Source organism: Anolis carolinensis, chromosome 2, assembly GCF_035594765.1.
Source record: "Anolis carolinensis isolate JA03-04 chromosome 2, rAnoCar3.1.pri, whole genome shotgun sequence".
Classification (NCBI taxonomy): domain Eukaryota; kingdom Metazoa; phylum Chordata; class Lepidosauria; order Squamata; family Dactyloidae; genus Anolis; species Anolis carolinensis.
The window spans coordinates 12,672,793-12,793,330 of record NC_085842.1 but is presented as its reverse complement, the minus strand read 5'-3'; the positions used below and the strand labels follow the sequence as shown (position 1 = coordinate 12,793,330).

The 120,538-nt window shown below is 41.9% G+C and overlaps 3 protein-coding genes and 1 long non-coding RNA gene across 6 annotated transcripts; 2 read left to right on the top strand and 2 right to left on the bottom strand.

Moving 5' to 3' along the window:
- Positions 1-33,455: 33,455 nt before the first annotated feature.
- On the bottom strand, positions 33,456-63,144 carry LOC100552101 (oocyte zinc finger protein XlCOF6). Its single transcript, XM_062973196.1, has 4 exons — positions 63,043-63,144; positions 59,977-60,082; positions 49,028-49,314; positions 33,456-36,513 (listed from the first exon to the last, which is right to left on the bottom strand). The coding sequence occupies exons 2-4, from the start codon at positions 60,038-60,040 to the stop codon at positions 34,972-34,974; spliced, it is 1,893 nt and encodes a 630-aa protein (XP_062829266.1). The 5' UTR covers positions 60,041-60,082; positions 63,043-63,144; the 3' UTR covers positions 33,456-34,971.
- A 6,468-nt stretch (positions 63,145-69,612) lies between these two features.
- Positions 69,613-92,911, bottom strand: LOC103282312 (zinc finger protein with KRAB and SCAN domains 3). Its single transcript, XM_062973218.1, has 5 exons — positions 92,756-92,911; positions 85,145-85,200; positions 81,267-81,370; positions 75,698-76,217; positions 69,613-71,939 (listed from the first exon to the last, which is right to left on the bottom strand). Exons 3-5 carry the CDS (start codon positions 81,360-81,362, stop codon positions 71,377-71,379), a joined length of 1,179 nt encoding a protein of 392 aa, XP_062829288.1. The 5' UTR covers positions 81,363-81,370; positions 85,145-85,200; positions 92,756-92,911; the 3' UTR covers positions 69,613-71,376.
- A 60-nt stretch (positions 92,912-92,971) lies between these two features.
- Positions 92,972-116,664, top strand: LOC134296981 (zinc finger and SCAN domain-containing protein 31-like). Of its 3 annotated transcripts, none has more exons than XM_062973206.1 (6): positions 92,972-93,114; positions 103,664-104,147; positions 106,300-106,399; positions 108,341-108,444; positions 110,734-110,866; positions 115,684-116,664. In XM_062973206.1, exons 2-6 carry the CDS (start codon positions 103,767-103,769, stop codon positions 116,301-116,303), a joined length of 1,338 nt encoding a protein of 445 aa, XP_062829276.1. In that variant the 5' UTR covers positions 92,972-93,114; positions 103,664-103,766; the 3' UTR covers positions 116,304-116,664. The 3 variants fall into 3 exon arrangements, 2 of the variants coding, with proteins under 2 accessions (XP_062829276.1, XP_062829274.1); XM_062973204.1 differs by lacking the exon at positions 92,972-93,114 and adding an exon at positions 98,956-102,260 and having other exon boundaries at positions 102,316-104,147; XR_010003744.1 differs by lacking the exons at positions 92,972-93,114; positions 103,664-104,147; positions 106,300-106,399; ... (1 more) ...; positions 110,734-110,866; positions 115,684-116,664 and adding exons at positions 98,936-102,260; positions 102,316-103,264.
- Positions 110,884-115,113, top strand: LOC134296984 (uncharacterized). The gene is made up of 2 exons (XR_010003745.1): positions 110,884-111,524; positions 111,578-115,113. It is a non-coding gene; the product is annotated as an uncharacterized LOC134296984 (long non-coding RNA).
- Positions 116,665-120,538: the final 3,874 nt, after the last annotated feature.

The following is a 120,538-nucleotide window of genomic DNA, read 5'->3' as shown; positions in this document are numbered from 1 at the left end:
CAACTGACAATCTCAGCCACCTGCCATCAAACAGATACATTGTTTTAGGCGTGGCCTTGCCTCTGCAAAGCTGAGCTCCCTTTGCAAACCAACTTTGCAAGGATTTCTTTACACACACACACACACACACATATAGCAATTTTGGCGCAATAGATATAAGCACTACCATAGATGCAAACATGGAAACCTTTGTAAATAACAACCTCTCAATATTTATTTATTAACTAGCTCAGGGACCAAGTTATTAGAAGAAGGCATTGTATGTTTTGGGATGTTAGGAAATATCACTGAAGTTTGGTCCAGATCCGTCCTCGGCTGGATTCAGTGCTGTCTTGATAAGTGTGAACTACAACTCCCAGATTCCCAGAACACTCACTCCCAAACCCTGACACTATTCGCAGTTGGCCATGTTGTGGCTGTGTGCCAAGTTTGGTCCAGATTTGTCATCGGCTGGGTCCAGGCCTCTCTGGATAAGGGTGAACTACAACTCCCAGATACAATGTCAATCACCCCCAAACCAGGCCTGTATTCACAATGTGTTGTCGAAGTTTTTCATGGCCGGGATCACAGGGTTGTTGTATGTTTTCCAGGCTGTATGGCCATGTTCCAGAAGCATTCTCTCCTGATGTTTCGCCCACATCTATGGCAGGCATCCTCAGACCTCACAACCTCTGTCGGTTAAGTGGACACCTCCTCCAAATACACAAATACACATTTTTCACTTTTATTATGTGTATAGAGCAATGTGTCAGAGTATTTTGCAGAGCAGCAGTAGTTGGATGGAGTCAGTGGAACGCAGAACGAAGTGACACCCAGAGAGTTTGGTAAAACTATATACAAGTTTTACTGAAAGCAGTAATAATCAAGACAAACAGACTTGCAGACGAACACAGGATTTTACTCTCAGCAGACAGCACTCAACACAACTCAGAACAGAACTGATGCAATCAGCAATGCACACACACTCGTGTCTGGATACTCCCCAGTTCCAGCCACACATCAAGGTCATCACAGCTTCTTAGCAATTAACTCTTTACAAACTATAGCACACTCTGGATGATGCAATCAGCATGCAATACAGGCAAGACACAAATTTCATTTAAACACTACCAATACACAAATCCCACATTAACACAATGATGGGCAAGCTTTTGCTTGGTGTGTCAAAATTGACCAAAAAACCTAGCATGACTTGGGTGGTGTGTCACTTCGAGAAAAAAAACCCATAATTTTGCAATATGTATAGTTTAAATAACAAAAATGTTTGTGTAATTGTAATATATAACTGTATTTAATAAATCAAAAACTATTTACTACCCTTATTTCCATGTACAACGATCTATGGTACCTCTTGCAGTTTCCACGCTGATTTCTCTCTATTGTAGTTTCAATGTAGTCATGAATAATGAATAATATAATAGTAATAATATGATAATATACTACAATAATAATATAATAATAATAGAATTATATATATATATATATATGTAATGTGCATAATTCCCATGGAGTAAACAACAAAACCACTGGACCAAATCACACCGAATTTGGCCACAAAAGACATAGTCATCCAATCAATCTGCAGGCAGCAGCGTGTCAGCAAAAATGGCTAGGCGTGTCAGTGCTGACACGCGTGTCATAGATTGGCCATCACTGGTATAGATAGATGTATATATTTGCTAACCTGTATTCTATATGTATGTTGATTTGCCAGTTTGACTGTACCTCTCCACAGAGCAGAGTGAGCTCCCACTGTTAGCCCCAGCTTCTACCAACCTAGCAATTTGAAAACATGCATGTGCGAGTAGATCAATAGGTACCGCTCCGGTGGGAAGTTAATGATGCTCCATGTAGTCATGCCCATGGCCACATGCCCTTGGAGGTGTCTACGGACAATGCCAGCTCTTCATTTTACCTTTACCTATTCTATGCGTATGTTGATTTGCCAGTTTACCTCCTTGATGTGGGAGGGACTATAGACATGTGATTGCACTGAGCATGTTCAGACTCAGGACTCCGTTTTGTATTCAGTGTGTGTTTGGCCTTCAATGAAAGCAGATGTATGTGTCCAGACCTTAGTGGAGGTGGATGTATGTTCTTGTTGTGGACCTCAATATAGAAGTATGCTTATGGACTCCAGTTAGTGAAAGTATACTTAAAGACTATGGACGAGGGGCCCTCAAACTTTTAAAGCAGAGGGCTGGTCCACAATCCTTCAGATTGTGGAGGGGCCGAATTATCATTTGAAAACAAAAATGAACAAATTCCTATGCACACTGAGCATGCCTTATTTGTAGTGCAAAACAACAACAACAACAATGAAAGGACAATACAATATTTAAAAATGAAAACAATTTTAACCAACATAAACCTATCAGGATTTCAATGGGAAGTGTGGGCCTGCTTCTGGCTGATGAGATAGTCAAGTTAATTGGGATTGTTGTTGTTGTTGTTTGCCTTCAAGTCATTTCAGACTTTGGGCAAGCCTAAGTCTAAAATTATTTATTTATTCCTTTACTACATTTATTTATTACATTTATATCCCACCCTTCTCACCCCGAAGGGGACTCAGAGCAGCTGTATATACAAACAATATATTATATTATTGGCATAGCACAATATTAGCATTATACATTACTATATTGAACTATACCACTGTACTGTAATATTATATGTAATACTAGCTGTGCCCGGCCACGCGTTGCTGTGGCGAAGTCTGGTGGTCTGGGAAATAAAGTATTGAGGAATTGGTGGTAGTTAAGCTAAAGGGTAAACGTTTTCCTCTGACATTAAGTCCAGTCGTGTCTGACTCTGGGGGTTGGGGCTCATCTCCATTTCCAAGACAAAGAGCCGGCGTTGTCCGTAGACTCCTCCAAGGTCATGTGGGATGACTGCATGGAGCGCCATTATCTTCCCGCCGGAGCAGTACCTATTCATCTACTCTCATTTGAATGTTTTTGAACTTTAGGGTTGGCAGAAGCTGGGGCTAACAGTGGGGGCTCTCTCCGCTCCTCCAATTCAAACCTGCGGCCTTTCAGTCCAGAAGTTCAGCAGCTCAGTGCTTTAACACGCTGCGCCATCAGGGGATATTATTTCCTAAAGCTTGTGAATATACAATATTTCTGTTTGGTTTTTTTTTTTTGTCTGTTGGAGGGAAGTATGAATGCTACAATTAGGAAAAATGATTTTCGGCTTTTCCTGAATCCCTTCTTATTATCCAACATATTCACTTATCCAACTTTCTGCCGGCCTGTTTATGTTGGATGAGACTCTACTGTATATTTATAATCTTATATTATTTATTTCCAATATTTCTATCCCGCCCTTCTCATTAGAACTGGATTATATGAGGCCCCTTCTACACAGCTGTATAAAATGCACACTGAAGTGGATTATCTGGCAGTGTGGACTCAAGATAATCCAGTGCAAAGCAGATAATATAAGATTCTAAATGGGTTATATAGCTGTGTGGAAGGGCCTTGAGTCTACACTGCCATATAATCCAGTGAAAATCAGATAATCTGTATTTTCTAGGCAGTGTGGAAGAGGCCTAAGTGAGGCCTAACTCTGCCTGTCCCCTGGGCTGAGTGGGTTGCTAGGAGACCAAGTGGGCAGAGCTTAGCCTTCTAACTGGCAGCAATTGGATAAAAACAATTATTCCTCTCCCTCTAATTAGGACTTTATTTTTCTTTTCTTTTTGTTGTATGAACGTAGAGGCATGGATGAGGGGTTGTGCTGCCAAGTTTAGTGTTTCTGGGATGTGTAGTTTTGTTGTTTTGTCCTAGGCTGAAATTTCATTACTCTTTTATATATATACTAGCTGTGCCCGGCCACGCGTTGCTGTGGCAAAGTGGTGGCGGTATTGGTTAAAAATTGTTGTGTAATTTTTATTTGACGGTATTTGTATTTTTAATTTTTTTTATTGTAAGTTATCTTTTTATTTATTATATTTTATTATTTTCTTGTATTATTTTTAGTTATTTTCTGTTATTATAGTATTTTATTGTATTAATTTTTTAGTGTTTTTAATTATTTTTTATTGAGTTGCTAGGAGATCAAGTTGGAGGAGTTTAGCCTTCTAACTGGCAGCAATTGGATAAAAGCAATTATTCCTCTCCCTCCAATTAGGACTTTATTTTTCTTTTCTTTTTGTTGTATCAACCTAGAGGCGTGAATGATGGGTTGTGTTGTCAAATTTCGAGGTTGGGGGGCCTGTAGTTTTGTTGTTTTGTTGGTCGCCGTGCAAGCAAGCCCCCTCACCACGGCAAGGTGACAATCCATCGAGGGGGAACTGTGGGCACTGGAGTGATGCACTCCCAGGAGTGGCCGCAGGGGAGGTTCCAGACCAAGCACAATCCGAAGACCCAAAGACCTCAACGGCGGAGCAGGCGGAGGATAACATGGTACATGTTACAACGGCTGTGAAGGCGGAAGAAGGCTGCAACAGACTGAGAAGCCACTGTCGTTGTGTTAACCACACCACTGCTGGAACCTCACTCTGTGAAGACTGTGTGTTGACCGGCCGTGCACCGACCTCCACACATTAAAAAAAATCACGCACAGGCGTCTTCCAACAAAAATAAAAACAAACCTACAAAAGTCCCATGGCGATCAGCGAGTGGCGACGGGGGCAGGACTGTGAAATCTGGAAGCCCCTAGTCACAGACTGGCACATGGGCGGTGGATATGGACTCAGTCGTTCTACCTCAAGGACCGAGGCAGTTGAGTAGTCCGGCAGCTGTATCCATGACTGAGCAGCCCTTTTTAGGATCCGCTCTGCTCACCCCACACGGGGAAGGGGCTAGAAAAGGTGCCCTAAACATAGTCTGCCTCTCCTACCCTGACTGGACTGCCGCGTCCAGAGGGGTCACCACTCTGCGGCCAAAAAAGAAAAATGAACTTTGGAACATGGAACGTACGGACATTGTTAGATAACACTGACAGCGAGCGCCCCGAACGCAGGACTGCTCTCATTGCAAGAGAGCTGGGACGCTTCAAGATCGACATAGCAGCCCTTCAGGAGACCCGGAGAGCAGGAGAGGGGCAGCTGAAGGAAGAAAAGGGAGGCTACACCTTCTTCTGGAAGGGACTACCTGAAGAAGAGCGAAGAAGAATACACGGAGTTGGCTTTGCTATCAGAAACGACCTGGTGAAGCACCTGACTGAAGCACCCACTGGCATCAACGAACGACTTTCAACCCTCCGAATTAACCTTGCCAAAAACCAACAGGCAACCATCATATGCGCCTATGCACCAACTCTAGATGCTGACGAAGACATCAAGGAAAAATTTTACTGTCAGCTGGATACCATCCTATCGGAGATACCTAAGGAGGACAAAATCATCCTCCTGGGGGACTTTAACGCAAGAGTCGGAAGGGACTCTGACCTGTGGCCAGGGATCATAGGAAAAGACGGGGTCGGAAACAGCAACTCGAATGGCATCTTGCTTCTCACCAAATGCGGAGAGCACAACCTTGTCATCACCAACACGCTCTTCCGCCAGAAAAACAAGCTCAAGACATCATGGAAGCACCCTCGGTCAAAGCATTGGCACCTCCTGGACTATGTTATCACACGTGCCAGAGACCGCCGCGATGTGCTTCTCACAAGAGCCATGACAGGTACTGATGACTGCTGGACAGACCACAGGCTAATCCGATCCACGATGGCTATCAAGATCGTCCCCAAACGCAGACTCCAAGGAAGGAAAACAAGGCGAAAAATGAACACCCAAGCCCTTCAGGAGCCCTTCAAATGAGCCCTTCTCCAAACAACACTCAAAGATCATCTACCCACAGAACACCCCGAAAATGTTGAGGAACATTGGAACAAACTGAAGACCTCCATCATCACAGCCTGCGAAGAAAGCATTGGATACCTAACTAAGAAACATCAAGACTGGTTTGATGATAACGACAAAGAGATCCAACAGCTGATTGATAACAAAAGGAAAGCCTTCCAAACATGGCAGAGAGACACCAACTGTGCTGCCAAGAAAAAGATCTATGCCAGTGCAAAAGCCGAGGTCCAAAGAAGGACCAGAGAACTCAAGAACATCTGGTGGACAAAGAAGGCTGAAGAAATCCAACACCTTGCAGATACCCATGACGCTCAGGGATTTTTCAAAGCCACAAAGATCATTTATGGACCAAGAAACCATGGCATACAGCCCCTACGCTCATCAGATGGAACCAAAATTCTGAAGGACAAAACATCAATTGCACTACGTTGGAAAGAGCACTACCAGAACCTGCTGAATCGCAGCTCCAATGTGGCCGAAGAGACCCTCTCACAAATCCCGCAACAACAAACCAGGGATGAGCTTGCAGCACTGCCTAGTTTGGAAGAAGTCAGCAATGCCATCAGCCAACAAAAAAACAACAAAGCTAGCGGACCTGATGGGATTCCCGCTGAAATCTTCAAAGAGGGTGGACCTGAGCTGATGCAACAACTCCACCAGCTTATTGAAAAGGTGTGGATGACCGAGAAAATCCCAGCAGACTTCAAGGATGCCACCATCATCACCCTTTTCAAGAAAGGGGACAGAACAGACTGCGGGAACTATCGTGGTATCTCCCTTCTAACCTCCGCCGGGAAAATCCTCGCAAGAATCCTTGCAAACCGCCTTCTCCCTGTCTCAGAAGACACCCTCCCAGAATCCCAGAATGGCTTCCGCCCCTCCAGAGGAACAGTGGACATGATCTTCACTGCTCGACAGCTCCAAGAAAAATGCAGGGAACAAAACCAACCTCTGTACATGGCATTCATTGACCTTGCAAAGGCATTCGACACAGTGAATCGCAGCGCTCTCTGGACCATCCTCCAAAAAATCGGGTGCCCTGACAAATTTGTGAACATCCTGCGGCTCCTCCATGATGACATGATGGCAACAGTCTTGGACAGCAACGGCTCCCAAAGTGACCCATTTAAGGTTGAATCAGGTGTCAAGCAGGGATGTGTTATTGCCCCCACCTTATTTTCCATCTTCATCGCTATGATACTTCACCTTGTTGATGGGAAGCTTCCCACCGGAGTGGAAATCATCTATCGGACAGATGGCAAGCTATTTAACCTCAGCAGACTGAGAGCCAAAACCAAGGTCACCACAACATCTGTTATAGAACTCCAATATGCTGATGACAACGTAGTCTGTGCGCGTTCAGAAGAAGACCTACAAGCCACTCTAAACACCTTCGCAGAAGCATACGAGAAGCTCGGCCTCTCACTGAACATCGAGAAAACCAAAGTGCTCTTCCAACAGGCACCAGCTAATCCCTCTGCAAAGCCAGGAATACAGCTTAACGGTGCAACATTAGAAAATGTTGACCATTTCCGCTACCTTGGTAGCCACCTCTCCACAAAAGTCAACATCGACACTGAAATACAACACCGCCTGAGCTCTGCGAGTGCAGCATTTTTCCGTATGAAGCAGAGAGTGTTCGATGACCGGGACATCCGTAGAGAGACCAAGGTGCTTGTTTATAAAGCCATTGTCCTCCCAACCCTGCTCTATGCCTGCGAAACGTGGACTGTGTACAGACGTCACACCAAACTCCTGGAGCGTTTCCATCAGCGTTGTCTCAGGAAAATCCTGCAAATCTCTTGGGAAGACAGGCGGACAAATGTCAGCGTGCTTGAGGAAGCAAAGACCACCAGCATTGAAGCGATGCTCTTACGCCATCAACTCCGTTGGACTGGCCACGTTGTCCGAATGCCCGATCACCGTCTCCCAAAGCAGCTCCTCTACTCTGAACTCAAGAATGGGAAACGGAATGTTGGAGGGCAGGAAAAGAGATTTAAAGATGGGCTCAAAGCCAACCTTAAAAACTGTGGCATAGACACTGAGAACTGGGAAGCCCTGGCCCTTGAGCGCTCTAATTGGAGGTCAGCTGTGACCAGCAGTGCTGCGGAGTTTGAAGAGGCACGAACGGAGGGCTTAAGGGAGAAACGTGCCAAGAGGAAGGAGCGTCAAGCTAACCCCGACCGGGACCGCCTTCCACCTGGAAACCGATGTCCTCACTGCGGGAGAATATGCGGGTCAAGAATCGGTCTCTTCAGTCACCTAAGAACACACGCCCAAGATACCAAGGTTGGAAGACCATCGTCCTCGAACGTCGAGGGATCGCCTAAGTAAGTAAGTAAGGTCGCCGTGATGCCATCACTCATTTATATATATAGATAGATATAACATATAATTAATATTATTATATAGTATTATTATTATTAGTATTATATTGTCTAACTATAATATTATTATCAATATTGTATGTATATACAATATATTATATTATTAAAAATGATCTAAAATATTATATTATAAAACTGAGGGCGGGGGCCAGGTAGAGACCCCTGATTTATATGGACTATTGATTAAGAATGATACCCTGTGTCTGTGTGTACTCAACACAGAGAGAGCTATATTCTATCTGTAACTGAACTTTAATAAGAAATGTGCCTGTCTGGTGAATTAATACAAGATGTTTATAAGTAACAAAGATAGGTTAGTTTCCAAAGAAGACTGGCTCTGGGACCATGCTTTCAGAGAATAGTGCAATAATAGATTTGGAATATGTGCAATGACTATGGAACAGCCTTAGACTACGACTTCTGGATGGTGTTTATGCAGGTGTATTGGGAAAATATAATACTTGTATTGGAAACTATATATTGAATGTAATCATATTAGAAATAGAAATAGGAAAAATGTAATCACAAGCAGATTGTGTGCATACAGCCCCAAAATACACTCTGCTCGGCAAATAACTGTCTCCCCATAAGCAGGACCAAAGTTCACCCTAAGTGCCAGAAACATATGTTAAGTGTCAACAAGAATAGATAAGCTAATGGACAAAAGACAAATTAAGGCTTTTGGGGATGTCAAGGTAAGACCTGGCGCCATGTAGGAGTATTAATGACTCTCTGACAGGGGAGGAATTCCTTAATTAATGAGAACCCTCGAGAGCCTAGATAGGAAATTCCTTAGATAAGGCCTAATGGAGGGTCAGAGGTCTTGAAAGAGCATATATTTTAGGAAAATGCAAAAGTAGCTTTTAGTAAAGTGCAGAGTAAGACTTTTTTGACACTAATTGGTGATGGATAATGCCTAGATGATGTAGGAAAAGGGTATATAAGAACCTGTGTTTCTTTGTTCCGTACCTTCGCTTTCCTGATTACAGGAGAAGGTCTTTTTTCTTATTGTTTATTCTCTCTGGCCACTGAGAATAAACATATTTTTTCTACAGCCACCGGAACTCTCTTTGTCTCATTACCTTAAACCTTTGTCTGCCATTTCAGTGTGATTTTAATGCTGAATGTAATGTTTTTAGTAGTGTAATATGTATTAATCTTAATTCAATTTATTTTAAGCTTAATGTTTTGTATGTGATTAAGGCATTGAATAATTGCCATATGTATGCACTTTGAGTCCCCTTCGGGGTAGAGAAAGACGGGGTAGAAATAGGGTAAATAAACAAACACATTTATGCATCCATGAGAAAAGAGAACAAGGATCTCTGATTCGATACTTCAAAAAAATGCAATTGAGAATGAAAAACCTTCATTATTATTATTTTTTATCTTGACCCTGCAGGCTGTTATAAATCATTTTAAATTATTTTACTGATATTATGCATTTTGGTATAGTTGGTTTTTACAAAGCTTTGTGTTTGTTTAGTAATTTATGAGTTTATAATGACGTTACCTTGCACTATTTTGGACTTAATGTGTTTGCTTATCACCAAGGCATTGAATGTTTGCCTTGATGCCTGTGTGACGGAGTGAAAAATCAAAATGTAGTTCACGTATGATCAGCCCACACGCTGCCTTGCCAGAGGAAGAAAATATGTGCCACGCAGGTGAACAATAAAGAACAAGTAATTTATTCTTCTTAAATCCAGAACAACGTATGTACAATGTGATCAGTAGCACCAAATCACATAATGTCCTTTCATGAGAGATCTAAGAGAGTATTTTTTTTGTCCACGTGGATAAATTCCTTCAGCAGTTCATGAAGTGAGAGCAAACTTCAAAATCAATGTCTCTCTCTGCTTCACTCTTCAAACTCTGACTCTCTCTACACCTGCATAGCTCAAGCCTGAACAAAAATGCAACAGTACCAAAAAGTCCCAGGCTTAGCCAGCTCTCCAGACATGGCTCAACCAATCAGCATCATGCATCTTATTTTGCAGTTGACACACACACATATTAGCTGATTTCTTACATGCTGTAATAGCCTGGAAGCTGCCCTGAGTCCTCCTGGGGAGACACGGCAGCCTATAAATAAAGCTTCTTCTTCTTCTTCTTCTTATTATTATTATTATTGTTATCATTATTATTATTATGACACAGCAAACAAGATAGATATGCTGGATTTCGTATCACAAAACCACAAGTCGAACACTTCCCAAGTGTCTAGGACGGTGTGATGTATTTTCTGATGATGTGTGCAGATCCCAGTAGGGTGGCCTTTTGCAGTTGGCAGATCGTAATTTCGTCAATGTCTATTGTTTCCAAATGCCCGCTGAGATCTTTTGGCACGGCACACAGTGTGCCCATCACCACCGGGACCACCTGCACTGGTTTCTGCCAGAGTCTTTGAAGTTCAATCTTGAGGTCCTGATAGCGGCTGAGTTTTTCCTGTTGTTTTTCGTCAATGCGACTGTCACCTGGGATGGCAACATCCATGATCCAAACCTTTTTCTTCTCCACAACTGTGATGTCTGGTGTGTTGTGTTCCAGAACTTTGTCAGTCTGGATTCGGAAGTCCCACAGTATCTTTGCGTGCTCATTTTCCAATACTTTTGCAGGTTTGTGATCCCACCAGTTCTTTGCTGCTCAGAGGTGGTACTTGAGGCATAAGTTCCAATGAATCATTTGGGCCACATAGTTGTGTCTCTGTTTGTAGTCTGTCTGTGCGATTTTCTTACAGCAGCTGAGGATATGATCCATGGTTTCGTCGGTTTCCTTGCACAGTCTGCATTTTGGGTCATCAGCTGATATTTCGATATTATTATTATTATTATTATTATTATTATTATTATTATTATTATTATTATTATTATTATTACACACACACACACTGTGCTGGTACGGCTGTACCAGAAGCTCCAACTTTATTTTCTTTCTGCTAATGTTTGCAGTCATAGGGCAGGCCGCCTGTCCATCATCATTAAGTTTGGTTCCGCCCCTTGTTCAGGGCTCTGGGAGGGAAGGAGCCATTTTTAAGTCAGTCTCTCTTAGAATCATAGAATCATAGAATAGTAGAGTTGGAAGAGACCTCATGGGCCATCCAGTCCAACCCCCTGCCAAGAAGCAGGAAATCGCATTCAAAGCACCCCCAACAGATGGCCATCCAGCCTCTGTTTCAAAGCCTCCAAAGAAGGAGCCTCCACCACAGTCTGGGGGAGAGAGTTCCACTGCTGAACAGCCCTCACTGTGAGGAAGTTCTTCTTAAATAAGCTAAGCTATAGGACGTAGACCAGCTCGTCCCGTAGAAAAGCTTCATATCTCAAGAACATCCAGGGATATAGAACATCCGAGGAATCAGAAACAGAAATTCCAGGGGAAAAGTCCCAAAAGCTCTGGCTGAGAGCTCACAGCCTCTCAGCCTCACAGCTCCTGAGGGAAACAGCCCTAAAGTTTCCAAAGAAACCTCAGAGAGAGAACAGCATCACAGATCCACGGAACCCCAGCTGAAACATCTGCAAGCCTTGGTTGGTAGGTCCACTCGATGCCCAAATGCACATCAGCTAAGCCCATATTGATAGACAGCCTGGGAGAGGTTATAAGGGGTTTTTCTTCTTACAGAGAAAGTACAGTTATCCAAAGCAGATTGCCCGTCCCCTGGGGACAAGATTGAAAAGCCAACAGTTTATTAAGGAAACCTTGAAGTGTTATTTGACTCCTTGAAGTGAGAGAGAGTAATAAAGGAATGTTACCCTGCCATATTGAAAGCTGCAGCAGCCTGCCACGTAACCTACTCAGCTTGCTGAACTTGTTCTATACATATATCCAGCTTGCCATATACTCAGCTAGCCGACTAAACTTGCCCAGCAACATTTCCTCAATAGCTATATAAAGAATATGCAGAAATAGAGGAAAAAACTAGTCAGACAAGACTAGACGTGGACAACGGGATATGAGACAGGGATGAACTGGTCAAGGGGTACACGTGAACAATGAATGGATGTAGATAGGGAGCCAATCAGATAATGCATGCACACTGTATGGGACCAATGGTTGTAGAGATCAATGTATGGGGCGAGAGAAGAGAATGTTTAAAAAGGTCATATATTGCCACGTTGGGCACGGCAATCTTTCAAAGCTCACTCAGGTGGGTTGATTGTCCGTCTTCTCACTGATCAGTCAGAATAAAGCAGTCTTGTTTTACCTGATGACAGACTCCGAGATTCATTCAGCAATTTGGCAACCACAACCCTGAACCCTATCGTCTGCTTCAGAAGATTTACTATTTGTTCAACAATAAAGACTTTGTTATTTCATTAAAGACTCAAAAGACCATCCCTTTCAGGAAAATCCTCAAGAACCTCTCTTTGAGGCGCCCTGGCTTCCCGCTGGGCATAAAGTATACGTCCTATACAAAGACAATAGTTACAGGCCCAGTGCATGACAGAACACACACACACAATAAGAGAGAATTGGTTGTGTGCTTTGTTTTGTTTATATTCTCGACTAAAAATTTAAAAATGGAAGCAATCTGGCCATAGAGTTGTGTTGGAGGACATAATGTGGGCCACATGTTCGTGGTGCTCATTACGTGGGCCACATGTTTATGGTGCTCATTACGTGGGCCACATGTTTATGGTGCTCATTACGTGGGCCACATGTTTATGGTGCTCATTATGTGGGCCACATGTTTATGGTGCTCACTATGTGGGCCACATGTTTATGGTGCTCATTACGTGGGCCACATGTTTATGGTGCTCACTACGTGGGCCACATGTTTATGGTGCTCATTACGTGGGCCACATGTTTATGGTGCTCATTACGTGGGCCACATGTTTATGGTGCTCATTGCGTGGGCCACATGTTTATGGTGCTCACTATGTGGGCCACATGTTTATGGTGCTCACTATGTGGGCCACATGTTTATGGTGCTCATTACGTGGGCCACATGTTTATGGTGCTCATTACGTGGGCCACATGTTTATGGTGCTCACTACGTGGGCCACATGTTTATGGTGCTCATTACGTGGGCCACATGTTTATGGTGCTCATTATGTGGGCCACATATTTATGGTGCTCATGATGTGGGCCACATGTTTATGGTGCCCATTATGTGGGCCACATGTTTATGGTGCTCACTATGTGGGCCACATGTTTATGGTGCTCATTATGTGGGCCACATGTTTATGGTGCTCACTATGTGGGCCACATGTTTATGGTGCTCATTACATGGGCCACATGTTTATGGTGCTCATTACGTGGGCCACATGTTTATGGTGCTCATTACGTGGGCCACATGTTTATGGTGCTCATTACGTGGGCCACATGTTTATGGTGCTCATTACGTGGGCCACATGTTTATGGTGCTCACTACGTGGGCCACATGTTTATGGTGCTCATTACGTGGGCCACATGTTTATGGTGCTCATTACGTGGGCCACATGTTTATGGTGCTCATTACGTGGGCCACATGTTTATGGTGCTCATTGCGTGGGCCACATGTTTATGGTGCTCACTATGTGGGCCACATGTTTATGGTGCTCATTACGTGGGCCACATGTTTATGGTGCTCATTACGTGGGCCACATGTTTATGGTGCTCATTATGTGGGTCACATGTTTATGGTGCCCATTATGTGGGCCACATGTTTATGGTGCTCACTATGTGGGCCACATGTTTATGGTGCCCATTATGTGGGCCACATGTTTATGGTGCTCACTATGTGGGCCACATGTTTATGGTGCCCATTATGTGGGCCACATGTTTATGGTGCTCACTATGTGGGCCACATGTTTATGGTGCCCATTGTGTGGGCCACATGTTTATGGTGCTCACTATGTGGGCCACATGTTTATGGTGCCCATTGTGTGGGCCACATGTTTATGGTGCTCACTATGTGGGCCACATGTTTATGGTGCCCATTGTGTGGGTCACATGTTTATGGTGCTCACTATGTGGGCCACATGTTTATGGTGCTCACTATGTGGGCCACATGTTTATGGTGCCCATTGTGTGGGCCACATGTTTATGGTGCTCACTATGTGGGCCACATGTTTATGGTGCCCATTATGTGGGCCACATGTTTATGGTGCTCACTATGTGGGCCACATGTTTATGGTGCCCATTATGTGGGCCACATGTTTATGGTGCTCATTATGTGGGCCACATGTTCATGGTGCTCATTATGTGGGCCACATGTTTATGGTGCCCATTATGTGGGCCACATGTTTATGGTGCCCATTATGTGGGCCACATGTTTATGGTGCCCATTATGTGGGCCACATGTTTATGGTGCCCATTATGTGGGCCACATGTTTATGGTGCTCACTATGTGGGCCACATGTTTATGGTGCTCACTATGTGGGCCACATGTTCGTGGTGCCCATTATGTGGGCCACATGTTCGTGGTGCTCATTATGTGGGCCACATGTTCGTGGTGCTCATTATGTGGGCCACATGTTCGTGGTGCTCATTATGTGGGCCACATGTTCGTGGTGCTCATTATGTGGGCCACATGTTTATGGTGCTCATTATGTGGGCCACATGTTCGTGGAGCTCATTATGTGGGCCACATGTTCGTGGTGCTCATTATGTGGGCCACATGTTCGTGGTGCTCATTATGTGGGCCACATGTTCGTGGTGCTCATTATGTGGGCCACATGTTTATGGTGCTCATTATGTGGGCCACATGTTCATGGTGCTCATTATGTGGGCCACATGTTCGTGGTGCTCATTATGTGGGCCACATGTTTATGGTGCTCATTATGTGGGCCACATGTTCGTGGTGCTCATTATGTGGGCCACATGTTCGTGGTGCTCATTATGTGGGCCACATGTTTATGGTGCTCATTATGTGGGCCACATGTTCATGGTGCTCATTATGTGGGCCACATGTTCGTGGTGCTCATTATGTGGGCCACATGTTTATGGTGCTCATTATGTGGGCCACATGTTCATGGTGCTCATTATGTGGGCCACATGTTCGTGGTGCTCATTATGTGGGCCACATGTTCGTGGTGCTCATTATGTGGGCCACATGTTTATGGTGCTCATTATGTGGGCCACATGTTTATGGTGCTCATTATGTGGGCCACATGTTCGTGGTGCTCATTATGTGGGCCACATGTTTATGGTGCTCATTATGTGGGCCACATGTTCGTGGTGCTCATTATGTGGGCCACATGTTCGTGGTGCTCATTATGTGGGCCACATGTTTATGGTGCTCATTATGTGGGCCACATGTTCGTGGTGCTCATTATGTGGGCCACATGTTCGTGGTGCTCATTATGTGGGCCACATGTTTATGGTGCTCATTATGTGGGCCACATGTTTATGGTGCTCATTATGTGGGCCACATGTTCGTGGTGCTCATTATGTGGGCCACATGTTCATGGTGCTCATTATGTGGGCCACATGTTCATGGTGCTCATTATGTGGGCCACATGTTCGTGGTGCTCATCATGTGGGCCACATGTTCGTGGTGCTCATCATGTGGGCCACATGTTTATGGTGCTCATTATGTGGGCCACATGTTCGTGGTGCTCATTATGTGGGCCACATGTTCGTGGTGCTCATTATGTGGGCCACATGTTCATGGTGCTCATTATGTGGGCCACATGTTAGTGGTGCTCATTATGTGGGCCACATGTTCATGGTGCTCATTATGTGGGCCACATGTTCATGGTGCTCATTATGTGGGCCACATGTTTATGGTGCTCATTATGTGGGCCACATGTTCATGGTGCTCATTATGTGGGCCACATGTTCGTGGTGCTCATTATGTGGGCCACATGTTCGTGGTGCTCATGATGTGGGCCACATGTTCGTGGTGCTCATTATGTGGGCCACATGTTCGTGGTGCTCATTATGTGGGCCACATGTTCATGGTGCTCATTATGTGGGCCACATGTTCATGGTGCTCATTATGTGGGCCACATGTTCGTGGTGCTCATCATGTGGGCCACATGTTCGTGGTGCTCATCATGTGGGCCACATGTTTATGGTGCTCATTATGTGGGCCACATGTTCGTGGTGCTCATTATGTGGGCCACATGTTCGTGGTGCTCATTATGTGGGCCACATGTTCATGGTGCTCATTATGTGGGCCACATGTTCGTGGTGCTCATTATGTGGGCCACATGTTCATGGTGCTCATTATGTGGGCCACATGTTCATGGTGCTCATTATGTGGGCCACATGTTCGTGGTGCTCATCATGTGGGCCACATGTTCGTGGTGCTCATCATGTGGGCCACATGTTTATGGTGCTCATTATGTGGGCCACATGTTCGTGGTGCTCATTATGTGGGCCACATGTTCGTGGTGCTCATTATGTGGGCCACATGTTCATGGTGCTCATTATGTGGGCCACATGTTAGTGGTGCTCATTATGTGGGCCACATGTTCATGGTGCTCATTATGTGGGCCACATGTTCATGGTGCTCATTATGTGGGCCACATGTTTATGGTGCTCATTATGTGGGCCACATGTTCATGGTGCTCATTATGTGGGCCACATGTTCGTGGTGCTCATTATGTGGGCCACATGTTAGTGGTGCTCATTATGTGGGCCACATGTTCGTGGTGCTCATTATGTGGGCCACATGTTCATGGTGCTCATTATGTGGGCCACATGTTAGTGGTGCTCATTATGTGGGCCACATGTTCATGGTGCTCATTATGTGGGCCACATGTTCATGGTGCTCATTATGTGGGCCACATGTTTATGGTGCTCATTATGTGGGCCACATGTTCATGGTGCTCATTATGTGGGCCACATGTTAGTGGTGCTCATTATGTGGGCCACATGTTCGTGGTGCTCATGATGTGGGCCACATGTTCGTGGTGCTCATCATGTGGGCCACATGTTTGTGGTGCTCATGATGTGGGCCACATGTTCATGGTGCTCATTATGTGGGCCACATGTTCGTGGTGCTCATTATGTGGGCCACATGTTCGTGGTGCTCATTATGTGGGCCACATGTTCGTGGTGCTCATTATGTGGGCCACATGTTTATGGTGCTCATTATGTGGGCCACATGTTCATGGTGCTCATTATGTGGGCCACATGTTCATGGTGCTCATTATGTGGGCCACATGTTTATGGTGCTCATTATGTGGGCCACATGTTCATGGTGCTCATTATGTGGGCCACATGTTCGTGGTGCTCATTATGTGGGCCACATGTTAGTGGTGCTCATTATGTGGGCCACATGTTCGTGGTGCTCATTATGTGGGCCACATGTTCATGGTGCTCATTATGTGGGCCACATGTTAGTGGTGCTCATTATGTGGGCCACATGTTCATGGTGCTCATTATGTGGGCCACATGTTCATGGTGCTCATTATGTGGGCCACATGTTTATGGTGCTCATTATGTGGGCCACATGTTCATGGTGCTCATTATGTGGGCCACATGTTAGTGGTGCTCACTATGTGGGCCACATGTTTATGGTGCTCATTACGTGGGCCACATGTTTATGGTGCTCATTACGTGGGCCACATGTTTATGGTGCTCACTACGTGGGCCACATGTTTATGGTGCTCATTACGTGGGCCACATGTTTATGGTGCTCATTATGTGGGCCACATATTTATGGTGCTCATGATGTGGGCCACATGTTTATGGTGCCCATTATGTGGGCCACATGTTTATGGTGCTCACTATGTGGGCCACATGTTTATGGTGCTCATTATGTGGGCCACATGTTTATGGTGCTCACTATGTGGGCCACATGTTTATGGTGCTCATTACATGGGCCACATGTTTATGGTGCTCATTACGTGGGCCACATGTTTATGGTGCTCATTACGTGGGCCACATGTTTATGGTGCTCATTACGTGGGCCACATGTTTATGGTGCTCATTACGTGGGCCACATGTTTATGGTGCTCACTACGTGGGCCACATGTTTATGGTGCTCATTACGTGGGCCACATGTTTATGGTGCTCATTACGTGGGCCACATGTTTATGGTGCTCATTACGTGGGCCACATGTTTATGGTGCTCATTGCGTGGGCCACATGTTTATGGTGCTCACTATGTGGGCCACATGTTTATGGTGCTCATTACGTGGGCCACATGTTTATGGTGCTCATTACGTGGGCCACATGTTTATGGTGCTCATTATGTGGGTCACATGTTTATGGTGCCCATTATGTGGGCCACATGTTTATGGTGCTCACTATGTGGGCCACATGTTTATGGTGCCCATTATGTGGGCCACATGTTTATGGTGCTCACTATGTGGGCCACATGTTTATGGTGCCCATTATGTGGGCCACATGTTTATGGTGCTCACTATGTGGGCCACATGTTTATGGTGCCCATTGTGTGGGCCACATGTTTATGGTGCTCACTATGTGGGCCACATGTTTATGGTGCCCATTGTGTGGGCCACATGTTTATGGTGCTCACTATGTGGGCCACATGTTTATGGTGCCCATTGTGTGGGTCACATGTTTATGGTGCTCACTATGTGGGCCACATGTTTATGGTGCTCACTATGTGGGCCACATGTTTATGGTGCCCATTGTGTGGGCCACATGTTTATGGTGCTCACTATGTGGGCCACATGTTTATGGTGCCCATTATGTGGGCCACATGTTTATGGTGCTCACTATGTGGGCCACATGTTTATGGTGCCCATTATGTGGGCCACATGTTTATGGTGCTCATTATGTGGGCCACATGTTCATGGTGCTCATTATGTGGGCCACATGTTTATGGTGCCCATTATGTGGGCCACATGTTTATGGTGCCCATTATGTGGGCCACATGTTTATGGTGCCCATTATGTGGGCCACATGTTTATGGTGCCCATTATGTGGGCCACATGTTTATGGTGCTCACTATGTGGGCCACATGTTTATGGTGCTCACTATGTGGGCCACATGTTCGTGGTGCCCATTATGTGGGCCACATGTTCGTGGTGCTCATTATGTGGGCCACATGTTCGTGGTGCTCATTATGTGGGCCACATGTTCGTGGTGCTCATTATGTGGGCCACATGTTCGTGGTGCTCATTATGTGGGCCACATGTTTATGGTGCTCATTATGTGGGCCACATGTTCGTGGAGCTCATTATGTGGGCCACATGTTCGTGGTGCTCATTATGTGGGCCACATGTTCGTGGTGCTCATTATGTGGGCCACATGTTCGTGGTGCTCATTATGTGGGCCACATGTTTATGGTGCTCATTATGTGGGCCACATGTTCATGGTGCTCATTATGTGGGCCACATGTTCGTGGTGCTCATTATGTGGGCCACATGTTTATGGTGCTCATTATGTGGGCCACATGTTCGTGGTGCTCATTATGTGGGCCACATGTTCGTGGTGCTCATTATGTGGGCCACATGTTTATGGTGCTCATTATGTGGGCCACATGTTCATGGTGCTCATTATGTGGGCCACATGTTCGTGGTGCTCATTATGTGGGCCACATGTTTATGGTGCTCATTATGTGGGCCACATGTTCATGGTGCTCATTATGTGGGCCACATGTTCGTGGTGCTCATTATGTGGGCCACATGTTCGTGGTGCTCATTATGTGGGCCACATGTTTATGGTGCTCATTATGTGGGCCACATGTTTATGGTGCTCATTATGTGGGCCACATGTTCGTGGTGCTCATTATGTGGGCCACATGTTTATGGTGCTCATTATGTGGGCCACATGTTCGTGGTGCTCATTATGTGGGCCACATGTTCGTGGTGCTCATTATGTGGGCCACATGTTTATGGTGCTCATTATGTGGGCCACATGTTCGTGGTGCTCATTATGTGGGCCACATGTTCGTGGTGCTCATTATGTGGGCCACATGTTTATGGTGCTCATTATGTGGGCCACATGTTTATGGTGCTCATTATGTGGGCCACATGTTCGTGGTGCTCATTATGTGGGCCACATGTTCATGGTGCTCATTATGTGGGCCACATGTTCATGGTGCTCATTATGTGGGCCACATGTTCGTGGTGCTCATCATGTGGGCCACATGTTCGTGGTGCTCATCATGTGGGCCACATGTTTATGGTGCTCATTATGTGGGCCACATGTTCGTGGTGCTCATTATGTGGGCCACATGTTCGTGGTGCTCATTATGTGGGCCACATGTTCATGGTGCTCATTATGTGGGCCACATGTTAGTGGTGCTCATTATGTGGGCCACATGTTCGTGGTGCTCATGATGTGGGCCACATGTTCGTGGTGCTCATCATGTGGGCCACATGTTTGTGGTGCTCATGATGTGGGCCACATGTTCATGGTGCTCATTATGTGGGCCACATGTTCGTGGTGCTCATTATGTGGGCCACATGTTCGTGGTGCTCATTATGTGGGCCACATGTTCGTGGTGCTCATTATGTGGGCCACATGTTTATGGTGCTCATTATGTGGGCCACATGTTCATGGTGCTCATTATGTGGGCCACATGTTCGTGGTGCTCATTATGTGGGCCACATGTTCATGGTGCTCATTATGTGGGCCACATGTTCATGGTGCTCATTATGTGGGCCACATGTTAGTGGTGCTCACTATGTGGGCCACATGTTTATGGTGCTCATTACGTGGGCCACATGTTTATGGTGCTCATTACGTGGGCCACATGTTTATGGTGCTCACTACGTGGGCCACATGTTTATGGTGCTCATTACGTGGGCCACATGTTTATGGTGCTCATTATGTGGGCCACATATTTATGGTGCTCATGATGTGGGCCACATGTTTATGGTGCCCATTATGTGGGCCACATGTTTATGGTGCTCACTATGTGGGCCACATGTTTATGGTGCTCATTATGTGGGCCACATGTTTATGGTGCTCACTATGTGGGCCACATGTTTATGGTGCTCATTACATGGGCCACATGTTTATGGTGCTCATTACGTGGGCCACATGTTTATGGTGCTCATTACGTGGGCCACATGTTTATGGTGCTCATTACGTGGGCCACATGTTTATGGTGCTCATTACGTGGGCCACATGTTTATGGTGCTCACTACGTGGGCCACATGTTTATGGTGCTCATTACGTGGGCCACATGTTTATGGTGCTCATTACGTGGGCCACATGTTTATGGTGCTCATTACGTGGGCCACATGTTTATGGTGCTCATTGCGTGGGCCACATGTTTATGGTGCTCACTATGTGGGCCACATGTTTATGGTGCTCATTACGTGGGCCACATGTTTATGGTGCTCATTACGTGGGCCACATGTTTATGGTGCTCATTATGTGGGTCACATGTTTATGGTGCCCATTATGTGGGCCACATGTTTATGGTGCTCACTATGTGGGCCACATGTTTATGGTGCCCATTATGTGGGCCACATGTTTATGGTGCTCACTATGTGGGCCACATGTTTATGGTGCCCATTATGTGGGCCACATGTTTATGGTGCTCACTATGTGGGCCACATGTTTATGGTGCCCATTGTGTGGGCCACATGTTTATGGTGCTCACTATGTGGGCCACATGTTTATGGTGCCCATTGTGTGGGCCACATGTTTATGGTGCTCACTATGTGGGCCACATGTTTATGGTGCCCATTGTGTGGGTCACATGTTTATGGTGCTCACTATGTGGGCCACATGTTTATGGTGCTCACTATGTGGGCCACATGTTTATGGTGCCCATTGTGTGGGCCACATGTTTATGGTGCTCACTATGTGGGCCACATGTTTATGGTGCCCATTATGTGGGCCACATGTTTATGGTGCTCACTATGTGGGCCACATGTTTATGGTGCCCATTATGTGGGCCACATGTTTATGGTGCTCATTATGTGGGCCACATGTTCATGGTGCTCATTATGTGGGCCACATGTTTATGGTGCCCATTATGTGGGCCACATGTTTATGGTGCCCATTATGTGGGCCACATGTTTATGGTGCCCATTATGTGGGCCACATGTTTATGGTGCCCATTATGTGGGCCACATGTTTATGGTGCTCACTATGTGGGCCACATGTTTATGGTGCTCACTATGTGGGCCACATGTTCGTGGTGCCCATTATGTGGGCCACATGTTCGTGGTGCTCATTATGTGGGCCACATGTTCGTGGTGCTCATTATGTGGGCCACATGTTCGTGGTGCTCATTATGTGGGCCACATGTTCGTGGTGCTCATTATGTGGGCCACATGTTTATGGTGCTCATTATGTGGGCCACATGTTCGTGGAGCTCATTATGTGGGCCACATGTTCGTGGTGCTCATTATGTGGGCCACATGTTCGTGGTGCTCATTATGTGGGCCACATGTTCGTGGTGCTCATTATGTGGGCCACATGTTTATGGTGCTCATTATGTGGGCCACATGTTCATGGTGCTCATTATGTGGGCCACATGTTCGTGGTGCTCATTATGTGGGCCACATGTTTATGGTGCTCATTATGTGGGCCACATGTTCGTGGTGCTCATTATGTGGGCCACATGTTCGTGGTGCTCATTATGTGGGCCACATGTTTATGGTGCTCATTATGTGGGCCACATGTTCATGGTGCTCATTATGTGGGCCACATGTTCGTGGTGCTCATTATGTGGGCCACATGTTTATGGTGCTCATTATGTGGGCCACATGTTCATGGTGCTCATTATGTGGGCCACATGTTCGTGGTGCTCATTATGTGGGCCACATGTTCGTGGTGCTCATTATGTGGGCCACATGTTTATGGTGCTCATTATGTGGGCCACATGTTTATGGTGCTCATTATGTGGGCCACATGTTCGTGGTGCTCATTATGTGGGCCACATGTTTATGGTGCTCATTATGTGGGCCACATGTTCGTGGTGCTCATTATGTGGGCCACATGTTCGTGGTGCTCATTATGTGGGCCACATGTTTATGGTGCTCATTATGTGGGCCACATGTTCGTGGTGCTCATTATGTGGGCCACATGTTCGTGGTGCTCATTATGTGGGCCACATGTTTATGGTGCTCATTATGTGGGCCACATGTTTATGGTGCTCATTATGTGGGCCACATGTTCGTGGTGCTCATTATGTGGGCCACATGTTCATGGTGCTCATTATGTGGGCCACATGTTCATGGTGCTCATTATGTGGGCCACATGTTCGTGGTGCTCATCATGTGGGCCACATGTTCGTGGTGCTCATCATGTGGGCCACATGTTTATGGTGCTCATTATGTGGGCCACATGTTCGTGGTGCTCATTATGTGGGCCACATGTTCGTGGTGCTCATTATGTGGGCCACATGTTCATGGTGCTCATTATGTGGGCCACATGTTAGTGGTGCTCATTATGTGGGCCACATGTTCATGGTGCTCATTATGTGGGCCACATGTTCATGGTGCTCATTATGTGGGCCACATGTTTATGGTGCTCATTATGTGGGCCACATGTTCATGGTGCTCATTATGTGGGCCACATGTTCGTGGTGCTCATTATGTGGGCCACATGTTCGTGGTGCTCATGATGTGGGCCACATGTTCGTGGTGCTCATTATGTGGGCCACATGTTCGTGGTGCTCATTATGTGGGCCACATGTTCATGGTGCTCATTATGTGGGCCACATGTTCATGGTGCTCATTATGTGGGCCACATGTTCGTGGTGCTCATCATGTGGGCCACATGTTCGTGGTGCTCATCATGTGGGCCACATGTTTATGGTGCTCATTATGTGGGCCACATGTTCGTGGTGCTCATTATGTGGGCCACATGTTCGTGGTGCTCATTATGTGGGCCACATGTTCATGGTGCTCATTATGTGGGCCACATGTTCGTGGTGCTCATTATGTGGGCCACATGTTCATGGTGCTCATTATGTGGGCCACATGTTCATGGTGCTCATTATGTGGGCCACATGTTCGTGGTGCTCATCATGTGGGCCACATGTTCGTGGTGCTCATCATGTGGGCCACATGTTTATGGTGCTCATTATGTGGGCCACATGTTCGTGGTGCTCATTATGTGGGCCACATGTTCGTGGTGCTCATTATGTGGGCCACATGTTCATGGTGCTCATTATGTGGGCCACATGTTAGTGGTGCTCATTATGTGGGCCACATGTTCATGGTGCTCATTATGTGGGCCACATGTTCATGGTGCTCATTATGTGGGCCACATGTTTATGGTGCTCATTATGTGGGCCACATGTTCATGGTGCTCATTATGTGGGCCACATGTTCGTGGTGCTCATTATGTGGGCCACATGTTAGTGGTGCTCATTATGTGGGCCACATGTTCGTGGTGCTCATTATGTGGGCCACATGTTCATGGTGCTCATTATGTGGGCCACATGTTAGTGGTGCTCATTATGTGGGCCACATGTTCATGGTGCTCATTATGTGGGCCACATGTTCATGGTGCTCATTATGTGGGCCACATGTTTATGGTGCTCATTATGTGGGCCACATGTTCATGGTGCTCATTATGTGGGCCACATGTTAGTGGTGCTCATTATGTGGGCCACATGTTCGTGGTGCTCATGATGTGGGCCACATGTTCGTGGTGCTCATCATGTGGGCCACATGTTTGTGGTGCTCATGATGTGGGCCACATGTTCATGGTGCTCATTATGTGGGCCACATGTTCGTGGTGCTCATTATGTGGGCCACATGTTCGTGGTGCTCATTATGTGGGCCACATGTTCGTGGTGCTCATTATGTGGGCCACATGTTTATGGTGCTCATTATGTGGGCCACATGTTCATGGTGCTCATTATGTGGGCCACATGTTCATGGTGCTCATTATGTGGGCCACATGTTTATGGTGCTCATTATGTGGGCCACATGTTCATGGTGCTCATTATGTGGGCCACATGTTCGTGGTGCTCATTATGTGGGCCACATGTTAGTGGTGCTCATTATGTGGGCCACATGTTCGTGGTGCTCATTATGTGGGCCACATGTTCATGGTGCTCATTATGTGGGCCACATGTTAGTGGTGCTCATTATGTGGGCCACATGTTCATGGTGCTCATTATGTGGGCCACATGTTCATGGTGCTCATTATGTGGGCCACATGTTTATGGTGCTCATTATGTGGGCCACATGTTCATGGTGCTCATTATGTGGGCCACATGTTAGTGGTGCTCATTATGTGGGCCACATGTTCGTGGTGCTCATGATGTGGGCCACATGTTCGTGGTGCTCATCATGTGGGCCACATGTTTGTGGTGCTCATGATGTGGGCCACATGTTCATGGTGCTCATTATGTGGGCCACATGTTCGTGGTGCTCATTATGTGGGCCACATGTTTATGGTGCTCATTATGTGGGCCACATGTTTATGGTGCTCATTATGTGGGCCACATGTTCGTGGTGCTCATTATGTGGGCCACATGTTCATGGTGCTCATTATGTGGGCCACATGTTCATGGTGCTCATTATGTGGGCCACATGTTCGTGGTGCTCATCATGTGGGCCACATGTTCGTGGTGCTCATCATGTGGGCCACATGTTTATGGTGCTCATTATGTGGGCCACATGTTCGTGGTGCTCATTATGTGGGCCACATGTTCGTGGTGCTCATTATGTGGGCCACATGTTCATGGTGCTCATTATGTGGGCCACATGTTAGTGGTGCTCATTATGTGGGCCACATGTTCATGGTGCTCATTATGTGGGCCACATGTTCATGGTGCTCATTATGTGGGCCACATGTTTATGGTGCTCATTATGTGGGCCACATGTTCATGGTGCTCATTATGTGGGCCACATGTTCATGGTGCTCATTATGTGGGCCACATGTTCGTGGTGCTCATTATGTGGGCCACATGTTCGTGGTGCTCATGATGTGGGCCACATGTTCGTGGTGCTCATTATGTGGGCCACATGTTCGTGGTGCTCATTATGTGGGCCACATGTTCATGGTGCTCATTATGTGGGCCACATGTTCGTGGTGCTCATTATGTGGGCCACATGTTCGTGGTGCTCATCATGTGGGCCACATGTTCGTGGTGCTCATCATGTGGGCCACATGTTTATGGTGCTCATTATGTGGGCCACATGTTCGTGGTGCTCATTATGTGGGCCACATGTTCGTGGTGCTCATTATGTGGGCCACATGTTCATGGTGCTCATTATGTGGGCCACATGTTAGTGGTGCTCATTATGTGGGCCACATGTTCATGGTGCTCATTATGTGGGCCACATGTTCATGGTGCTCATTATGTGGGCCACATGTTTATGGTGCTCATTATGTGGGCCACATGTTCATGGTGCTCATTATGTGGGCCACATGTTCGTGGTGCTCATTATGTGGGCCACATGTTCGTGGTGCTCATGATGTGGGCCACATGTTCGTGGTGCTCATCATGTGGGCCACATGTTTGTGGTGCTCATGATGTGGGCCACATGTTCATGGTGCTCATTATGTGGGCCACATGTTCGTGGTGCTCATTATGTGGGCCACATGTTTGTGGTGCTCATTATGTGGGCCACATGTTCATGGTGCTCATTATGTGGGCCACATGTTCATGGTGCTCATTATGTGGGCCACATGTTCGTGGTGCTCATTATGTGGGGCACATGTTCATGGTGCTCATTATGTGGGCCACATGTTCATGGTGCTCATTATGTGGGCCACATGTTCATGGTGCTCATTATGTGGGCCACATGTTCGTGGTGCTCATCATGTGGGCCACATGTTTATGGTGCTCACTTTGACCTCCATGTCAGTGGAGGGAGGGTCATGGGTATGTAGTCGGGGTGACCCCCCCCCCCCCCCCCAATAGGAGATAGTTATAATCAGGGAACTTATAGTTTTGCCAAGGGCGATGATATAATAATAAAAAGGACAATTTGCAAAAAAGACCAACGACCACAACAAGGGACGCTTCCCATGTTAAATCTGTGTACGTTTGAGAAAGGTTTTATATTCTACATTTTACATTTCATATATTTATAGCAGAAGGTCACAAGGGAAACCATGTCACAAAAGGTATTCTGACTTTTGCTAAGCTTGAGCCACAACTGAACTAAGAATGTCACGACTGTTCTAGGCTTGAGGCTAATACCTGCCTCTCTGTATCACCTTTGATACACATTTCACTGTTCCCTTGATGCTTCTGAAGGGACCATAAGCCAGGAAATAATAAACTTTTGCATATGTGGCTTTGCCTCTGCACATATCATATTAGCCATTTACTAGCTGTGCCCGGCCACGCGTTGCTGTGGCTTATGGGAATCCTTTGTTGGCCAGGTGGAATAGCAGTGAATAGCCTTGCAGTCTCAAAGCCTGGCCGTTTTCTGGAGTAGCTGGAGCTTTTTGTTGTATGAACGTAGAGGCATGGATGAGGGGTTGTGCTGCCAAGTTTAGTGTTTCTGGGATGTGTGGTTTTGTTGTTTTGTCCTACGCCGAAATTTCATTACCCTTTTATATATATAGATATAGACAATGTAAGCTCTTTGTATGAACCAAAGTAGTATGTGTAACACAAGGCCTGTGCCCCTCCCTTCTTAGGGGTTGGTGCTTTTCTCCAGAATGTTCTGAGGAGAGAAGAAAACTCAGAGTAAACAAGTGAGGTCACAGATACCACTTGTGCCAAAATAGGTGTGGAAGGTGAGGAAGGCCATCAGCAATTGGTCAATTTTGGATAAGCCAAGATATATATTCTTTGTTAACTGCGACATGCTTTGCAGCGGCCATTTGCATGATACAGATCTTTGTGTGTGTACAGCTGTGTGCCTTATCATAGCTGTGATAACAAAAAAAAACTTTGCTTTTTGTACTCTCACGAGGCTGGGTTTTCCGCCTGATTTCCACCTGAGCCAGGACCCTTCGAAGTAAATTGTCTCACATAAACTAGCACCCCAGAAGGGACTTGGCGCAGTGACGGTTGAGGGCGGAAAGCTCAGGGTGTCACACCTCAGGTTAGCTTCACCTTGCTAAAGACACCAGGCTGCACACAGAATATAGTCTTTTGTAGTTTATTAGGAAATAGGGAAAAGTTAGTTCATAAAAGGTAAAAGTTCCGTTCCAAAAGGTAGTTCCAAAAACAAGGCTGTAAGAAACAAATACATGGAAACATTAGGCATCAAACAAGGTCCTTTCAAAAGAAGCCAAAGTCCAAATAATGAGAATACATAACCCTACAAGATAATACAGGAAAGCAGACTTGGTTCTTGATTCAAGCGAGTAAATTGCTTCGACAAAGATTTCCCTCTCAGCAGACTGTTTTAATAGCATGACATGAAGGCATTTCTTTGCCCCTTGACCTCCCTCTTATTTGCTATTCTGAGACTTCTGCGCAACCCCCGAAATTCCAAACGACTAGCCCGATCGAGGGAAGCGGCCTCATCGTCAAGGCCACAGTGTTCGTTAGTGTTATCAGGCTGAGGCTGGGAGCTGCTCTCCCTTTCTGCTTCTTGCACCTGAAAACCATCATCATTAACAACATCGTGTTGTCGAAGGCTTTCATGGCCGGGATCACAGGGTTGTTGTATGTCTTTCGGGCTGTGTGGCCATGTTCCAGAAGTATTCTCTCCTGACGTTTCGCCCACATCTATGGCAGGCATCCTCAGAGGTTGTGAGGTATGGATAAACTAAGTAAGGAAAGGAAAGAATATATATCTGTGTATAGTCCAGGGTGTGGCAAGAGTCCTTTGTCACTGGGAGCCAGCATTAATGTTTCAGTTAATCACTCTAATTAGCATTGGAAATGTTTTGTCTCTTGCCTGGGGGCATCCTTTGTTCAGTCAAGCCCTCAGAGTGTTGGTTCCCATCTACTGTTTTGATTTTGGTGTTTTGTAATACTGGTAGCCAGATTTTGTTCATTTTCATGGTTTCTTCCTTTCTGTTGAAGTTGTCCACATGCTTGTGGATTTCAATGGCTTCTCTGTGTAGTCTGACATGATAGTTGTTGGAATGGTCCAGCATTTCTGTGCTCTCAAATAATATCCTGTGTCCAGGCTGGTTCATCAAATGCTCTGCTTTGGCTGATTTCTCTGGTTGAGTGAGTCTGCAGTGCCTTTCATGTTCTTTGACTCTTGTTTGGGCGATGCTGCGTTTGGTGGTCCCTCTGTAGACTTGTCCACAGCTGCATGGTATCCGGTAGACTCCTGCAGAGGAGAGAGGATCCCTCTTGTCCTTCGCTGACCGTAACATTTGTTAGATTTTCTTTGTGGGTCTGTAGATAGTTTGTAGGTTGTGCTTCCTCATCAGCTTCCCTATGCGGTCAGTGGTTCCCTTGATGTATGGTAAGAACACCTTTCCTCTGGGTGGATCTTTGTCTTGTCTCTCGTGGCTTGTTCTTGGCCTTGCAGCTCTTCTGATGTCTGTGGTGGAGTCTCCATTGGCCTGTAACAACATCGTTCCTTCCCGTGGGAAAGCCTCCCTGCTCCTCATCTCCCACAGCAGGAACACCCTGCACCTGAATCCCATAATTCCCATCAGAGTCATCTTGAAACTCATCCTGAACCTGAATCCCATCATCATGCACCCCCATCCCAGAATCCTCATCAGAGTCACACAAAGGCTGAGTCACAACACTATTCCAACACTGGTCTGTCTGGCTGTTCCAGACAGACCATCAAACACCACTTGGTTGGGGGAGTATCGTCTGCAAGGAACGCCAGTTTTGGAGAGACAAAAACCAAAGATCCAAGGGCGTCCAGACGCAGGTAAGACTTCAGGACAGGCCAATCTGTCTTGAAGTTCTGGGGATGTAGTCAAAAAAGGTAAGAAGAACGCGCAGAGGGGTGGAGGGAAAAAATACAGTCTGAGCTTGAAGTCTGGAATGGAAAGCCAGACAATGGCCACAAGGACACACACACACACACATTTACATAAAAGTAGAATCTTAGGGAGAGAAACAAAACCTGATTCCAAAAAGAGAGGATTCGCGTTTGCTTGTTTCTGAACATGGCAGATGGAGTGGTGTCTGCAATTGTTTTCAAGAGGAGGCAGGGACTTTGGAAAAACTATGTGTGCAAGTGGGAAAAAATTTGGAATTTTTTTATGTGTGGGGAGAGGTGAGTTTCAAGTTCTGCATATTTAATGCTGGTTTTGCGTTAAATGTTTTAAATGGTGTAAATGGAAAAAGAGTGTATAATTTCTATAAGAAATGTTTATTGTGGTTGAAAAGTCTGATTCAAAGGGATACAGGCTGTGGCGCAGCTGGCTAGTAACCAGCTGCTATAAATCACTACTGACAGAGAGGTCATGAGTTCGAAGCCCGGGTCGGGTTAAGCCTCCAACCATTAAAAAAAAATAGCCCCGGCTTGCTGTTGACCTATGCAGCCCCGAAAGACAGTTGCATCTGTCAAGTAGGGAAAATTTAGGTACGCTTTATGCGGGAGGCTAATTTAACTAATTTACAACACCATAAAACTGCCAGCAAACACGAGGAAAAGAATGAGGAAGAACAGCCACCAGTGGACGGTGAAGCAACAGCTCCCCCTGTGGCCGGAATCGTGAAGCGGGAAAGATGTTAAATGCCTCTGTGTCTGTCTAAACTGAATGTTGTTTGTCTGTTGGCATTGAATGTTTGCCATATATGTGTTCATTGTAATCCGCCCTGAGTCCCCTTCGGGGTGAGAAAGAAGGGCGGGATATAAATACTGTAAATAAATAAATAAATAAATATGGGTCTGTGTTAAGTGTTTTTCTTCCCTGTCATTTTAGTTAAACAAAAGCTGTGTTTAAAACGTTTAAGTTGAAAATGACAATCGGGTGATGTGATTTTAAAATGTATGTTTTTTTTGGTACTGAATGTCCTGAAAATCTGTCATTTGTGCTGTTTTCTGTATACTGTTTTCCAGTCTCCAACGGTTGCTTTTGGTTGCTTGGGACAATGAATGGAAATGTTGCATGGGGGCATGAAACTGAGAGAGAGCAAAAGAGTGCCAAGAGAAACCTTAACCACCTAACCACTAACCAGCATCATGTGTGCAATTGTGTTTGGGGAAAAGTGTGTGCACGTGTAAGTGTGAATCTGCATATTTGTTTGTCTATCTATGTGTCTTCTCCTGAAATTGTTTTGTGTATGAATATTTGACATTTTCTGAAATGGTAAAATCCTGATTTATGTTTTGGTTCTGTATGCTATGAATTTTAGGTGTCTCTGTAACTATAGGTTTATTTTCCTGATGTTTTATTTTGTAGTCTTTGAATGGGAACTTGCCTTTGTATCATTATAATAATAATAATAATAAAACTTTATTTATACCCCGCCACCATCTCCCCAATGGGGACTCGGGGCGGCTTACATGGGGCCATGCCCGGGACAAATACAATATAGCAAAATATAAAAACAACATATCATAATACAATTACAACAATACAATAAATGATCGTATACAGTACAACACAAAATCAAAAAAGCAATATAACAGGGCAGGCCGCATGAATACTCAGTTAAAACTCGGGGTGAGAAAAGGATAAGAATAAAACCACAGGGAACAGGGACATAAGATAGCAAACAGTCTAGGGGATAAATGATGGGGGGCGTAACAAAAAAGCGTGTAACAGTTACTCTCCGAAAGCACATCGGAAGAGCCATGTTTTTAGATCTTTCCTGAAGGCTAAAAGAGTGGGGGCTTGCCTGATTTCAATGGGCATTGAGTTCCACAAACGGGGGGCCACAGCAGAAAAGGCCCTCTCCCTTGTTCCCACCAGGCGGGTCTGGGATACAGGCAGTGGCGACAGGAGGGCCTCCCCTGACGATCGCAGAGATCGGGCAGGTTTATGGTAGGAGATACGGTCACGAAGGTAGGTGGGTCCCAAACCGTTTAGGGCTTTATAAATGATGGTCTGCACCTTGAATTGGGACCGGAAAGTGAACGGTAGCCAGTGGAGCTCCTTAAACAGGGGAGTGGATCTCTCCCTGTAACTCGCCCCCGTTATTAATCTGGCAGCCGAGCGTTGGACCAGTTGTAACTTCCAGGCCGTCTTCAAGGGAAGCCCCACGTAGAGCGCATTACAGTAGTCTAGTTTAGAGGTAACTAGGGCATGCACCACTGTGGTCAAGTCAGACTTCACGAGGTATGGTCGCAGTTGGTGCACAAGCTTGAGTTGTGCGAAGGCCCTCCCGGCCACCGCCGACACCTGCGCCTCAAGCGTCAACGCTGAGTCCAGGAGGACCCCCAATCCGCGGACCTGTGATTTCAGGGGGAGTGTGACCCCGTCCAGCACAGGTTGCCACCCAATATCCCGATCCGACGAGCGACTGACAAGGAGGGCCTCTGTCTTGTCAGGATTGATCCTCAGCTTGTTCCTCCTCATCCAGTCCGCCACAGCGGCCAGGCACTGGTTCAGCACCCGAGGGGCTTCCTTGGAGTTAGATGGAAACGAGTAGTGGATTTGTGTGTCATCTGCGTAGAGATGGCAACACCCTCCAAAACTCCGGATGACCTCTCCCGGCGGTTTCATGTAGATGTTAGCGGTTTCATGTAGCGGTTTCATTACATGTTTCTTATGAGAAGAAAAGCAAAAGCTGATACGATAGTGGCTACGTAATGAGCCAAATCCAACTGGACGGGTGATTTTAACGTTGTTTTGCATAACATAAGATGCTGTGTTAAAGGTTATGGCTGGCTTAGAAACATTCTGCTAACTGATGGAGGTAGAAAGAAGCCAGGGCATCTTTTGTCAGTGTTTTTGTTGTTATAGTGTGAAATGTTCAATCAATTGTTGCTGTTGGATTGTGTATATGTGTTACGGCAAGCATTCCAGCAGTACAGGAGTTAATTACATGCCAGCCCTGATTGCTTGCCTGGAGGGCCAATGGGTCAAGACTTCCATTTCAACTACGTGGACGAAACATTTGTCATGAACTGTGGAATGTAAGGAGGTGCCTGTTTGCACTGATAATCAACTTGGCAAGCTGAGAAGACACGCCATGCTTTGCCCTTGCCGAGAAACATGTGTCCTGACAGTGATGGTGTTTAGAGTTGTATATAGTTTGTAAATAAAAGTATAGTACCGCTGGGATCAGCAGATAATTTACGACTGAGCTGTCGTTTGTCTGTGCCACTTTCACCGATGCCTAAGTGGTCTGACTGATGGGAAGAAGGTGAGACCTGACTCATCAATTGGTCAGGGTGACGATTTCCCTTGACATCTTTGTCTTTTTCCAATAATTGTTCAAAAAGAAGAATCATTGTCTTTTAAAACAATGTTCCAGTGTTCTTATAAAGCATAAGAAAAAAATGGAAAGAACATGGTAGCGCTGAAAGAGTTAAAAGTTGGGCATTTTTCCAGATTTGTGAATTCTGTTCTTCAAAGAGAGGAGAAAAAATGGGCTTGGGTAATGTATTTTAAACTTACAGCAGAACTGATTTTTACTTATAGTTTTCACCCAAGAGTAACACATTTAAAGGAGTTTATTAAAAGATTTATACACCCAAGAGGAAAGAGAACAAGGATCTCTGTTTCGATACTTCAAAAAAAATACACAATTAAGAATGAAAAACCCTCATAAATACATATACATATACAAACACATATATACATAAAGAGAGAGAAATGTTTGTGTGCTTTATTTTGTTTATATTCTTGACTAAAATGTTACTTTAAAAAAAGGAAAGAATCTGGCCATAGAATTGTGTTGGAGGACGTAGCTTCCTACAGAGAAGCCTTCTCTGGGCATTTTTGGGTCCTCCAGCATGAGTCCATGGTGAACCTTCAATGGGATTCCTAAAGAGGTTATAGGTTATAAAACAGTATTTTTATTTATTTCTCTTCTAATTTACCAATAAACCCAGCAAATGTACAGAAAACAATTTTTTCTGATTAATCGAAGCTGCAAAGTGGGGGTCCAATTTGAAGTTGATACACAGTCTTTCATCCTTTGGCTTTATAGGCGTTTCCTGTAAATAGATCACGTCACATCCATTTCTTCTAAGTTTTGGAAAATGTACACCAACTCGAAGCTCACTTATAAAAAACATGGCAATTTCCAATATTTCAGCTCTGTACGCTTTCATATGATGTCAACCACATGCAAAAATGCTTCCTCTCCTGCATGGATCTGATAACATGTGTGGTTACTGGTACAACAAAGAGGGTGGCAGTAAAATATATTGGTATAGAGTGAAATTGTGCTTAGTGTTTAAAGCTGTGTGTAATCTAGAAGTGAAGAGGTTAAATGCATAGAGTGGGAAGGTAATCATTGAGTGTAACTTTGGAAAGTTTCCGGTTGCTAGCTGGACGTATATTTAGAAATAAGAATGGAATGTTCACTCCTAACTACGTGCTCGAAGAAGTCAGACGGAGTCTGGTAATTGTCCAATCTGTCTTGTAGATACAGTAGAGTCTCACTTATCCAAGCTAAACGGGCCGGCAGAAGCTTGGATAAGCAAATATCTTGGATAATAAGGAGGGATTAAGGAAAAGCCTATTAAACATCAAATTAGGTTATGATTTTACAAATTAAGCACCAAAACATCATGTTATGCAACAAATTTGACAGAAAAAGTTGTTCAATACGCAGTAATGCTGTATTTACGAATTTAGCACCAAAACATCACAGTGTATTGAAAAGATTGACTACAAAAACACTGACTACTAAAAGGCAGACTGTGTTGGATAATCCAGAACGTTGGATAAGCGAATGTTGGATAAGTGAGACTCTACTGTAGTTGTAAATACTGCAATAAAGTTTGAGCCGCTTTGATAAGCTGAGTCATGAGGCAAATTAATTCAGTGCGTTCTGAGATGACAGCCAGAATCGTCGGAGGAGGAATTGAGATCGGGAAGGTGATTTGTCTCAATCAAACAACTGATATAGGGCATCTACATTACTGAATCAATAAGATAAGGCAGGCCAGATTTAACCTTAAGTTGGGCACATGTGATGTAGAAGAGTATTTTTTTTTCTCCTCACACAAAGTCTGTCTGATGTTTCTCCTCTCCATGAACCTTTTTATGCACAGCAAGGCTTCCGCTGTGACCAAAACTCTGCCCACACTCAGAGCATTGATACGGCTTCTCTCCAGAATGGGTCCTCTGGTGAACAGTGAGATCCGGCCCACTTCTGAAACTCTTTCCGCACTCGAAGCAGGAATACGGCTTCTCCCCAGTGTGGGTTTTCCGATGCGTAAAAAGGGCTGCGCTCTGAGTGAAGCTTTTCCCGCACTCCAAACATGTATAGGGCTTCTCCCCAGTGTGGGTTCTTTGGTGATGCTCAAGGGCCGTCCCCGTTTTAAAAGCCTTTCCGCATACTGTGCAGGCGTAAGGTCTCTCTCCTGTGTGGATTCTCCGGTGAACGTTAAGGTGGCTTCCCTGAGTAAAGGTTTTTCCACACTCGGCACACGTGTAGGGCTTCTCCCCCGTATGAACTCTCCGGTGCACAATGAGGTGTGAACTCTGGTGAAAGGTCTTCCCACAATCAGAGCATTTGTATGGCTTTTCCCCGGTGTGTACCCTCAGGTGGCTAATTAGAGTTGACTTATGAGCAAAGTGTCTCTCGCATTCAGGACACGCATAGAGTTTCTCTCCGGTGTGAACCTTCAGGTGCGATTTGAGGGCAGAACTACTACGGAAATTGCTTCCACACTGCAGACATGTAAAGCATTTCTCCCCAGTGTGGATCTTGAGATGCCCAGCCAGACTAGAACCATAAGCAAAGCCTTTCCCACACTCCATGCATTTATAGGGCTTCTCCCCGGTGTGGGTCCTTTGATGTAAATGTAGACTTCCACTGACAGAGAAGCTCTTCCCACACTCCAGGCATTTGTACGGATTTGTCCCAGTGTGAGGTCTTTCATAGCAATGTAGATAATAATTCCAAACAAAACTCTTTCCACACTGCATATATTTATACGGTTTCTCCCGAATGTGAGTCCTTTGATGAGAACGCAGATGACCATTCTGAGTGAAGCTCTTCCCACACTCCAGGCATTTATAGGGTTTCTCCCCTGTGTGGGTCCTTTGATGCAAATATAGATTTCCACTCTCGGTGAAGCTCTTCCCACACTCCAAGCATTTATATGGCTTCTTCTCACTGTGAGGTCTTTGATGGCAATGTAGATAATTACTATGAGTGAAGCTCTTTCCATACTGCATGTTTTTATATTGTTTCTCCCGAATGTGTGTCCTTTGATGAGAACGCAGATGACCATTCTGAGTGAAGCTCTTCCCACACTCCAGGCATTTATAGGGTTTCTCCCCTGTGTGTGTCCTTTGATGTGAACGTAGATTTCCACTCTCTGTGAAGTTCTTCCCACACTCCAGGCATTTATAGGGCTTCTCCCCCGTGTGAATTCTGTTATGTCTCTGTAGATGTGCCCTCTGAGTGAAGCTCTTCCCACACTCGAGGCATTTATAGGGTTTCTCCATAGGGCATGTTCTTGGGAATGAATGTAGACGTCCGTTTTCAGTGAAGCTCTTTCCACACTCCGGTGTATTCTCTGTACGAATTCCCTGATTGTAAAAACGTACAAACTGTTGTTAAAATATGAAATGAAGAAGCAAAAGATCATATGGTTAAATGGTTCCAACATTTAGCTTCACAAACATATTTGGAATAACGAGAGAAAATGTGGATAGAGTTTGAAGTCTTGTGTTGTCGAAGGCTTTCATGGCTGGAATCCCTGGGTTGCTGTGAGTTTTTGAGGCTCTATGGCCATGTTTCAGATGCATTCTCTTCTGACATTTCACCTATATCTACAGGAGGCATCCTCAGAGGTTGTGAGGTCTGTTGGAAACTAGGGAAGTGGGGTTTAAATGTCTGTGGAATAATGTCCAGGGTGGGAGAAAGAACTCATCTGTTGGAGGCAAGTGTGAATGTTGCAACTGGCTAGCTTGATTAATGTTGAGTAGCCTTGCAGCTTCAAAGTCTGACTGCTTCCTGTCTGGGGGGAAATCCTTTGTTGAGAGGTGTTGGCCGGCCCTGATCATTTCCTGTCTGAATTTCCCCCGTTTTCTGAATGATGTTCTCCATTTACAGTCCTGATTTTAGAGTATATTTAATACCGGCAGCCAGATTTTGTTCATTTTCATGGTTTCCCCTGACGTGGTGGTTGTTAGAATGGTCACAAATAATATGCTGTGTCTAGGTTGGTTCATCAAGTGCTCCTTGAAGCTGCAAGGCAATTCACTTGCCTCAAGAGTCTTTTCTCCCAACCTGGATATCATATAAACCCCACTGGCCTAGTTTCCAACAGACCTGACAACCTCTGAGGATGCCTGCCATAGATGTGGGCGAAACATCAGGAGAGAATGTGTCTGGAACATGGCCATACTGCCCAAAAAACTCTCAGCAACCCAGTTTTAAGTCTACTTTGAATAATGACTGGAATGAATTTTTTTCCAAGATGGATAGCTTATGTACCCGTTGTTGCCCAGGTATGCATTTCCTAATGCTATTTATGAGAAATACAGTGATACCTTGACTTAAGAGCTGCCCTGAGTCCCTTCGCGTGAGAAGGGCGGCATAGAAATGATGGAAATAAATAAATAAATAAATAGTTCCGTGTCCAAGCTCTTAACTCAAAACACTCTTATCTTAAAAAAAAAAAAAGGTTTCCCACTGAAATGCTATTAATCGGTTCCGGCTCTCTGGACCCCCTTCCACTAATTTTGTTACGTGTTTGTAAATAAGAAAACGTACATTATAAATAACAAATAATGTATAAATCCACATTCACATGGAACAAGAAAAAAGAAAGATCAAACTTTAGAATGGTAGAAGGACAAAGTCGTGGCAAGGAAGCACAAAGCACAAAATGAAGAGACAGAAGCATCCTTTCCTTCCAGTTGTACTTATTCCAGCCTCCCTCCCTCTTTTCCTAAAGCCAAACATAGGAGAAATAAATACCACACAAATTCAACCAACCCAAGTTCCTCAAAGTGGACAATGTTCTTGTCCACTTTGAGGAACTTGGGTTAGTTGAATTTGTGTGGTATTTATTTCTCCTACACACAACAATCTCCCAAAGCGGACAAAAGCACGAGGCACGGAGGCTGCTTCCTTGAAGCTCTAAAGTGCTGTACTTGTGGCACTAGCACTCCCTCTAGTGTTAGCTCTTAAGTCAAAGTAAAACCAGGGCCAAGTGATGGCTCTTAACTCAAAATGCTCTTAAGTTGGGATGCACGAGGTTCACCTTTACTCGTTAAGATTTACAACTGTATGATTTTTCTATTAGTGCTGGCCATGGCCTCCAGGGCTACGGTTTTTCACCTAACCCTAGGTCTCATGCTGGGCCTTCAATACATGTCCCTACAACAGCCTTCAGGGCTGCAGAGCTACGGTTCAGTAGCCAATCCTTTCTATCTATAGACTGCCCTGTTGGGGTTACATCTCAGCTCTACATACGTATTTCTTACTTTCGGGGCCTCACTCCAAAACAAAGTGGTTTTTGGAGTAGGTGAAACCTCACAATTCTTTTAAGTTGGGTAATGACATGTATGTGTGACTAGTTTGGTGCTGACCCATTAAGCCATGTAGAAGCATTTGCAGTACAAACAAATATATATACATGCAGTGCTCAAAGGCAATCACAAGAGGGAGTATATAGATAAAGAATATTAGCTGCTGGTCTCTAGGTATGTGTATGCACCACTCAGATGCAGTCACAAGAGGGCAGTATATAAATAGAATGTCTGAATCGGTTAGTTCTTGGAAGCAATGAAGATCACTGGAAACAAATTCTTTATTTCCTTCTTGCGAGCTTTCAGTTCTAACTATCTTCTCTACTGCTCCTGGTATATACCTACAAACTAATTCCTCCCTTGCTGGTTTGCATTCTCACAATCTACATTTTCAATTCCCAAAGCACTGCCAGATGCTCTTTATCCATGTAACATTCCCCAGTTCCTTCCCATCCTCCCCATTCTCTCCAGCACGGCCACTCTTCATGTCAGGAAGACCTGAGGAACTCTTCACATGGCTGCATCGGCTTCCTGACATCACTCCCCAGTTTTTTCAATCGTGGTGCCCGAACATGTTCAGCAGCAACCCACTCGGGGTGCAATGCGCAGGATTTCTGCTGGACCAAATATTGTATAGTTCCACAGTGTTTCCTGGGATCAAGAATAGCTCGAATCACAAAATGGGTGTGCGACCCCACCATAATGGGAACAGGGTCCTTGTCCTCTTTTGACATGGCTCAGGCTGGTTTTAGCAAACTGACATGGAACATGGATGTACTCTCTGCCACGTATGAGGTAAATTCAAGTGGACAACCATGGGATTAATCACCCAAGACAGGAAAGGACACCACAAACCAGGTGTTAGAGATTCCTCTTCTTCAGAAGAGGAAGGGGAGCAGGAAAGTGTCCATGAATCTGAGGGGCAGTTGGAATCTGAGATTTTGAAAGTACCCACATTTCAGGAGAGGCAAAAGGAAACAGAGCAGAGATGTTGTTCAGCTAGAATAGCTGCCAGAAATTCAGCTGAGTAATGAGGAACTGCCCTAGCAGCTGTGAGAGGACTCAGGGCTATAAAGCAGAAGCAGGTGCAGCCAGCTCTTGCTGGTAACAAACTGACTCTAATGCCTTTGCTCCCCTTGTGCCTTCTTCAAGTCTGCATCTGGATTTATTGCTGTTTCTTTGTTTGAAGTAAGACTGCTATTTGATTTGGGAATTTATCAGAGACTAAGAACTGTGCTTGCCCTAAGACTTCCTTGCCTCCTTTTTCATTATTCCACTGAGTGTGCTATACTTTATGTTTTGCTGAAGTAAAGCCGTTTTCATTTACTTACCACAGTGTTTTAAGGCTGTTCTTGAAAGACAAAAGAGGACACCAGGGAGCCAACTTGCACAAGGACTGCATGGTCTTTAAATACTTTGTGGACAGGTAAACTAAGTCACCCACTTTGGAATCCAGTTGCACAGCTCTTTTCCTGTCAGCATTTTTTTTTGCTAATCCACTTTGGTAGTCTCCAGAGTCTGTTGTATCAACGACCACCTCGCCGCAGCCTTCTCCCCCCACTCTCCAGGGATCACCAGTCCGCTTTCGAGGTCCCTTAACTCCAGAAAAGGGGGGAAATTCCTTCTATAGACAGCTTTGAAATGGGAAACCCCAGTGGAAGAGTGCTGGGAATTATTATAAGAAAATTCGGCGAAATCAATACAATCAACCAATTTGTCTTGTTGATATGTACTCAGGAATTGTTGCAAAGTCTTCTGTACTTTGTGTTGTCGAAGGCTTTCATGGCCAGGATCACAGGGTTGTTGTATGTTTTCCAGGCTGTATGGCCATGTTCTAGAAGTATTCTCTCCTGACGTTTCACCCACATCTATGGCAGGTATCCTCAGAAGTTGTGAGGTACTTCTGTACTTGCTCCATTGCCCCATCGCCCGTTCAGTGCCCAAGACCTTCAAAATTAGTAAAATGAGGCCCTCTGTCCGATATTATATGCTCTGGAAACCCATGTAGTCTGAATACCCGTCATAGAAATAATCTAGCCAAGTCCGGAGCGGAAGGTATCTTTTTTAGGAGCATGAAATGAGCCTGCTTGGAAAGCAGGTCAATTATTGTCCAAATGGTATTGTATCCTTTACTATTGGGCAGGTCAACAATAAAATCCATAGCAATTTGTTTCCATGGTTGGTCAGGCTCTGCTACCGATTGCAACAACCCTGTGGGCCTTTCCAAATTCTGCTTGGCCTTGGCACATACGGTGCATTCCTGAATGTAGTCTTTGACATCTTTACATAGGCCAGGCCACCAAAAGCTGCCTGGCTATTAACTTCAGAGTCTTTGTAAATCCAAAATGTCCAGACACCTTATGATTGTGTGGTCTAGCAAGAACCTTCTCCCGCAGTATTAAGAGAACATAGACCACAATCCATCATTTTGTAGCAGATTGTCTATGTGATTGGAGACAGATGTCTTTAACAGCTTCATACTTTAATTCTTTAGTAAAACATATGGGTTTTCCTCCGGGCCAGCCAACAACTCCCTCTCAACCAAAACCCAGGAGCAGGTCTGTACTGCCAGCCCCAGTTGTTTCTGGGAGAACACTGTCAATTTCTTCCAGGGAGGAATAATCAGCCTGAGGCATTCTGGAGAAGGCATCTGCCAAAGAGTTTTGGTTGCCAGGAAAAAAATGGGAGTGTAAAATTGAACCGGTTAAAAAACTATGCCTCCCGGGGCTGTTTAGCATGCAGCCTCTGGGGAGTTTGCAGTGCTTGAATGTTTTTGTGATCAGTCCAAAACTCAAAGAGGGATCCGTGGAGGTTCCCAATTTAACACATCTTGCATTTTGCTAGGGTCCACGCTCAAGCCATTAGGGGAGATTTAGAGTTCCAGGTAATGTAATTATGTTTTGTGGAATTCACACTTGGACAGTTTAGCATAAAGTTGGTGTTCTCGCAGCTTGCCCAGTACTTGTCTCGGTTCACCGAATACTCATGGCGCCCCATTGAGGCCGAAGGCCATAAACTTATATAGGAATGATCCCAACGGGCAACTGAATTCTGATTTTCACTCGTCTTCTTTTCTAACACGAATTTGATAGTAAGCATCGTGGAGATCTAATTCAAAGAACAAGGTAGCCTTGCCCAAATGGGCCAACATATCTTTAATTAATGGAAGAGGATACTTATTGGAAGTACTTGTGGCACACGCCAGTGTCACAATGCTAAGTCTATAAACAAGTGTGAGGGAGTTTATTTATTTATTTACAGTATTTATATTCCACCCTTCTCACCCCTTAGGGGACTCAGGGCGGATCACATTGCACACACATAAGACAAACAATTCAATGCCATAACATAGAACAGAGACAAACACAGGCACAGGCTGGCCTCAAACTCATGGCCTCTTGGTCAGAGTGATTTGTTGCAGCTGGCTGCTAACCAGCCTGCGCCATAGCCCAAGTTCAGCAACGGAAGGAAAACTACTAGTGTTACTAGGCTGGCTCTCTCTCAACTCTGAACTCTAACTATAAACTGAAATGCCGTCTCCCTGCTCCTCGCCACCTGTTTGTGGCATGGGGTCACACATATTCTACCAGTGTCAGTAAGAGTTCAGCAATGACTTACCTCAACCACTGTCCTTTTCCCTAAACTAAACCTCTTGTGATGTCTCATGGGCCATGTAGTCCCGTCCCTAACACTGTTGTGACAGATGAGGAGGAAAACTTAGGTTTTCCTCCGTTTCAGTCAGAATTGGAACTTTCTCAGCCAGAACTGGAACCCTTGCACCTGCAGGAGATTTGCCTTCCAGAAGTTTGCCAAACAAGCCCTGAGCCAAAATCTCCCCCTTTTTCTCGCCGTGATTATTGTCAACAACAGAGAGGAGCTCAACAGGCTAATCGCAGAAGCCTGAGAATCGCGGCCAAACAAATGGTTGATTAGCCTGCTTCCCATGAGAAACTTTAGGGAGTCATGCATCTGGACCCAGAGAATGGCTTTCGCTTCTGGTTCCCCAGAGAATCTGCTCTTGGCGGGAAACCGAGACCCTACTTAGGTGTTTTGCCCACGAAGGAGTCTTGCGGAGTCAATTCGTCAGCTACGGGAGTAGGTTGTGTGTGGACTACGCTACTCCCGCGGTCGAGTTCTTGTTCCTGTTTCCAGCCCTGCCTTGTTTCCCAGGACCTTGCCTTGCTCCACGGACCTTGCCTTGTTTTTGGACCTCGCCACGAATTTACCACGGATCCTGTCCTTGCTCCACGTTCCTTGTTGCCTTGAATCAAGCTTTGTGTACCAAGAATCAAGTTATTTCCTTGCCTTGCCTAAGTTTCATGGACTAAAGGACCTTGTCATCTCCCCTCACTTTGCTTGGCAAAGTGAGTGTTTCGGTTACTGGATTACAACTTTGGACCTTACTATTTCATATTGGACATTGTTTTCCTGGACTATATTTGACCTTTCCTGAAAGGTCTTCTTCTGAACTATATTCTACATTTACTTTTATTGACTTTACATATTTCCTTAATAAAGATATTAGATAGATTCTGGCCTCTGTGTATGGTTATTGGTGCTCTGCAGCCTGGGTCGTGACACCTCTCAACTTTCTGGAGTAATCCTACTCTGGTCCAGACTCCTTCACGCTGTGAAAAGTGTTGTGGCACACACTAGTGTTGCAGCGCAAAGTCTATAACCAAGTGTAAGGGAGTTCTGCAATGAGAAGAAGACCACTAGTGTTACTAGTCTGGGTCTCTCTCAACTCTGTGGCGCAGGCTGGTGAGCAGCCAGCCAGCTGCAGCCAGCTGTAACAAATTACTCTGACCAAGAGGTCATGAGTTCGAGGCCAGCTCGGAGCCTATGTTTGTCTTGTCTTTGTTCTATGTTAAAGGCATTGAATGTGTAATGTGATCCGCCCTGAGTCCCCTTCAGGGTGAGAAGGGCGGAATATAAATATTGTAAATGAAATAAATAAATAAAAACTAACTCTCAACTCTGACACGCTGTCTCCCTGATCCTCTCCAAATGCCTGTGGAATGGGGCCACGTCTCTTTTCTACCAGCGTCAGTCAGAGTTCAACACAATTATCTGAATGAAAAAGAGAAACAAGTGACAAGAAAGAAAGAGAAGAAAAGGAAGGAAGAAAAGGAAAGGGTATGAGGGGTGAAGGAAAAATGGGAAGAGGAAGGAAGGAAGGAAGGAAGGAAGGAAGGGAGGGAGGGAGGGAGGGAGGGAGGGAGGGAGGGAGGGAGGGAGGGAGGGAGGGGAGAGAAGATGAAGAAAGAGATAGGAATGTAGGAAAGAAGGAAGGAAATAATAAAGATGTGGGGTGATGTATGTGGGCAAGCAAAGGAAGGAAGGAAGGAAGGAAGGAAGGAAGGAAGGAAGGAAGGAAGGAAGGAAGGAAGGACGGAAAGGGGAAAGGAAAAGGGAGGGAAGAGAGAAAGAGGCGTAAAGAGAATAAATAACTGGCCAATGCTGCGTAAATACATTAGTATATGCATAATAGAGAATGGTGGGCAGGCATGCGGTTAATAATAATATTAGAAGTACTACTAATTATTTATAACTCGCCTCTCCTTGCGAAAGTGGAAGGCCCAGCAGACAAGGGACCTCGGCAGCCTTCTCTCTCTCCAGATTCAGCCCAGCCCAATGGTCTCCTTGGGAGTCGCTCCTGTTCCTTGGGAGGGAAGGGGTCAAACCCCAATTGATGCCACTAAAGGCATGGTTGGCATCAGAAGGGCTCTGGCTTTGGAGGAAGACACCTTCCAATACTTCTTTGGTGGATGTGAAAGTCTGGCCACAAAAAACCACTATTTAAGAAATGTATTCAACGAGTAACACATTTAAAGGAGTTTATTAAAAGTCAAAGGAAAGAGAACAAGGATCTCTGATTTTATACATCAAAAATACAATTGAGGATGAAAACCCTCATATAGCTATAATATACACACACATAAAGAGAATTTTTGTGTGCTTTGTTTCGTTTATATTCTTGACTAAAACGTTACTTTAAAGAATGGAAGGAATCTGGCCATAGACTTGTGTTGGAGGACATAGATTCCTACCAAGAACCTTCTCTAGGCATTTCTGGGTCCTCCAGCATGAGTCTATGGTGAACCTTCCACAGGATTCCTAAAAAGGTTATAGGTTACAAAACAGCACTTTGATTTATTTCTCTTCCAATTTATCAATAAACCCTGGGAATGTACAGAAAACATTTTTTTCTGATTCAACAAAGCTACAAAGTGGAGGCCCAATTTGAAGTTGATACGCAATCTCTCATACTTCGGCAGTATATGCGTTTCCTGTAAATAGATCAAGTCATGTCTCATTCCTTCTTCTAGTGAAAAACATCTGAACATGATACGATAAGTGTGTGAACACTGTATATACTTTTGGAAAATTTACACCAACTCTAAGCTCACTTATAAAAAACATGGCAATTACTTCCCAACATTTCAGTTATGTGCACTCTTTTCTAAGACGTCAACCACATGCAAAACTGCTTCTTCTCCTGCATGGATCTGATAAGATGGGTGGTTACTGGCACAACGAAGGGGGCATCTACATGACTGGATCAATAAAATGATAAGGCAGGTAGCTTTAAGTTGGACACATGTGATATAGAAGAGTATTTTTCCCTATAGTATCCCCTCTTTGTGAACCTTTTTATGCGCAGTAAGGCTTCTGTTATTACTGAAACTTTGTCCACACCCAGAGCATTGATACGGCTTCTCTCCAGAATGGATTCTCTGGTGGGAAGTGAGCTCTGGCCCACTTCTGAAGCTCTTTCTGCACTCGAAGCAGGAATATGGCTTCTCCCCGGTGTGGATTTTCCGATGTTTAAAAAGGGTTGCGCTCTGATTGAAGCTTTTCCCGCACTCCAAACATGCGTAGGGCTTCTCTCCCGTGTGGGTTCTTTGGTGGTCATTAAGGGCTGTCCCCGTTTTAAAAGCCTTCCCACATGCCGTGCATGCGTAAGGTCTCTCTCCTGTGTGGGTTCTCTGGTGGACGGTAAGGTGGCTTCCCTGAGTAAAGGTTTTTCCACAATCAGCGCACTGGTAGGGCTTCTCCCCTGTATGAAGTCTCTGGTGCACAGCGAGGTGTAGTCTCTGATGGAAAGTCTTTCCACAATCAGAGCATTCGTATGGCTTTCTCCCCGTGTGTACCCTCTGGTGGCATATTAAGGTCGACTGATAAACAAAGCATCTTCCGCATTCGGGACATGGATAGAGCTTTTCTCCGGTGTGAACCTTCTGGTGCGATTTGAGGGCAGAACTACTACGGTAGTTTTTGCCACACTGCGGACATGTAAAGCGTTTTTTCCCAGTGTGGATCTTCAGGTGGCCAGCCAGACTGGAGGGATGAACAAAGCTTTTCCCACACTCCATGCATTTATAGGGCTTCTCCCCAGTGTGGATTCTTTCGTGCAAATGTAGATTACTACGGGCAGTGAAGCTCTTTCCACACTCCAAGCATTTATAGGGTTTCTCCCCTGAGTGAGTTCTTTGATGCAAACGTAGACTTCCACTGCCAATGAAACTCTTTCCACACTCCAAGCATTTATACGGTTTCTCCCCAGTGTGAGTCCTTTGATGTGAATGTAGACTTGCACTCTCAGTGAAGCTCTTCCCACACTCCAGGCATTTATATGGTTTCTTCCCAGTGTGAGTCCTTTGATGGGAATGTAGATGAGAATTCTGGGTGAATCTCTTCCCACACACCAGGCATTTATAGGGTTTCTCCCCAGTGTGAATTCTGTGATGTGTCTGTAGATGTGCCTTCTGAATGAAGCTCTTCCCACACTCCAGGCATTTATAGGGTGTCTCCATAGGGTGTGTTCTTGGATATGAATGTAGACCTCCACATTCAGTCAAGCTCTTTCCATACTCCAAGCATTTATAGGGTTTCTCCCCTGTGTGAGTTCTTTGATGCGAACGTAGACTTCCACTGCCAATGAAGCTCTTTCCACACTCCAGGCATTTATATGGTTTCTCCCCACTGTGAATTCTGTGATGTTTCTGTAGATTTATTCTCTTAGTGAAGCTCTTCTCACACTCCTGGCATTTATAAGGTTTCTTCCCAGTGTGAGTCCTTTGATGGGAACGTAGATGAGCATTCTGGGTGAATCCCTTCCCACACACCAGGCATTTATAGGGTTTCTCCCCAGTGTGAATTCTGTGATGTGTCTGTAGATGTGCCCGTTGAGTGAAGCTCTTCCCACACTCCAGGCATTTATAGGGTTTCTCCACAGAGTGGGTTCTTGGATATGAATGTAGACCTCCACATTCAGTCAAGCTTTTTCCACACTCCAGTTTCTTCCCTGTACGAATTCTCTGATTGCAAAAATGTGCAAACTGTTGTTAAAATATGGAGAAAGAAGAAGAAAATCACATGGTTAAATGGGCCCAAAATCTAGCTTCCCAAATCCATTTGGAATAATGAGAGAAGATGTGGATAAAGAGTTTGAAGTTTACATTGAGTAAAGATTAGAAAGAAATATTTTACAAGATAGATAGCTTATGTTCCCATCGTTGCCCAGGTATGGGTTTTCTAATTCTATTTATGAGATCCCTTGACTTAAGTGTTTAGTTTGTTCCATGACCAAGCTCCTACCTCAAAACTCTAATATCTCAAAGTAAAGTTTTCCATTAAAATGCATTGAAATACGATTAATACGTTCCGGTCTCTTGAACCCCCCCCCCCTTTTTTGTTACATGTTTGTCAATAAGAAAATGTACTTTATCAGCAACAAATAATGTACAAATGCACATTCACACTCAACAATAAAAAGAAAGATCAACTTTAGAAAGGCAGAAGCACTAAGTTGTGCAAGGAAGCACAAAGCACAAAATGAAGAGACAGAAGCATCATTTTCTTCATATTGTACTTAGTTCAGCCTCCCTCCCTCTCTTGCTCTCTCCCCTTCTCTCTATTCAGGAAGCCAAACATACTACGAATAGAAACCACACAAATTCAACAAATCCAAAGGTCCTCAAAATGGATGAGAGCAAAACAGATAGCAATATAAATATATATATATATATATATATATATATATATATTCCCGAAATAAATAAATATCCTAAAGTGGAAAAGAGCATAGAGGCACGAGGCACAGAGACTGCTCCCTGAAGCCCTAAAGCCTTGTACTCTTGCACTAGTTCTCCCTCTGGCGCTAGTTCTTAACTCAAAATGCTGCTTGTATTTCAAAGCGCACCCAGGGCCAAATGATGGCTCTTAATTCAAAACACTCTTAAGCCGAGATGCTCTTAAGTCAAGGTTTCACTTTACTCGTTAGCTTCACAATGGTATGATTTGTTGTATTAGTGCTGGCCATGGTCTCCGGGGCTATGGTTTTTTGCTTAATCCTAGGTCTCATTCTGGGTTTTCAATACATGTCTTTTCATGGCTGCGTATCTACAGACCAGTAGCTAATCCTTTCTAACTACAGTAGAGTCTCACTTATCCAACGTTCTGGGTTATCCAACATGTTTTTGTAGTCAGTGATTTCAAAACATCATGATATTTTGGTGCTAGATTCGTAAATACAGTAATTACTACATAGCATTACTGCGATTGAACTACATTTTCCTGTCAAATTTGTTGTATAACATGATGTTTGGGTGCTTTGTAAAGTCATAACCTAATTTGATGTTTAATAGGCTTTTCCTTAATCCCTCCTTATTATCCAACATATTCACTTATCCAACGTTCTGCCGGCCCGTTTATGTTGGATAAGTGAGACTCTACTGTATATACTGTGCTCTTGTGATTGCACCTAAGCACTACATACATATTTCTTACCTTTAATGTCCTCACCCCAAATTAATAATAATAACAACAACAACAATAATAATAATAATAATAACAATAACAATAACAACAACAACAACAACAATAATAATAATAATAAAAATAATAAAAACTTTATTTATACCCCGCCACCATCTCCCCGTGGGAACTCGGGGCGGCTTTTTGGAGTGCTTTTTGGAGTAATTGAAATCCCACAATTCTTTTAAGTTAGATAATCACAGGTAGGTTGTATATTTTCCAAACTGTATGGCCATATTCCAGAAGTATTCTCTCCTGACATTTCGCCCACATCTATGGCAGGCATCCTCAGAGGTAATGAGGTATCTCACAACCTCTGAGGATGCCTGCCATAGTTGTGGGCGAAACATTGGGAGAGAATACTTCTGGAACATGGTCATACAGCCCGGAAAACACACAACAACCCTGTGATCCCGGCCATGAAAGCTTTTGACAACACAATGACAGGTAACTAATTTGGTCCAGATCAATCCAGCCATGTAGAAGCGTTTGTGGAACAAGCAAACGTATCTACATGCAGTTCTCAAAGGCAATCACAAGAAGGAGTATATATAGAACAATGGTTGTCAACCTGTGCGTCCATCCCCAGGTGTTTTGGCCTACAACTCTCAGAAATCCCAGCCAGTTTACCAGCCGTTAGGATTTCTGGGAGTTGGAAGCCAAAACATCTGAGGACCCACATGTTGAGAACCATTGTTCTATATCTATGCAGCTATCCACCAGACGCTTCAACTCAAGGACCTACCTCAAAGGAGCTGCTCTTTCTGCAGGCGACACAGATGGAGGGTCCCTCCCCTTCTTCCGGCTCAAGCCTGGATCCAGACTCCAAGGGCTTCCCACAAAAAGCGCATCCAGTCCCGGTCTCTTCCTTCAGATTTGGGATTGGAAAGGCACCTTCATCCTTAACCAGGAAGGTCCTGTCCATCCTTGGGTGTCTCTCCACTTCTCCTCCTTCGTCCTTCACTCTCTGCTGAGAGAATCCCAAGGGCATCCCACGTGACCCCCAAGAAGGATCTCTCTTCTGGTCATAATCTGAAGGAAAGATGAGAGAACAAGACCTGGTGGTGAGTGAGGATGAGAGACGACACTGGCAGACATTGGTGGCTACTTTTGACTAATAATGTAGCAAATTCTTTACTTTAATGGTGGGTTGAGCCTAAAATTGGGCAGTAGGATCTCCAAAGCCTCTAGAAATGTCTCTGTCCTCCACTGCAACTCTATTCCCAATGAGATTTTGGGCTGCATCAAAAGAAGTCTAGCATCTAGATCAGGAAAACCCAAACTATGGCCCGCGGGCCACATGCGGCCCATCGGAGCCGTTTATCCGCCCCCTGCATGCACATTTCTCTCCTCCCTCACCCCGCACGCAACTTTCCCGCCGACGCTGCTAAGGAAGATGCCCACGGGACGAGGAAAAGACCTGTGCTTTTCCTCCCTCGCCCCGTGGGCAGCCTTCTTGTTGCCGCCACGGAGACAAGCAGGGAGACAAGGCAAGACTAGCAGGGACCTCTCCCTCTTCAGTCATTCTGCAGCCCTGTTGTGGATTCATTTTTCTTGAAGGCTAGCAATCTCTTCCAACCGTATTATTGTTGTTGTTGTTGTTGGTCAGGGGTGCTTTATGTTTTGTTGCACAAAGGCAGAAGGGGGGTTGGACTAGACGGGCCGGGCTGTGGCGCAGCTGGCTAGTAACCAGCTGCAATAAATCACTACTGACCGAGAGGTCATGAGTTTGAAGCCCAAGTCAGGTTAAGCCCCCGACCATTAAATAGCCCGGCTTGCTGTTGACCTATGCAGCCCCGAAAGACAGTTGCACCTGTCAAGTAGGGAAATTTAGGTACGCTTTATGCGGGAGGCTAATTTAACTAATTTACAACACCATAAAACTGCCAGCAAAACACGAGGAAAGGAATGAGGAAGTACAGCCACTAGTGGATGGTGAAGCAACAGCTCCCCCTGTGGCCGGAATCGTGAAGCTGGAAAAATGTTAAAATGCCTCTGTGTGTGTCTATACTGTATGCTGTTTGTCTGTTGGCATTGAATGTTTGCCATATATGTGTTCATTGTAATCCACCCTGAGTCCCCTTCGGGGTGAGAAAGAAGGGCGGAATATAAATACTGTAAATAATAAATAAGGAGTCTCTTCAAACCATGTTTATTACAGTAGAGTCTCACTTATCCAAGATTCACTTATCCAAGGTTCTGGATTATCCAATGCATTTTTATAGTCAAAGTTTCCAATATATCGTGATATTTCAGTGCTAAATTCGTAAATACAGTAATTAAAACATAACATGACTGCATACTACTTACTTTTTCTGTAAGATTTGTTGTTAAACATGATGTTTTGGTGCTTAATTTCTAAAATCATAACCTAATTTGATGTTTAATAGGCTTTTCCTTAATGCCTCCTTATTATCCAACATATTCACTTATCCAAGGTTCTGCCGGCCCATTTAGCTTGGATAAGTGAGACTCTACTGTATTATTATTATTATTATTATTATTATTATTATTATTATTATTATTTTATTTTATGAGACAGATATGCTGGATTTCGTATCACAAAATCACAAGTCGAACACTTCCCAAGTGTCTAGGACTGTGTGATGTATTTTCGGATGATGCGTGCAGATCCCAGTAAGGTGGCCTTTTGCAGTTGGCAGATCGTAATTTTGTCAATGTCTATTGTTTCCAAATGTCGGCTGAGATCTTTTGACATGGCACCCAATGTGCCCATCACCACCGGGACCACCTGTACTGGTTTCTGCCAGAGTCTTTGAAGTTCAATCTTGAGGTCCTGATAGCGGCTGAGTTTTTCCTGTTGTTTTTCATCAATGCGACTGTCACCTGGGATGGCAACATCAATAATCCACACCTTTTTCTTTTCCACAACTGTGATGTCTGGTGTGTTGTGTTCCGGAACTTTGTCAGTCTGGATTCGGAAGTCCCACAGTATCTTTGCGTGCTCATTTTCCAATACTTTTGCAGGTTTGTGATCCCACCAGTTCTTTGCTGCTGGGAGGTGGTACTTGAGGCATAAGTTCCAATGGATCATTTGGGCTACATAGTTGTGCCTCTGATTGTAGTCTGTCTGTGCAATTTTCTTACAGCCGCTAAGGATATGATCAATGGTTTTGTCAGTGCATTTTGGGTCATCAGCTGATTTTTCGATCTTGGCCTTAATTGCATTTGTCCTGATGTCTTGCTCCTGGGCTGCAAGGATCAGGCCTTCTGTCTCCTTCTTCAGGGTCCCATTCGTGAGCCAGAGCCAGGTCTTCTCCTTATCAGCTTTTCCTTCAATTTTGTCAAGAAACTTTCCATGCAATGTTTGGTTGTGCTAGCTGTCAGCTCTAGTTTGTAGTGTGGCTTTCTTGTACTGGTTTTTTGTCTGCTGTGCTTTGAGGAGTTTCTGATTTTTGACTTCAATCAAGCAGGTTCTTCACTTTGCTTTACATCTTCTGCCAGGGCATGTTCTTCTTCTTTGACTGCTTGCTTTACTTGTAAGAGTCCTCTTCCCCCTGATCTTCTAGGCAGATATAGCCGGTCAACATCACTGCGAGGGTGCAGGGAATGATGAATGGTCATGAGTTTTCTTGTTTTTCTGTCCAAATTGTCCAGTTCCACCTGTGTCCAATTTATAATGCCAGCAGTATATCTTATGACAGGCATGGCCCAGGTGTTTATGGCTTTGATGGTGTTGCCTCCATTGAGCTTGCTTTTGAGAATTTTTCTGACCCTTTGTGTGTATTCTTTATTGACCACAGTCTTCACATGTTCATGCTTGATGTTGTCTAGCTGTAATATGCCCAGATATTTATAGGCCTCTGGCTGGTGACACTTTATCGTTTGGCCATTGGGCATATTTATGCCCTCACTTTCATTGATTTTTCCCTTCTTCAATGCCACTGTCGAACATTTGTCCAAACCAAACTCCATGTTGATATAAGTGCTAAAAATTCGGACAGTGTTGGTCAGAGACTGGATTTCAGTTTCCGTTTTTCCATACAGCTTCAGGTCATCCATGTACATCAGATGTGAAATTTTGTGAGAATTCTTAGATGTTTGGTAGCCGAGATTTGTTTTTTTGTAAGATTGTTAACAGAGGGATCATGGCAATAATGAAAAGACAATGAGTCTCCCTGGAAAATTCCTCTTCTGATGTTGACAAGTCCATAGCTTTTATTTGCAACAAACAGTTCAGTTTTCCAGTGCTCCATCATGTTTTCAATAAAGGTGCCAACGTTTTTACAAATCCCGATGGCGTCCAGGCACTTGATGATCCAGCTGTGTGGGAGTGAGTCAAAGGCCTTTTTGTAGTCAATCCACATCATGTGAAGATTAGCTTTTCAGTTCTCCAGAATCATTTTGTCAATCAATAACTGGTCTTTTGTGCCCCTGCTTTTCCGTTTGTTGCCTTTCTATTCATCTGGCAAGATATTTTTTTCTTCAAGATAATCTTGACTCAGCTATGATGCCAGTCAGTAGTTTAAACATAATAATAATAATAATAATAATAATAATAATAATAATAATAATAATTGGATAGCTATCTGTCAGGGGTGCTTTGATTATAGTGTGGTGCACAAAAACAGAAGAGGGTTGGAGTAGATGGCCCAAGGGGTCTTTTCCAACCCTCTTTATTATTTTTATGATGATGATAATTCTTTTATTATTATGACACAGCAAACAAGACAGATATGCTGGATTTCATATCACAAAATCACAAGTCGGACACTTCCCAAGTGTCTAGGACTGTGCGATGTATTTTCGGATGATGTGCGCAGATCCCAGTAAGGTGGCCTTTTGCAGTTGGCAGATCGTAATTTTGTCAATGTCTATTGTTTCCAAATGCCGGCTGAGATCTTTTGGCACGGCACCCAGTGTGCCCATCACCACCGGGACCACTTGCACTGGTTTCTGCCAGAGTCTTTGAAGTTCAATCTTGAGGTCCTGATAGCGGCTGAGTTTTTCCTGTTGTTTTTCGTCAATGCAACTGTCACCTGGGATGGCAACATCAATGATCCAAACCTTTTCCTTTTCCACAACTGTGGTGTCTGGTGTGTTGTGTTCCAGAATTTTGTCAGTCTGGATTTGGAAGTCCCACAGTATCTTTGCGTGCTCATTTTCCAAGACTTTTGCAGGTTTGTGATCCCACCAGTTCTTTGCTGCTGGGAGGTGGTACTTGAGGCATAAGTTCCAATGGATCATTTGGGCCACATGCTTGTGCCTCTGTTTGTAGTCTGTCTGTGCAATTTTCTTACAGCAGCTGAGGAGATGATCAATGGTTTCGTCAGCTTCCTTACACAGTTTGCATTTTGGGTCATCAGCTGATTATTATTATTATTATTATTACTATTATTATTGGATGGCTATCTGTCAGGGGTTCTTTGATTATGGTGTGGTGCACAGAAGCAGAAGGGGGTTGGAGTAGATGGCCCAAGGGGGCTCTTCCAACCCTCTTTATTATTTTTATGATGATGATGATGATGATGATTATTATTATTAACATTGAGGCTGTATTTGTTCCCTTTCTGTCTGTTTTTTTACTTCAAAATAAAAAACCTATAATCTGGCCCTCCAATGGTCTGAGGGACCATGAACTGGCCCCTGTTTAAAAAGTTTGGGGACCTCTGGTCTAGATCGAGGGAAGTCATTCTGGGCCCCACATTTTAAGAAAGATATTGACAGGCTGGAGGGTGCAACAGATCTGGCCTACCTTAGAAAGTTTGGGATGTGGCCCACCTCAAAGGATTGTTGTGTCACCATTTTGTAGGCCAAGGAGATAGGCAGCCATTTTGTAGACCAGGCTGACAGGCAGCCATTTTGTGGGTCTCATTTGCAGCAGAGCTTGGGGGAGGAGCCTTCGAGCAGCTATGTGAATAAGTGTTGCCTGATTGGCTGCATGCAAATGAGCAGTTGCTGAGCAACCAGAGATGGGCGGGGCCAGAATGACCGTTAGAAAAGCTAGCTTTTAACTTTTAACTTAACAGTTAGTCTGAGCAGTTGGCTTGAGGAAGGAGTTGAGGGAGGTTTTAAAAGTTCAGTCAGTCAGGTTTTGGAAATCCAGTTAAGTGTAGGTTTTGGAAGTCAGTTTGAGGAGAAATATAGTAAAAGCCTTTTAAGAAGGAACTACATTAGAGTCTCACTTATCCAACATCCGCTTATCCAACGTTCTGGGTTATGACAGTTTGCTTCCCTCACGGATCCGCAGCTGTTTCTCTAAGCAGCAAGGATTGAACTTTTTATGGATTTAATTTCCGACAATGTTGTTACTGTAAGTTCATTTTATGCACTTCTATCTGTATTTGTAGTCAGTTTTGTTAGTAGCCAATTTTTTTAGTCAATGTTTTAAATACATTGCGATGTTTTGCTGCAAAATTTGTAAATACAGTACAGTAGAGTCTCACTTATTCAACACGTTTTGGATTATCCAACACGTTTTTGTAGTCAATGTTTTCAATACATTGTGATATTTTGGTGCTAAATTCGTGAATACAGTAATTACTACGTAGCATTACTGCGTATTGAACTGCTTTTTCTGTCAAATTTGTTGTATAACACGATGTTTTGGTGCTTAATTTGTAAAATCATAACCTAATTTGATGTTTAATAGGCTTTTCCTTCATCCCTCCTTATTATCCAACATTTTCACTTCTCCAACGTTCTGTCAGCCCGTTTATGTTGGATAAGCAAGACTCTACTGGAATTACTACGTAACATTACCGTGTATTGAACTGCTTTTTCTGTCAATTTGTTGTAAAACATGATGTTTTGGTGCTTAATTTGTAAAATCATAATGTAATTTGATGTTTAATAGGCTTTTCCTTAATCCCTCTTTATTATCCAACATTTTCGCTTATCCAACATTCTGCCGGCCTTTTTATGTTGGATAAGGGAGACTCTACTGTATATGGAACAAAGTCATTCAGAAACTAGGTTATAAGTAACATCTTCAGAAGAGAATAATCAAAAGCCGTACGCATGTGTACCATATAGATAGATAGATAGATAGATAGATAGATAGATAGATAGATAGATAGTAGAGTCTCGCTTATCCAACGTTCTGGATTATCCAACAAGTCTGCCATTTAGCAGTCAATGTTTTTGTAGTCAATCTTTTCAATACATTATGATGTTTTGGTGCTTAATTTGGAAAATCATAACGTAATTTGTTGTTTAATAGGCTTTTCCTTAACCCCTCCTTATTATCCAACATTTTCACTTATCCAACGTTCTACCTGCCTGTTTATGTTGGATAAGTGAGACTCTAATGTATATTACTGAAACCATCAAGCTTACGTACCTTACGAGTGAAAAATAAAGTTATTGTTTCACCTCATTCAAAGTCTCTCTCTCTCCAAGTCCCAACGTAATCAAAATAAGGATCCTGAACACATGAACAGAGGGATATTTGAAAAAAAACCTGATCCATCCTCTCTATATTTTGGTGGGAGCATATTTTTATGTTTTTTTTAAAAAGCCACCCCCGTCCTCCCTCCTTGTACAGAAGGCAACTAAAATAATCAAAGGTCTGGAGACCATGAATCCCTATGAAGAGTGACTTAAAGACCTGGGCATGTTTAGCCTGTGGAAGAGAAGGTTGAGAGAAGGAGACATGAGAGCCATGTATAAATATATGAAAGGCTGTCATAAGGAAGAGGGAACAGGTTTGTTTTCTGATGCCCTGGAGACTAGAACTAGGAGCCATGGGTTCAAATGACAGGAGAGGAGATTCCACCTGAACATTAGGAAGAACTTCCTGACCATACAAGCTGTTCAACAGTGGAACCCTCTGCCTCAGAGTACGGTGGAAGCTTCTTCCTTGGAAACTTAAACAGAGGCTGGATGTCCATCTGTCAGGGATACTTTGTGCTTTTCCTGCATGGCAGGGGGTTGGTCTAGACCAGGGGTCCCCAAACTTTTTAAACAGGGGGCCAGTTCACAATCCTTTGGACCATTGGAGGGCCGGACTATAGATGGCCACCGAGCAATAATAATAATAATAATTAATAATAATAATAATAATAATAATAATAATAATAATAATAAAGAGGGTTGGAAGAGACCCCTTGGACCATTGAGTCCAATCCCCTTCTGCCTTTGTGCACCAAAAGCACAAGCAAAGCACCTCTGACAGATGGCCTCCCAGTCTCAATGTTAATAATAATAATAATAATAATAATAATAATAATAATAATAAAAGAGGGTTGGAAGAGACCCCTTGGGCCATTGAGTCCAATCCCCTTCTGCCTTTGTGCACCGAAAGCACAAGCAAAGCACCCCTGACAGATGGCTACCCAGCCTCAATGTTAATAATAATAATAATAATAATAATAATAATAATAATAATAATAGAGGGTTGGAAGAGACCCTTTTGGGCCATTTAGTCCAATCCCCTTCTGCCTCTGTTGTCCAAAAGCACAAGCAAAGCACCCCTGACAGATGGCCACCCAGCCTCAATGATAATAATAATAATAATAAAAATTACGATCTGCCAACTGCAAAAGGCCACCCTACTGGGATCTGCACACATCATCCAAAAATACATCACATAGTCCTAGACACTTGGGAAGTGTTCGACTTGTGATTTTGTGATATGAAATCCAGCATGTCTATCTTGTTTGCTGTGTCATACAATATAATAATAATAATAATAATAATAATAATAATAATAATAATAATAATAATAATAAGGGTTGTAAGAGAAGAAGAGACCCCTTGGGTCATTTAGCCCAACCCCCTTCTGCCCTTGTGCTGTGGGGGCCGGATAAATTGCTTCGATGGGCCGCATCCGGCCCCCGGGCCTTAGTTTGGGGACCCCTGGTCTAGACGGCCCTTGTGGTCTCTTACAACTTAATTGTTCTATGATTCTATGAGGGTCATATCTGCCTTATTGTGGTGGCCTTCAACGGTCCCTTTGTAATTCTGTATAAATACTCCTGAACATATGGAGAAATAACCAGAGACACCTTATCACACACCATCCCCATCCATTGATATAAATCAGTGGTTCCCAACCTTTGGGCATCCAGGTGTTTTGGACTTCAGCTCTCAAACCTCCTAACAGTTGGTAAACTGGCTGGGATTTCTGGGAGTTGAAGTCCAAAATACCTGGAGGCCCAAAGGTTGGGAACCACTGATATAAATGAATGAATAACAATAGGAAAAAGGAGAAGAAACTACGTACGTTGCTCAGGCACTGAAAACCTAATACATGGCCCTATATAAATACAGTAGAGTCTCACTTATCCAACATTTGCTTATCCAACGTTCTGGATTATCCAACGCATTTTTGTAGTCAATGTTTTCAATACATCGTGATATTTTGGTGCTAAATTCGTAAATACAGTAATTACTACATAGCATTACTGCGTACTGAACAACTTTTTCAGTCAAATTTGTTGCCTAACATGATGTTTTGGTGCTTAATTTGTAAAATCATAACCTAATTTGATGTTTAATAGACTTTTCCTTGATCCTCCCTTATTATCCAACATATTTGCTTATCCAAAGTTCTGCCGGCCCGTTTATGTTGGATAAGTGAGACTCTACTGTACATAAATTATAATAACAATAATACTAATAAAAAAACAGATAAAAGAATCTATGTTGCTCTTGCATGAAAAGTCTAATGCATGATGCTATAATTCTTATAGCGTTTTATAGTGTTTTCAGTGTTTTATTGTACAATGTTTTATGCTGATTTTATATTGGAAACCGCCCTGAGTCCCTTTCGGGAGAGAGGGCGGTATACAAATAAACTTTTACTTACTTACTTACTTACTTACTTACTTACTATATAAATAAGAGCATAATAACAATAAAAACAATAATAATAAGAAACTAAATTGCTCTTGCATTGAAAGCTTAATACATGATGGTACAATAATAAATCAACAACAGAAGGATGAAACAATGTTGCTATTGCACTGAAAATGCCATATAAAATTATTATTATTATGAATAATAATAATAATAATAAAAAAAAAGATGAACTGATGTTGCTCTGGAATTGACATCTGAATACATGGCACTGTATCTATGAATGCATATTCAGAATACAGTAGGGTCACTTATCCAGCATTCTGGATTATCCAACGTATTTATTTAGTCAATGCTTTCAATGCATTGTTATATTTTGGTGCTAAATTCGTAAATACAGTAATTACTACATAGCATTAATGTGTAATGAACTACTTTTTCTGTCAAATTTGTTGTATAACATGATGTTTTGGTGCTTAATTTGTAAAATCATAACCTATTTTGAGGTTTAATAGGCTTTTTAAAAATCTCTCCTTATTATCCAACATATTCACGTATCCAATGTTCTGCCGGCCCGTTTATGTTGGATAAGTGAGTCTCTACTGTATTACTATTAAGAACAAAACTATGAACCCATGTTCAATGTGTTGTCGAAGGCTTTCAGGGCCGGAATCACTGGGTTGTTGTGAGTTTTCCGGGCTGTGTGGCCATGTTCCAGAAGCATTCTCTCCTGATGTTTTGCCCACATCAGAAGAGCCTATGTTGTTCAGGCATGGCACTGTATATATAAATGCAGAAGAGTAGTAGTGGAAGAAACTATGTTGCTCAGGCACAGAGGGCTTAATACAAGGCTTTATGTAAATACATGAATTATATCAACAACAGCAACAACAAAAATAGAAAGATGGACCTATGTTGCTCTGACATGGAAAGCCAAATACATGGTGCTATATAATATATAATAATAATATAATATATATATATATATAATAATATATAATACTAACTGTGCCCGGCCACGCGTTGCTGTGGCGAAGTATGGTGGTATGGGAAATAAAGTATTGAAGTATTGGTGGTAGTTAAGGTAAAGGGTAAAGGTTTTCCCCTGACAAGTCCATTATAAACGGGTTATATAGCTGTGTGGAAGGGCCTTGAGTCTACACTTCCATATAATCCAGTTAAAATCAGATAATCTGTATTTTATAGGCAGTGTGGAAGAGGCGTAAGTGAGTGTCCCCTGGGCTGAGTGGGTTGCTAGGAGACCAAGTGGGCAGAGCTTAGCCTTCTAACTGGCAGCAATTGGATAAAAACAATTATTCCTCTACCTCTAATTAGGACTTTATTTTTCTTTTCTTTTTGTTGTATGAACATAGAGGCATGGGTGACGGGTTGTGCTGCCAAGTTTAGTGTTTCTGGGATGTGTAGTTTTGTTGTTTTGTCCTAGGACGAAATTTCATTACCCTTTTATATATATAGACTAACAACAGAGAGATGAAACCACTTTCTTTGTGAAAGCCATGCGCTGATTCCGAAGGACAGTCCAAAGCTCATGCCTCAAAGCTCATGAAATATTTGCACCACGGCTACAATGTTAAATACTACAATAAATACAATTATAGTTTCATATCAATTGGGATCCTACAAACCTCTGGAAACACAACAAAACAAAAGGGAAACTTTTGCCTGGGCTGTGGCGCAGGCTGGTGAGCAGCCAGCTGCAACAAGTCACTCTGACCAAGAGGTCATGAGTTCGAGGCCAGCTCGGAGCCTGCGTTTGTCTCTGTCTTTGTTCTATGTCAAGGCATTGAATGTTTGCCTTGTGTGTGTAATGTGATCCGCCCTGAGTCCCCTTCGGGGTGAGAAGGGCGGAATATAAATGCTGTAAATAAATAAATAAACTCAAAGGAAAGAGGGGATTGAACGAGTCCTGACCCGGAGAGGCCTCCTGGCCCGGTTCCTCCTTCAAGACCTCCGTGGACGGGCGGCCCCAATCCATCCTTCCTCCACGCGCAGCCTCTTCTTTGAAAGGCACGGGACCCTGGAAAGAAGGAAACATGGGGTTTCCCCAAGATTAACGCCTTACAGAGACACCCATTTGTTTGAGCAGGTTGTGGAAGTCAATTTGGAGAATGGCCTGGAGCTCGATCCATCCATCTCTCTGTCATTCATTCATGGAGTTGAAGCTCCACCACTATTTTATTTGGGCAAAACATGAGCAGAGGATGTGGCTCGATTTGAAAGGCTGAGGCTCCTGAAGGGAAAAGAGGGGCCTTGATGGCGCCTAGGTCTGGTTTGGTCTGGGAGCGAAGCAGGGTCAGCCTTGGAGCAGCCTTGGATGGGAGGCACCGATGGAGGCCAGGGGCTGGAGGGAAGGAGGGGAAAATCCACTGCGCCACCGGGGACTATATACACATACAGATATAGATATAAAAAGAGATATAAATATATACACATTATATAAATTCAATTTTTGTGTTTGAAAAAATATTCTAAATACAGTAGAGTCTCACTTATCCAAGCTAAATGGGCTGGCAGAACCTTGGATAAGCGAGTATCTTGGATATCTCCACTGTGGTGGAGGCTCCTTCTTTGGAGGCTTTTAAGCAGAGGCTGGATGGCCATCTGTCGAGGGTGCTTTAAATGCGATTTCCTGCTTCTTGGCAGGGGGTTGGACTGGATGGCCCATGAGGTCTCTTCCAACTCTACTATTCTATGATTCTATAGTAAGAAGAGATTAAGGAAAAGCCCCGGTGGCGAAGTGCGTTAAAGCACTGAGCTGGAGACCGAAAGGTCCCAGGTTCAAACCCCGGGAGCGGCGTGAGCCGCTGCTGTTAGCTCCAGCTCCTGCCAACCTAGCAGTTCAAAAACATACCAATGTGAGTAGATCAATAGGTACTGCTCCGGCGGGAAGGTAACGGCGCTCCATGCAGTCATGCCAATGGCCACATGACCTTGGAGGTGTCTACGGACAACGCCGGCTCTTTGGCTTAGAAATGGAGATGAGCACCAACCCCCAGAGTCGGTCACGACTGGACTTAACGTCAGGGGAAACCTTTACCTTTACCTTTAAGGAAAAGCCTATTAAACATCAAATTAGGTTATGATTTTACAAATGAAGCACCAAAACATCATGTTATACAACAAATTTGACAGAAAAAGTAGTTCAATACGCAGTAATGTTATGTTGCAATTATTGTATTTATGAATTTAGCACCAAAATATCACAATTTATTGAAAACATTGACTACAAAAATGCCTTGAATAATCCAGAACCATGGATAAGCGAGTTTTGGATAAGTGAGACTCTACTGTATCTATCTATATATGAGATCGAATATTTTTCCAAACACAAAAATTGCATTTATCTATACAGTAGAATCTTGCTTATCCAATCTTCGCTTACCCAATGTTCTGTATTATCCAACACAGTCTGCCTTTTAGTAATCAATGTTTTTGCTGTCAATGTTTTCAACACATTGCGATGTTTTGGTGCTAAATTCGTAAATACAGTAATTACTACTTCACGTTACCGTGTATTGAACTGCTTTTTCTGTCGATCTGATGTAAAACATGATGTTTTGGTGCTTAATTTGTAAAATCATAATGTAACTTGATGTTAAATAGGCTTTTCCTTAACCCCTCCTTATTATCCAACATTTTTGCTTATCCAACGATCTGCCGGCCCGTTTATGCTGGATAAGAGAGACTCTACTGTGTATATGTATATATATGTGTCCAAAAATATTGTATATAGGCAATATATACAATGTAATATATACATTTACCATATCTTTATATCTATCTATCTATCTATCTATCTATCTATCTATCTATATATAATAGTATTTTTGAGGCAAGTGTGAATGTTGCAATCGGCCAGCTTGATTAACATTGAATGGCCTTGCAGCTTTCAACAAAGGATTCCCCCAAGCAGGAAGCAGCCAGGCTTTGCATCTGCAAGGCCATTCAATGCTAATCAAGCTGGCCAATGCCCACATTCACACAAGAGTCCTCTTTCCCACCCTGGACATCATTCCACAGATATATAAACCCCACTTGCCTAGTTTCCAACAGACCTCACAACCTCTGAGGATGCCTGTCATGTATGTAGACGAAACGTCAGGAGAGAATGCTTCTGGAACATGGCCAGACAGCCCGCAAAGCTCACAGCAACCCATTTTACATATTATTTTATTATTATACAATATTAAATATTATTATTCTATACTCCATCATGTCCTGTGAGGATGCATTTGTTGTATTACATTATCATCACTGATGCACAATATTGCATTTCAATGGTATTGTATTACACCACTATATTTATCGCACTATATTGTTTTATATTATTCCTAGTATATATTATTACACGGCACAGGCATGTGTGAATTACATTACCGTATTGCATTATTAAAATAATGTGATACTGAATGCAATATTATATTACTTATAATAATGCAATTAATACATCTTTGCAAATGAATTGCACTTTTCTTTGCAAACAAAATAACGCAACAAGCCCTTGCTTTTCAAACTGTGAACATTATATTATTGTTTATATTGCATTATGAAAATAATGTGATATTGCAATTACAATATTATATTATTACTTATAATAATGCAATAAATATATCACTGCATTGCATTATTTTCTTTGCAAATTAATGCAAGAAGCCCTTGCTTTCCAAGGGAAACTACCCCTGAAAATAATGTGATATTGCAATACAATATTATATTATTACTTATAATGATGCAGTAAATACACCACTGCATTGCATTATTTTCTTTGCAGATGAATTAATGCAAGAAGCCTTTGCTTTTCCAACTGATCCCCTCTTATGTGTATTATTAATTATTGCAAAAAATAATTAATGCACTGGGATTAATGCAGAAAGGGGCCCCTTTTCCGTGTGCATCAGTCCCAGTGCGTTAATTAACAGGGCCTTAATAAGCCCTCTCCTAAACCAATCCCACCAGGGAAACGCCCTCAATGCAAACCTTGCAACGTCCTTCTTCTTGGGAGGAAAGACAAGAGGAAGCAGCACTTCGGGTTCCCAAGCGACTGCGGAGAGACAGAGAGCAAGGGAGCGCCAGTGCGCATGCGCCTCCCCTCCAAGGACTTCAATCACACAAGAGGGCGTTCGCATGGGTGCCGGAAGTGTTGGGGCCCCCTTCCCTCCCTTGCTTTTCCTCTTTGGCCTCCCATATCACAGGATTCTCCAGAAGAGCAGAAGCCAAGGCTGGGAAGGGGCCCCTCAAGGCCATCCAATCCAACCCCTTTCTGGTGCTTTTCCTCCATGGCAGGAATGAGGGTGCACTGTTGCATTACATTCTTATCACTGATGCACAATACTGCATTTTAATGGTATTGCAATACATCATTATATTATTATTTTATTATGACACAGCAAACAAGATAGATATGCTGGATTTCGTATCACAAAATCACAAGTCGAACACTTCCCAAGTGTCTAGGACGGTGTGATGTATTTTCGGATGATGCGTGCAGATCCTAGTAGGGTGGCCTTTTGCAGCTGGCAGCTCGTAATTTTGTCAATGTCTATTGTTCCCAAATGCCGGCTGAGATCTTTTGGCACGGCACCCAATGTGCCCATCACCACCGGGACCACCTGCACTGGTTTCTGCCAGAGTCTTTGCAGTTCAGTCTTGAGGTCCTGATAGCAGCTGAGTTTTTCCTGTTGTTTTTCGTCAATGCGACTGTCACCTGGGATGGCGACATCAATGATCCAAACCTTGTTCTTTTCCACAACTGTGATGTCTGGTGTGTTGTGTTCCAGAACTTTGTCAGTCTGGATTCGGAAGTCCCACAGTATCTTTGCGTGCTCATTTTCCAATACTTTTGCAGGTTTGTGATCCCACCAGTTCTTTGCTGCTGGGAGGTGGTACTTGAGGCATAAGTTCCAATGGATCACTTGGGCCACGTAGTTGTGCCTCTGTTTGTAGTCTGTCTGTGCAATTTTCTTACAGCAGCTGAGGAGATGATCAATGGTTTCGTCGGTTTCCTTGCACAGTCTGCATTTTGGGTCATCAGCTGGTTTTTCGATCTTGGCCTGAATGGCCTTTGTTCTGATGGGGTTGTTGTATGTCTTTCGGGCTGTGTGGCCATGTTCCAGAAGTATTCTCTCCTGACGTTTCGCCCACATCTATGGCAGGCATCCTCAGAGGCTGTGAGGTATGGATAAATTAAGTAAGGAAAGGAAAGAATATATATCTGTGTATAGTCCAAGGTGTGGCAAGAGTTCTTTGTCACTGGGAGCCAGCATTAATGTTTCAGTCAATCACCCTAATTGGCATTGGAAATGTTTTGTCCCTTGCCTGGGGGCATCCTTTGTTCAGTCAAGTCCTTATTGTGTTGGTTCCCATCTACTGTTTTGATTTTGGAGTTTTGTAATACTGGTAGCCAGATTTTGTTCATTTTCATGGTTTCTTCCTTTCTGTTGAAGTTGTCCACATGCTTGTGGATTTCAATGGCTTCTCTGTGTAGTCTGACATGACAGTTGTTAGAATGGTCCAGCATTTTTGTGTTCTCAAATAGTATTCTGTGTCCAGGCTGGTTCATCAAATGCTCTGCTATGGCTGATTTCTCTGGTTGAATTAGTCTGCAGTGCCTTTCATGTTCTTTGACTCTTGTTTGGGTGCTGCGTTTGGTGGTCCCTATGTAGACTTGTCCACAGCTGCACGGTATCCGGTAGACTCCTGCAGAAGAGAGAGGATCCCTCTTGTCCTTTGCTAACCGTAGCATTTGTTGGATTTTCTTTGTGGGTCTGTAGATAGTTTGTAGGTTGTGCTTTTTCATCAATTTGCCTATGCGGTCAGTGCTTCCCTTGATGTCTGGTAAGAACACCTTTCCTCTGGGTGGATCTTTGTCTTGACTCTCTTGGCTTGTTCTTGGCCTTGCAGCTCTTCTGATGTCTGTGGTGGAGTATCCATTGGCCTGTAGAGCCCAGTTTAGGTGGTTGAGTTCACCTTGGAGGAGGTGAGGTTCGCAGATTCTTTGTGCACGGTCTGTCAGGGCTTTGATTGTGCTCCTTTTTTGACTTGGGTGATGGTTGGAGTTTTTATGAAGGTATCTATCTGTATGTGTAGGTTTTCTGTAAACTGTGTGGCCCAATTGTTGATTGGGTTTGCGGATGACCAGAACATCTAGAAATGGCAGTTTTCCTTCCTTTTCTTTTTCCATGGTGAATTGGATGTTTGGGTGGATGCTGTTAAGATGGTCCAGGAACTTGCTGAGTTCTTCCTCTCCATGGCTCCAAATTGTGAAGGTGTCATCTACGTATCTGAACCAAACAGTTGGCTTTTTTGGTGCTGTTTCTAGGGCCTGTTTTTCAAAGGCCAATGGAGACTCCACCACAGACATCAGAAGAGCTGCAAGGCCAAGAACAAGCCATGAGAGTCAAAGGAAAGATCCAACCAGAGGAAAGGTGTTCTTACCATACATCAAGGGAACTACTGACCGCATAGGCAAATTGATGAAAAAGCACAACCTACAAACTATCTACAGACCCACAAAGAAAATTCAACAAATGCTACGGTCAGCAAAGGACAAGAGGGATCCTCTCTCCTCTGCAGGAGTCTACCGGATACCATGCAGCTGTGGACAAGTCTACAGAGGGACCACCAAACGCAGCGCCCAAACAAGAGTCAAAGAACATGAAAGGCACTGCAGACTAATTCAACCAGAGAAATCAGCCATAGCAGAGCATTTGATGAACCAGCCTGGACACAGAATACTATTTGAGAACACAAAAATGCTGGACCATTCTAACAGCTATCATGTCAGACTACACAGAGAAGCCATTAAAATCCACAAGCATGTGGACAACTTCAACAGAAAGGAAGAAACCATGAAAATGAACAAAATCTGGCTACCAGTATTACAAAACTCCAAAATCAAAACAGTAGATGGGAACCAACACAATAAGGACTTGACTGAACAAAGGATGCCCCCAGGCAAGGGACAAAACATTTCCAATGCCAATTAGGGTGATTAACTGAAACATTAATGCTGGCTCCCAGTGACAAAGAACTCTTGCCACACCTTGGACTATACACAGATATATATTCTTTCCTTTCCTTACTTAATTTATCCATACCTCACAGCCTCTGAGGATGCCTGCCATAGATGTGGGCGAAACGTCAGGAGAGAATACTTCTGGAACATGGCCACACAGCCCGAAAGACATACAACAACCCTGTGATCCCAGCCATGAAAGCCTTCGACAACACTTTGTCCTGATGTCTTGCTCCTGGGCTGCAAGGATCAGGCCTTCTGTCTCCTTCTTCAGGGTCCCATTCGTGAGCCAGAGCCAGGTCTTCTCCTTATCAGCTTTTCCTTCAATTTTGTCAAGGAACTTTCCATGCAACGTTTTGTTGTGCCAGCTGTCAGCTCTAGTTTGTAGTGCGGTTTTCTTGTACTGGTTTTTTGTCTGCTGTGCTTTGAGGAGTTTCTGATTTTTGACTTCAATCAAGCAGGTTCTTCACTTTGCTTTACATCTTCTGCCAGGGCATGTTCTTCTTCTTTGACTGCTTGTTTTACTTGTAAGAGTCCTCTGCCCCCTGATCTTCTAAGCAGATATAGCCGGTCAACATCACTATTATTATTATTATTATTATTATTATTATTATTATTATTATTATTACACTATATTGTTTTATATTATTCCTATATATTACGACATGGCACAAAAGCCACAAAGGGATTGCAATAGTTAAGAACTAAGATCCCAGCCATGAAAGCTTTCAACAACACAGTTAACTATTTTGTACTGGCATATTTTTTTTTAGAAAAAACATAGCATTATGTACAGTATATAAAGGGAATATATAATATTAATATTAATTATATATTATATATTAAATGTAATATTACTAATAATCTTACCATATAATGATATAGTACAATATAGTAATTTAATGCTTATATTGTGCTATGCTTATAATATATTGTATGTTCATTTGATTTGTAAGCCGCTCTGAGTCCCCTTTGGGGTGAGAAGAGCGGGATATAAATGTAGCAAATAAATAAATAAATGTATTATGCATATAATTTATAAATACTGTATGCAATTTAGACAATTATCAATTACGTGGCTTTCGGCCCATTCTGTATATATTATATTATGTTAATAATATATTATAATTTTATTTAAAAATATATTACGAAATAACATGCAGGATGTATTTTCATTCACTGGACCAAATTGGGCACAAATACCCAATGGTTTTAAAAAGGGGATCTTCAGGGAATCTTCCCTGTACAGACCATCTCGGGCACTTTGGTCAGCGGAGGAGTCCCTGCTCTCAGTCCCACCTGTCACAAGCATGGCTGGTGGGAATGAGAGAAAGGGCCTTCTCTGTGATGCCCTCCCTAAAGAAATAAAAATGGCCCCACCCTCCTCCCCTTTAAGAAACAGTTAAAGACACCTCTATGCACCTTAGCATACGGAGAGGAGGAGGATTAACATAATTGTCACCCTATAGCAGCTATGGTCTAAGTGAAATTAGAACAAGGACTGAACATTTTCAGCAATTTGGGTCACTTAAATTGGTCCAGGTATATGCTGACCCTGAGCACTGCACCTGCGGGCCAGGCTTTTCTACTTCTGTTGCAAGCATAACTCCAAAACGTCTGGGAGCCCCATTGAACCCCACCAACGATTGACTTGGGCAAATTGGGCTTTTGGTGGGAGGATTCGCCATCTGTTTCCAAAAGGGAAGGACAGGAGGAGAGATCTTCAGCCTTCTCTGCCAAAGGGGTTCCTAAGGCCATCAGAAATATGTTTTCTGGAGGTTTTTGGCGACCCGCAGGTTGAGAAACGCTGACCTAGACATTCCTATAGAGCAGGCATGGGCAAACTCCGTCCCTCCTCCAGGTGTTTTGGACTTCAACTCCCACAATTCCTAACAGCCGGTAGGCTGTTAGGAATTGTGGGAGTTGAAGTCCAAAACACCTGGAGGAGGGACGGAGTTTGCCCATGCCTGTTATAGAGTATAGCAAACACATCTCTATATATTTTACAGATTCTCTCGCACGATTCTATGAACAACGTCATGCGAGTTGCACTGGAGGGCTTAAAGACGGGCTCTTTCAGGTCAGCACCCATATTTGCCCATCAAGCAGGGATGTGTTATTGCCCCCACTTTATTTTCCATCTTCATCGCTATGATACTTCACCTTGTTGATGGGAAGCTTCCCACCGGAGTGGAAATCATCTATCGGACAGATGGCAAGCTATTTAACCTCAGCAGACTGAAAGCCAAAACCAAGGTCACCACAACATCTATTATAGAACTCCAATATGCTGATGACAACGTAGTCTGTGCGCACTCAGACGAAGACCTACAAGCCACTCTAAACACCTTTGCAGAAGCATATGAGAAGCTCGTCCTCTCACTGAACATCGAGAAAACCAAAGTGCTCTTCCAACAGACACCAGCTAAACCCTCTGCAAAGCCAGGAATACAGCTTAACGGTGAAACATTAGAAAATGTTGACCATTTCCGCTACCTTGGCAGCCACCCCTCCACAAAAGTCAACATTGACACTGAAATACAACACCGCCTGAGCTCTGCGAGCGCAGCATTTTTCAGAATGAAGCAGAGTGTGTTTGATGACCGGGACATCCGTAGAGAGACCAAGGTGCTTGTTTATAAAGCCATTGTCCTCCCAACCCTGCTCTATGCCTGCGAAACGTGGACTGTCTACAGACGACACTGAAATACAACACCGCCTGAGCTCTGCAAGTGCAGCATTTTTCCACATGAAGCAGAGAGTGTTTGATGATTGGGACAACCGTAGAGATACCAAGGTGCTTGTTTACAAAGCCATTGTCCTCCCAACCCTGCTCTACGCCTGCAAAACGTGGACGGTCTACAGACATCACACTCAACTCCTGGAGCGTTTCCATCAGCGTTGCCTCAGAAAAATCCTGCAAATCTCTTAGCAAGACAGGCGGACAAATGTCAGCGTGCTTGAGGAAGCAAAGACCACCAGCACTGAAGCGATGCTCCTACACCATCAACTCCGCTGGACTGGCCACGTTGTCCGAATGCCCGATCACCGTCTTCCAAAGCAGTTACTCTACTCCGAACTCAAGAGCGGGAAACGTAATGTTGGTGGGCAGGAAAAGAGATTGAAAGATGGGCTTAAAGCCAACCTTAAAAACTGTGGCATAGACACTGAGAACTGGGAAGCCCTGGCCCTTGAGCGCTCTAACTGGAGGTCAGCTGTGACCAGCAGTGCTGCGGAGTTCGAAGAGGCACGAACGGAGGGCAAAAGGGAGAAACGTGCCAAGAGGAAGGAGTGTCAAGCTAACCCCGACCGGGACCGCCTTCCACCTGGAAACCGATGTCCTCACTGCAGGAGAACATGCAGATCAAGAATAGGTCTCTTCAGCCACCTAAGAACCCACCCCCAAGACACCAAGGATGGAAGGCAATCGTCCTCAAACTACGAGGGATCGCCTAAGTAAAGTAAGTAAGTTGCCCGTCCCCCATTTCTGTAATGCTGAGGAGTGCTTCTCAAAAGGGAGGAGACACAAGAAATAAGAGAGATTGATTCCTTTAATCAAACACAACCGAACAAAACCCACAACATGGGAGCATAAAAAAAGAAAACGTAATTAACAAACTTCATGGTGTCCCTGCAACTTCAACAAACTTTATGATGTCTAGGTTGCTGGGAGTTTTCCAGGCTGCTTGGCCATGTTCCAAAAGCATTCACTCCTGACGTTTCGCACACACCTGTGGCAGGCTTCCTCAGAGGTTGTGAGATCTGTTGGAAATCCGTGGAATAATGTCCAGGGTGGGAGGAAGAACTCTTGTCTGTTGGAGGCAAGTGTGAATGTTGTAATTAATCACCTTGATTTATGCCGTCTCTGCAACCAAACTGGTAGGTCTTTCCTTATGTCTGTCTTAGTTGGCCACCATGGTCCCAACTCCAGTCCTTGAAATGCTATTAAGATGTTGCCCTGAAAATGGGGGGCAAATCTTGGCTTATTTTCAGTCATGGGAGAAAAAGGAGTATTGGAGGATAATTTGGGGAGGGGGACAAAAAATGTGGCCTGCCAATCATACTATTCTCAGCCATGCTCAAAAGGATCTATGCCAGTGGTTCTCAACCCCCATGTTGAAAAACGCTGCTCTATCACCTCAGTGGAGGTGGATGCATGTTGCCATTTGGGAGTTGTAATCGCTGGGATTTATAGCTCACGTACAATCAAAGAACATTCTGAACCACAGTAACAATAGAATTGGGCCAAACTATGGGCCGCACAACTCCCATGTCCAGCAGAAAATACTAGAGGGACCTGGGAGGAATTGAGAGTGATTTAGGGGAGATGTAGTTCACCTACATCCAGAGAGAACTGTGAACCCAAACAATGATGGATCTGGACCAAATTTGGGCCAAATACCCGATACGCCGAAATCTGAATACTGGCAGGTTGGTGGGATTAATTTTGTCATTTGGGAGAAGGACAGGCAGAAAGATTGTCAATCTTTTCTTCCAAAGGTGCTCCTAAGACCATCAGAAATCTGTGTTTTCTGGTGGTCTTTGGTGACCCCTCTGACATCCCCTCGCGACCCCTTCAGGGGTCCCGACCCCCAGATTGAGAAACGCTGTTGTAAGTCAAAGTTGTCCATACCATACCCTTAAAGACGGGGGTTGAAATTGCACGGCATCTTGAGATGCTGCAGAACTACAACTCCCCGACTAACAACTTTGAAGAATGTGAAGAGTTTCGTCCTATTAACTCCCTTGGTCTGAATCCTACTGGTTATTAATGTCAAAGTAATGATTTGTGTAGTGTGAAATGTTGACTCCTTGTTAAAGCTAAAGTGTGTGCGATGTTTCGGGAAGAATTCCAGTAGAGAAGTGGTTAAACGCATAGAGTTAGATTTACTGGCTAGAGTGACATTACGGAGCTTCCATTTACGTACTAGAAAGGAATGTGGGCAGGCATTAAGTTATCTGATTGGTTTCTTCGCAGGTCGCTGTCAATTCTGCTGGACTTGAGAGTGAGCTTCTCCAGCTGTGTGCTCTGTATATGGCTGTAAATAAAGTTAATTACCGCTGGGCTTGGCAGACAGCTATGTGTGGATGTTTGTCCGTGTGTCTAAACAGATGCTAGATTGCCGACGGAGGAAAGACTGAGACGGAGAGTTGATTGTGTCTCAGTTTAACCCTCACATTGATAATTAATTCCCAGCTTAATAGCCCTGTTGGCTCCACCAAAGGTTCGACAGCGGTGCTAACTCTGCTGCTTCAGTGGGCTTAATGGTTTCGGGACGAACAGCTGGCTTCTTCCCTCACACTGCCCCTCCATTGTACGAATTGCGGGGCCCCATCCACGAGGAAACCCCTCTGGGTTCCCCGAAGCCCCTTCTCGCTTCGTGAAACTTCTGGTGCTTCTGGAGGGTCCAGCTGTAGCTGAAGTAGCGCCCGCACTCGTCGCAGCGGAAGGGCTTCTCCCCCGAGTGGATGATCTGGTGCGACTCGAGGTTCGACTTGTAGGTGAAGTGCCTCCCGCACTCCAGGCACTCGAAGGGCTTCTCCTTGACGTGGAACCGCTGGTGCATCTTCAGGTTGGCGCTGAAGTTGAAGGTCTTGCCGCAATCCGGGCATTGGTGCACCTCTCTCGCCGGACCCTTCTCGGCCTTTGTGTGGCAGAGGTGCTGGAGGAAGCTCCTCTCGAATTCGGAAAGCTGCGGCGGGCTTCTCTCGCTTTCATCGGGGTCTCCTTCGGGTGACGGGGTCTTGGGGAGGTAAGTCCCTTCGGAAGAGATGTAAACAGTATCGCAGTCCCTATCCTGGCTTTCTTCCACTGCCTCCTTCTCATTCTCATCTGTTTCACTCTTCTCCTTGGAATCACCTGAAGGAAGGGAAGTTTTGGGAGAGGAGATCAGCAAAGTGGGAATGCAAATCCAAATTATTATCATTACTAATGTATATCCCCGGTTGTTGCCCACCTGTCATAGGGGATGCTACCCTCCTACATTTTCTTCTCCAGCTCTTAGAAAGCCTACTTTCTTCTTTCTACAGCTCTGAAAAGACCTATTTTCTCCTGAAAAGGCCCACTTTCTCCCTTCTGCAGCTCTAAAAACCCATTTCCTTCTAAAAGGGCCCACTTTCTCCCTTCCCCAGCTCTGAAGACATATTTTCTTCTTAAAAGGCCCATTTTCTCCTTTCTCCAGCTTTGAAAGGGCCTACTTTCTCCTATCCTTAGGTCTATGTCAGGATCTCCAATCCTCGACATCTCTGCTCAGCTGACAAAGAACAGATGCCAGTCATAAAGCAGGCCGACCATAAAACATCAATTACCCTCTGGTATGTGAGAGTCCCTATATATGTGGCACAAAAGAAGGTTCTGGCATTCGGTACAATAAAAACTTGTTGGAATCTACCCGCGTGTGTCTTGGTGCTTTCTTTGGAAGACGGGCCCACAGCACAACTGGGAGGAGAGAACCCGACAATTTGTACCGAATCACCTACTTTCTCTAGCTCCTACCTACAGCAACATGGAGGGAGGAGAGAGAGAGAACCAATTCGAATATTCCCGGGGAGAAGAAGCAAGCGCCGACGGAGAAACGAGGGAGGCACCCCACAGCCTCTTGGAGGAAGCAAGCTCCGATGGAGGGGAGAGGGAAGAATCCCACACCCCCGTGGACGCAGCCACTTCCCCCCCAACCGTGGCCACACAATGGTAGTGTCTTGGTGCTTTCTTTGGAAGACGGACCCACAGCACAACTGGGAGGAGAGAACTCGACAGTCTAAGAGAGCTCACCTTCTCCCTTGTCCAGCTCTGAAAAGGTCTATTTTCTCCCCAAAAGGCCCACTTTCTCCCTTCTCCAGCTCTGAAAAATCCATTTTCTCCCAAAAAGGCTCACTTTCTCTGTTCTCCAGCTCTGAAAAGGTGTATTTTCTCGTGAAAGGTACGATTTTCTACCTTCTCCAGCTCCGAAAAGGCCTATTTTCTCCTGAAAAGGCCCACTTTCTCCCTTCTCCAGCTCTGAAAAGACCCATTTCCTTCTGAAAGGGCCCAGTTTTAAAGAATGGTTGGATGTGGGGGGAATGACAGTGGATGATGATGGGAGATACAGTCCACCCAAATCCATAACCTGACCCAGATTTGAATACTGGTGGGGTTTGAGGGGAATGGGCCTGGACATTTTGGAATTGTAGGTACTGGGATGTATAGTTCACTTGCAATCACTGAGCACTCTGAACTCCACCCAAGATGGAACTGGGCCGAACTTGGCACACAGAGCCCCCAAGACCAGCAAAAAATACTGGAGGCCTTTGAGGGAAATTCACCTTGAATTGAGGAAGTTGTAGTTCACCTACCTCTAAGAAAGCACTGTGAACCCAAACACCAATGGATCTGGACCCAACTTGGTACACATACCTGATATGCTGAAAATTGATTACTGGAGAGGGTTGGGGGGAACTGATCTTCCTTTTCTGGGAGTTGCAGTTTACCCACAACCAGGGAAACTGTGACTTCCACCGATGATGGACCCGGGCCAAACTTGGCACACAGAACTCCCATGACTATCTCAACCTACTGGAGGGTTTTGAGGGGACTGACTCACCATAGGGGGAGTTGTAGTCTACCCTATAGCTAGAGAGCATCTAGAGCAGTGGTTCTCAACCTAAGATGTCAACCACATGCAAAACTGCTTCTTCTCCTAGATCAGTGGTTCCCAACCTGTGGGTCCCCAGGTGTTTTGGCCTACAACTCCCAGAAATCCCAGCTAGTTTACCAGCTGTTAGGATTTCCGAGAGTTGAAGGCCAAAAATATCTGGGGACCCACAGGTTGAGAACCACTGATCTAGGGCAAACGTACAGAACCTAACAAACTTTTAAGTACTGATGGAATTTCACAAGGTTACAACTGGCATGATTTCAGTTGTAGTAGTTAATCCACAACCTTATGCATTTTGTACAAATAACCCGTGCAACACTGGGTACCCAAGCTAGTGTATTCATAAAACCAAAACAAACCATGGCTACTAAGCATTATTATTACATAATCCCTACCCTGGGCATCACTGGGTACCTAAGATAGTAGGGCTGGGCTGTAGCTCAGCTGGTAAATCACCAGCAGAAATAAGATCTACCAACCGAAAGGTGGCCAGCTTGATGTTGATGTAATTGTTTTTATGTAGTTTGAAACTGTACTTATAGTTTAAAGCTAGCTGTCGGTGTGTGTGTCTGTAATCCAGAATGTAATCCAGTAGTGAAACGGTTAAACGCATAAAGTAGAGATGTATGCTTAGAGTGAAGTAGTTGGAGCTTCCCATATGTGACAGGGCGTATGTCATGTTTTTAGATAACAATGGAATGTGGGATGTTACTTCTCATGCCGGCAAATTGTGTAAATAGTGTGTAAATAACTGCAATAAAGTTCAAGCGCTGTTTCAACTGTCAACTGAGAAGTCCGGATTTTAAGCAGTTTTCCCAGAAAGTTGGAGGAGAGAATGGAGACTGAGAGGTGATTTGTCTCAATTTAACCATTTCCTGACATTTGAAGCCCGGTCGGGGTGAGCACCTGACCGTCAAGCCCTACTCACTGTTTACCTAAGCAGTTTGAAAACAGCTTAGAGCTGGAAGTAGAGAAATTAGGTACTGCTAATCAGCAGGGGATGTATTTAACGACACCATAAAGGAGTGGTTCTCAGCCTGGGGTCCCCAGATGTTTTTGGCCTTCAATAATAATAATAATAATAATAATAATAATAATAACTTTATTTTTGTAGCCCGCCTCCATCTCTCCGAAGCGACTCGGGACGGCTCACATGCAGACAAGCCCAGACAACAACAGGTTAAAAATACCCTAACAGCTGATAAACTGAGTGGGATTTCTGGGAGTTGTAGGTCAAAACACTTAGGAACCCACAGGTTGAGATCCACTGCCATAAAGAACAAGACCGGAAATGCTGGTGACCAAAAGGAAGGAGGAAGTCCTGATGGCTTTTTGTCATAGAGAATGGAGCAACAGCACCCCCTTGTGGCTGAATCCAAGCTCAGCCTCCAAACTGGACAAGATACCTCTTTTCTGTTCTGTCTGTCCAAATGGCACTGAATGTTTGCTGTGTATGTGTACTGTGATCTGCCCTGAATCCCCTAGGGGTAGATAGGGTGGACTATAAATAGTGTTATATTATTATTATCAACACAACGACGTTGTATGGCACAGCAAACAAGATAGATATGCTGGATTTCGTTTCGCAAAACCACAAGTCGAACACTTCCCAAGTGTCTAGGACTGTGTGATGTATTTTCGGATGATGTGTGCAGATCCCAGTAGGGTGGCCTTTTGCAGTTGGCAGATGGTGATTTTGTCAATGTCTATTGTTTCCAAATGCCGGCTGAGATCTTTTGGCACAGCACCCAGTGTGCCCATCACCACCGGGACCACCTGTACTGGTTTATATTATTATTATTATTATTATTATTATTATTATTATTATTATTATTATTATTATTGTTATAGTAGACTATAAAAATATAAAGAGAACTAAAACCCAGATTAGATGTTGTTGTCCTCCATGGCCCTCCCATTGTCCATCGACCCCATAGAAAGATGGTAGCATTCTGGTATTGCCCATTCCAACCAAAATAGGTACCTTGAGCTGGAGAAGTGACGTCCTCAAAACTCTCCTCCACAACGTCCATGAGCAGGGTGCTCTCTCCGGGATCCGTCGAGATCCATTCCTCCTCTGGGGAAGGCTCGGCCTTTCTCTTAAGGGTCACCGGATCTTCAAAGCTCTCAACTTTCATGTGCAACTTTCGACTCTTCCTTGGACCTGGTGGGATCCGTCGCTTTTCTGCGGAAGACTTGAGCTTTCTCTTAATGGTCACCGGATCCTCAAAACTCTCCACTTTCACGCACGGTGTCTTGTCTCTCAGACGTGGCACGCTCCATTTCTCCTCGGTCTCTTTATTAACGGCCACCGGGTTCTGAAAACTGTTTCTCGGATCTGGTGGGACCCATTCCTCCTCTAGGGAAGACTTGGGCTCCTCCTTAATGTTCAACAGAGTCTGAACACTCTTGTCCTCCATACGCGGCATGCTCTCTCTCGGATCTGGTGGGATCCATTCCTCCCCGGTGGAAGGTTCGGGTTCTTTCTTAATGGTCACCGGATTCTGAAATGGAAACAAAGCACAAGTGAAAATGGAAGAATCAAAGGAAAGTTAATGTGGATGGAAGTTCTCCTGAAGGACCTCAAGTTGGTTGCAAGGAAAGCTTTGGACTGAATTGCAGGATGGAGAAAATAAAGCCGGACCTTGGTATCCCCCCACTCCATGGATGTCAAAATCTCTGGATGTTCAAATCTCATATTATACAATGGCATATTTATTTATTTATTTATTTAGTGTCAAAAGCATTGGTACAGCAAATACATTTCAAATAATGGAAATAAAATAGAAAAGAAAAGAAATCACAGGCAACTAAATAGTTTTGGACCAAAAGCGGGCAACAGCAACCGCATTGTCTGTAGCTTTAAGCAACTCCTCCTCCGTACATGAGGCAGGGCATTGTGGGCAAGCATACATATGCGGAGTTGTTTGTTCTGCTCCACAGTCACACAAGGTGGAGGATTCCTCCAGGTAGTGCCACCTTGCCAAGTTGTCTTTTGATCTGCCCACTCCTCTTATGAGTCTGTTCAGGGACTTCCAAGTTGCCCATTCCTGGTTTGCCCCTGGAGGAAGGAAGACCCTCTTGGGGGGCCATCCAGTTGGGATTGCCAGGTTTAGATGCCCAGAGGGACACCCTTGCTGTTGCTGGAGGAACATCAAGAGGAGTGGTGGTTCTCATGAAGCCCTTCCTTGATTTGAGTCTGGTGGGAGGAGGGTGATAGCCATGCAGTGGGTGGCTTTCACAATGTTCGACCTTCTTTCTCTCACCGTTAGCAGCAACTTCCCGTTGCACGTCAGGAGGGGCAATGCCAGCTAACTCGTAGAGTTTATCAACAGGTGTAGGTTTAAGGCATCCCGTGATGATTCTGCATGTTTCATTCAGTGCTATGTCCACCTGCTTTGCATGGGCAGACTTGTGCCAAACAGGACAGGCATACTCAGCAGTTGAGAAAGACAAGGCCAGGGCTGATGTTCTTATTACTTGTGGGTCTGCTCCCCATGCGCTGCCAGTCAGTTTCCGCAGGATGTTGTTGCGTGCAGCTACTTTGTGCTTGGTGTTCATGCAGTGTTTCCTATATGTTAGTGTTCGGTCTAAGGTGACACCAAGGTATTTAGGATGGAAACAGTGTTCGAGCTCTTGGCCTTCCCAAGTAACTTTCAGTTTCCTGTTGGCTTCGCGGTTACGTAGGTGGAAAGCACACACTTGTGTCTTGGAAGGGTTGGGCTTCAGGTGGTTCTCTTTGTAGTAGCTGGAGAGATCTTTCAAGGCATTAGTGAGTTGCTTTTCAACTGTTTCAAAATCTTTTGCTTGTGTTGTAAGGCCAAGGTCATCAGCATATATAACGCTCTTTGTGAGTGGAGGTTGTGGCTGATCGTTCATGAAGATATTAAATAAGGTTGGTGCAAGAACGCTGCCTTGGGGTAAACCATTCTTTTGCCTCCTCCATCTGCTTTTCTGGCCCTGAAACTCCACATAGAAGCTGCGGTTTTCTAAGAGGGTCTGGACAGTTTTTGTAAAGTCAAAGTCCCGGGTGATATGGTAGACTTTATGCAGCATTTTTCTATGTTGCACCGTGTCATAGGCTGCCGTAAGGTCCACAAAAACTGTTCCCGTGATGCAGCCTTTCTCGTAGCCTTCCTCGATATGCTCAGTCAGATGAAGAATTTGACCTGTACAGTTTTTCCCTGGTCTGAAACCTGCTTGTTGTGCAATAAGCTTGGGTTCGATAACAGGTCCTAGTCGATTTAATAGCATCCTCTCATAGACTTTATATAGATGACATAAGAGGGAGATTGGTCGGTAGTTCCTGGCATTGGAGGCATCTTTACCAGGTTTTAAGATGGCAATTATCTTAGTTTTCCTCCATGCTCTGGGAATCTGTTTGTGTGCCAGGCATTGATTGTAGAATTTCAAAAGCCAGTTTTCAGCTTTGGGCCCCAAGTGTTTGATTTGCTCCATCATCAGGTCATCTAGGCCAGGTGCTTTACCAGTCTTACATCGCTTGATGGCTTCTCTGAGTTCTTTCAGGTTTAGAGGAGAAGACAACTGGTGGGTTTCAAGTTCTGGCACCCTGTTGATTTTCATCAACAGGGTGCCAGAACAGGGGACACGGAAAGAGCCTCCCCGAAGATTGAGTGAATTCAGTCGGGCGTCCCCTGGGCAACGTTTCTTGTAAGCGGCCGATCTTTCCACCCCAAAAGCATTGGAAAAGCATTTCCACCCCAAAAGCATTCCTGCTTCATAGGAAATCTGCTACAAAACAGGAGCTTTTTTGTTGAGTTCCTGGGTCAGAGATGGTGAAAACAAAAGAATGGCCTGCCTCAGGGGAGCGTGCTTGCTCCATCAATGTTCAACATTTACACAAATGATCAGGCATTGCTAGAAGGCACAGAGAGTTTCATCTATGTTGACGATCGTGCCATCACCGCCCAAGCAGGGAGCTTTGAAATGGTTGAACGGAAGCTCTCTGAAGCTTTAGGTGCTCTTACTGACTATTACAGGGAATATCAGCTGATTCCTAATCCATCTAAAATGCAGATGTGTGCTTTTCAGTTTAAGAACAGAGAAGCATCTTGAGCTCTGAGGGTGACATCGTGGTGTGGTTTGGAGGAGTTTGGACCATGGATGATGGGACTTGCAGTATCTTCACTCACTTCCTGAGACCACTAGGACCCTCACCAATGTCTGATAAACACCAAACTTGGCACATAGAGCCCCCATCACCCACTACATATTCTGGTGTGGTTTGGGAGAATTTGGACCATGAATGATGGGACTTGCAGTATCTTCACTCACTTCCTGAGACCACTACGACCCCCACCAATGATTAATCAAGACCAAACTTGGCACATAGAGCCCACATGACCCACTACACATCCTGCTGTGGTTTGGAAGAATTTGGATCATGAATGATGGGACTTGCAGTATCTTGACTCACTTCCTGAGACCACTAGTACCCTCACCAATGTCTGATAAACACCAAACTTGGCACATAGAGCCCCCATCACCCACTACACATCCTGGTGTGGTTTGGAAGAATTTGGACCATGAATGATGGGACTTGCAGTATCTTCACTCACTTCCTGAGACCACTACGACCCCCACCAATGATTAATCAAGACTAAACTTGGCACATAGAGCCCCCATGACCCACTTTGCGCCCTGGCGCTGTTTGGAGGGGGATAACCCATGGACAATGGGACTTGCATATGGGAGTTGTAGTTCTCCCACACCCACTAAATCCAGCTGATCTAGACTACACTTGGAACACAGGCAAACAATGCCTTTCTCAAATTATTATCACAAGATGTCTACGCTCCACACCACTGGAGAAATTAGTTTAGCCGGCATAGCACCACCTGACATTCATCGGGAAGTAGAGCCTTTAACGAAAGGACCAAGGCAGTGATATCTCTAGCCCATACCCTGTTTGGGTATCAGCCAGCATGCCAACGCCTTAAATGAAGAAACAGCTTCCTAAGATCCACAGAGATACTCGCAGGAACACTTTGGCAAGTGAGAGTCCAAAAGTGGCAGGCTAAAACTCGGAACCTCAATCCATGGCTGATACTTGATGAGAAACTCCCCCCTGGGCAACAGAAGAATGGGCAACTTGGAAGGCACTCTGAGACCACAACCCTAATTAATGGGGCTACAAAGTGGAGTCCACGACATGCGAGTGTGGAAAAGAGCAAACCACAGACCACTGACTACAATGCAGTCTGAGTCCTGCCATATGCACAATGGAGGACCAGAGGAACCCCAAGTGGCCAGATTCTGCTCAAAGGACATTTAGTATCATGTCCAGTTTTTTAAAATGTGTGTTTTCAAATCTTCTATATATATAAACGGCTTTTGGCATCACGGCGACTCACAAAACAACAAAACCCAACACCCCCCAAACTCTAAAATTGGCAACACAATCCATCATCCCTGCCTCCAGTAAGATACAACACAATCACACAAAAAACACAATCACAACACCAAAAAAAGGCCAAAACCCACAACAGGCAATGTGCCATGCATTCTATATTTTGTAATCTATACATATAAAAGAGTGATGGCATCATGGCGACCCACAAAACAACAAAACTACAGGCCCCCCAACCTCGAAATTTGACAACACAACCCATCATCCACGCCTCTAGGTTGATACAACAAAAAGAAAAGAAAAATAAAGTCCTAATTAGAGAGAGAGGAATAATTGCTTTTATCCAATTGCTGCCAGTTAGAAGACTAAGCTCCTCCAACTTGGTCTCCTAGCAACCCAATAAAAAATAATAATAAACACTAAAAAAATAATACAATAAAATACTATAATAATAGAAAATAACAAAAAATAATACAAGAAAATAATAAAATATAATAAATAAAAATATAACTTACAATAAAATTAATGAAAAATGCAAATAACGTCAAATAAAAATTACACAACAATTTTTAACCAATACCACCACCACTTTGCCACAGCAACGCGTGGCCGGGCACAGCTAGTATATATATAAAATACAAAATAATAAATACAGCCAGATATTGGAGCTGCAAGGATATTCAGTGCAATTCAACCACACCAATAAAAGATTAACCTTCGTAAAAGGCGACCAGGCTTTGAAAAAGTGATACTACTCTGAAGCTAGGTAGCAAGCACGCAGGCTTTGAACCACTGAGGCTATTCATTACAATTCTACCACCCCAAAAAAACATTCCCCTAAAAGGCAACTACCTAACCTTCCAAGCAGCAAGCCTATTCCTTTCTATTCCATCTCACCAAACAAGGATTCACATAAGAAAATGGCCAGGCTTTCAGGCTACAAAGCTATTCACTGTTATTCCACCTACCTAACAAAGAATTCCCATATGCCACAGCAACGCGTGGCCGGGCACAGCTAGTACATTGTAAGTGTGTCCTCAATTCACTTCTGACACGATAAATAAGTAAATAAATGCCCCATCCCTTACATAAAACGGTGAGGAACCATTTTCGACCCAGAGTTGGTTGACTCCATAGATGCACAGCCTCCGCTCCCGATCCCTGACCCATTTTTCCCTTTTACCTGATTTAGTGGGATGTCCAGAGAGTGGATCCCACCCTGAAGAGAAGGCAACTTAGAGGGAATCTTAAGGGTTTTTTTACGGTCTCCGACTTCCATGTCTTCTCCTGAAGGAAAGGAAGAGAAGACCAGAAAGTGTCCATGGGTATGATTTTCACTGCACGAAACCTCCGAGAAAAATGCAACATTATTATAACCTTAATTATATCATACCTTTCTCCCCATACACACAGACACATCTATATCCATTAAAGGATAAAAAAAAATTGGCTTAGGACAAAACAACAAAACTACACATCCCAGAAACACTAAACTTGGCAGCACAACCCCTCATCCATGCCTCTACGTTCATACAACAAAAAGAAAAGAAAATTAAAGTCCTAATTAGAGGGAGGGGAATAATTGTTTTTATCCAACTGCCGCCAGTTAGAAGGCTAAGCTCCGCCCACTTGGTTTCCTAGCAACCCACTCAGCCCAGGGGACAGGCAGAGTTAGGCCTCACTTAGGCCTCTTCCACACTGCCTATAAAATATGAGGATACTCATAGCCTGAGAGTATTTAATACACAATAGTTTTGTTGTTTTTGGCAACTGTTGCAAAGCAACTTGCAAAAATGCAAAAAGGAAGGATATGAATATTAAAATTTTATATATATATATATATATATATACACACACACACACACACACACACACACAGTATGTGTGTATATATCTATATATATAAAAGGGTAATGAAATTTCGGCCTAGGACAAAACAACAAAACTACACATCCCAGAAACAGTAACTTGGCAGCACAACCTCTCATCCATGCCTCTACATTCATACAACAAAAAGCTCCAGCTACTCCAGAAAACAGCCAGGCTTTGAGACTGCAAGGCTATTCACTGCTATTCCACCTGGCCAACAAAGGATTCCCATAAGCCACAGCAACACGTGGCCGGGCAAAGCTAGTATATATCTAGCGTTGCTGTGGCAAAGTGGTGGTGGTACTGGTTAAAAATTGTTGTGTAATTTTTATTTGACGTTATTTGTATTTTTTAATTAATTTTATTGTAAGTTATCTTTTATTTATTATATTTTATTATTTTCTTGTATTATTTTTAGTTATTTTCTGTTATTATAGTATTTAATTGTATTAATTTTTTAGCGTTTTTAATTATTTTTTAGTGTTTTTAATTATTTTTTATTGGGTTGCTAGGAGACCAAGTTGGAGGAACTTAGCCTTCTAACTGGCAGCAATTGGATAAAAGCAATCATTCCTCTCTCTCTAATTAGGACTTTATTTTCCTTTTCTTTTTGTTGTATCAACCTAGAGCCGTGGGTGATGGGTTGTGTCGTCAAATTTCGAGGTTGGGGGGCCTGTAGTTTTGTTGTTTTGTGGGTCGCCGTGATGCCATCACTCTTTTATATATATAGATATTCACACACATAGATGCTTGGAGTCTCCGTATGGAGAGAAAAAGCAGGATATAAATAGACATAATAGTAGTAACAGTATAACAGACACTTTTTAAAATGTTTGTAATAGCAAGATATATTATATAACACGTTCTTATAATGCATAATAATATAATCATCATATAATGTATTCTTATAATGCACAATTATAGTCACAAATGCAAAATAATATAAGTCATATATAATGTATTCTTATAATAACACATAATATAATAGTAACATAATGTATTCTCATAATGCATAATAATATAACAGTCAAATATAATGTATTGTTACAATACACAATAATGTCATATATAATGTATTCTTACAGTGCAAAATGATATAATAGTCATATGTAATGCATTCTTATAATGCAAAATAAGATATTAATCGTATATAATGTATTCCTATAATAATGCATAATATAATAGTCATATATAATGTATTCTTATAATGTACAATAATATAATAGTCACATATAATGTATTCCCATAATGCATAACAATATAACCGTAATATATAATGCATTCTTATAGTGCAAAATAATGTAATAATCATATATAATGTATTGTTACAATGCACATATAATGTATTTTCATAATGTATAATAATATAACAGTCAAATATAACTGTATATTATAATACATATAATATATTGTTACAATGCACAATAAAATAGTCACATATAATGTATTCTTCTAATGCACATATGTGTTCTTACAATGCATAATAATATAAGTCACATATAATGCATTATTATAACACATAATATAATAGTCATATATAATGTATTTTTATAATGCATAATAACATATATAGTCATATACAGTATTATATATTAGAATAATAAAACAGAATTGTATTACATAATTACAATCTTTCAATAGGCAAGATCTGCAGACCAATTAATTTATGTAGCATTTTTAAAAATATTGCTTTATCTTGCTGTGCTTTCAATATTGCATTCATTTTTATATTATGTATTTTTTTGAATTTTGTAGTAACAATAAATGCAATATAAAACTGCAACAAGGCATGGCAATATCAAATATTTTGTTTTTCTATTGCATTTATTTTTTATATGCTGCATGACTACGGCCAATTAATAATACATAAATATATATAATTATTATTATTATTTTAGTATGCACAGGCATATAAATCATCAGTATTATGTATACTAAAATAATGATACTCATATTTATATATATTTGAATATTATTAATTGGCCGTAGTTCGGTTGCATATCAAAAATAAATACAATATAAAAACAAAATATTTGATACTGTCATGCCTTGATGCAGTTTTATATTGCATTTATTGTTATTACAAAATTATATATATATTATATATATATATATATATATATATATATATATATATGCTCATTATTCACCCCAATAATATGAACCAGGGCCTTGTCCATTGCATCAATGGAAATCTTCCTTTTTCTAACCCCTCCTTCCCAATTTTTGCAAAATTTAATTAATGCAAAAAAATTAATGCACTGGAATTATGGAAAGAAGTCCTACCTTTTCAAGGGGATTCCCTTCCTTTTTTTTTTTTTTTTTTTTTGCAAAATTTAATTAATGCAAAAAATTAATGCACTGGAATTATGGAAAGAAGTCCTACCTTTTCAAGGGGATTCCCTTCCTTTTGTTTTGCAAAATTTAATTCATGCAAAAAATTAATGCACTGGAATTATGGAAAGAAGTCCTACCTTTTCAAGAGGATTCCCTTCCTTTTTTTTTTTTGCAAAATTTAATTAATGCAAAAAATTAATGCACTGGAATTATGGAAAGAAGTCCTACCTTTTCAAGAGGATTCCCTTCCTTTTTTTTTTTTTTGCAAAATTTAATTAATGCAAAAAATTAATGCACTGGAATTATGGAAAGAAGTCCTACCTTTTCAAGGGGATTCCCTTCCTTTTTTTTTTTTTGCAAAATTTAATTAATGCAAAAAATTAATGCACTGGAATTATGGAAAGAAGTCCTACCTTTTCAAGGGGATTCCCTTCCTTTTTTTTTTTTTTGCAAAATTTAATTAATGCAAAAAAATTAATGCACTGGAATTATGGAAAGAAGTCCTACCTTTTCAAGGCGATTCCCTTCCTTTTTTTTTTTTTTTGCAAAATTTAATTAATGCAAAAAATTAATGCATTGGATTATGGAAAGAAGTCCTACCTTTTCAAGGGGATTCCCTTCCTTTTTTTTTCTTTTGCAAAATTTAATTAATGCAAAAAATTAATGCACTGGAAGTAATGCAAGAAGCCCTTTCTTCTTTTTCTTTTCTTTTTTTTGCAAAAATTAATTAATGCACTGGGATTAATGCAGAGAGGGCCCCTTTTCCCGTGTGCATTAATCTCCGTGCATTAATTAATTGAGCCTTAATTAACCCCCACCAAGCCAAAACAACAAGGAAACACTCTCAATACAAACCTTGCAGCGTCCTTCTCCTCTTTGGGCGGAGGCAACACTTCGGGTTCCCATTCGACCTGCAAAGAGAACCATAGAGAAGGGCGTTGCTAGTGCGCATGCTCCGCCCCTCAAATGCCTCCAAATAGAGGGCGTTCGCATGGGAGCCGGAAGTGTCTACACTTCCACCCCGCTCCTTGATTGACTTTCCTCTTTGGCCCTTCCTATTCCAAGACTAAAAAGTTCTTTAAAGTTTTACAAAACTTTGCTTAAGGCAAGTCACACTCTCTCAGCTTCAGGAAGGACTGTATTTGCATTCATTTGAAATATATCTGCCTATATTTAGCAGAGCTGAATTGCAACTGGATTATTATTATTATCATGTAATTATTTCAATGTTTATACGCTGCAGGTATAAATCAGCAATTTGCATTACTTGAACAAAATAATAACAAGCATTATTTTTATTATTATTATTTCAATGTTTATATGCTACAGGTATAAACCAGTAATTTGCTTTACTTGAATAGAATAAAATAATAATATTTTGTATATTATTATTATTATTATTATTATTATTATTATTATTATTATTATTATTATTTCAATGTTTATATGCTGCAGGTATAAACCAATAATAATTTGCTTTACTTGAATAGAATAAAATAAGTATTTTGTATATTATTATTTTTATTGTTATTATTTCAATGTTCATACGCTGCAGGTATAAATCAGTAATTTGCATTGCTTGAACAAAATAATAACAAGTATTTTGTATATTATTATTTTTATTATTATTATTTCAATGTTTATATGCTGCAGGTATAAATCAGCAATTTGCATTACTTGAACAAAATAATAACAAGTATTATTTTTATTATTATTATTTCAATGTTTATACGCTGCAGGTATAAACCAATAATTTGCTTTACTTGAATAGAATAAAATAAGTATTTTGTATATTATTATTTTTATTGTTATTTCAATGTTCATACGCTGCAGGTATAAATCAGTAATTTGCATTGCTTGAACAAAATAATAACAAGTATTTTGTATATTATTATTTTTATTATTATTATTTCAATGTTTATATGCTGCAGGTATAAATCAGTAATTTGCATTGCTTGAACAGAATAAAATAATAAGTATTTTGTATATTATTATTATTATTATTTCAATGTTTATATGCTGCAGGTATAAATCAGTAATTTGCATTACTTGAACAAAATAATAACAAGTATTTTGTATATTATTATTATTATTATTATTATTATTATTATTATTATTATTATTATTATTATTTCAATGTTTATATGCTGCAGGTATAAACCAGTAATTTGCTTTGCTTGAATAGAATAAAATAATAATAAGTATGTTGTATTATTATAATATTATTATTGTTATTTCAATGTTTATATGCTGCAGGTATAAACCAGTAATTTGCTTTGCTTGAATAGAATAAAATAATAATAAGTATGTTGTATTATTATAATATTATTATTGTTATTTCAATGTTTATATGCTGCAGGTATAAACCAGTAATTTGCTTTACTTGAATAGAATAAAATCATAAGTATTTTGTATTATTATAATATTATTATTATTTCAATGTTTATATGCTGCAGGTATAAACCAGTAATGTGCTTTACTTGAAAAGAATAAAATAATAATAAGTATTTTGTATATTATTATTTTTATTATTATTATTTCAATGTTTATATGCTGCAGGTATAAACCAGTAATTTGCTTTACTTGAATAGAATAAAATAATAAGTATTTTGTATTATTATAATATTATTATTATTTCAATGTTTATATGCTGCAGGTATAAACCAGTAATGTGCTTTACTTGAATAGAATAAAATAATAAGTATTTTGTATTATTATAATATTATTATTGTTATTTCAATGTTTATATGCTGCAGGTATAAACCAGTAATTTGCTTTACTTGAATAGAATAAAATCATAAGTATTTTGTATTATTATAATATTATTATTATTTCAATGTTTATATGCTGCAGGTATAAACCAGTAATTTGCTTTACTTGAATAGAATAAAATAATAATAAGTATTTTGTATTATTATAATATTATTATTATTATTCTTTCAATGTTTATATGCTGCAGGTATAAACCAGTAATTTGCATTAGAAATTTGCTCACAATCTCTGAGGATGCCTGCTATAGATGTGGGCGAAACGTCAGGAGATAATGCATCTGAAACATGGCCAGATAGCCAGAAAACGCACAACCCAGTAGTTTGCATTTTTTGAATATAATATTATTATTTGATATATTATTATTATTATTATTGACACAACGACGTTGTATGACACAGCAAACAAGATAGACATGCTGGGTTTCGTTTCACAAAATCACAAGTTGAACACTTCCCAAGTGTCTAGGACTGTGTGATGTATTTCCGGATGATGTGCGCAGATCCCAGTCGGGTGGCCTTTTGCAGTTGGCAGATCGTAATTTTGTCAATGTCTATTGTTTCCAAATGCCGGCTGAGATCTTTTGGCACGGCACCCAGTGTGCCCATCACCACCGGGACCACCTGCACTGGTTTCTGCCAGAGTCTTTGCAGTTCCATCTTGAGGTCCTGATAGCGGCTGAGTTTTTCCTGTTGTTTTTCGTCAATGCAACTGTCACCTGGGATGGCAACATCAATGATCCAAATCTTTTTCTTTTCCACAACTGTGATGTCTGGTGTGTTGTGTTCCAGAACTTTGTCAGTCTGGATTTGGAAGCCCCACAGTACCTTTGCGTGCTCATTCTCCAATACTTTTGCAGGTTTGTGATCCCACCAGTTCTTTGCTGCTGGGAGGTGGTACTTGGGGCATAAGTTCCAATGAATAATTTGGGCCACATAGTTGTGCCTCTGTTTGTAGTCTGTCTGTGCAATTTTCTTACAGCAGCTGAGGATATGATCAATGGTTTCATCGGTTTCCTTGCACAGTCTGCATTTTGGGTCATCAGCTGATTTTTCGATCTTGGCCTGAATGGCCTTTGTCCTGATGTCTTGCTCCTGGGCTGCAAGGATCAGGCCTTCTGTCTCCTTCTTCAGGGTCCCATTCGTGAGCCAGAGCCAGGTCTTCTCCTTATCTGCTTTTCCTTCAATTTTGTCAAGGAACTTTCCATGCAGTGTTTTGTTGTGCCAGCTGTCAGCTCTAGTTTGTAGTGCGGTTTTCTTGTACTGGTTTTTTGTCTGCTGTGCTTTGAGGAGTTTCTGATTTTTGACTTCAATCAAAGCAGGTTCTTCACTTTGCTTTACATATTCTGCCAGGGCATGTTCTTCTTCTTTGACTGCTTGTTTGACTTGTAAGAGTCCTCTGCCCCCTGATCTTCTAGGCAGATAGAGCCGGTCAACATCGCTGCGGGGGTGCAGGGAATTATTATTATTATTATTATTATTATTATTATTATTATTATTATTATTATATATTATACGGGGAGCAAAGGCCCCAATAATACTCTGGGATTATTGTAATAATACTCTGGGACTTCCGAATTAATACTGACCGGGTTTTGGAGCACAAGACTCCTGACCTCACAATTGTGTTAAAAAATAAAATATGGATTATGGATGTTACAATCCCAGGTGACAGCAGAATCGATGAGAACAACTGGAAAAGCTTACACGATATGAGGATTTAAAGATTGAACTGCAAAGACTCTTGCACAAGTTGGTCAAGGTGGTCCCAGTGGTGATGGGCACACGGGATGCAGGGCCTAAAGACTTTGCTGTGTATCTAATAACAATAATAATATTTTAAATGTTTACATGCTGCAGGTATTAGTAACTTGTATTGCTTCTGTTGAAAATAATAATAATAATAATAATAATAATAATAATAATAATAATAATAATGATGATGATAACTCATATATCTTTGTGTCAATAATATTAATACAACTATTTTAATGTTTATATGCTGCAGGTATTAATCAGTAATCTGTATTGTTACAATATCTATATATATAAAAGAGTGATGGCATCACGGCGACCCACAAAACAACAAAACGACAGTCTCCCCAAACTCGAAATTTGACAACACAACCCATCATCCACGCCTCTAGGTTGATACAACAAAAAGAAAAGAAAAACAAAGTCCTACTTAGAGAGAGAGGAATAATTGCTTTTATCCAATTGCTGCCAGTTAGAAGGCTAAGCTCCTCCAACTTGGTCTCCTAGCAACCCAATAAAAAATAATAAAAAACACTAAAAAATTAATACAATAAAATACTATAATAACAGAAAATAACTAAAAATAATACAAGAAAATAATAAAATATAATAAATAAAAATATAACTTACAATAGAAATTAATTTAAAATGCAAATAACGTCAAATAAAAATTACACAACAATTTTTAACCAATACCACCACCACTTTGCCACAGCAACGCGTGGCCAGGTACAGCTAGTAATATAATATAAATATAATAATAATAATAAAACTCAAGAAAACTCATGACCATTCATCATTCACTGCACCCTCGCAGTGATGTTGACCGGCTATATCTGCCTAGAAGATCAGGGGGCAGAGGACTCTTGCAAGTAAAACAAGCAGTCAAAGAAGAAGAACATGCCCTGGCAGAATATGTCAAGCAAAGTGAAGAACCTGCTTTGATTGAAGTCAAAAATCAGAAACTCCTCAAAGCACAGCAGACAAAAAACCAGTACAAGAAAACCGCACTGCAAACTAGAGCTGACAGCTGGCACAACAAAACACTGCATGGAAAGTTCCTTGACAAAATTGAAGGAAAAGCTGATAAAGAGAAGACCTGGCTCTGGCTCACGAATGGGACCCTGAAGAAGGAGACAGAAGGCCTGATCCTTGCAGCCCAGGAGCAAGACATCAGGACAAAGGCCATTCAGGCCAAGATCGAAAAATCAGCTGACGACCCAAAATGCAGACTCTGCAAGGAAACCGATGAAACCATTAATCATATCCTCAGCTGCTGTAAGAAAATCGCACAGACAGACTACAAACAGAGGCACAACCATGTGGCCCAAATGATTCATTGGAACTTATGCCTCAAGTACCACCTCCCAGCAGCAAAGAACTGGTGGGATCACAAACCTGCAAAAGTATTGGAAAATGAGCACGCAAAGATACTGTGGGACTTCCGAATCCAGACTGACAAAGTTCTGGAACACAACACACCAGACATCACAGTTGTGGAAAAGAACAAGGTTTGGATCATTGATGTCGCCATCCCAGGTGACAGTCGCATTGACGAAAAACAACAGGAAAAACTCAGCCGCTCTCAGGACCTCAAGATTGAACCTCAAAGACTCTGGCAGAAACCAGTGCAGGTGGTCCCGGTGGTGATGGGCACACTGGGTGCCGTGCCAAAAGATCTCAGCCGGCATTTGGAAACAATAGACACTGACAAAATTACGATCTGCCAATTGCAAAAGGCCACCTTACTGGGATCTGCACGCATCATCTGAAAATACATCACACAGTCCTAGACACTTGGGAAGTGTTCGACTTGTGATTTTGTGATACGAAATCCAGCATATCTAATAAAATAATAATAATAATAATAATAATAATAATAATAATAATAAACCTCATACAGTCCTAGATACTTGGGAAGTGTTCGACTTGTGATTTTGTGATACGAAATCCAGCATATCTTTCTTGTTTGCTGTGTCATAATAAAAGTAATGTTAGAGTATAATAGAATAATATAAAGTGACAACAGTATAATCATAATAATATATCAAAGCATAATGTAATAAAATATAATGCAAATGATAAAAATACAGTAATAATATAATGCTACTAATCATGACTGGTCATAATATCATGATAATAATATACAGTATAACAATATTTTAAGAAATGCCAATAATAATAATAATAATGGCAATAATAAAATATTGATAATAATACCTAATGATATGCCAATAATACATAACAATATAATAAGAAAAATAATGCTAATAATAATATAATGACAATATTAACACGTGATTATAATAATATAATGAGGATAATATATAATAATATAAAGTGATGGTATTAATAACAACAGTATAATCATAATAATATATCATAGTATAATGTAATATATGCAAATAATAATATTATGGTAGTAATATTGTGATCATAGTAATCATAGCTGGTCATAATATCATGACAATAATATAACAATATTTTAGGAAATGCTAATAATAATAATAATAATGGCAATAATAAAATATTGATAATAATACCTAATAATATGGCATTAATATATAACAATATTATAATACAAGAAAAACAATGCTAATAATAATATAATGACAATATCAACACTTGATTATAATAATGAGGATAATATATACTATAATAATATAAAGTGATGGTAATAATAACAACAATATAATTATAATAATATATCATAGTATAATGTAATATAATATAATGCAAATAATAATAATATGGTAATAATGTAATGATACTAATCATAGCTGGTCATAATATCGTGACAATAATATATAACAATATTTTAAGAAATGCTAATAATCATTATAATAATGGCAATTAAAAATTGATAATAATACCTAATAACATGACAATAGTATATAACAATATTATAATATAAGAAAAATAATGCTAATAATAATATAATGACAACATTAACACTTGATTATAATAATATAATGAGGATAATATATAATATAATAATATAAAGTGATGGTAATAACAACAATGCAAATAATAATAATATGGTAATAATGTAAGGATACTAATCATAGCTGGTCATAATATCATGACAATAATATATAACAATATTTTAAGAAATGCTAATAATAATTATAATAATGGCAATTAAAAATTGATAATAATACATAATAACATGACAATAGTATATAACAATATTATAAGAAAAATAATGCTAATAATAATATAATGCCAATATTAACACCTGATTATAATAATATGAGGATAATATATAATAATACTGTATAAAGTAATGCTAATAATAATAGTAATAATATAATACCTAATAATAATATGAGAATATAAATATTATAATATAATATTATAAAGTAATGCTAATGCTAATGCTAATAATAATAATAATGTCATACCTAATAATGGTATGAGAATAATATATAATAGAATAATATATGTTAATAATTAAAATAATAATATAATACCTAATAATAATATGAGAATAATAAATATTATAATATAATATCATAAAGTAATGCTAATAATAATAATCTCATACCTAACAATAGTATGAGAATAATATATAATAGAATAATATAAATTAATGTTAATAATTAAAATAATAATATAATACCTAATAATAATATGAGAATAATAAATATTATAATATAATATTATAAAGTAATGCTAATAATAATAATAATGTCATACCTAATAACGGTATGAGAATAAGATATAATATAATAATATAAATAGTTAATAATTAAAATAATAATATAATACCTAATAATAATAATAAAATAATGAGAATAATATATACAAATATTATACTATAAAGTAATGCTAATAATAAAAATAATAATAATGTTAATCATAATAATATAATAATTTATATGGCAATAATATATCATAATATAAAGCAATGTAAATAATAATGATTTAATTGGTTAGCTACCTCTTATCTCTTCAGTCCTCTGCATTCCTTTCTCAGGTCAATGGGGTTTAATGTCCCATTGAAATCCCAACCCAAAATGCTTTGCATTGCAAACAAAACAACAACAACAACAATAACAGAGAGAGAGAGAGAGAGAAAGAGCCAGCCACGTCACTCTCTGCTTCCCTCCTCTTGCAGCCGGATCCCAAAGCTGCCTAGCAACCAGTGACGTCGGTCCGGGCTCCTCCGCTCCCATTGGCCCATTCCTTGCCCGCCCCTTGCCGCTCTTTCCTCCTTCCTTTCTTCCCCCTTTTTTTTTTTTTTTGCAAAAGCGCGTTCGGAGCGGGATCTGGCTCTTTCCAAAAGGTGAAGCTGCCTGGGTGAGTCGATGCCCCCTTATTTTATTTTGCATCGTCTTTTGCAATGAGGTATTGGCATATTTTAATTTTTTTTTGCAAGGAAATGCAAATATATATACACACACATACATGCATTTCCTTGCAAAACAATAAAACAAGGAGCCAGGACTGGGTTCCTTGCAAGCCTCTCCTTCCAGGAAAAAAATGGATTTGCTTTGCATTGGCTTCCTTGGTCTCTTTTAGGGAGAGGCACAAAGTGGGGCATAAATAAACATCACAACAATCACCACAACAACAACTCTGGGAGTAACTTCTCCAAAGCAAAGTTGATCTCCAGAAGAAAAAAAAAGGATCCCAAAACAATCATGGCGGGTGGGATCAGAAGGCCCATCATCCCCCTTCCTTTTGCAAAATAAGGGAATGCAATGCTGGGATCATGGCATATTATTAATATTTATGTTATATTATTTTTAATTTTTTATTTATAATAATTATTATAATTGGTTGCTTGAGAATTTAAATTCACCAAGAGCCTGCTATTTATATTATATTATTATGTGTTATTTATTTATATTACAATGATAATTATATTGCTTGCTTGAGAATTCCAATTCACAGGGAGTCTATTTATATTATATCATATCATATTATATTATTCTGTACTATTTATATTAAATCGTATCATATCATATTATATCATTACCGTACTATTTATATTATTATGTATTTTTATTTATTTATATGACAATGATAATTATATTGCTTGCTTGAGAATTCCAATTCACAGGGAGTCTATTTATATTATATCATATCATATTATATTATTCTGTACTATTTATATTAAATCGTATCATATCATATTATATCATTACCGTACTATTTATATTATTATGTATTTTTATTTATTTATATGACAATGATAATTATATTGCTTGCTTGCTTGAAAATTCCAATTCACAGGGAGTCTATTTATATTATATCATATCATATTATATTATTCTGCACTATTTATATTAAATCGTATCATATCATATTATATTATTACCGTACTATTTATATTATTATGTATTTTTATTTATTTATATTACAATGATAATTATATTGCTTGCTTGCTTGAGAATTCCAATTCACAGGGAGTCTATTTATATTATATTATATCATATCATATTATATTATTCTGTACTATTTATATTAAATCGTATCATATCATATTATTACCGTACTATTTATATTATTATGTATTTTTATTTATTTATATGACAATGATAATTATATTGCTTGCTTGCTTGAGAATTCCAATTCACAGGGAGTCTATTTATATTATATCATATCATATTATATTATTCTGTACTATTTATATTAAATCGTATCATATCATATTATATCATTACCGTACTATTTATATTATTATGTATTTTTATTTATTTATATGACAATGATAATTATATTGCTTGCTTGCTTGAAAATTCCAATTCACAGGGAGTCTATTTATATTATATCATATCATATTATATTATTCTGCACTATTTATATTAAATCGTATCATATCATATTATATTATTACCGTACTATTTATATTATTATGTATTTTTATTTATTTATATGACAATGATAATTATATTGCTTGTTTGCTTGAGAATTCCAATTCACAGGGAGTCTATTTATATTATATTATATCATGTCATATTATATTATTCTGTACTATTTATATTAAATCGTATCATATCATATTATATTATTACCGTACTATTTATATTATTATGTATTTTTATTTATTTATATGACAATGATAATTATATTGCTTGCTTGCTTGAGAATTCCAATTCACAGGGAGTCTATTTATATTATATTATATCATATCATATTATATTATTCTGTACTATTTATATTAAATCTATCATATCATATTATATTATTACCGTACTATTTATATTATTATGTATTTTTATTTATTTATATGACAATGATAATTATATTGCTTGCTTGCTTGAGAATTCCAATTCACAGGGAGTCTATTTATATTATATTATATCATATCATATTATATTATTCTGTACTATTTATATTAAATCGTATCATATTATATTATTACCGTACTATTTATATTATTATGTATTTTTATTTATTTATATGACAATGATAATTATATTGCTTGCTTGCTTGAGAATTCCAATTCACAGGGAGTCTATTTATATTATATTATAGCATATCATATTATATTATTCTGTACTATTTATATTAAATCGTATCATATCATATTATATTATTACCGTACTATTTATATTATTATGTATTTTTATTTATTTATATGACAATGATAATTATATTGCTTGCTTGCTTGAGAATTCCAATTCACAGGGAGTCTATTTATATTATATTATATCATATCATATTATATTATTCTGTACTATTTATATTAAATCGTATCATATCATATTATATTATTACCGTACTATTTATATTATTATGTATTTTTATTTATTTATATTACAATGATAATTATATTGCTTGCTTGCTTGAGAATTCCAATTCACAGGGAGTCTATTTATATTATATTATATCATATCATATTATATTATTCTGTACTATTTATATTAAATCGTATCATATTATATTATTACCGTACTATTTATATTATTATGTATTTTTATTTATTTATATTACAATGATAATTATATTGCTTGCTTGCTTGAGAATTCCAATTCACAGGGAGTCTATTTATATTATATTATATCATATCATATTATATTATTCTGTACTATTTATATTAAAACGTATCATATTATATTATTATCGTACTATTTATATTTTTATATATTATTTATTTATTTATATTACAATGATAATTATATTGCTTGCTTGAGAATTCCAATTCACAGGGAGTCTATTTATATTATATTATATCATATCATATTATATTATTCTGTACTATTTATATTAAATCGTATCATATTATATTATTATCGTACTATTTATATTTTTATATATTATTTATTTATTTATATTACAATGATATATTGCTTGCTTGAGAATTCTAATTCACAGGGAGTCTACTATTTATATCATAGTATATTATTATTTTTACTATTTAATTATTATATGTATTTATTTACTACATTTATATCCCGCCCTTCTCACCCCGAAGAGGACTCAGAGCGGCTTACAAGTTTTATTTACACGCAATATATTAAATTATTAGCATAGCACAATATTAGTATTCTATATTACTGTATTGTACTATACCACTATACTGCAATATTATTAGTAATATTACATGTAATGTATCTATTATTATTACATTGCATTATTATTAGTATTTCCAATCCAAACGCGAATTTTTCTATTGTACAATATACATTTTACACTTCTCTTGTTATATATGCCAATAAAGGCTTACTGGATGGGTATTACAATATTATGATAAATATTATATGTCATAGTTCAATATTATATTGTAATATTGTTTTACAATAATATAATTATAATATATAATTATTACTTTGATTACACTGTAAAGCATATGCTCAAACAAATACAGTAGAGTCTCACTTATCCAACACTCGCTTATCCAAACCTCTGGATTATCCAAGCAATTTTTGTAGTCAATATTTTCAATATATTGTGATATTTTGGTGCTAAATTCGTAAATTTAGTAATTACAACGTAACATTACTGCGTATTGAACTACTTTTTCTATCAAATTTGTTGTATAACATGATGTTTTGGTGCTTAATTTGTAAAGTCATAACCTAATTTGATGTTTAATAGGCTTTTCCTTAATCCCTCCTTATTATCCAAGATATTTGCTTATCCAAGCTTCTGCCGGCCCGTTTAGCTTGGATAAGTGAGACTCTACTGTATGTTAATAATAATAATAATAATAATAATAATAATAATAATAATAATAAGGTTGTTTAGCATACACTCAAACAAAATTAACACCATTCCCTTCCCTAGTTATAGTAGTAATAATAATAGTAATATTTATTCATTATGCTCAAACAGTTATGTTATTATTATTATTATTATTTATTACATGTGAAGCATATGTGCAAACAAAATTACAGTAGAGTCTCACTTATCCAAGCTAAACGGGCCGGCAGAAGCTTGGATAAGCGAATAACTTGGATAATAAGGAGGGATTAAGGAAAAGCCTATTAAACATCAAATTAGGTTATTTTTACAAATTAAGCACCAAAACATCATGTTATAGAACAAATTTGACAGAAAATGTAGTTCAATACGCAGTAATGTTACGTTGTAATTACTAAATTTACGAATTTAGCACCAAAATATCACAATATATTGAAAACCTTGGATAAGCGAGTCTTGGATATGTGAGACTCTACTGTATTATTATTATTATTATTTATTACATGGGAAGCATTCCCATCCCCAGTTACAGTAGTAATAGTAATAATATTTATTTATTATGCTCAAACAATTTTATTATTATTATTATTATTTACATTGTGAAGCATATGCTCATACAAAATTAACACAATTCCCTTCCTCTGATATAGTACGGTAATAACAATAATAATAATTATTATTTATTACCTACCTCTCCTGATATATTTTGATCTAATTTGGGTTTATGTTACTCTGCTCTGATATAATGGACAGGATAGAAGCTTTGAGGCTGAGGACACTTTAAATATGAAACTAAAATCATATATATATATATATATATATATATATATATATATATATATACACACTGTAGAGTCTCACTTATCCAACATAAACGGGCCGGCAGAATGTTGGATAAGTGAATATGTTGGATAATAAGGAGGCATTAAGGAAAAGCCTATTAAACATCAAATTAGGTTATGATTTTACAAATTAAGCACCAAAACATCATGTTAGACAACAAAGTTGGCAGAAAAAGTAATTCAATATGCAGTAATGCAATGTAGTAATTACTGTATTTATGAATTTAGCACCAAAATATCACGATATATTGAAAACATTGACTACAAAAATGCGTTGGATAATCCAGAACGTTGGATAAGTGAGACTCTACTGTATATATATATGTGGATAGATATAATATGCGTGTGTGAGTATATTAAAAATAAGCCAATACTATATCATACCAAAAACTCTATTGATGTGATAGTCACATTAAAAGCAAACAAAGACAAACCTCACTGTGTCACTAATTCTAACACAGTTTTAATATTGTTTAAAATATATATTTAAATTAAAATGTAATAATTTTTTTTTTAAAAAAAATACATTAATTGATTCCCAGATGTCTTTAGGATAGAATTTCCTCCCCATAAATGCATTGGAAACCAGCCATAAAGGGTGCAATTGAGATCAGAATTAATAATCCCAAAATGATGCTGTCCAAAGTTATGAAAGTTTGGGAAGAAGAAGGATGAAAATTGGAAAAGGACAACGATGGCTGGCCTTTCGTTTGCAAATTAAAACGAGACGAATGATAATAGGCACTGCCAGTCTGATAAATATTTTGATAATACTTGACAAATAACTTCAGTGGCCGGGGGTTATGGATATCTTTAAATGGTGCTTTTAAAATTGTTTTATTTGATATGTTAATTATGTTTTTATATCGGGATATGAGGTTTTAACTGATTGTGTATTGTGGTCAGATATATTTGTATGAATTTTATATGTTGTATGCCTTTTTTGAATCCCACCCATGGGAGAAAAGCGGGATAAAAATGTATTATTATTATTATTATTAATAATAATAATAATAATAATAATAATACATCACACAGTCCTAGACACTTGGGAAGTGTTCGACTTGGGATTTTATGAAACGAAATCCAGCATATCTATCTTGTTTGCTGTGTCATAATAAAATAATAATAAATGGTAATAATAGATGATGATGATGATAATAATAATAATAATAATTCAATTTCAGGGGTGCATTGCTGCACATTCCAATGAATAGGCATATTGGAGATGTAATGCTGTTCTTCCAGAGCCAATTGAAATTTTTTAATTAATGTAAATACACAAAATTATAAATTCCTATTCAAATAGAATCCTAGAATTGGAAGAGACCTGGTGGGCCATCCAGTCCAATCACATTTTGCCAAGGAGCAGGAAAATCACATTCAAAGCACCCCTGACAGATGGCCATCTAGTCCCTCTTTATTTATGTTTTCCTAAAAACTTAGGAAAATCTTTAGGCTATGCTAATAATTTAATATATTTTATGTGCCTATAACTTTTAAGCCGCCTCTCTGAGTCCTCTTTGGGGTGAGAAGGGCAGAATATAATTGCCGTAAATAAATAAATATAATAATTGTATATAATAATTAAATAATAATACATTGATACTATTTTGGTATGAGGGGAAGGGAGAAAGGAAGGAAAGGAGAAGGGAAAAAGAAAGGAAAGAAAGAACGAAGGAGGAGGAAGGTGTATGATGCAAAACAAGGGGGAAAACAGAAAGGAAAAGGAGACGGAGAAGGAAAAGGTGTACAAGGAAAAGAAAGGAGGAAGAAAGGATGGAAGAGAAAGGAAAGAAAGAAGGAAGGAAGGAAGGGGAAGAAATGGAAAGAAAAGGAGGAAGGATGGACGGAAGGGAAAGGAGAAGGAAAGGACAGAAGGGAAAGAAAAGAAAGGAGGAAGGGAAGGGGAAGGAGGAAGGAAGGATGGAAGAGGAAGGAAGGAAGGGGAAGGAATGGAAAGAAAAGGAGGAAGGAAGGAATTGAAAGGAAAGCAGGAAGGAAGGACAGAAGGAAAAGAAAAGAAAGGAGGACAGGAAAGGAAAGGAGGAAGGAAGGATGGAAGAGAAAGGAAAGGAGGAAGGAAGGAAGGAAGGAAGGAAGGAAGGAAGGAAGGAAGGAAGGAAGGAAGGAAGGGGAAGGAATGGAAAGGAAAGGAAAGGAGGAAGGATGGACGGAAGGGAAAGGAGAAGGGAAGGACAGAAGGGAAAGAAAGGAGGAAGGGAAGGGGAAGGAGGAAGGAAGGATGGAAGAGGAAGGAAGGAAGGGGAAGGAATGGAAAGAAAAGGAGGGAAAAAGGAATTGAAAGGAAAGCAGGAAGGAAGGACAGAAGGAAAAGAAAAGAAAGGAGGACAGGAAAGGAAAGGAGGAAGGAAGGAAGGAAGGAAGGAAGGAAGGAAGGAAGGAAGGAAGGAAGGAAGGAAGGAAGGGGAAGGAATGGAAAGGAAAGGAGGAAGGATGGACGGAAGGGAAAGGAGAAGGGAAGGACAGAAGGGAAAGAAAGGAGGAAGGGAAGGGGAAGGAGGAAGGAAGGATGGAAGAGGAAGGAAGGAAGGGGAAGGAATGGAAAGAAAAGGAGGGAAAAAGGAATTGAAAGGAAAGCAGGAAGGAAGGACAGAAGGAAAAGAAAAGAAAGGAGGACAGGAAAGGAAAGGAGGAAGGAAGGAAGGAAGGAAGGAAGGAAGGAAGGAAGGGGAAGGAATGGAAAGGAAAGGAGGAAGGATGGACGGAAGGGAAAGGAGAAGGGAAGGACAGAAGGGAAAGAAAAGAAAGGAGGAAGGAAAGGGGAAGGAGGAAGGAAGGATGGAATAGGAAGGAAGGAAGGAAGGGGAAGAAATGGGAAGGAAAGATGGAAGGATGAATGGAAGGGAAAGGAGGAAAAAAGGACAGAAGGGAAAGAAAAGAAAGGAGGAAGGGAAAGGAAAGGAGGAAGGAAGGAAGGAAGGAAGGAAGGAAGGAAGGAAGGAAGGAAGGGGAAGGAAAGTAGGAAGGGAGGAATTAAAAGGAAAGGAGGAAGGATGGACGGAAGGGAAAGGAGAAGGAAAGGACAGAAGGGAAAGGAAAGGAGGAAGGAAGGACAGAAAGGAAAGAAAAGAAAGGAGGACAGGAAAGGAAAAGAGGAAGGAAGGATGGAAGAGAAAGGAAAGAAGGAAGGAAGGGGAAGGAAAGGAGGAAGGGAGGAATTAAAAGGAAAGGAGGAAGGATGGACGGAAGCGAAAGGAGGAAGGGAGGACAGAAGGGAAAGAAAAGAAAGGAGGACGGGAAAGGAAAGGAGGAAGGAAAGATGGAAGAGAAAGGAAAGAAGGAAGGAAGGAAGGGGAAGGAATTGAAAGAAAAGGAGGAAGGATGGACGGAAGGGAAAGGAGGAAAAAAGGACAGAAGGGAAAGAAAAGAAAGGAGGACAGGAAAGGAAAGGAGGAAGGAAGGATGGAAGAGAAAGGAAAAAAAGAAGGAAGGAAGGAATGGGAAGGAAAGGAGGAAGGATGGAAGAAGGGAAAGAAAAGAAAGGAGAATGGGAAAGAAAAGGAAGAAGGAAGGACAGAAGGGAAAAAAAGAAAGGAGGAAGGGGAAGGAAAGGAGGGACGGAAAGGAAAGGAAGGAAGGACAGAAGGGAAGGGAAAGAAGAGACGGCGAAAAGAAGGAAGGGAAAGAAAAGAAATTAGGATGGAAGGGGAGGGGAAGGAAAGGAGGAAGAAAAGAACGGGGAAGGGAAGGGGAAGGAGGAAACGAGGGATGGAAGGGAAAGAAAAGGAGGAAGAAAGGACGGAAGGGAAGGGAAAGGAGGGATGTCGAAAAGAAGAAGGGAAAGGAAAGAAATTAGGATGGAAGGGGAGGAGAAAGGAAGGGAAAGAAAAGAAAGGAAGGGAAAGGAGAAAAAAGGCTGGACAGGAAAGGAAACAAAAGGAGGAAGGAAGAACAGAGGGATGGAAGGAAAGGGAAAGGAGGAAGAAAAGGAAGGACGAGAAAGGGACAGAAAGAAGGGAAGAGAGGAGGAAGGATGGACGGAAGGGAAAGAAGGAGGAAAGGGCAGAAGGAAAAGGAAATAAAGGGAGGGAGGGGAAGTAAAGAAGGACAGAAGAGAAAGGAAAGGAGGAACAGAGGGATGGAAGGAAAAGGAAAGGAGGAAGGAAAGACGGAAGGGAAAGGAAAGGAACGAAGGACGGAAGGGAAAGTAAGGAAGGATAGAAGGGAAGGGAAAGGAGAAACAGTGGAAAGAAGGAAGAGAAAGGAAGGAAATTAGGATGAAAGGCTGGAGGGTAAAGGAAAGGAAACAAAAGGAGAAAAAGGAGGAAGGAAGAAAGGAAATGAAAGGAGGAACAGGAATGGAAGGAGAAGGAAAGGAACAGAAAGGAAGGAAGAGAGGAGGAAGGAAGGACGGAAGGGAAAGGAAAGGGAAAGCAATTAGGAAAGAAGGATGGAAGGGGAAGGAAAGGAGGATGGAAGGGAAGGAAGGTAAAGGAAAAGAGGAAGGATGGACGGAAGGGAAAGGAGGAGGAAAGGGCAGAAGGTAAAGGAAAGAAAGGGAGGAAGGGGAAGTAAAGAGGAATGGAAGGGAAAGGAAAGGAGGAAGGAAAGACGGAAGCGAAAGGAACGAAGGACGGAAGCGAAAGTAAGGAAATATAGAAGGGAAGGGAAATGGTTGAAAGAAGGAAGGGCAAGGAAGGAAATTAGGATGGAAGGCTGGAGGGTAAAGGAAAGGAAACAAAAGGAGAAAAAGTTGGAAGGAAGAAGGGAAATGAAAGGAGGAACAGAGGAATGGAAGGGAAAGGAAAGGAACAGAAAGGAAGGGAAGAGAGGAGGAAGGAAGGACAGAAGGGAAAGGAAAGAAATTAGGAAGGAAGGATGGAAGGGGAAGGAAAGGAGCAAGGATGGACGGAAAGGAAAGGAGGAGGAAAGGGCAGAAGGAAAAGGAAAGAAAGGGAGGAAGGGGAAGTAAAGGAGGACAGAAGAGAAGGGAAAGGAGGAACAGAAGGATAGAAGGGGAAGGAAAGGAGGAAGGAAAGATAGAAGGTAAAGGAAAGGAATGAAGGACGGAAGGGAAAGTGAGGAAATATAGAAGGGAAGGGAAATGGTAGAAAGAAGGAAGCGAAAGGAAAGAAATTAGGATGGAAGGGGAGGAGAAAGGAAGGGAAAGAAAAGAAAGGAAGGGAAGGGAAAGGAGGAAAGAAGGCTGGGCGGTAAAGGAAAGGAAACAAAAGGAGGAAGGAAGAACAGAGGGATGGAAGGAAAGGGAAAGGAGGAAGAAAAGGAAGGACGGGAAAGGGACAGAAAGAAGGGAAGAGAGGAGGAAGGAAGGACGGAAGGAAAGCGGAAGGAGGAACGGAGGGGTGGAAGGGAAAGGAAAGGAGGAAGGAACGGAAAGGAAGTGAGGAAAGGACAGAAGGGAATGGTGAAAAGAAGGAAGGAAAAGAAAAGGAAAGAAATTAGGAAGGAAGGATGGAAGGAAGGGAAGGAGGAAGGAAGAACAGAAGGGAAAAAATAGGGATGGAAGGAGAGGGAAGAGATGGAAGGAGGAAGAGGGAAAGGAAGGACAGGAGATAAAGGAAAGAGGGAATGCAGGAAAGGAGGGAAAAAGGAAGGATGGGAAAGGGACCGAAAGAAGGGAAGAGACGAAGAAGGAAGGATGGAAGGGAAAGAAAAGGAGGAAGGACAGAAGGGAACGGCGGATAGAAGGAAGGGAAAGAAAAGGAAAGAAATTAGGAAGGAAGGAAGGAAGGAAGGACAGAAGGGAAAGAAACAGAGGAGAAACAGAAACAGAGGGAAGAGATGGAAGGAAGGACAGAAGATTAAGGAAAGAGGGAATGCAAGAAAGGAGGAAGGATTTTGTTTCCTAAACTAGTTTTTTCTCTTTGCAGGGTTTTGGAGACAGGTGACCCCCCCCCCCGACCCCCCCGCAGGTCCCCCAGGAAGGAAGAAGGAAGAAGGGAGGAAGGAGTGGAGTCCCGCCCTGCCCGCAGGATGAAGAAGGAGGCGGGGGAGCCGGCGGCGTGTGGGGCGCGTCCTTTGGGGGAGGCGGAGGGGGAGGGGCCCGGCTGGGGGCAGGCGGTGCGTGGGGAGCTGGAGGGCCCCCCCGGGCGCTGGGCGGACCAGGTCCACAACTTCCGCAACTTCTGCTTCCGGAGCTCCCGGGGCCCCCAGGAGACCTGCACCCGGATCCGGGCCCTGTGCCACCAGTGGCTGCGGCCGGAGAAGCACAGCAAGGCCCGCATGATGGACCTGGTGGTCCTGGAGCAGTTCCTCAAGGTCCTGCCCCCCGAGATGGAGGCCTGGGTGCGGGACCGGAGGCCCCAGAGCAGCGCCCACGCCGTGGCCCTGGCCGAGGCCTTCCTGGAGCCCCAGGTGAGGCGGACGGGACCCCCAAAGGACAGCTAGGCTTCACCCCCTAACGCCGTGCAAGGAGACACAACTCATAGAATACTGTTAGACATAGCAACCTCCCAAGCCTCTCACTATTTGTTAATGTATATATTTGCTAACCTGATTTGCCAGAAGACCTGTTTGCTGTGGGAGGGGTTATAGACATGTGTACTGAGCATGTTCAGACTCAGGACTCCATTTTGTATTCAGTGTCTGCTTTAGACCTCAGTGGAGGTGGATGCATGTTTGCATCAGACCTCAGTGGAGGTGGATGCATGTTGTTTGGACTTAAGTAGAGAACTGACTTATGGACTTCAGTGAGTACAACCATACTTTCAATGTTATAAGTTTGCTTTAGACCTCAGTGGAGGTGGATGCATGTTTGCATCAGACCTCAGTGGAGGTGGATGCATGTTTGCATCAGACCTCAGTGGAGGTGGATGCATGTTGCTGTTTGAACTTTGGTAGAGAAGTACGACTTATGGACTTAAGTGAGTACAACTATACCTAAGGACTAGGGACTATAGTCCCGACCCCCAGGTTAAAAAACGTTGCTCTTTAACCTCAGTGGAGGTGGATGCATGTTGGCATCAGACCTTAGTGGAGGTGGATGCATGTTGCTGTTCGGACTTAAGTAGAGAAGTATGACTTATGGACTTCAGTGAGTACAACCACACCTTCAGTGTTCTAAGTTCACTTTAGACCTCAGTGGAGGTGGATGCATGTATGCTTTAAAGTGAGTACAGTTATACTTTGTGCTATGGACAATTGATATCCTGTGTACTCAACATAGAAGTATGACTTATGGACTCGAGTGAGTACAACCATACTTTCAATGTTTTAAGTTTGCTTTAGACCTCAGTGGAGGTGGATGCATATTTGCATCAGACCTTAGTGTAGGTGGATGCATGTTGCTGTTCGGACTTAAGTAGAGAAGTATGACTTATGGACTTCAGTGAGTACAACCATACCTTCAATGTTATAAGTTCGCTTTAGACCTCAGTGGAGGTGGATGCATATTTGCATCAGACCTTAGTGTAGGTGGATGCATGTTGCTGTTTGAAGTTTGGTAGAGAAGTACGACTTATGGACTTAAGTGAGTACAACTATACCTAAGGACTAGGGACTATAGTCCCGACCCCCAGGTTGAAAAACGTTGCTCTTTAACCTCAGTGGAGGTGGATGCATGTTGGCATCAGACCTTAGTGGAGGTGGATGCATGTTGCTGTTCGGACTTAAGTAGAGAAGTATGACTTATGGATTTGAGTGAGTACAACCATACTTTCAATGTTGTAAGTTCGCTTTAGACCTCAGTGGAGGTGGATGCATATTTGCATCAGACCCTAGTGGAGGTAGATGCATGTTGCTGTTCGGACTTAAGTAGAGAAGTATGACTTACGGACTTCAGTGAGTACAACCATACCTTCAATGTTATAAGTTCGCTTTAGACCTCAGTGGAGGTGGATGCATATTGATGTTTGAACTTCGGTAGAGAAGTACAACTTACGGACTTCAGTGAGTACAAGTATACCTAAGGACTGGGGACTATAGTCCCAACCCCCAGGTTGAAAAACGTTGCTCTTTAACCTCAGTGGAGGTGGATGCATGTTGACATCAGACCTTAGTGGAGGTGGATGCATGTTGCTGTTCAGACTTAAGTAGAGAAGTATGACTTATGGACTTCCGTGAGTACAACCATACTTTCAATGTTCTAAGTTCGCTTTAGACCTCAGTGGAGGTGGATGCATGTATGCTTTAAAGTGAGTACAGTTATACTTTGTGCTATGGACAATTGATATCCTGTGTACTCAACATAGAAGTATGACTTATGGACTCGAGTGAGTACAACCATACTTTCAATGTTCTAAGTTTGCTTTAGACCTCAGTGGAGGTGGATGCATGTATGCCTTAAAGTGAGTTGGGCTATAGACAATTGATATCCTGTGTACTCAACATAGAGATACTACATCCTAACTATAACTGAACTTTAATTAAAAATGTGCCTGTATGGTGAATTCATACAAAATGTTTATAAGTAAACAAAACATGATTTTTTTTTCAAATATGTTATAGAATACTAGAGTTGGGTGTCCATTTTCCCCCTCAATGGGGCTGATTCCTCCTCTTCTTCTAGGTCAGCAAAGCCTTGCTTGATGTGGCCCCTGAAGTCAAGAAGGAGCCAATGGACAAGAAGAAGACCTCGCAAGGGGATCGCCAAGAGGCCGCATCTCCAGGTAAGACAATGGGTGCATCTACATTGTAGAATTAACGCAGTTTGACATCACTTTTACTGCCATGCAACTGCCAAACAATTAAAAGAAATTATACTTTCAGTCAACATCAATTTACAAAATAGTTTTTGTAACATAACTGTGTTACATTAATTTAAGTTTGTTTTTATTGGCTTTCAGTGCTTGTATTTAAATATTAATGCATAGTGCATGGTATGGGTATATTATGGGCTTTACTAGGAGTTAGGCCTACTTTTAACGGCAAATCTCAAGCAACCAGAAACCGTATTTATCTGGCATAGATAGATAGATAGATAGATAGATAGATAGATAGATAGATAGATAGACAGTTAGATGGGTGGGTGGGTGGAAAGATAGATGGACTGATAAGTGGATGGGTGGTTATATGGACGGGTGAGTGGATACATAGATAGGTGGGTGGATAGGCTGATGGGTGGAAAGATGGGTGGTTCGAATAGATAGATGGTTAGATAGGTGGATTGATGGGTGGATAGGTCGAAAGGTTGATGGATAGGTGGATGGATAGATGGGTGGGTGGTTATATGGACAGGCTCATGGGTGGACGCATAGGCAGGTAGGTAGATGATTAGGTGGTTGGATGGATCAATGGGTGGAAAGATGGTCGTTGGGTAGATGGATGGATAGATAGTTAGGTGAGTGGTTGGATGGATCAATGGGTGGATGGATGGGAAGATAAATAGATAGTTGGGTGTGTGGATAGATGAATAGATGGGTGGTTGGTTGGGTGGATGGATGGATAGATAGATAGATAGATAGATAGATAGATAGATAGATAGATAGACGGATTGATGCTTGGATCAATGGATGGATGAATAGGTGGGTGGGTGGTTGGATGGATAGATGGATGGAAAGATGGATAGGTGGTTGGGTAGATAGATACATAGATGGATGGATAGATGGTTAGGTGAGTGGATGGATGGATGGATGGGAAGATGAATAGATAGTTGGGTGTGTGGATAGATGAATAGATGGGTGTTTGGTTGGTTGGTTGGGTAGATAGATAGATGGATGGACGGATTGATGCTTGGATCAATGGATGGATGAATAGGTGGGTGGATAGATAAATGATTAGGTGGTCGGATGGATAGATGGATGGAAAGATGGATAGGTGGTTGGGTAGATAGATACATAGATGGATGGATAGATGGTTAGGTGAGTGGTTGGATGGATGGATGGATGGGAAGATGAATAGATAGTTGGGTGTGTGGATAGATGAATAGATGGGTGTTTGGTTGGTTGGGTATATAGATGGACGGATGGACGGATTGATGGTTGGATCAATGGATGGATGAATAGATGGGTGGGTGGGTGGATAGATAAATGATTAGGTGGTTGGTTGGATGGATAGATGGATGGTTAGACAGATGAACAGATGCGTGGGTGGGTAGGTGGCTAGATGGGTGCATAGGTGGTTAGATAGGTGGGTTAGATAGGTGAGTGCGTGGATAGATGCATAGATAGATGGATGGACGGCGGACGGATTGATGGTTGGATCAATGGATGGATGAATAGATGGTTGGGTGGTTGGGTAGATGGATAGATACATAAATGATTAGGTGGTTGGATGGATGGATAGGTGGATAGATGGATGGTTAGATAGCTAGATGGATAGATAGGCGGTTAGATTGGTTTGTTAGATGGGTGGATCAATGGATGGATGGATGGATGGGTGGATGGTTAGACAGATAATAAGTGGATAGATGGGTGGATGGAAAGATGAATGGGTGATTAGACAGATGGAAAGATAGGCAGGTAGATAGTTGAGTGGATTGAGTTAATTCCCTTTAAGAATTCCTATGGCCCTCCAAATGTCCCTATCTGCCCACCTTTGAGAGGGAAATTCAATTTAATTACAGGTATAAAAATATTTACACTTTCCGATCTTCTTTATCTTCTTTCCAGGAGAAGACATGGAAGTTGGAGACCACAAACCAGCCGTGAAGGTTCCTTCTAGGTTGCTTTCTCTTCAAAGTGGAATCGACACTCAGGACGTCCCACCCAATCAGGTGAAATGGGAAGAAGAGCCAGGGATTGGGAGCAGAAGAAAAGCATGACCTTGTTAGAAGTCAACCCTGATATTCACAAGCATTCATGTAATGGCACACAGGGAATTCAGCTGTTAGACTGAAGAACCATGTCTTTGAATTGCCAAGGATAAAGACATGCCATTACAAACATACATTTGGTTAGCAGAGGATGGTTGTTTCTTTGAAGCTGAAATTGCCCAAAAGATATACACTCCCTTGAAACCTCTTAGTTTAAAATATGTACTCAGAGATAAAAACAAACAAAGTCTTTGAAAAATAACATATCTTGTTTACTCACAAATATTTTGTATTAATTCACCATACAGGCACATTTCTTATTTTTAAGTTCAGTTATAGATAGGATGTAGTTCTATCTATGTCTTGAGTACAGAGAGAACTACATCCTATCTATAATCCCATTCTTAATCAATAGTCCATAGTCCTAGTCCATAGGTATAGTTGTACTCACTGAAGTCCATAAGTCATACTTCTCTTATTGAAGTTCAAACAGCAACATGCATCCACCTCCACTGAGGTCTGATGCAAACATTCGTCCACCTCCACTGAGGTGATAGAGGATACTGAATACAAAACCGAGTCCTGAGTCTGAACATGCTCAGTACAATTGCATGTCTCCAACCCCTCCCACACCAAAGAGGTACAGTCAAAATGGCAAATCAACATACACATAGAATACAGGTTAGCAAATACAGTAGAGTCTCACTTATCCAACATAAACGGGCCAGCAGAACGTTGGATAAGCAAATATGTTGGATAATAAGGAGGGATTAAGGAAAAGCCTATTAAACATCAAATTAGGTTATGATTTTACAAATTAAGCACCAAAACATCATGTTATACAACTAATTTGACAGAAAAAGTGGTTCAATATGCAGTAATGCTATGTAGTAATTACTGTATTTACGAATTTAGCACCAAAATATCACAATATATTGAAAACATTGACTACAAAAATGAGTTGGATAATCCAGAACATTGGATAAGCGAATGTTGGATAAGTGAGACTCTACTGTATATACATTAACAAATAAATAGTGAAAGATTTGGGAGGTTGCTATTTCCAACACAAATCCCACAGTTCCTAACAGCCGGTTGTACTGAGCATGTTCAGACTCAGGACTCCGTTTTGTATTCAGTATCCTCTATCACAGGGGTCCTCAAACTTTTTAAGCCGAGGGCCGGTCTACAATCCTTCAGACTGTTGAGGGGCCGGATTATCATTTGAAAAAAAAAATACAAACAAATTCCGATGCACACTGCACATGTCTTATTTGTAGTGCAAAAACAACAACAACAACAGAACAATACAATATTTAAAAATAAAAATAATTTTAACCAACATACATTTATCAGGATTTCAATGGGAAGTGTGCTCCTGCTTCTGGCCAATGAAACAGTCAAGTTAATTAGGGTTGTTGTTGTTGTTGTGTGCCTTCAAGTCATTTCAGACTTCAGGCGAGCCTAAGTCTAAAATGTATTTATTTATTATTTATTTATTTACTGCATTTATTTACTACATTTGTATCACACCCTTCTCACCCCAAAGGGGACTCAGAGTGGCTTACAAATTATATGTACATACAATATATTATATTATTAGCATAGCACAATATTAGCATTATATATTACTATATTGGACTATACCACTATACTGTAATATTATTAGTAATATTATATGTAATATAGAATATATAATTAATATTATTATATGGTATTATTATTAGTGTTATATTGTATGACATTATAATATTATTATCAATATTATATGTATATACAATATATTATATTATAAAACTGAGGGCGGGGGCCAGGTAAATGACCTCGGAGGGCCGCATCCGGCCCCCGGGCCTTAGTTTGGGGACCCCTGCTCTATCACCTCAGTGGAGGTGAATGCATGCTGCTGTTTGAACTTCAATAAGAGAAGTTGACTTAATTGTAGGATTTGAAGTCCAAAACACCAGGAGGGAGGAACAAAGTAGGTCCATCCCTGCTCTGCATTGATGGCTTCATGCTGCCCTGGCATCCCTTCAACTGCCAATGCTGTGAAGTTATGGGAGTTGCAGTTTTGGCACGGTCCTCCCTGCCAAAGATGTGTATGATATTTTCTTCTCCTTCCTGTAACTCAGTCCAAAGTCTCTCCACGAAACCGAGGAGACTGGAGGTCCTTCAGGAGAACTTCCGTCTGCCCCGCTCACTCTTCCTGGTCTTTGCTTCTTCCATGTTCACGGAGATTGTCTGCTCTTTCAGGATCCAGTGGCCGTTGAAGAGAAGCCCGACTCTTCCGGAGAAGAGGAGCCGCCCTTGCCGGACCTGGGAGGGAGCACGCTGCTCATGGAGGTCGTGGAGGAGCGCTTCGAGAGCGTGGTCCCCCCAGCACGAGGTAGCCCTTCCTTCCTTCCTTGGGCTGGAGGACGGCGTGGCCTCATTGGGGTCCTTGCGCTCTGGGGTTGGTAGGGAGGCTACGGAATCACATAGAAGGCTCTCTTCCTGAACACAAAACAGAGTCCTGAGTCTGAACATGCTCAGCACAACCACATGTCTGTAGCCCCGCCCACACCTAGGCTTGGGAGAGACCTCATCCAAGCCATCCAGCCTCTGTTTCCAACCCTCCAGACTTGGCATATCATAAAAACATGGCCAGATAGCAGGAAATTATCCATGAAATAACATGGGAAAATATTCCATGCCATATGTTGTTCCTTAACTGTTAATCAGAACCATTCTTTGGTAAGGATTGTATTGTTTTTCCCACTGTTCCCCACTTTGAATTTTTTTAAGAGAGAAAAAAGTGGTCCATAAACACCTTTTCAGAGCTGGAGAAGGGAGAAGGGGGCCTTTCAGAAGAAAATAGGCCTTTTCAGAGCTGGGGAAGGGAGAAAGTAGGTCTTTAAGAAGAAAATGTGCCATTTCAAAGCTGAAGAAGGGAGAAAGTAGGCCTTTTCAGATTAAAATAGGCCTTTTTAGAGCTGGAGAAGGGAGAAAAGAAGCTTTTTCAGAATAAAATAGGCCTTTTCAGAGCTGGGGAAGGGAGAAAGTAGGTCTTTAAGAAGAAAATGTGTGCCATTTTAAAGTTGAAGAAGGGAGAAAGTAGGTCTTTAAGAAGAAAATGTGCCATTTCAAAGCTGAAGAAGGGAGAAAGTAAGCCTTTCAGATTAAAATAGGCCTTTTCAGAGCTGGAGAAGGGAGAAAAGAAGCCTTTTCAGAACAAAATTGACCTTCTCAGAGCCGGAGAAAAGAGAAAGGCCTTTTCAGAGTGAAATAGGCCTTTCCATAGCTGGAAAAGGGGGAAAGGGGGCCTTTTCAGAATAAAATAGGCCTTTTTAGAGCTGGGGAAGAGAGAAAGGGTGCCTTTCAGAAGAATATATGCCATTTCAGAGCTGGAGAAGGGAGAAAGGAAGCCTTTTAGTCTCCTGTTTTTAACATTTTATTTTGTATGTTGATTTTTATGACTGTTTTATTGATGCTGATGTCTTATTGTTGGGATATTTGTTTTATTGTCTTGTTGTTGTTGTTACATTGTTGTGTTGGGCAAGGCGCCATGTAAGCCGCCCCGAGTCCCTTCGGGGAGATGGGGTGGGGTATAAGAATAAAGTTATTATTTATTATTTATTTAATACATTTATATCCCGCCCTTCTCACCCTGAAGGGGACTCAGAGCGGCTTACAAATTAAATTTACATACAACACTATATTATTAGCACAGCACAATACTGGCAATAAACTACCACACTGTACTATATCTATACACTGTAATATTATTAATGATATTACATGCAACATATAATTCATAATTAACATTATTATATTGTATTATTAGTATTATATTGTATTATAAAATATTATTAATATTATGTGCATATACAATATATTATAATCTATATATATAAAAGAGTGATGGTATCAGGGCAGCGGACAAAACAACAAAACTACAGGCCCCCCAACCTCGAAATTTGACAACACAACCCATCATTCACGGCTCTAGGTTGATACAACAAAAAGAAAAGAAAAATAAAGTCCTAATTACAGGGAGAGGAATAATAGTTTTTATCCAATTGCTGCCAGTTTGAAGGCTAAGCTCCACCCACTAGCAACCTACTCAGCCCAGGGGACAGGCAGAGTTAGGCCTCACTTAGGCCTCTTCCACAGATTATCAGATTTTAACTGGATTATATGGCAGTGTAGACTCAAGGCCCTTCCAAACAGCTATATAACCCATTTAGAATCTTATATTATCTGCTTTGAACTGGATTATCTTGACTCCACACTGCCAGATAATTCACTACAGCTGTGTAGAAGGGGCCTCAGATAATCCAGTTCTAAACAGATAATATAAGATTATAAATATACAGTAGAGTCTCACTTATCCAGTCCAACCCAATTCTGCCATGCAGGACACAATCCAAGCACTCCCAACAGATGGCCACTCAGCCTCTCAATACTACTACTACTACTACTACTAATAATAATAATAATAATAATAATAACAACAACAACAACAACAACAACATACAATCCTAAGGTTTGGAGTGACCCCTAACAACAACAACAACAACAACAACAACAACAACATACAATCCTAAGGTTTGGAGTGACCCCTAAGGATCATCCAGATCAACTTCCTTCTACTATGCAGCAGGACACAATCCAAGCACTCCTGACAGATGGCCATCCAGCCTCTACATAATAATGATGATGAAGAAGATGATAATAATAATAATAATAGAAGAATAGAATCCAAGAGTTTGGAGAGACCCCTAAGGGCCATCCAGCCCAACCCTTTCTACTATACAGCAGAATACAATCCACAACACATGGACAACGTATAAATACTATATAATACTATACAAGGACATAGACCCCATCTATCACAGTACACAAACAACCAAATGCATACTAAACATAAAGACAACCATACAACAGACATTCAATACCACCACTACCTCAACAATTTCTCACCAACACCACCAGACAACACCACAGCAACGCGTGGCCGGGCACAGCTAGTATTATATATTATTGTAAATTATATTATATATGTATACTAGCTGTGCCCAGCCATACGTTGCTGCGGCGTTGTCTGGTGGTGTTGGTGAGACCTTGTTGAGGTAGTGGTGGTATTGAATGTCTGTTGTATGGTTGTCTTTATGTTTAGTATGCATTTGGTTGTTTGTGTACTGTGATAGAGGGGGTCTATGTCCCTGTGTAGTATTGTATAGTATTTATACGTTGTCCATGTGTTGTGAATGCTTGGATTGTGTCCTGCTGCATAGTAGAAAGGGTTGGGCTGGATGGTCCTTAGGGGTCTCTCCAAACTCTTGTGCCTGTCCCCTGGGCTGAGTAGGTTGCTAGGAGACCAAGTGGGCGGAACTTAGCCTTCTAACTGGCAGCAATTGGATAAAAACAATTATTGCTCTCCCTCTAATTAGGACTTTTATTTTTCTTTTCTTTTTGTTGTATCAACCTAGAGCCGTGGATGATGGGTTGTGTTGTCAAATTTCGAGGTTGGGGGGCCTGTAGTTTTGTTGTTTTGTCCGCTGCCCTGATGCCATCATTCTTTTATATATATAGATATGCATGTGTGTGTGTGTGTGTGTGTGTGTGTGTGTGCGCGCGCGCATAATAATAATAATTATTATTATTTTCAGAGCTGGGGAAGGGAGAAAGTGGCCCTTTAAGAAGAAAATATGCCATATCAAAGCTGAGATAGGAAAAGGGACCCTCTGGATTGTTTTTAGGATTCATTCAGCACTTTAAGTATTACACCTGCTGTATAATTATCCCTCCCTGATAACTTGATATTGCTTTGCACCTCGGCCTGGATCTTTTGACCCAAATCGGGATTTTAATATTATTGTGTATATTGACTTTTATGACTGTTTTTAATCATGTTGAAGTTTTACTGCTCGGTTTAATGTTTTATCTGATTTGTGCTGTCGTGTCTGGGCATGGCCCCATGTAAGCCGCCCCGAGTCCCTCCGGGGAGATGGGGCGGGATATAAGAATAAAATTATTATTATTATTATTATAAGGGAATTTTCAGAGCTGGAAAAAGTGGAAAGTAGGCTTTCTAAGAGTTGTAGAAAGGAAAATGGAGGAGAGTAGCAGCAGCTCCTATGACAGCTAAGCAACACTGGGGATGTGTTGTCGAAGGCTTTCATGGCCGGGATCACAGGGTTGTTGTATGTCTTTCGGGCTGTGTGGCCATGTTCCAGAAGCATTCTCTCCTGACGTTTCGCCCACATCTATGGCAGGCATCCTCAGAGGTTGTGAGGTATGGAGAAAACTAAGCAAAGAGGTTAATATATATCTGTGGAAAGTCTAGGGTGAGAGAGGTCAGTGTGAATGTTGTGTAGTTAATCACTTTAATTAGCATTGAAAAGCTTATCTGCTGTCTTCTTCCTGCCTCTAGGGCATCCTTTGTTTAGAGTCGTTAACTGCCCTGGGTTGATTCATGTCTGGAAATCCTCTGTTTTCAGAGTATTGCTTTTTATTTACTGTTCTGATTTTTGAGTTTTTTAATACTGGTAGCCAGATTTTGTTCATTTTCATGGTTTCTTCCTTTCTGTTGAAGTTGTCCACATGCTTGTGGATTTCAATGGCTTCTCTGTGTAGTCTGACATGATAGTTGTTAACAAAAGCAATACTCTGAAAACAGAGGATTTCCAGACATGAATCAACCAAGGGCAGTTAACGACTCTAAACAAAGGATGCCCCAGAGGCAGGAAGAAGACAGCAGATAAGCTTTTCAATGCTAATTAAAGTGATTAACTACACAACATTCACACTGACCTCTCTCACCCTAGACTTTCCACAGATATATATTAACCTCTTTGCTTAGTTTTCTCCATGCCTCACAACCTCTGAGGAGGCCTGCCGTAGATGTGGGAGAAACGTCAGGAGAGGATGTCAATATCTGACATGCAGGATGTGTTTTCCTTCACTGGACCACACATGGCGCAAATACCCGATAAGCCCAAATTTGAATCCTCGTGGGGTTGGATGGGATTGATTTTTGCCATTTGGGAGTTGTAGTTGCTGGGATTTATAGTGGGCGAAACGTCAGGAGAGAATGCTTCTGGAACATGGCCACACAGCCCGAAAGACATACAACAACCCAACACTGGGGATATATGCTAGTAATGATAATAATAATTTGGGTTTGTTTTCCCACCTTGGTGATCTCGTTCATTCCTTCAGGTGATTCCAAGGAGAAGGTTAAGAAGGAGACGACTGTTGGGGGCCAGAAACGGGACCACGATGCCGCCTACATTTCCCCCAAGGGGACCTACCTGCCCCAGACGCAGCCCCCCAGAGGGAATCCCACGGGGAAGGAGAGGAGCCAGGCGCAGCCGTCGGAGTTTGAGAAGAGCTTCCTGCAGCAGCTCTTCCGCGGCAAAGGCGAGAAAGCAGCCCCAAAAGCGGAGAGCGAGCACCGGTGCCTGGACTGCGGCAAGACCTTCAACCTGGGCTCCAAGCTGAAGCTGCACCGCAAGATCCACTCCGAGGAGAAGCCCTTCGAGTGCCCCGAGTGCGGGAAGCACTTCCGGCACAAGGGGAACCTCCAGACGCACCAGAGGACCCATGCCCCGGAGGAGGCCTTCCGCTGCGGCGAGTGCGGGCGCCGCTTCGGCCACAGCTGGGACCTCAAGAAGCACCTCAAGTTCCACGAAAGCAGGAGGGCCCCCGCCAAGGAGAAAGCGGCCCCGGCGTGGATCGGGCCCCGGAAGGATCCTCCGCTCAACGGAGACGCAACGCAGCGGGCCGTTCCCCCCGACGCCGAAGCAGAAGCGTTGACGCCGGTGTCGACCGACCCGTAGGATCCAGCCCAAGTCGGTAGCCGTGCCTCGGTGGCCTGGGAGTTGTAGTTTAGCAGCATTTTCAAGGTGCCATCCAATTCCGAAATATCAAAAGGGTATGGACAACTTTGGCTTACATCCCGTCGGGAATTATACGGGCCGCGTTTTGTATTGTCCTCTGATACTCCTTCCCCCCCCCCCCCCCCCCGAAAATAAGCCATGATTTGTCTCTCCTTTTTCAGAGCAACGTCTTCATAGGATTTCAAGGACTGGAGTTGGGTCTGTGGGTTGGTTGAGTCGAGACTACTTTCCTTGTTTAGTACCCTCACATCGTTGTGGGTTTGGCTCAGTTGTGTTTTATTAAAGGGGTTTGTTTACAGTATTTATTTACAGCGTTTATTTATTTGCAGTACAGTAGAGTCTCACTTATTTATTTTATTTTATTTTATTTTGTTTGCAATATTTATATTCCGTCCTTCTCACCCCGAAGGGGACTCAGGGCGGATCACAATATACACATACATGGCAAACATTCAATGCCATATGAACAGAGACAAGAGACACAGAGGCAATTTAACATTCTTCAGCTTCCAGCTTACTGAGGGTATGCTCGATTTCAGCCACTGTGACACCAAATTCTTGATGGATACTTCCTCATTCCAAATGCTGCTGTATGATTTATGCTTATCCAACATAAACGGGCCAGCAGAACGTTGGATAAGTGAATACGTTGGATAATAAGGAGGAAGTAAGGAAAAGCCTATTAAACGTCAAATTAGGTTATGATTTTGCAAATTAAGCACCAAAACATCATGTTATACAACCAATTTGACAGAAAAAGTAGTTCAATACGCAGTAATGTTATGTTGTAATTACTGTAGTTACGAATTTAGCACCAAAGTATCACGATGTATTGAAAACATTGACTACAAAAATGCGTTGGATAATCCAGAACGTTGGATAAGTGAGACTCTACTGTATTTCTATTCCGCCCTTCTTTCTCACCCCGAAGGGGACTCAGGGCGGATCGCAATGCACATAGACATGGCAAGCATTCAGTGCCATTAGACATACAGCATACAGTAGAGTCCCGCTTATCCGACTTCCACTCATCCGACACATCATGCGAGGGTTGAATGAAAAGTAATGCCTCCACCTTCGTTAACTCCTCAAGAGATAGTCCTGGTCTGCGGCAGGTCCTGGCTTGTTCAGTAGACTCTCCTCTACAGTTCTTTCCATTTGGCAGAAAGCCTTAGCATTGAACAGTTGTGTTGTTAAAGTGTGAAGTATGGAACCCTGCACAGACAGTTCCACTTGGTGGGAAGCCTTAGGATTGAACGGTTGTGTTGTTAAAGTGTGAAGTATGTAACCCTGCACACAGTTCTATTTGGTGGGAAGACTTAGCATTGAATGGTTGTGTTGTTAAAGTGTGAAGTATGGAACCCTGCACAGACAGTTCCACTTGGTGGGAAGCCTTAGCATTGAACGGTTGTGTTGTTAAAGTGTGAAGTATGGAACCCTGCACACAGTTCTATTTGGTGGGAAGACTTAGCATTGAATGGTTGTGTTGTTAAAGTGTGAAGTATGGAACCCTGCACAGACAGTTCCACTTGGTGGGAAGCCTTAGCATTGAACGGTTGTGTTGTTAAAGTGTGAAGTATGGAACCCTGCACACAGTTCTATTTGGTGGGAAGACTTAGCATTGAATGGTTGTGTTGTTAAAGTGTGAAGTATGGAACCCTGCACAGACAGTTCCACTTGGCGGGAAGCCTTAGCATTGAACGGTTGTGTTGTTAAAGTGTGAAGTATGGAACCCTGCACAGACAGTTCCACTTGGCGGGAAGCCTTAGCATTGAACGGTTGTGTTGTTAAAGTGTGAAGTATGGAACCCTGCACAGACAGTTCCACTTGGTGGGAAGCCTTAGCATTGAACGGTTGTGTTGTTAAAGTGTGAAGTATGGAACCCTGCACAGACAGTTCCACTTGGCGGGAAGCCTTAGCATTGAACGGTTGTGTTGTTAAAGTGTGAAGTATGGAACCCTGCACAGACAGTTCCACTTGGCGGGAAGCCTTAGCATTGAACGGTTGTGTTGTTAAAGTGTGAAGTATGGAACCCTGCACAGACAGTTCCACTTGGTGGGAAGCCTTAGCATTGAACGGTTGTGTTGTTAAAGTGTGAAGTATGGAACCCTGCACAGACAGTTCCACTTGGTGGGAAGCCTTAGCATTGAACGGTTGTGTTGTTAAAGTGTGAAGTATGGAACCCTGCACAGACAGTTGCCCAACAACACACAGGACTCACATCCACACAATCCCCATAAACAGCTTGCATTCTCTGATGAATCTCCTTTTGGGCGACACCTTCTGCTGTCAAGAATTCAGTGACTGCACGTTGCTTAAGTCGCATTGACCGACCGTGTGCACAGGGTTCCATACTTCGCACTTTAACAACACAACCGTTCAATACTAAGGCTTCCCGCCAAATTGAACTAACTGTAGAGGAGAGTCTACTGAACAAGCCAGGACCTGCTGCAGACCAGGACTATCTCTTGAGGAGTTACGAAGGTGGAGGCATTACTTTTCATTCAACCCTCGTATTATTCAATACTCACTAGGTGTTGCACCCCTAGGCTACGTAGGCACCTCAAAACCACACTGGTGCCCCAGAATATAAGCAAGCAAGTTGTTTATTGAAGGTTATGTGCAAGCAAAAGCAAAACAAAAGTTCAGAGTCAGTAAAATAGGTTTAAATCCACAAGAGCAAAGAACTTGAAGTTCACGAAGCCAAGAGTCTATAAAAACCTCTCAAAGAGCATAGTCCAAAACTGGATATCAAAGTGAGTCCCAAGAGATATCAAGAATAGTCCAAACAGGATGAATTCCGAGGCGTGAATCAAGGACAACCACAGCAAGTCAAGACTAGAGTGCAGGGTTAACTCCAAGGTAGTCCAAGGTATAAAGTCAATGATGAAACACAAGGCAAGGGTCTCCACTGGAATAAAAACCAAACTGCAAAGTCACTGGAATATCTAACTGGATTTACAGGCCAAGGTAACAAAATACACGGCTGCAGGAATGCACAGGGACACAGAGCAAAGATCCTTCTTTCTTGAATAAGCAAAGTTACCACCTCTGGCTGTGGCACAGAAAGCAAGGCATTTTAAGGAAAATCCAAGGTCTTTCTCTCATGAGAAAACTACTCATTAGACTGCTTCTCTGCAAACATTCTCATTCCCTCCTCTGATGAGTTATCGCTGCCTTCCTGTCAAACTCATTATCCTCCTCTAAACTAGAATGTCCACCTGGCACCTGGAGATCTGGCCTTGACTGCTGGGAGGAACGTGGTTCACGATGCCTTCATCTCGGGCCCAAACCCAGAGTCCTCTGGCAAGGCAGGTGCAGGGACAATCACTGGCTGAATGGGCCCAATCTCAGGTTGGGCTACAACAGGAAGGAGGGACTGCATTTGCTGCTCGCTCTCGCTCACTCACCACTGGGCTGGGTCCTGGTTCTGCCGTTGCTGCTGGGACCCGGCCTGGTGAGTGAGCCAGCAAGCGAGGGAAGGCAGGCGGGCGGGCAGCAAAGGAGCAGCGGCACCAGAAGCTTCCTCTTCCTCAATGGCCAGCCTGCTGAGAAAGAGGAGGAGAATCACTAGGAATAGCAGCGGGGGCAACCTCCAAGCCTCGCTTGCCCCCACTGCTTGCCCTCTTCCTCCTCCTCTTCCTCGATGGCCAGCCTGCCGAGGAGGAGGAGCCTTTTCCCCAGCAATGGGAAGAAGCTCCTTCTTCTGCCACCCTCCCTATTATCCCTATTATCTATTTCACATATCCAACATTCTGCCTGCCCGTTTATGTCGGTTAACCGAGACACTACTGTATATAGACAGACACAGAGGCAATTTAACATTCCGGCTTCCGGCTTCATGGGGGTATGCTCGATTCCGGCCATAGGGGGAGCTGCCGCTTCACTGTTCACTTGTGACCCCAAGTCCTTGATGGACTACAACCTCATTCTTCCGCATGCTGGTGTCGTAAATTAGTTAAATTAGCTTCCCCACACAAAGCGGTACCAAAATTTCCTATTCAACAGATGCAACTGTCTTTCGGGCTGCTTAGGTCAACAGCAAGTTAGACTATTAGTGGTCGGGAGCTCACTCCGACCCGGGCTGGCCTTGAACTCGTAACCTCTAGGTCAGTAGTGATTTATTGCAACTGGCTACTAACCAGCTACATGACAGCCCAGTCCAACAAGCGTTG

Bases quoted from the DNA above. Each gene is read 5' to 3' on its own strand.
- LOC100552101 (XM_062973196.1), bottom strand. From the start codon at position 60,040: ATGGATTGGGGCCGCCCGTCCACGGAGGTCTTGAAGGAGGAACCGGGC. The intron at 49,315-59,976 runs GTCAGGACTCGT...TCTTTCCTTCAG, and splicing joins GGGCCAGGAGGCCTCTCCGG to ATTATGACCAGAAGAGAGAT. The intron at 36,514-49,027 runs GTAGGTCCTTGA...TTTTACAATCAG, and splicing joins GAAAGAGCAGCTCCTTTGAG to GGAATTCGTACAGAGAATAC.
- LOC103282312 (XM_062973218.1), bottom strand. From the start codon at position 81,362: ATGGAAGTCGGAGACCGTAAAAAAACCCTTAAGATTCCCTCTAAGTTG. The intron at 76,218-81,266 runs GTAAAAGGGAAA...TTTCCATTTCAG, and splicing joins TGGACATCCCACTAAATCAG to AATCCGGTGACCATTAAGAA. The intron at 71,940-75,697 runs GTACCTATTTTG...CCCTTCCTTCAG, and splicing joins CGTCACTTCTCCAGCTCAAG to GTGATTCCAAGGAGAAGAGT.
- LOC134296981 (XM_062973206.1), top strand. From the start codon at position 103,767: ATGAAGAAGGAGGCGGGGGAGCCGGCGGCGTGTGGGGCGCGTCCTTTG. The intron at 106,400-108,340 runs GTAAGACAATGG...TCTTCTTTCCAG, and splicing joins CCAAGAGGCCGCATCTCCAG to GAGAAGACATGGAAGTTGGA. The intron at 108,445-110,733 runs GTGAAATGGGAA...CTGCTCTTTCAG, and splicing joins AGGACGTCCCACCCAATCAG to GATCCAGTGGCCGTTGAAGA.